General features: G+C 40.4%; 1 protein-coding gene across 1 annotated transcript; it reads left to right on the top strand.

Moving 5' to 3' along the window:
- Nucleotides 1-62,153: 62,153 nt before the first annotated feature.
- Nucleotides 62,154-119,509, top strand: LOC148034087 (Biotin/lipoate A/B protein ligase family). Its single transcript, XM_087682079.1, has 4 exons — nucleotides 62,154-62,582; nucleotides 62,693-62,931; nucleotides 117,814-117,962; nucleotides 118,683-119,509. Exons 1-4 carry the CDS (start codon nucleotides 62,410-62,412, stop codon nucleotides 118,899-118,901), a joined length of 780 nt encoding a protein of 259 aa, XP_087538205.1. The 5' UTR covers nucleotides 62,154-62,409; the 3' UTR covers nucleotides 118,902-119,509.
- Nucleotides 119,510-144,179: the final 24,670 nt, after the last annotated feature.

The raw sequence follows: 144,179 nt of genomic DNA, 5'->3' as shown, positions 1-144,179 counted from the left end.
GTTGATGGCAAGTTTTCCCAGCTGCACCAAAAACATGGAGCCCCAAGAGAGACACCAAGGAAAACGGGATTCTACTGCAATAAAATCTATCTTATAACATCAACAAGCTTTTATTTCATTCTTTTGATAACCAAAACAAAGAGAACAACAAATCTTCACGCAGCATCATAGTAGATATCTCCCACGGATTTTATAGAGTCAATCATAATCTTCAACTTCTTCATAGAATCATTCAATAGAACAAGGAACATAAAGGAATACACCATTTTTGAATGGAAATCAACCACATAGTATTCATCTTCAATGTCTTCATAGTTTTCTCTCTCAATCTCTCATATACAGATACACTGTTTTGATAGAATTGGCTCTCTCTCTCTCTCTCTCTCTCTCTCTCTCTCTCTCTCTCTCTCTCTCTCTCTCTCTCTTTCTCTCTCTCAATAATACATCTCCTCACTACAATACTCAATAATGACTCTCAATAATCCTTCTTAGGTCGTGGATGTACCTGCCAAGAGGTATGTTTGATATGAAGAGGCACCAGAGCCACTACAGTGTCTCTTCATAGCTCACTATTGTCACTGTCACTCCAGTCTTCTCTTCAATCTTCAGCAGCTGCTTCTTCCATTTGTTTTAGCTCTTTTGAACTTAGATTCATCCTTTCCAAAAGTTAGAAAACTTTTCCAAAGTCACACATACATTCCACAAAACACTTACAGAAGATCTACAGAACAGAACAGAACAGGAACATAGCAAAGACAGAATAGATACAGAGCAGATACAAAGGCTCTGCAGAAGGTTTAGAGAGGGTTACAGAAGGTCATCAGAGAACATCAAATCCTCATAACTCATACTAAAACCATTCCAAACTATCAAAAACTATTCAATAAACATTCAAAAGATTTCACCCTCCATCAATCATCAATCCATGCTTCATACTGAAGAAAATCAGAACAAAACAGAAGCTATACAGAAGGTATCAAAACAAATCAGAACCTATCAGAACATCGCAGAGCTTCATATTTCTACTAAGAATCATCATATCATCCAAAACACTCTCAAACACTTCCATTAACAACTCTAAATCCATCAAAAATCAATCATTCAGACCTCAAAAACAACAAAAATCAATCAAAAATTCAGTCTTTTTCCACTCTCAATAGTTACAATGAAATTAGCTGTGTATATCGGGGTAGGATTCACTAACAACATGGCGGAATATAAAGCCTTTATTATGAGACTAAATATTGCCAAGAAAGGTGGTATTCAGTAGTTGTTAGTAAAAGGAGATTCCCAGGCTGATCTTAAATCAACTCAATGAGACATATATAGTCTGAAATCCTATCCTTCATATGTATCATCGAACTGCTATAACCTTACTTGATAAATTTGAGAGTGAATCTCTTCAGCTGATTCCACGTTCTTGGAATTAGTTGTGAATTCACTAGCCAATTTTTCTTTATGAAGAGGACCTCTTCTTCAACTATGGTCCTAGTCTAGATGTTGCTCTTGATAATGAGACAGGACCTGGTCATTTGTGGGGAATGTTATTAGACCACACCTTATATGGCAAGCGATGGTTGATATGGGTAATGCGAAGAGTAGCTGAGACCCATCTACCACTATTATCCTGGACCCATAGATTGGTCAGACGACTTGTTATGTGTACGCCTCTTGCTATATATGTAGGAGATATGGGTCACAACTTGATGCATTTAGTTTAGGACTGAGAGCCCTCTTTTTCCCCTTGGAATACAGCATATTTTTGTATATATGCCTTCTTCCAAGGAGGGATCTATATGAGCTGGTTTGTTTGATTTCTTTAGGCCAAGAGGGCCAATTGGCTTAAGGTTTTAATGTTTGATTTCTTTAGGCCAAGAGGGGCAGTTAGTTTGCCATACAAATGTACTATTTCTTTGGGCCAAGAGGGCCCTATGTCTATTTGGTGCAAGTACAGTTAATGGTTTTTTGTTTTAATGATTGCATCATATAGGTTGATGAAGTCACTGGAGGGAGTCTTGGTTGCAGAGGAGCTTCTTGTGGCCATTCCAGGTGGTTTCATCCCCTTTTTGAGGTTTTTCCCTTAAGCAAATAACGATACATGTATAAGGGGATACTTACTTTTTGTTTGTTGGGGACCGGCAATCGAGGCATGAAGTCTCGGGTTGAGGTTATGTATGTCTGTGGGAGGTCTGAGTAGTCATTGCCTCCTGTAAAAGCATTGTCAGGCATTGGAAGACCTATTTTTGAAGGAAGTTCTAGTGACCCTGTTCTGCTGACCTACTAGAGGCAGCCATTCTAGGAGGTCTTGTTAGTGTGAGGTAGTTAGAGAAGCCTATTAAAATGATGATATAAAGAAGCAAAACCCTAAATATCTCAAAGAAAATCTATGAATTACGGAGGTGTATAAAAAGGGGTTCTGACCCCTATAAAAATTTGAAAAGGGAAGCAAGAAAAATCCTTGAGCAGTTGTTTATCGCCTTGCAAAGGCCTAGCAGGTTCCTGGGGACGAGTTAGACCCGGGGCCAATGCCTTGTCTTCCTAGGGGTGGCATCTCACTGGAAAAATAAGAATAAAAGAAGGTTGGAGAGAAAATAAAAGTGAGCGTTAGAAAAGGATTAAGTGTCGCCTCGCGAGGGCTTGGTAGGTTCTTGGATACCAAGACAGGACCTGAGGCCGATACCCTGTTCTCCTTGGGTCACTACGCTCAGCTCCCTCGTTTTTACACGCCGAGTATGGAAAATATGAGGCCAAAGGACCAATGTGCTAAAAGATAATATTTGTTGATCCGGCTATAGGAGTCCTCGCCTAGTCGGAGCTCCTAGTTGAGTTGTCCTTAGTTAGGTAGGTAGTTCAGACCACCACTTAAGATTATCTCTTTGATAGTTCTTTTTAGCTTGGCTGTGTTGGGACAGAAGGTTAGTGACTAGCTTTAGACTCTTATCAGATTATGTTAGGCCTACTCTTCATGGATTTCATGCCTTGGCTTTGTCAAGGGGTAGGGTGAGAGTTGTGATGTGTTTTGTTGCTTATATTTTGTATTAGCTCGATGCTTCCTTTGGTTGAGTATGTGCAGATATGTTCATGGGATTAGACGGGCTGAGTCGCCCTATCCTCTGGTCCCTACTGATAGATGATTTTTGACGTCGAGAAGTGCTTAAAAATAGCCAAAATTTTTGAATTTCAAGGGAAAATAGACTTCGTCGAAGGCAGCAGCTGCAATCAGTACGATTTTAAGCGACAATGCTCCAAAAGTGCTTTAAAGACCCATCGGATGGTGGTTGGGGAATTTTCATAATTTTGTGGCACGTCGGACGGGATTCTAGAGATGTCCGGCAATGGGGGACTTCGAGACGGACGCCTAGGAATTTTCGAAGGTCGATTTGGAGGCCGGACGCACGAGATAGGCCGGACAGGAGGCCAAGGGCCAAAAGGGCCAAGTGTAAAAGGGACTTAAGCCCAAAAGGTGTAGCCTTTGGGGGCTCCCTTTCGGGGGGGGGGGGACATTTTCTTCGGCGGATGTTGCAGGAAATGGTGCCTTCTTCACAACGATTTTGATGAGGGGGGTTGGAGAGCTTAAAAGCAACCCCCCAACTGATTAGAGACACGATCTTCTTGCTGCCTATGCTTCCTATCGCCTATCTCCGCTCCTCCAATGGCTACCTAAAGATGGAGATCCAAAATCAGTATTTCTCTCTCCTCCCTCTCTCTCTCTCTTCCAAGAGGCAATTCATATGGGAAGAACCAAGAAGAGAACCGATTGAAGGATGCTTGTCAGACATGGTACTAGATCACTCCCGGATCGATGGAGGGCTAGATTTGGTTGTTCAGAGGTGGGCTGAGCCTTGAATGAGGGCTGATCTGCAATCCCGTATCAGTTTTTAAAACCCGCAAAGAAGGAAAAATCGGTATTTCTACTTTACAAAGGAAATTTGCTTGTTTTTAACATTTGATTGAGCCAATGTTGTTCTTATAGAGTGAAAATTGGTAGACATGCTGTTTATTGTCTGTTCTATGCTTGCATGATGAAAAAATCAGAAAACATAGAGTCAAAATGCTGGAAATAATTTTAGAAACCCGAAAAACACGATTTTTATGAGAAAATAAACCAATACACATGGGATAAAATGCTAATAAAATCTATATTTCTATTGTTCTAAGAATCAAGAGCCAAAGCTTTGAAAATGTATAAATTTTTTATTGGAAAAATAGAGAAAAATGAAAAAAAAAGATAAAAAATAGAAATATGCCTTAGAAAAATACAAAAAAATATAATAAGTGGTTGTGGACATATGATAGTGGCAAAGCATGAGGTTTGGCCTTAGTACGCCCTTTTTTTTTGTCATGGTATGTGATTTATTGCTCTTTATATATTAAACCATGACAAAACAACCTCTATACACCTATACAACGAAGCAAAACTTAAACGGTGAGGGGAAGGAGGATTTTGTGCAACACTTTGAGGGTTGATATAATTCAAATTTTGATTGGTTTTTCTATGCATAGCATTTAGGAAACGGCCTATTTGGAAATAAGGGATCTACTAGCACAAGGTTCGCCTTAGTGCTAGATTCTTGCAACGAAGTATATACTGGTTGCATACTAGCATATAGGCTGATTTCAAAACATAACTATTTGTGCACGATGAGACATCCACTATTGCATTGATCATACATGTGGTATCAACTCCTAGAAATGCATAACAATTGTTTGAATTATAGTTGACCCACGATTGAGAGGGTGAGATTCCCCTTGCCATAGGTTAGCCATTCATTTCTTGGGAAAAATTAGTGGTAAGGAAACATGGTGACTCCTGGATCTCGCTGAAGAAAGAGAGGAGTCTTGTGTGAATATATTTATATGTAAAAGCATCGCATCTAGGGGCCAATCCCCAAGATGTAGGAGAGCTATAGTGGGGCCACGCAATCAGCCGATGGGGTGCCTCCTAAGTCTATGATACGTGGCACTTATTACCAACATGTGTGGGATACCCCCTTTGAGGGGTTTTGGGGAAGGTGCCATTGGACTCTTATCCAGCTACAAATGCAATATTAGATATATCTAGTGTGCATCTAGTTATTACATATGCTCCTGGCCCGTAAGGCCGTGTGGTGGTGGAGGTTTCTGTTATGTGCATGAGGTCCGGTTAGTGCCATAGCCAGTGCTGGTCCATTTTTGGTCCCATCAACAGTGAATGTACTATCACTCATGTCCTCTAAAAGGTTCATGCAAAATTCTGGTAGGAGGGTGGCTCTCATAAGGAGGTGCACCATCGCACAACTATCAATCCTAGCATTGAGGTCCCAAAAGACGGGTGGTAGCCACTCTTCTTCTGCATTAGGTTTTTGTTTTAATAGTACTCATAGTAGGCGGAGGTAATTACATCTGGTGATGAAAGCAAGGTCATGGCATGAGGAGAAATCATTCAGGAAACTTACTATGGATAGGCGCAAGTCCCTTTCGGTAAAAATCAATCTCTCTTCAAGGATTGAGGCATTCACATTTTAGATCAAAGAGAAGTTGTATCTACCATGCACCTCCAGGTTGAAATCAACTCCAATTCTTCTTGGGTAGGGCATGTAGATAGGATCATCCTGCTCATAAGAAGGTAGGGTGTTGCAAAAAGTGATTGAGGCCTCCTGCTAGAGTTCTAGATATTCCTATGCCACCTTCATTGTGCCTCATATCCCTCTACCCTTCGGGGTACCTCTACCACCTTATCTTCCCAATAGTTTTTGCACGTTCCTGCCACCACCTTCTGGGGTGCCTCCTTCATTCCTTTGGCCATCTCCTTCCCAAAGTAGCGTTGAAAGTTTGATAGCATCCTCCACCACCCCAGGAGATAGCACTCTATATAATGAGTGAGTGAAAATGAAAGAGAACTCGAAGGGGATGTGGTTCTCCCATTGCTTCCATACCGTAAGTTCATGGCCCTAGTTGATGAAATCACACTTCTCGCCTTGAGGGATGGCCATGAGGGACTTGCGGTGTCCTAGCTTGAAACTTTTTGCATGCAAATTTCACTTGCTCCCTGCACTTGTGCCTTGCCTCCACCATTTGTTCAAGTGGCCTTGCTTCCTCCTCTTGCTCTTCTATTTGCACTTGTAGTTGCATAGGGGGGCTTGACTCCTACATTTGTTCCTCCTCTTGATGGTCTAGTTCGAAATTAGGTCCTTCTTCCGACTCTAGTGGCTCCTATTGTGGTGGTTGCATTTGTTGTTATGGCTCCCCAAGCCCTACAAAGTGAGTTCTTGTGTGATTAAGCCAACTCAAGTTAGGAGAGCATATTGCTCCTCTAGTTCCAAAAAAACTGGTACTAGTCTTTGGTTCCTTGTCATGGAGTCCACGCTGTAGAGCCCTTCTTGTCAATTCTAGCTTTCTCTTAAGCTGCTAGTTGAAGGGGGGGGTTAGAATCACCTTGACTTTAGAAAAGTCTGTGGCTATCACATTCTTTAACATGACTTGCCCTAAGATGCAACCATGCTTTTACTGGCACTTTAAGGGGTTCAATGAGAGACTGTATTGTCTATACTATTCAAAGACTATTTGCACATTTTTCAAGTGCTCTTTCCAATTGGTGTGGATGCATAGGTCATTGAAAAAGACTTCCAACCATTTCCTGAGCATGTCCTTGAAAATAGCGCACATAGGCACTAGAAGGTGGCAAGAGCATTAGTCAATCCAAATGGCATGACTATGTAGAAAAACACCCCCCATTTGATAGCGAATGTCGTCTTGTGCCTGTTATCCAGATGGACTTGCACTTGGTTATAGCCTGAGAAGCCATCCAAAAAGTTGTAGGCTTCCTTTCCTTCCACTCTCTCTAGCATGTGTTTCGTGTATGGTAGTGGATAATTGTCTCGCTTGGTGGTTGCATTGACCCTCTTATAGTTCACGCACACTCAAATCTTTCAATTCTTTTTCTTGACTATGACTATGGGTGATACCTAATCCGTATGCTCTATTTTGTAAATGAATCCTGCCTTCAATAGTTTATCAATCTCCTCCTTTATGGTGTGTGCATGCTTAGGATCCATTGCATATGGTCATTGCTTGAGTGATGCTGCATCGGGGGTCATGGGAATGTTATGAGTCACGATACTTGTATCCATTCCCTTCAGTTCATCTAAAGGCCATGCAAACACATCAATGAACTCTGTTAGGAGATTTATGAGATCATGCTCTTCCTCCTCATTTAGGTCGTCTGCTATGTATGCAAGTTGAGGCTTGTCCTCCCCTCTCGCTAGGTTGATTTCCTTAACCTTGGTTGGTCCTTCGATGGGTTCACTTGCTTTCCCTTTCCATTTGGCTCCTACCAACACCACTATTCTATCACCCTTTTAATACTCATGAAGTGCTTGGGTAGGTCTTGGGGTTTCTTCTGTCTCTTAGCTTCTATCAACTATGACTGTTTCCTTTTTTCCTCCTTTAACTTTCTATACCTTAGATGGACTGGAAGGTTCCCCTTGGTGCGCCGGTGGTCGAGGTATCTCAAGGTCACTATTGGAGCTTGCCTCTGACTCAGAATTGTATTTTCCCTCCTCACTAGAAGGATTTGTCTCCCCTAGTGCTCACAACTCTGAAGTTGCCTCAACTCCAAATAGTGGTGGGGGGCAAGGACAATATAGTTCTGCTTGCTTTAATTTACCACCTCAAGACATTCTAGCCAAGCTTGATCGTAGTCTACCTTGGCAACTCCTTTGCTCAATCGAAACATGTTTATCTCTTGGGGTTTATAGTTTGCTTTGATCTGCTCAATTATCCTTCCTTCCAAATCATATTCTATGTTCTGTACTTTCTCCTTGGTTTCCTCAGTGGTGGAGCAATAGTCATCATACTTGTCATCAAAATTTCTGGAGGTTGCTTGCAGTAGGGTTCCTACTTATGGATACGGTCTATGGCTATGATCTCACTTGTCATGATAGCCTAGTTATATGACAAATCTAGGTTGTACACCTTGGTCCATTGTCACTCCCTGCTTCCCATAAGATCCTTGAGTGGCTTCAAATTGGCACGGCGGACTGGGTTACCTGCAAGCCTCCTTGAAAAGTACTCGAGGATTTCATGAAGTTCAAAGTTGTTTGTTGGGACATGAAAGGTAATTGATGCAGGTTGGCTCATGGGGCTTCCAGCCATCATGCACACAAGTACTATGTGTATCTTAGAAGTGATGTCACTCTTAAGGTTGCTAGCAGAGTCCACAGCTTACCTATATTCATCCTCTTCCTCCAAGGATGGGAGATCAATGGTCACCATCACGTGCATCTGATCCTACTCATCCTTAGGGCAAGGAATGCACTTTGTTAGAGATATAAGGATTCAAATAGAATCTTCCTCCACGGATTCCTCCATAAAGTGCATTAGAACTTCACTCGATGGATGGGTAACAATAGGTGTAGGAGGACTAGGGATCCCTTTAAGGTTGATATCTATCCTCGGCGTGGTTGTCTAACCCTTGGATAGTATGGCTGCATGTGAGGCTACTGGTAGGGCAACCATCTTGGCAACCAACAGTGCATGGCAACCATCTTGGCAACCGTCTTGGCAACCAACAGTGCATGGGGTTGTCAAGCGTTTTTCTGAAAAATGAAAACCCCTAGTCAAATTGTAGATAGGTTTGGTTTTTGTTAGCTTAGTTGTTTGCGTGACTATTTGTTTTGTTGTTTCGTAATTGGATTTATTGTGTTTGTCTAGCTTAGGATTTGTTTCTGTCATTTTGTTTGATTTTTTGAGTGTGGAAACTTGATAGCATTGGTCGAGTTTGGTATATTTTGGACAGGTTCAAGCTCGAGTTTGTTAGTAGCTATCGGACATTGTGAAACAAGGTTTGTTTTCTTGCTGAGACTCTTGCACATCACAGGGATTACGGGTTCATGAGCACTTCACATTGCACTTGTTTGATGCACTACACTCGGGGGTCCTCTCCTAATTTTATCGAATATTTCCGTGCCATGGGTTGTGATTATGTATGTTTTGCACCATCGTTGAGCACTAGCATGGCATGAGGCCTGTTGCAGCTATATGTAGTAAATCGTAGATTAGAGAGCACATGTCATTAAGCACACACATTTCCTGCACGCAGGATATTTGGGATGTTCATCACAAAGTTAGGAACCTATGGATGAGTGTGTAAGGTGGTTGGGTGAGTTAGAGGGTCGTGAAGGATGCCGCCAATTGTGAGATGGGTTGTTCTTATTTGGTCAACATCTTGAGGACCATCATTTCCAGAGAGATTGTGACTTTTTGGATGTGTGGAGAGGAGATGACATATTTTCTTTGCTGAGATTTGAGAGGTGAGGTTAAGGATTTAAATAATCAAGGAACTTTATTTACATTATGCATGATGCACGATCACATGCAGATAGGCTAGGCACACTTTCTTCAATGCATACATTATTTTTGTATGTAGCATTGATTGTTTGGTTGCATACCACGATCCAACATTGCGTATTTTTTCAAATCATGAATGACTGGGCATAGAGTTCTCTTTCATAGCATATTTTTGTTAGGGCACACTGCATAAAAAAACAAGTTCATATCCAAAGAATTTTTATTTTGAAGACTCAAGGATCAAAGGAAAAGGTCATAAGTTTTACATCATTAGCTAGTATTTCTAGAAGAAAAAGAGGACATGTGTACTGAAAATGTCTGCAATTACAAGAACAATAGGCCAAGGAAGGGAATAAGTCGTCCAAGATAAAAGATGGAGAAAAATGATATGATTTACAAAAATAGATATTTTACCCATTTTTGATGGATTTTCACAATTTTTCTGGAGCCCCGAGAGGAACACCAAGGAAAAGGGAATTCTCTTGCAAGAAAATCTATCTTGTAACATCAACAAGCTTGTTTATCATGTTTCATATTGTCACAATGAAGAAAAGAACACCAGGCACAACAAATCTTCATGCAGCATCATGTAAATCTCCCACGGATTTTAATAGAATCAACCATATTCTTCAACATCTTCACAAAATCCATCAATAGAACAAAGAAAACAAAGGAATACACCATCTTTGAATGGAAATACATCACATAGTATTCATCTTCAATATCTTCATAGTCTTCTCTCTCAATCTCTCATATACAATCACTCTGTTTTAGTAGAATTGGCTATCTCTGACTCTCTCTCACACACTCCATCAATAATACATCATATCCTCTCTACAATCTCTCAAAAATTACTCTCAATAATCACTCTTAGGTCGTGGATACCCCTCCCAAGAGGTATGTCTGATATGAAAGGTCACCAGAGCCACTACAGTGTCTCTTCACAGCTCACTACTGTCACTTCACTCTAGTCTTCTCTTGAGTCTTCAGCAGCTACTTCTTCCACTTCTTTCAGCTCTTTTGCACTTGTATTCACCTCTTTCCAAGGCTAGAAAACTTTCCCAAAAGTCACACATACATTCCACAGAACACTTACAGAACAGTCTACAGAACAGAACCAGAACAGCTACAGTACAGAACAGAACAGAACAGAAACAGAACAGAAGCAGAAGCTCTACAGAAGACCTACAGAAGGTTACAGAAGGTCATCAAAACCTCATAACTCACTCTCAAACCATTCCAAACTCTCACAAACCATTCAATAAACTTTCACAATATCTCATTCTTCATCAATCAATACTCCTTCCCTCCTTACAGAAGACAATCAGAACAAAACAGACCAAAACAGAACAAAACAGAAGGTATACAGAACCATTCAGAACCTATCAGAACATCACAGAACCATCAACAAACATCATGATCTTCCAAAACACTCTCATTATCATCCAAAACACTCTCAAACCACTTCCTAATCAATCAATCATCCCACAAAATCAACCATTCAGCTCTCAAAAACAACAAAAATCAGCCAAAAAATAAGTCATTTCAACACTCAACAAATCTTCATGCAGCATCATGTAAATCTCCCACGGATTTTAATAGAATCAACCATATTCTTCAACATCTTCACAAAATCCATCAATAGAACAAAGAAAACAAAGGAATACACCATCTTTGAATGGAAATACATCACATAGTATTCATCTTCAATATCTTCATAGTCTTCTCTCTCAATCTCTCATATACAATCACTCTGTTTTAGTAGAATTGGCTATCTCTGACTCTCTCTCACACACTCCATCAATAATACATCATATCCTCTCTACAATCTCTCAAAAATTACTCTCAATAATCACTCTTAGGTCGTGGATACCCCTCCCAAGAGGTATGTCTGATATGAAAGGTCACCAGAGCCACTACAGTGTCTCTTCACAGCTCACTACTGTCACTTCACTCTAGTCTTCTCTTGAGTCTTCAGCAGCTACTTCTTCCACTTCTTTCAGCTCTTTTGCACTTGTATTCACCTCTTTCCAAGGCTAGAAAACTTTCCCAAAAGTCACACATACATTCCACAGAACACTTACAGAACAGTCTACAGAACAGAACCAGAACAGCTACAGTACAGAACAGAACAGAACAGAAACAGAACAGAAGCAGAAGCTCTACAGAAGACCTACAGAAGGTTACAGAAGGTCATCAAAACCTCATAACTCACTCTCAAACCATTCCAAACTCTCACAAACCATTCAATAAACTTTCACAATATCTCATTCTTCATCAATCAATACTCCTTCCCTCCTTACAGAAGACAATCAGAACAAAACAGACCAAAACAGAACAAAACAGAAGGTATACAGAACCATTCAGAACCTATCAGAACATCACAGAACCATCAACAAACATCATGATCTTCCAAAACACTCTCATTATCATCCAAAACACTCTCAAACCACTTCCTAATCAATCAATCATCCCACAAAATCAACCATTCAGCTCTCAAAAACAACAAAAATCAGCCAAAAAATAAGTCATTTCAACACTCAACATATCCCCACACTTAATAAGGAAGCGTCCTCGTGACCCAGGAAAAAGGTAATACAAGTTCATTGAAAAGCTTCACTTTGATCTTCAATATCTTTTCACAAAGAATCCATCCAACACGACCCCAACTTATAACCTGTTTCTGATATAAAAATACAAAGAAAGGAAAACTCTTTTGAAATTAACACCTCTTATCAAACTAAAAATCACCACAAATTTGTAAAGGATATAAGAGTTTGCTTCTTCCTCATCAGCATCAGCTTCAACTCTCCAACCACGACCCCATCTCGACAAATCTCCAAAATATAGCTCGTACACAAAATCCAATAGGAAACCACCACGTTCGTTTGACATAAAGGAACTCACAACACAAATACACAACACAACCATCTGAATGACTTCTTCAAAAAGAAGAGTTTGGTATTAAAAAGCTTGCACCATACATTGGAAAGGTATCAATGAAGATGATCCCTCTTAAAAGATTGATGTTGTCGGAATCGATTCATAGATAAGGATTCATCTACAAAGTTTTTAGGAGGATTTTGGAAAAATTGGAGACAACACATCCTTTCCAATAGGACCAAGTATCTGCTAGGCAAACAGAGGGCATGAAAATACAATATCTCCAACTGTTGAGAATCAATGCTAACATTGACATTCATGCACAACTTTGGAATAGGCTTTGAATCAGTATGAGAGTGCCTATGCATATACGCCAGGTACCAGGCAAAGTGAGCAGTTAATCTCACTGAGGAATCTGCAGACTGTGAATATTGTTGGGCAAAATGAACATAGTTTTGATAAGCTTGACTGGAAGCTGTCCATTCCCCTGGAATAACTGGCCAATTAATATGCGGTCCTGTAAGGCAATCATCCGAACGCCATCCCCTTCTTCTAGAAATCTGAGTATCAAAACCGTCACAGTCACTAACCAACTGAGGTGGTTGAGATATGGAAGTGTTAGGAGAGGGTAATGGAATAAGGGAAAGTGGATGTAGGGAAGGATAGGAAAAATCATAAAAGGAAGAGGTTAAAGAAGGAGTGGCAGAAATTTGTAAGGAATCACTAAGGAAAGGTGTTAACTGATAAATAGGAAATGTGGAGGGTACATTAATGAGGGGTGAAGGACAGGGTGGAGAAGGGGAAAATACCCTATCCTCAATAAAGGAACAGTAAGTGAAAATAGGAATTTGAGGGAAATTTGAAGGTTGGAAAAGAAGTGGTAAAATGACTGTGGAATTAGTTTGACAAAGGGAAAAATATATATCATAGCAGTGAGCCAATTGTTGGTAATAAAGGAGGGTAGGAACAGAAGGTCCTAAAAGAGATCGTCTATGATAGGCATCAAAGAAAGTAGCATCAAATGGATTATGTTTGGAAAGATAGGTTAAGAGATCCATCCTCAGTTGGTTAGTACTCTGTACAAAGGTAGGAGCTGTGTTTTGTCTTTGATTGAGGACCACCGAATCAATCATGGGATGCCACGAATTATCCTGACAATCAGCTACTTTGGAGGAATAACTCTGGAACATATCAGCTATGCGCAACTCCAAATGATTGACATAGAGAACAGCCTGTAAGACCACATCCCCCACATACCATGCCATATCCACCTCATCTGGAATTAACAAATCTCCTCGGAGATACATGTATGACATCAGCATGGTGTCTGGCGTGACAGAATCTTCAAAGACCATTCTGACTACCTCTGTCAACAACTCAGCAGACCAAGCCCCACTCCAGCCATCCTCTGGAAAAGGTAAATCCATCGTGGAAAGCTTCATATAGAAGACCAACTTCTGTAAGTGGTAGTGGACAAAGAAAGAATGGTCAGGTAAGACATATTCCTGAAATTGTTCAAAGGTAGACCATAACAAGTCCATTCTGGACTGCAATCTTTCCACTTTGTCTTGGAATAGAGGGCACAAAGTAGCCTGTCTCTGTAAGGCAGCCAAGTCCTGCTGTGAAAGAGAGGGAATTAATGGAACAGGAGGGCTTGGAGGAACAGAGCGGGACTTTGCAAGCTGATCTTGCAACTGCTGGATTTGGGAGGCTTGGTTGGCCACTGTGTCATTAGCCATCTGTAAAGCTGAAAGCTTGTCATCGAAAAGAACTTGGAATTCTTTCGCTTCACTGGACATCCTCTCCTTCTCTGCTGAAAGGCTAGTAACCTGTGACTGAGCCTCGAATAACTGGGTCTTTAATGAAGAAATCTCATCACTTTGAATGGCAACCAGTTGGGTTTGCTGTTCCATTTGCTTAAATAGATCTGCTAGGGTATCCTTAGCAGAAGCTAACTCAGATGTTGCCTTATGCAACTGGTCTTTGGACTGCATGAGCTCCTCATAGAAAGATGCGTACAGCTGTTGAACACAGGCTGTCACTGACAACTCAATGGAACTTTGAATATCCTTGCAGAGGAAAGGAATGGCATCTCCTGAAACGAGACTGTTCAGGGAGGGAACTGAGATCTCCAATGATCCTTCTCTATGTGCTCGGAACAGATTATTGCAAGTGAGATACCCAGGGAGTTCACTGCCAGAAGTAGCAGGGATAGGCACTGAGGGAAGTACAGCAGGGGCTTTATCCGCTACCCGCTTCAAGCGTTTGCGCTGTATGACTAGGGGAGGCGGAGAATCATCATCCTCAATGTCAATAGGTGCTGACTCTTCTGAAGGTGGAGGAGGAGGTACTGGATCTGATGGAGGAGGTGGAGGCACAGTCTTCTGTAAACCTGAATAGGTCAAGAAGGCAGACAAATATGATCCGTAGGTAACATTGGTAACATTACCCCTCGTGACTTTAACAAAATGCTGATCCATCTTAGTAAGGAGGTATGTGCTCCAATCAATGGCAACGCCTTTTAGCACCATCCTGGAAGCTGTGAAAAGCTCTTTGGACAAATAGTGGGATGGCGTTTTGGCAGGCATGAACCTGTCTTGAAGGAACTGGCACGTCGTCTTCCATACGGGATCAGTGATCATAGAAAACGAAACTCCTGAAGAGTTTATCACTTTCTTAACATCAAGGACTTCCCTTGTCTGCTTCTGCAACAGCTTGAGAATCTCTTCATTAGAGAATAGCTGACGAGTGGTCACAAAAGGTTCTCCTTTGAAGGGTAAAGACAGAGCCTTCCCTAAGCCTCGAGACGTCAATGTCATAGACATGCCTTGGACTACTCCTGTCTTCTTGCTGTAAGAGGCCAGGAACTCATCACATACGGACGGATCCTCTGGAAGTAATGGAAAAGGAGTGGCCACAAAAGCAGCAAGTCCTGCCTTCGTGAGGGGCTCAAAAGTAAGTAGGGACGAGTAATCCCTACTAACTAGTGGGACGTACTGGATAGGGGGAGGAGCATGAGAAGGCGCCATTCAGATGGTTACACACACACCACAAACACAGACAATCAAGGAGAATGCCTGCAAAGCAACAGACAAAAAACCAAGGATAAGAGAATTACCAATCAAACGTGACTCGACCTACTAACCCCAAGCAAACCACATCCTAGAAAAAATTTGACATGACCTCGAGACAAATGCGACCGAAAGCTTCATGCGATGCATCAGACAAACACCCTGAACCCCGTATCAGGCAATAAAAGAAAAAAACTGCATACCGTACCCGTAACCGTAACTAAGACATGAAACCAAAACCATACCATATCCGACATATATCAAGACGACATCTGTGATAGAACCAAGACTGGACCATGGAAAATAACACTAAGGACTGCGTATACCCATCCCACGAAACGGTTCATTAAAAAGGGGATTAAGTGCAATGAGGGGGGATTTAATTTAATGAAGGGTTGATTTTAATCAATTATTAAAAATGTGTGAATTTTTATTAGGTGATAAACCTTAATAAGAAAACGGCGGTTCCTTATTATAAATTTATTTACCAATTTTTAGGTTAAGCGGTGCAGTTATTCGATTCCCGGACTTCGATTCCCGACTGGGTCTCTAAATGCAATTCATTGATTATAAATTAAGGTGATGTGGAGCGCTTTTTTGCCAGCGCGTGCTCAAGTGACGGCTGGTTCATTTTAATTAAAATTTAAAAGTGCCTCTTTAGCGCACGTAGCGCGTGCTAAGTGAACGGCTGGTTGATTTTAATTAAAAAAATGTGTGTTTAGCGCGAATGCGCGTGGAAACGGTGGGTGGATTAAAGAATTTATTTTAACAATTAATTCGTGATTAAGGGAGAAAATAAATAAATAAATAACATAAAATAAATACCTGGAAGGGTGTGTATGGAATGCAGGAAAGCGCACGGAAGAGTCCCAGTAAAGGAAAAGCAAAAAGCACTGATGAAACAACAATGAACACCTTAACAGATGTGTTAATTTGGTTTATGTTGGTTTTTTAATTTTTATTGATTTTATTTTATTTGTAGTTGTGATTTTTTATGTTGAAATAAATGGAAAATGAGCAAGGGAGGTGAGGAAAATTTTTTAGAATGTTTTTAGAAATTTTTAGAACTTTTTACAATTTTTAAAATGATTTTTCCATATTTTTTGGCAATTTAAGGGTAATTTAGGAAAGATGGATTTTCTGTAATTATAGGAAAGGCAATTCTGAGTAGACAAAGGTCCAAAAATTGGCAACTGGCAAAAGGAATTTTTAGAAACTTTTCTAAAATTTTTTATGGAAAAATTAATAAAGTGATTAATTAAGTCACATTAAGCACATTAGTCACATTAGACATAAGTCACATTAGTCAGGTTAGTAGGGGTAAGTCAGGTTAGTCTTCCTAAGTCTAGTCAGGTTGGTTAACCTAAGTCTAGTCTGGTTAGTCAGGTAAGTCTACCTAGGTCAGTCTGGGAAGTCTACCTAGGTTAGTTAAGTTAGGTCTACCTAGGTTAGTTAAGTAAGTCTAACTAAGGTCTAACTAGCTTGAGTTAGTTAGGGTAAGTTAGGTCTGTTAAGTTAAGTGGGATTAGGTTAGTGTTAATGAGTTAACTAAGGTTAGTAGCTTAGGAGGTGGGGGTGGTGGAGGAAAAGGGAGGTGGAGGAGGAGAGGAGGAGGAAGCGTGTCGGCGGCGGCGGTTCCACAGGTGGGCGGCAAAGGGAGGCAGGGCAGCGGCGTGCGCTGTCGACGGCAGTGGCGATCCTGCCAGGGGCGCGGGCGACCAGGCGGGGCGGCGGCTCACGTCGACGGCGGTTCCACAGGTGGGCGGCACAGGGAGGCAGGGCAGCGGCGGCCGCTGGTGAAGGCGACGGGCGAGGGAGCTGGGGGCGACGTGGGGCGACGGGGGTACGGGCGATCCGACGGCGACGGCGGCGCGGCGGCCAACGGCGGAGGCGAGGGTGACGAGCAGCGAGGCGGGCGCTGTCAGCGGCATGGGAGGAGGGTGAAGATGGCGGACTAGGAGGAGGAGGAAGAGTGAGGGGAGGAGAAGGAGTAGGCGGCGGGAGAAGGAGTGGGTGGAGAGGGAGAAGGAATGGAGGAGGAGGTCGTGGAGGGGGGAGAAGGAGGAGGAGAGGGAAAGGAGGTGGAGGGGAGGTGGAGATGGAGGGAGAAGATGAAAGAAGAGGGAGGTGGTCGCAGAGGGGAGGGAGAAGTGGAGGGAGGAGATGGAGTGGGGGAAGGAAGGAAAGAGAAGGAGAGGGAGGAGGGAGAGGAAGGAGATGAGAGAAGAAGGGAAGCGTGAGAGGAGGAGACGACGGGGAGAGGAGCACGCACAGAGAGAGAGAGAGAGAGAGAGAGAGAGAGAGAGAGAGAGAGAGAAGAGAGAGAGAGAGAAGGGACGGTTGGCGGGAGGGGATAGGCAGTTGGGGGGAAAGGGTGGGGGGGGGGGCCCATGGGGGGGGCCATGGGGTGGGCAAGTGGGGGGGGGTGGAAAAAGGGGGAAAGGGGATGGGCAGGGTGGATGGGCAGGGGCAATGGGTGGGTGGTTGCCCATGGGGGGTGGGTAGTGGAAATAGGGGTGGGCAAGGGCAATGGGCGGGGTCTAACAGGGGCGTATCCCCGTCCCGCGCACGTGCGCGGGGCGGGGTAAAAAAATTTGCCGTGACGGGATTGGAATGGCGCGAGGAAGACGGTACGGGTTACGCGGACACGACTGGGGCGCGTGGAGACTCGGAAAAGCGAAAAAGGGCGCGTTCACGCGCAAAACGAGCGCGAGAAAAAACGGAAAAATAAAGAAAAATTAATAACTCCCAATCCGGACGTCAAAACGAAATATCGTAAAAACGAAAAGTGGGCAGGACGACAGGGGGGAAACAAGAAAAATACGGGACGGGGGTTCCGGGAGGGATAAAGGGCGGTCACGTGCAAAAACACAAAAAACGAACCAAAACCGCAATTTAAAAATTAATATCGAAAGATCCGTGCATCGGAATGAGGTGCAGCAAAAAGGAAAACTGTGCAAAAAGATGTGCCCGACAATCCTATCACGTCAAAACATAATTCCGACTGAGAGAAGACGCGTTCACATGGGAAAAACCCAAAAAATAAACCCGAAAATGGGATCGAAAATTAATATCGAACAAACCATTCATCGGAATGACATGCAATAAGAAGGAAAAATGTCCACAGAAAGGAATGGCACAGGGTTATCATGTTAAACCGCAGTTCCGGCGGAAGTAGGAGGGTTTCACATGTGAAAAACTCCAAAAATACTCCCAAAAACTCATTTAAAAATTAATAAGTAAAAATCCAGACGTCGAAAAAGGGTGGAGGAAAAAGGAAAAAGGTAGGGGAAGGCATGGGGGACACGGCTGTCAAAGCAAATTGGAATTCTGATGCAAATAGGGCAGGTTCACATGGAAAAATGTCAAAAATACACATGAAAAAGGCGCGAAAAACCCAGAAAATTAATAACGGACAAACCGTGTATCGGAATGATGCGGAATAAAAAGGAAAAATGTCAGGGGAAAAGTGGTTGTCAGGGCTATGATGTCAGATCACGGCGTCGAAGCAAGAAAAGCACGTTCACATGGAAAACCAGCGAAATTGCGCAAAATGTTTCAAAAATTAATAACGCGAAAACCGTGCACCGGAACAGGGGTAGGTAAAAAGGAAAAATGAGCAGTTCGAAGGGAGGAACAGGGCTATGAGGTTGGATTGGGACTTTGGTGAACGTAGGACGCATTCACATAGAAGGACCTCAAAATCAGGGAATGAAGGAAAACTGCAAGGGAACAGCCCCAAGGGTGGGTGGAACATAACCGGGTGGGTGAGGGACCCCAGGAGGGTAAAAGCAAGTCATGGTATATATGCATGAGCAAGATAAGGCATAGGCAAAGGATATGCACGGTAGACGCGCAGGGACGCGTCCCCACACTTAAGACCTGAACGGATAGGGTTAACCGAGCAACAAGGACCTAGGACCACGCCACAGACCATCCACTAACTTCCCCACACTTAAAACATGACCATCACTAAGAAACAGAAGTTGTAGGGTTAGAAAAACTTGGCCCGTTTCGTCAAGAATCAAGGTTGAGGGTCGATGGCACGTCCAGTGTTGTTGTCGGCGCTGGAGGGACCAAGGCATCTCTACAGCACACGTTCATCATGGCAGAGACCACGCGGCCGTACCCAGGGAGGTAGCTGATGGAAGGGATCGCAGAAAATTCGTTGTCGATGAGGGATATTACACTCAACTCACAGTCACTCAATTGGAATGAAAGAACAGTCACTCGCCCCATGACTAATATCACTCGCGGAAGAATGATTGAAACCCATATCTCATACCCGGTTTAGAAATCGACAAGGGGGAATGGTGCAAAAGGAGTATGCCAGGGTGCACATTTGATGGTGCATTAGTGCGTCCAACCCGTCTGGCATAAGTGCAAGGAGGAAGGCAAGGGAGCCTTACAGTGCAGTGTACAGAACAGGGTGATGTGTCTTGTGATGACGGTAAAAATCCATCCCGTGGGTGCATAGGGAAACGGGAACATACCTGACTCCAAGTGTCGTAACGTCCCTCAATCTCACCTCTCGGTAATTGATTGAAGAAACTCCAGTCACACTCAACCCACCCTCTATCTCACTCTCTGTTGATAGATATAAGAGGGCAGCCTTTTCCTGAAACCCATTGATGTAATCCTCATACTCACTTGTGTAAAGGTTGTATGCCTTGTGCGCATTTGATGGTGCAATTGTGCATCCCGCCCTGTGTCGGCATACGGTGCGAGAAGGAAGGCAAGGGAGCCTTATGGTGCAGTGCACAGAAACAAATTGTGCTTTGTGCATTGAGAGGCCCATCCCGTGGGTGCAACACTTCATTCACACTTCTCACCTCTCATTTGATTGGAAGGGAAAAGACTGGTCACTCACCCCACCCTCTGTCTCACTCTCTGTTGATAGATATAAGAGGGCAACCATACTCACTTCCCCATCCGGTTAGGATGAAAGCTCACATCACTCAAGGGGTTGTCGATGAAGATCGCGTCATCAGTTGTTGAAGAGGCGTACCCAGGGAGGTAGCCATCAAATCGAACATTGTGTTGGATAGGAACATGTCGTCTGCTAGAGGACAGTTAGTCACTTTGCAAAGAGACCCATGACACAGCGTACCAAGGGAGGCAGCGTCGGAATTGGATCCTAGGGATATCAATTAATGAATCCACTTTCTGGACTGCTGGGTGTTACCACCTTTCCCACAGCCAGCTTCTCGCCCAAGGGTGTTTACCACCTTTTCGTGGAACGAGGCCTGCTATGACAGGGAATTGCTTCCTTTTCTCTCATAACAGATTTTTTTTTTTCCTTCTTTTCTTTTCTTTTTTTTTCTATTCCCGAGGGTGTTTCCACCTTTTCTCGAAGAATAGGTCGGCATGACAGGGACCTAAGTCCTTTTCTCCCATGACCGATATGTTTTTTTTTCTTTTTTTTCTTTTTCCTTCTTTCTTTCTTTTCTTTTCTTTTCTCTTCTTTTTCTCTTTTTTTTCGAATTGAGCAAGAGAATGGTAGAACTACCATTTGTCAGAACCCACCTCGCCACTGTCGCTGGTGGAAAATAGAGAATAAGAGATCAAGGCTGAAAGGGGGTTTTGAGGGGACAGAGGGTTGCGTCCAACTCGTCAGAAGTGATTGAAGAACGGCTATCAAAAGTAGCATCATAAGAAGTACAGTGCCGCGCCAACGAGGGAAAAGATCAAGTGACCGTAATTGTCAAGATCCCCAAGGAGGGAAGTACTTCTTCAGGCGATATCCATTAATCAGAAAGGGATCATCAGAGGCATCAACGGTCTGTACTTGAACAGAACCATTAGGGTTGACTGCAAGTACCTTATAGGGGCCCATCCACCGCTGTTGGAGCTTGCCAGGAAACTTGCCAAAGCGTGAATCATAGGCTAGGACCAAATCACCTTCTTTGAACTCCTTGTGCTTGATGAAACTGTCATGGTAAGCCTTACGTCGAGCTTGCGTGGCTTCCATGCACTGTAGAGCCATCCTGCGAATTTCGTCCAAACATTCCAAGTGCAGGAGACGGCGTTGAAGTGAATCGTCATCCCCCAAACGCTCTTTGATCGCCACTCTCAAAGAGGGTAGTTCCAATTCAACAGGAAAAACAGCTTCTGTACCATACACCAGCTGGAAAGGTGTCTGTCCCGTTACTGCTTTATGGGAGGTTCTGTACGCCCAAAGGGCCTCTGTAAGTCGATCATCCCAATCACGACGATGTGCAGCAATTGTTCTTGTCAGAATCGAGCAGAGGATGCGATTCGTGACTTCGACTTGGCCGTTGGCTCTGGGGTAATAAGGAGTGGACTTGCGATGGCGGATCTTATACAACCCTGCCAACTCTTCCATGACTTTGTTAAGGAAATGAGTGCCTCTATCACTTACCAGCTCTAAGGGACTGCCAAAACGGGTGATGATATTCTCGTACATGAACAAGGCCACGCTGTTACCATCGTCCCGCTTGAGGGCTTTAGCTTCACACCACTTTGTGACATAATCCGTACATACGAGGATGTATCTGTTCTGTTTCCTTCTGGTAGGAGGATCGATCGGACCTACGAAGTCAATGCCCCACTTCTCAAACGGCTTCAAGGGAAGGATAGGTTGCAGTGGCATGGCACTTGTCTTGGTTGGTTTCCCCATTCTTTGACAAGCATCACATCTTTTACAGTAATCATAGGAATCTTTGTGGATGGTAGGCCACCAATATCCCGCTAGCAGAGCCTTCCTGGCTATAGCTTCTCCTACAAAGTGACCTCCACATGGCTCGTCGTGGCAAGCCTTCAAAACAATCCCAATCTCATCTCCTGCAACACATCTTCTGAGCACTTCATCTTTGCCCTTCTTGTACAGTGCACCGCCGAGCAGGGTGTAGGGGGCTGATTCTAGCATGAGCTTCTTCCTTTCCCGACTAGAAATACCAGGAGGGTACTGTTGGGTTGCCAGCAGATTGGTAATGTCCGCATACCGGGGAGTGACAGTTTCTACCAAGAATAGGGAAGCATCAGGGAGGTCTGGATCATCCTGCTCCTCGTCTGCAGTTTGTGGGATATGCGACAGATGATCAGCCAGAACATGGGAACGACCAGGCTTAGTAATCACCTCAAAGTCGAACTCCTGGAATAAAAGGAGCCATCTCATCATTCGTCCTTTCACATCTGCTTTGTTCATTAAGAAGGATAGGGCCTCATGATCCACATAAAATTTAAAGTGGGTGGATAGGAGGTAGTGGCGAAACTTCTCCAGGGCAAACACCATTGCCAAGCACTCCAGCTCTGTCACTGTATAGTTCCGTTCCCTATCAGTGACTTTTCGGCTTGCATAATAGATCGGTTGATCCAGCTTCGAGGAGCCCTTTTGGCAGAGGACTGCGCCTAAGCCTTCAATTGATGCATCAGTGTGTACATGGAACTCTTTCGTCCAATCAGGAGGTTGCAGGATGGGTGCCTCTATCAGACACTGCTTCAGAGTGTGGAAGGCTTTGTCACATTCTTCTGTCCAAGTAAACTCTGCATCTTTCCTCAAAAGCTTGTGCAAGGAAGTTGCCTTTGTCGCAAAATGGGCTATAAACCTTCTGTAGTAACCCACATGGCCTAGGAATCCCCTCAACTGTTTGAGGTTGGTGGGTGCTGCCAGAGCTGCGATCTTTTCGATCTTTGCAGGGTCTGTTGATATCCCTTGTGCAGAGACAATGTGGCCCAACAGAACTCCAGAAGAGACCCCAAAGATGCATTTGTCGAGGTTGAGGGAAATCCCATACTCCCGGCATCGGTCAAAGCATTGTTCCAAATGTCCCCAGTGTTCACTGATCAAACTATAGACACAGAAGTCATCCAAATATACCTCAATGAAGTCGTGCAGATGATTTTGAAATGCAGCCATCATGACTCGTTGGAAAGTAGCAGGGGCATTGCAGAGCCCAAATGGCATCACTCGGTAAGCATAGGTCCCCCATTCTGTGGTGAAGGTTGTTTTGGATTGGTCTTCTTCCGCAATTTGGACTTGGTTGTATCCGTTGAATCCATCCAGAAGAGAATAAAGCTCATGTCCTGCCACTGTGTCCAACAGTTGGTCTGTGAAAGGGATAGGAAAATGATCCTTCTTCGTCTTGGAATTAAGCTTTCGAAAATCCACACATATTCGCAATTTGCCATTCTTCTTGGGTACAACCACGATGGGTGAAACCCATTCACTATTTGCCACTGGATAGATGAACTCGGCTTCCAGAAGCTTCAGCAGCTCCGCTTTCACCAATGTGGAATAATTCGGGTTCATTCGCCTCTGTCGTTGCCGTACTGGCTTGGCATCAGGCTCCAAATCAATATGATGTTGACATATTGTGGGATCAATCCCCTTTAGGTCTTTGTAAGACCATGCAAACACGTCCAAATTTTCTTTCAACAAGTTGTACAAGGTTAACAACTCCCCTTCTGGGAGACTACTACCCACCTTCAAGTGGCGTTCAGTGCCTTCTGAATCCACAAAGGTTAACTGCCTTTCACCTTCTACTTCACGAATGAAGGTCCCACGGACTACTTCTGGATACAGATCCGACTCCTTCAAGGGAGTGATGTCCTCTTCTGATGTCCCACTAGAACCAACTTCTTCTTTTGGTGGAGACTTAGGTTGCTCTTTAAGACATTGGAATGGAATAAGCGCCGTTTCGGGTTTGGTTTCAAGAGTAATTACCTCTTGGCTTGAAGACTCATCTTCTGAAGATGACACATCCAGAAACATCACATAGCAGGGACCCTCTAATTTCTGTTGGGTTTGTGGGACTGGTGCTTGTTGGCACGGTGCATCATCATCATCTTTCTTTGGCAAGGATAGGTTAGGACGGCATGAGCCACTGCTAAAAGACGGCTTGCTCTTCTTAATCCATTTCTTATAAAAGTTTTGCGTATGAGAAGATCCATTTACCAGACCAAATGGTACCATCGTCATTCTGTCCCATAGCATGAGCTCATCGGCTTCTGATACTTCTGGAACTTCGTCCCCAATTGTATCCTCTTCAGGTGGGATAGACCCCTCTGGCTCACTTTCATCACCTTCTTTGTCCATATCATATTCATCCTCTTCTGTCTCTGTCTCTGCCTCTGCGTCTGTTTCTGCTTCTGTCTCTGTTTCTGTTCCTGTTGCTGCTTCTGCTTCTGCTTCTGTCTCTGTAGGAGCTCTGTAACAGAAGAACAGATTCTCTGGTTCCTCTCCTGCCTCTGTCTCTGCTTCTGCTTCTGCTTCTGCTGTGGCCATATAACAGGGAGAGCAGTACATCCATGCTTCTATCTCACTGTCAGAAGTGATTTCCGAAGTCATTTCTGGTTCAGGCAGGAAGTATTCACCCATTGATAATGGCTTTGCATCTTTTGGAAGTCGGCTTACAGTATCCACTGTTAAGGAATGTGCCACTGTTTTCTTGGGAAGGATCTGTTTGACAGCATCTTCATCTGCTGATGTTCCATCTGTAGCCTCGTTAGGGGAGTCAGAAGATAATTCCAAGGAGGTGGATCCATGTCCTTTTTGAGAACCATACAGTTTCAGCACCACTTTGTTGGGTCCTCTACCCAAGGTCAAAGTTCCTTTAAACCAATCCGTCCTTGCTCTGGCTTCAAAAAGCCATGGTCTACCTAGTAACAGAGGATAGGATGTACCATAAGAGTTTGGCTTCACCACCAAATAGGTCAGCCAATAATCTTTCCCAGCCACAGTAGTCTTCACATATGGGAGAATGCCCAAAGGCTTGATTCTGCTCTGATCCGCCAATCTGATGAGCCATTGGGTGGGTTGCACACCTTGTAGGCCTAGATCCTTCATTGTCACATCCGTCATAATGTTCACTGATGAACCACCATCAATCAGTGCATTTGCAATGAAGCAGCCTTCTATCCACACGCCAGTCTCTGGGGTACCCGGATCTAGGAAAGCATTAGCCACATCCACTTCTTTTACAGGCTCTGGAGCCTTGTTGGACTTTGTCACTGTTGAGGGAGCAATCCTTAAACCACGTCTTTTTGTCAGTATACTTTTGAACCTTTTCCGGCAATTGGGGGACAACATCAATAATTGTCGGAATGTGAGGTTTGGTTTAAAGGTATCTAGATCTCTAACTAGATCGTATTCCTTAATAGGATCCACTGGCTTCTCTAATCGGTTAGGGAATGGGGCAACACCCATTTTCATTTTCCCTCTTTCTTCCATCAGAGGAATTACAGGAACTTCTTCTGCCACTTGTGGCACTTCCTCCTCTTTTGTATCCTGGACCTCTGGTCCTGTCTCTGTAACTGTCTCTGTAACTCTCTGTGGCACTGTAGTGCTCTGTACCGCACTGTTAGGCTCTGTTCTGTTCTGTTCTTCTCGTGGAAGATTGAACTTCACTGTTCTGGCAGGAGGGTTATTTTCTTTCTGGATAGGTGGTTCCTTCTACTTTGCACGCGTGATGGCAGCAACTTCCAATTCCACTAAATTGGAGGTAGGCTCTTGGGCCTTGGACGGACTATCAGTAGCACTGTTTTTCACTGGGGCTGGGCTTGGACAGTCTTTTGCAGTGTGGCCTTCTCCTTTGCATCGACTGCATAAGGGCTTGTAATCCACTGACCTTCGAGGATTTGGACAATTTGGTGAAATGTGTCCCTTTTCTCCGCATCTGTAACATTCCACTTCTGATCTCTGACCACCTCCAGACTGTCTTCCTCTGTAACTTTGAGAAGGAAATCTTCTGGGTCCGAAATTAGGACCAAACTCTCTAGGCTTGGGTCCAATATCTTGTGTTGTCATTTTGGATTCCAGCAGGTTGAATCTTGCGTCTTCTTCCTTTCTTCTCCTATCATGCATCTCTTTCAGAGAGCAAATGTCCTCTGTATGGTTCTTCCGCAAACAGTAGGAACAGAAGGCTCCAGGGATGGTTGGTTTCCGTGTACATTCAGTGGCTAAATGACCTGCTTGATGACACTTACCACACCAAGTATTTGACCGCATCACATCTCTTCCTTCTCCTGCAACGTTGGATATGCTAGCGGTATTCACTTTCAACGTCTGTAGTTGTTCTGTAATCACATCCATCAACTCCTTTTTGATGTTTGCAACTGAGTTAGATAAATAATCCTTCAAGCTTTCTCCTCCTGAGGCACTGGCAGGAGGGTTTTGAGGAGTCTCTGTAATCACTGCATAAACTGGTTGGGCTGGTACAGAGGGGTCTCTGTTTTGGTTCTAATTCAGTGCTCATGTTTGAACTGTTGGCTGTTGACTCCAGTTGGTAGGGTTCCACTGTTGCTGCTGATTTTGCATTGAGGAGATTGGTTGGGACCATTGTTGTTGTGGTTGAACCATCATTTGAGGCATGGATTGTGGCCACTGAGGATTTGGTGCACTGTACTGTGATACCGGGGGCATCTGTTGGTAGGGATAGGGAACAGTCCCTGGGACTGCATTTGGTGGATACATCATTCCTGGCATCAGAGGAGGTAGAACTCCTCTTCCTGTATTCATCGCCAATCTAGCTTCCACTTCATCGTACAGTCTTACACCTTTTGTTGCAGCTTGCAGTGTGGCTGGTCTTTGTAGCTCCACAAACTTACGGACTTCTGGTTGTAATCCTCTGAGAAACACTCCCTTCTGAATGCCATCATCTAGATTATGGTTAGTCCATCTCTTCAGGATGGATTCCATTCTTGAGACATAAGCTTCTACTCTTTCTCCAGAGGACTGACTTAGGTTCATAAATTCCTCTCTCATCCGCTCTTCAAAACCTTCACGCCTGAATTTAGTGAGGAAGGCCAACTTCAGGTCGTCCCATGTGCCAAAAGTTCCTGCTGCTTGTCTCTCATACCACTGAAACGCCGCGCCCTTGAAAGTGGCGGGGAATATCGCTAACCAATGCTCAGGAGTTCTGGCATTGTTAGCCACACATGCTACCATAAACTCTGCTACATGAAGATCGGGGTCTTCATTGTATTCTCCCTTAAAAACTAGCAATGGGACTACGTTCGCTGGTCTGTCATCAATATTTCCAGGACGGATCTGGCTTGGAAGTGGACCTCCAGCAGGAGGAGGAAGGGCTTGATGTGCCATTGGGACTTCTGTAAAGAGTTCCGCAAGGGCGTCAAAGACGGCTTCTCCTGCGAGCTCGTTCTCAGCTCTGATTCTTGCTTTCTCTCTTCTCACGTACCTCTGGACTCGTTCTAACGCTTGCCTTTTTATTGCGTCATTCATCAGGGGGTTGGCTCCACTATGTTGTTAGTGCTCCACAGAGGGTTAACAGAAGGCTTCAGTCTCTGGAGGACTCTCTTGCCAACATTTCTTCTACTTCTTTCCTCTCAACGTCCCTAAATTCTGCTTTCATGCCACTGCACAGAGGAAGGTATTCGGTTCTGAAGGTGTCAAAATGCATACGTCTGAGCATTGTGGTGGTGCCATCATCATAGTAATGCCAGCTTCTGATGGTTTCAACAGTGTATGTTGTGAAAAACACTCTGTCTACCAACTTCCAGTGGGTTGCTAATTGAACAAACAGAAGATTATCAGTACACCAAGCATCCCATGTATCTTGCTGTTGAGCGTCCACGAACAAATTCCAACTCTTTTCCTTCTTGTCCCTGTGAACCTCTACAGACCAAGACTCCTGAAGCTTCTTCACAATCTCCCACTTGATGTTGTCTGGAAACTTCTCAATGAATGCCAAATCTTCCAAGGATGTTCATTCTCTCTGTTTCTGTTCTTCAGTTTGTTCCCAAACAGTTTGCCACCAAGATGCAAGTTTCTGCTGCTTCAATAGAAAGAGGAAACTGTCCACCACATAGAGCATACATCATGATGGTGATATGTTTCCGCCATTGTGGGATGAACTTCTTGTGAAAAGTGGCTTTGATTATGAGAAATTCCAACTCTTCAGTGGAAGAAGGAACTTTACAAACATCCATTGAATTCTTCTCTTCTTGGCAATGCCATTTCCTTCATTTTCAACCTCTTTTGGTGCTTGTTGATGGCAAGTTTCCCCGGCTGCGCACCAAAAACATGGAGCCCCGAGAGGAACACCAAGGAAAAGGGAATTCTCTTGCAAGAAAATCTATCTTGTAACATCAACAAGCTTGTTTATCATGTTTCATATTGTCACAATGAAGAAAAGAACACCAGGCACAACAAATCTTCATGCAGCATCATGTAAATCTCCCACAGATTTTAATAGAATCAACCATATTCTTCAACATCTTCACAAAATCCATCAATAGAACAAAGAAAACAAAGGAATACACCATCTTTGAATGGAAATACATCACATAGTATTCATCTTCAATATCTTCATAGTCTTCTCTCTCAATCTCTCATATACAATCACTCTGTTTTAGTAGAATTGGCTATCTCTGACTCTCTCTCACACACTCCATCAATAATACATCATATCCTCTCTACAATCTCTCAAAAATTACTCTCAATAATCACTCTTAGGTCGTGGATACCCCTCCCAAGAGGTATGTCTGATATGAAAGGTCACCAGAGCCACTACAGTGTCTCTTCACAGCTCACTACTGTCACTTCACTCTAGTCTTCTCTTGAGTCTTCAGCAGCTACTTCTTCCACTTCTTTCAGCTCTTTTGCACTTGTATTCACCTCTTTCCAAGGCTAGAAAACTTTCCCAAAAGTCACACATACATTCCACAGAACACTTACAGAACAGTCTACAGAACAGAACCAGAACAGCTACAGTACAGAACAGAACAGAACAGAAACAGAACAGAAGCAGAAGCTCTACAGAAGACCTACAGAAGGTTACAGAAGGTCATCAAAACCTCATAACTCACTCTCAAACCATTCCAAACTCTCACAAACCATTCAATAAACTTTCACAATATCTCATTCTTCATCAATCAATACTCCTTCCCTCCTTACAGAAGACAATCAGAACAAAACAGACCAAAACAGAACAAAACAGAAGGTATACAGAACCATTCAGAACCTATCAGAACATCACAGAACCATCAACAAACATCATGATCTTCCAAAACACTCTCATTATCATCCAAAACACTCTCAAACCACTTCCTAATCAATCAATCATCCCACAAAATCAACCATTCAGCTCTCAAAAACAACAAAAATCAGCCAAAAAACAAGTCATTTCAACACTCAACATTTTCCTATTTTGGCTTGTCGACCAGATGCGTTCCAATTGTTTTGAGTACTTGGACAACTATATTTGGAGTTCATATGACAAAGTTATGATCCAAACAAGTTGCAAATAGGCATAGGGCAGAAAAAATGAAAATAGTGAAAAACAATAGAAAAGCAAAAGCCAAAAGCTGAAAGCAAAAAGCCTAATGTATGTGAGAGAACTTGTGAAAACTATATAAGGATGAGGAAGAGAAGAGCAAGGGGCCTTGCCCCTCAAATACAATTGTATCATATAAGAGGAGAGTGGAGGGTCGCATGCTAGAGTGTGAACTCTTGTTGTGCTAGTTGTGAAGTCGAAGAATTTGGATGTCGAAGCACCGAGTGACGGCCCAAGGTTATCAAGGTATGAAATTTCATGATGTTGGATTTGTCTTCAAAGTTTGTTTTGAACTTTATGCAAAGTATTGGTGTTTTTTGAACTTCATGGGAGTTTGAGTGATGCTCTACCTGCATTTGGGTTTTAAGTTGTTTTGAGCTACGAGAGGCATTGTGTGTTGTCTTGTTTTCGTGTATGGCTTGTGGTGTACTATCGAATATTTGAATTTTTCAAGTTGTGTTGTGCATCCGACAAAGTTAATTTTCCCAACCGGCACTCCTTAACATCTTGTTACCGAGTTGTGAGTGAGACTTGTTCTTGATCACCACTCGCATAACATCTCTTTTTTGGTGCCCCCACTGAGGAGTGCCAAAATTAACTTTGTCTTGGTTGTTTTACTTGTATGTGACCTAGTTTTGATTTGTTGTGATTGTTGCAAATGGCGGATTATTTTCATGAGTTCCATAGTAATCGTATAGAACATCCTGAAAGATTTTTAGAAAAAATAGAGTTGTGTTGTTTAATAGGGAGAGTGACCAATCTTGAGGCTAAACTCCAGATTCTTAGATATCAATTGCAAGGAGAGGCACAAAATTGGTTGCTTGACTTTGAGAGAAGCTTGAAATTTAGGAGACAAATTTTGGACTATGAGACCACTAAAAATGCATTTCTATCTAGGTTTAAGAATGAGAAAGTCAAAGTGAGATTTGGGCGAAAATAAAAACTTGTGTTTAAAAAGATAATTAGCATGTTGAGGATTTTGCTAGGGATTTTGAAAGATTGTGGAATCGATGGAGTTTGACATTATCAGAAGGTGAAATAGCCCCAATTATGTTGAAGATAATGTATTTTGTAAATGGGTTGAAATTAGAAGATTGGAGAGTGAAATTAGAGGTTAAGAACCCTAAGACTTTTGAGGAAGTGGTGAAGATAGCTAAATATCAAGAGAAAAAGAACAAAAGAAAAAAAGAGTTAGGGTTTGATGAACTAAGGGAAAGGTTGAGTTCAAGGTGAGTTGAAAGAAGAGTTTTCTTGGAGAAGAGAGTTAGTTATGCCTATCCTGAGAGAGGTATACTATATTTTCATTGATACTCATTCTTTATTTTTTGCTCATCAATTTTGTAGGAAACAATTGGCTATAGTAATATAACTTTCTGTAGCTTTAGGAGAAAATGAGATCGGTCTATCATAGAGAGCCCACATCTAGAGAGCAATATACTTCCACCATTGAGGAATGAACTTATTGTAGAAAGTGGCTTTGGTAATAAAGATCTCCATTTCTTCAATAATTACAGGAAATCTACATTGTTCCATTGCTTTTCTTTCTCTTCAAAAGTGCCACCACTTCCATTTTCAACCTCTGTTGGTGCCTGTCAATGGTAGTATTCCCCTGTTGTTGTAGCAAAAATATGGAGCCCCAAGAGGAACACCAAGAAAATAGAGATATTAATGTAAGAAAATCTATCTAGAAACACCAACAAGCTTGTTATTCATACTTCAATAAACCCTAAAAAGAAAAAAAACACCAAGATCAATAAATCTTCACACAGCATCATATAATGAATGTCCCATTGATTTATCAGAACAAATCTTCAATATATTCTTCATAAAAACCACCAAAGAACCAAAGTAAAATAAAGAAATGCTCACATAGTATTCATATTTCATCATCCTCATAGTCTTCATGGTCTTTCTCTCAATCTCTCTCATGTAGAAGCTCAATAGAAACTCAACAAAGAGCATAAAAACTATATAGCTCAAACCACCAAACCATCCAACCCACTTTCATTCATTCTTCAAACCACTTATCTACTATCTCAACCTCTCAAACAAAAAAAAAAAGAGACTCCTATGCTCATTAAGCCACCCTCACAACCTCACAGCCAAGAGTGTTTGGAGGCTATACACTGCTCTAAATAAATCGCGCATTTGTATCAATTGCAATCCAATGGTTTTCCCTTTTCGTCTCCAACAGAGGGAGTATCCAAGCATATAAGTGATCAACACCTCGGTTCACATACACAAAGAGCTCCCCCCCAATATAGTGATGTGGCTTCTATGGCTCTCCTACACCATGGGGATTGGCCCCATGATGCATCTCTTACACATAGAATATGAATATAATAGAGTCCTCTCATAATATAAACGTAATGATCCAAGAGGTTGTATTTATTCCTCACTTAATCAGTTTTCCAAGATATCGTATTACCCTATAGCAGAGGGGATCTTGCACTCTCAACATGGTTGTCACCTAGACATAAAATTACAATGCATCCAGGAATTTGTCATCCGATACCATATTTAAATTGCATATACAAAGCGTATGGCACTCTATGCTCAACCAACTTAACTAAAAACCAGTCAATGTGACATGTACAAACAATCTTTTCATGATTTTTTTCTACTAGTGTCATGCTGCATATATGCTAATATATGCAAAGATATCAGTAACTTAATCAAACATCTTTCAATTTCAGGCCTCACACCCCTACCGTATATATTTAGATTACTTACACAAATATGGGAAGATTTCGTAATAATTTTCCATAGAAATAAGATCTAAACACAAAATTTAACATATAAATAAAGGCAAATATAGGCAAACCCCTTTGCTTTACGTTCATTACACATTCACAAGAATTCTCTTGATTTTCAATAATTTCTAACTTACAAAAACTTTTTTTTCTTAATTTTTTTTCCTTCATTTGATTATTTTCCATGAATTTTTCCATTTATCTCAACATGAATTATTAAATTTTTTGAGTTTTATGATTTATATGACTTATATGAAGTGTGATCCATCAACATATTCAATTTCATGCCATGTGAACATCATTTGATCTCCAAAACCTAAGAACAATCCCATTTTTCATTAAATCTCATATTTCGAGTTGTGTGGTTTTATTGTTTTTAATATATAGGAAGGAAAATGAATTATTTTTTGGAATTTCAGATATCAACAAACATATTTCAATCATTTCCAACCATCTTTCCATCATGTCCACAAATGATTCATCAAAAAAATTAAATAAGAGTCGCTTACTCGAAAAACCACATACGTACGTCTCATATTTTGAGAAAATAGAGACATTGACACATCCAAATTACCCGATCCGTGTGCCACTACGATTTTGAACCATCATCCATCCCTATTTTCTCGAATCAGCCCTCTCTCTCTCTTCTATACGCAGTCATGTGAACAAGGAACAAAGAGGAGAGAAAAATAGGAGAGAGAAAGACTAAAAATAGATCTTTTGATTTACTGGATCATTTCCTGCAAGAATTGAAGCAATGGAGAGTGAAAAGATGGTGGAACTCATGCCCAAGAGGAGGAAGAAGATCATGACAACCATCAAAAATCATTTTTTAATGGAAGGAAGGGGTGCCGAAAAAAACACACCCCCCCATCTCATGACCTTTTTTCGTATTTTGACTACTTAATTATGATTAAGGCATCACCTACAAAGTAACTAGTTCAACTTTCGCATTCTCACACTTGGCTACATGTCATTTTGACCCAGATGAAGGGGCAAACAGCCTTAGAATTGCAATCCAATTGGACAGTGTCTTTTTGGCATCAAAATCTATCACCCTGGCCTCCATCACATGTTTTCCAACTTCTAGATCTAGCAGTTGCTTCATAATGCCAAACCTTGCGGCCATTAAATGGGAGGTCAAACGAACTCCAATTGACGAATGGACACTTGCATTGGATTTCTGGCATTGAAATGCACGCAAGGAAAACTCGACTCCTTGATCAATGACCATTTCATTTTTCCCCAAAAACACCTTCTTTATGGCTCTCATTGGTGATCATGAGATAGGGCGACTCGATCAGTTGAATCCACGAACCGATCTACACAAATAGAAACCATAAAGACCATCGAGCTACTACAAGCAAGGATATACAATAAAGCACAAGTATAGGTCTCATACTATTCCTTAACGAGTTCAAAGCATGAACTCCATGAGGGATAGGCCAAGCATAATCTGATAGAGTTTTGGAGCTAGTCACTAACTAACTACTCTAACATCGACGACCAGCTAAAAAGAACTATTAAAAAAATTCATCCTAAGTGGTAGTCTAACCCACCTACCTAACCTAGGACAATTGGACCAATAACTCCTACTAGAGGCAAGGACGCATATAGCCTGGTCTATAAAAAGTCACATATTTTTCATTTTACCACATTCTTCTTCAATATTTTATACTCGAGCTTGTAAAAAAAAGGGAGCTAAGCGTATTGTAGCCCAAGGAGAATAGAGCATCGTCCTTAAGTCATGTCTTGATACCCAAGAACCTACCAAGCTCTCACAAGGCAACACTAAATCAATTTCTTCTCACTCACTTTTATTTTTGCTCTAACTATCCTTTTTTTAAAAAGCTAAATGCCACCCATAGGAAGACAATACATCAGTCTTCCTGGGTCCGCTTGTCCTAGGAACCTACCAGGTCTTCGCAAGGCAATGATCATCTCCTCTTAGAGTTTTCTTTTTTTTTTTTTCTTATTTTAGGGGTTAGAACCCCTTTTTACACACCTCTGCATTTATAGATTTCATATATTTTTATTATTTTCCTCTTTTATTTATTTGGCAAGCTTCCCTAATTGCCTACAACTAATAGGGATTCCTAGAAACAGCTGCCTAGCAAGCTAGCAAAATAGATTATTAGGACTACTTGCAAAAATAGCTCTTAAAGTGTCCGACAATGTCTTCACAAGAGGCAGACAACTACTCAAATCTCCCTAGATACACTTAACCTAATCTTGGGACTTCATGCCTTGAATGCCGGTCCCCAACCAAAGAAAAATGTCCCCACATACATATACACATAGCATAAATGGAAAGACCTCATAAAGGAAGGGCATCACGTGGACTAAGCCATAAGAAGCTTTTCGCATCAAGAGGCTCACTCCAGGTGCTCCATCAAATCTATTTACTGCACCATTAAAAAAAAAACCATTAATCACACCCGCACCAAATAAACAAATGACCCTCTTAGCCTAACTGAAATATAACGATAAAGCACACCAATTCAAAATCGTATTACTAAAAGAAAATCCTTAGACCCCATAGAAACCATACTAAAGCACAAAACTAGACTAAGGGGATGGCCATTCAGACCCTACACTAAATGCATCAAATTATTAGCTAATCCTCCTACATAAATAGTAAGGAGTGTCCTACGAATATGATATTGAATGATCCAATGCATCCATGACAGAATAGGAAGATGGTCAATCACTACCTTGCTCATAACCCATACTAGCTATCAGCAGCCAAAACAGGACATGTCAGTAAGCAATTCCCACAATAGCCCTGGACTAACATCAGGAGGTAATTGTAAAAGCCCCTCAAGACCATAGTTAAGAAAGACATCTTCAACAAATGCATAATTGGCCAAGGAGTCTGCAAAGTGATTCCACTGTCGGAAAATTAGCTATCACGTCACTACCTCAAAGATCTCAAGGGTGTCTAAGGTTGCACAATGGTACATCCTTAGGATGGGATCTTTCATACTATAGGTCCCATTTAAATTATTGATCACTAATTGTGAGTTTCCTTTCACCAATAACCGGTAAATATTAGCACGTATGGCTAGATTTAACCCCATAAGCAAAGCCTTGTACACTATCATGTTATTCATATAGACTCCCATTTTTAACACCACTTGATGATAGGGATCTTTTGTGACAACCCCTATACTCACATGCTTAGAAGGTTCTCAAGAAGATCCTTCAAAATATAATGTATAAACCATGGCTTCATTGATGTATCCTACCATGACAATCAACCTACTTGTACTTATGATAGTCAAAGTCTAATCGAGAAAGTCCCAGCTTCCAAGCCATGATATCACATTGCAGCTTTTCCTTTCAAAGTCATATTGAAAAACATCATGAGATGTCCTTCATCCTAGATTCGGCAATTAAAAATTAATTTCTAGAACTCACTTATGTGAAGCTCCGTATCTTTGAAGTGGGAGCTCATGCTTGACTGCTAAGACCTACAGACTGCTTATTGTTCAAGCATTTCAAGTGAGCAACTAATGGTTATCTCTCACATAGCCATATGCGCTCTCGATCCTAGGAGTGTAGTAAGCTTACCTTGATGCCCGATTGAGTGGCCTCCTCCACTCCACGATTTAAGATGTGAGCTCAAGCAAGCTCAATCCTCTACCTTCAAGCTCCATCCTCCATAAGCGTGCATGTGAGACAAGAGAAGAGAAGAGAAGAGGAGAAGATGGAGAGCTTCTCCACCACGGTCCCTCACCCTCACCCCTCACACTCTCACACTCCCTCTCTTAAACACAAGCATAAGCACAAGCAAGGAGAAGAGAAGAAGAGAGCCACTTTAGCCACACACTAAGAATAAGCTCTTCTATTCACTTTTTGGTTTTTATAAATGTCCTTAACTTACACTCTCAACATTGGTCGTCGCCTAAACATACAATTACAATGCATCTAGGAATGTATCTTCTAATATCATATTTAAATGCATATGCAAAGTGTATGGCACTTTGTGCTCAACCAAGTTAACTAAAAACCAACCAACATGACTTGCACAAATAATATTTTCATGATTTCTTTCTACTAACATCATGTTGCATTGCTACGAAACAACATCAAGCTAACCCATACTACTGAACCTCTCAAAACTTATATAAATCACAACCTATATGCTCATATATGCAAAGATATTAGCAACTTAATCAAACATCTTTCCATTTTAGGCCCCATGCTCCCTATTGTGTATGTTTAGATTGCTTGCACAAATATAGGGAGATTTTGTGACAATTTTCCATAGAAACAAGATCTAAATATACACTTTAACATATAAATAAATGCAAACGTAGGCAAACCCTTATGCTTTACCTTCATTGCACATTCACAAGCATTCTCTTAATTTTTGGTAAGTTTTAACACATAAAAACTATTTTTCCTTTAATTTTTTTCTTTCATTTGATTATTTTCCATGAATTTTTCCATTTATCTCATCATAAATTATTAATTTTTCTATTTTAAAAATTTTATGACTTATGTGAAGTGCCCAATGGATCTAATATTGGATTAAATAAACACTAAGAAGATGATAATGGTATAAACACAATTAATGCTCAGCATAGTCATCCCAAGAATGCAAAGTTTCATGTGTCTCAAGGCTCTAATGGATACCAACAATTGTCAAAAGAGTTGAAAAACATGAAAGAGGAGATTCTTGGGGGCATATTCTTGCTTAACAAGTCAATGGACAGTAAATTTGATGAACTAATTGTTGTTATCATGAATTTGGGAAGCAAAATGCAAGAAACACAATCTATAGCTGGTAGTATTCCACCCCCAAAAGACCCATATTCCACTCCACTTCTTTACGTATCATCCCAATAATAAATATAGACTTCAATACAACCAAAACAATGACTCAAGGCATGAAGAGGATGCATGAGTGGATGAAGATGAGCATGGATGCCATCCCTTTTATAAGTCATTCTATATCATCCCACTACTATGCTAAGAAGAGTGGAGGTTAGTCTTAATGATAGACATGATGGTGGGCAAAGATCTATGCATGATCAACTTCCAAGAGAGCATCAATCACTTAAAAGACCTTCTAATCATGGCAATGGTCAGTCACCTCATCAATGGTTTGGTAGTAATCAAAATGGATAATCCTATCATAAGCAACATTCATGGAACAAAGACTCTTGGAGACAACAACCCTTTGGATAGCCCAATTTCAATCAAATCACCTTATAATGACCTTGAATATAAGGAGAAAATTAGCATTACTAACTTTAAGGGGGATCATTTTTCACCTACAAAATAGGAAGAATGGATTAATAAGCTTGAAATATACTTTGCACTCTACCCTAAAGCTAAGATTTATTATGTAGCCCTTCACCTTGAAGGTTATGCCCACACTTGGTGGAGGTATATGCAAAAGATTGGGGAAGAGTTTGGTACTTGGGATGAATTCAAGAGAGTTATGTTTGATGCATTTGATACATGATATCTATGCTTATGGGATGTATTGGTTACTAACTCCCTTGAGTTTATGGCAAACTTTAATACCAATCGTATGCCTATTCACTGCTAGTTGCTTTTCCATATCTTAGTTGTTACCTAGGTATCGCTGGAAGTGGGAGCTTGGTATTTTTTGATTATTTATCCACAGTGATCTTGTAGATGCTACTGCATTTGATACATCAATGCTATAATTACAATTTTTAGCATTGTTTTAGAGAGCAATCATTATACTTTGATAATATATTGCTTATGTTGGTGGACAACTCTATACTTTGGTACTACCCCTATTTTACCCTTGTTTTGGCTGAGTCTTGGGGATGATTTGCAATCATTTATAGCATCCCATTCTCTTGGATTTTGCACTAGTATACTATCATTATGGCTAGTTCTTCGAATGATAGTGATATTTTAAATATGGAAAAGTTTGATGGCACAAATTTCACCTATTGAAAGACATAGGTATAACATGTATGGTTCAAAAGAAGCAAGTTAGGCCATTGAAAAACAAGAGTATAAAGCCCAAAGGTATGAATCAACATGATTGGGATGAGTTGGATGAGCTACGTGAATTCACCCATATATTGTCAATGTCTAAACATGTTTATTTCAATGTTATTGCATGAGATATGCAATCTTTATGACAAGCAAAGTCATGTATCACAGATGTATTGGTTGAAACAACTTATGGACCTTTGCATGAAGAAAGGAACTAGTGTGTCCATGCATTACAAGGTTATATTGGTTGCTAAGGGTTTTAAACAAGAGCATGGTATTGACTTTGACAAATCTTTTCTCCTATAGCCAAAATGACTATCCTACACTTGGTTTTGGCCTTCGTTGTGCAATTAGATCTAGACCTTTATTATGTGGATGTACAAACAACTTTTCTATATGGGAACTTCCACAAGGATATCTATATTTAGCAGCCTAAGAGCTTCATGGAAAAGGGTAGGGAATACCTAGTATGCAAGTTGAGAAAGAGCCTTTTGGCCTTAAGTAGGCACCTAGGAAATGGTACCATAAGTTTGATGCTTTCATGCATTCATGGGAATACACTCATAGTGATATAAATTCGTGTTTATACATGAAGAAGGCCCATGATGGTAGCCTTATCATCTTGGTACTTTATGTTGATGATATGTTGATTGCTGGGAGAGCTCGTGATGAGCTAGATGCTTTGAAGACTTAGCTCAAGAAGTGGTGCGCAGATCGGTCGCAATATGCTCACGTAGTGAATCCCGGAAGGTTCCCAAGAACAATGAACTCTACCTTTTTGCACAAAAAACAATGTAAAAGCATGAACGACAAGAAGCAAGAGACCAATTGGGTTCAATCTCCCCCCATGCCTTGTGTGAGCGCTTCACAAAGCATGTATTTTATGTATATTTCCATCTTCATGCTCAATAATAGCCCAATTTACAAAAATATGACAAGCTTTTAGCTTTTGAGTTTGCTTTCTACAAAAATAGAAAATAAAGCTAATGGACAGTGCCCATAGAGTCTGGCACACCCAATCTCAATGTCCAAATAGAAATAACATATCCGTGCGCATAGGCGCATACAAAATAATAATCAATAATCAATGCCTCAATAGACATAACAAAATATAGGCGTGGCGCCTATCAAAATATAATCCAAAGGTCGAATACTCGCTAGACTCCAATGCTTTCCTCCGTCACTGCTGCTATCTCTACACATCAACTGAAGCATTCACAATCGTTAATAAAATAATACAATTAAACCGACAAAAGTGAATACCTAGTAGTCTTCAGCTACATAAATAAATCAACTGGTTAGAAATAAATCCTAACCTTAATTTATTACGAGTGCGCACTCTAAACTCATAAACGTTTATTAATTTAATATGTATTTTGTGGAATCACCCGCTATGGAATCACCCATGTACACACTAAATTAATGAAACGCCCGAAAAAGACAGGCGTCCCCATCAACTTCTCGCACAAAGAATCCACTTTGTGTATGAGCCCCGGTCATCTAAGTTTACGGAATCCACCGTAAAACCTCACGGAATCCACCGTGGCACGGAATCCACCGTGGAATATGCCTCCTGGCATCATACCCCCGGGGTGGGATAGCAATTGACCTCAATTGCTATTAGCTCAATGTGGAGCTAACAGAGTGGGGAAAGCATTTAAATCTCTAGCGTGCATCCATTGTGCTTCCTCTACAGGATGGTTCTTAAATTTAACTAGATATCTAGAATACCTTCGGCCAGTTCTAGTGGTCATATAGTCAGTGTCTATGATGGCTTCTGGTTCAAGTATTTCAGTCTCTTCCTCTAGTAAAGGTGGGTTTTCATAAATAGGGTGGATAGGTAATTGGCCTCTAAATGGTCTCAATAAACTAATATGAAATGTATTGTGAATTTTCCAATGAGATGGTAATTCTAACTTGAATGCATTATCATTAATTTTATGAATGATTCTAAATGGTCCATAGAATCTAGGAGCTAATTTGACAACTGGATGTCTATCTACACTTTGCAGTCTACGTTTTTCTATTCTCAGCCAAACATAATCATCAATTTTGAAATTCATGGCTTGTCTTTTCTTGTTGGCTTGTTTGGTATATGACTATTATGCATACTAGCAATATCATCAGCACTCTGAATTCTATTAGACAAAGATGCAACAGGTGTGGACAATCTATATCCATAAATGACTTCAAAAGGTGCTTTCTTTGTAGATGTGTGCGGTGTATTGTTATATGCAAACTGTAATAAATGTAAATGAGTGTCCCATGTCTGAGGTTTAGAGATAGTATATGCACGTAAAAGATCTAGAATGGTGCTGTTTGTAGCTTCTGTTTGTCCATTTGTTTCTGGATGAAATGTAGATGAGAAATCAATCTTTGTGCCTAGATTAGCAAACAGTGTAATCCAAAAATTGTTACAAAATCTAGAATCACGATCTGAAATAATCACTTTTGGCAATCCATGGTTAGTAAAAACAGTTTTCAAAAATAACTGTGCTGCTTGTGATGCTGTTAAAGTTTTCTTACATGGAATGAAATATGCTTGCTTACTAAATCTATCTACAACAGTCCAAATCATATCATGGTTAGATTTAGTATTTGGTAAACCAGTAATGAAATCCATAGAAATTTGTTCCCAAGGTTTAGATGGAGTAGACAAAGGCATTAGTAATCCATACTGTTTACCATGATGTCTTTTTATTCTTTGACAAATCAAACATTCAGAAACGAAATTAGATACATTTGCATCCATATGCGGCCAATAAAAATCTTCAGTTAATATACGTAATGTAGATATGATACCTCTATGACCTTGATATGGGGGACAATGAATTTCATTCAAAACAAAAGATCGGAATGGAATAGTAACACACAGTCTCTTTTCATAAAACATAAATCCATCATTATATAACAATGAATCAACAGGAATGAAATTATTTTGAACTAATTTATGCCAATCAGAATGAAAAGTAATATCCTGGTGATATGTATCTTTCATAGCAATCAAAGAATCAAAAGATATGACAGAAATATTATGAATTGCAGGTCTTCTACTCAATGCATCAGCAACTACATTTTCTTTTCCAGGTTGGTATTGAATGATAGGATGAAAACTTTGAATAAAGAAAGCCCATCTGATATGACCGTCAGAAATTTGGGGTTGGCTAAGTAAATGTCTAATGCGTTGTTGGTCGGTCTTTATCATGAATTCTGAACCCATTAAGTAGTGTTTCCACTGTCTTAATGCTTGTACAACTGCTAATAGTTCTTTGTCATAAGTGGAATATTTCAGCTCAGAAGGTTTCAGCTTACAACTAGAATATGCTATTGGATGATTGTCTTGCATTAGTACGGCTCCTATTCTTGATCCGCTAGCATCAATCACAACTAGAAAGAATGGTCTATTAAAGTCAGACAACTGTAGAACAGGGACATTGGTTAATGCACGTTTCAGTAAGTCAAAGGATTTCTGCTGAATTTCAGTCCATTGATAAGCAATTCCTTTCTTGAGAAGTTTTGTTAATGGTAAAGCAAGTAATGAAAAATTACGTACAAACTTCCTATAGAAACTAGCAAGACCAAGGAATGAGCGTAATTCATGCACGTTTTTAGGAATAGGCCAATGCAATATTGCATCAATTTTCTTAGGATCAACTTTAATTCCTTCAGATGATACAATACGACCTAAATACTCAATTTCTGTCTTAAAGAATTCACTCTTGTCAGGATTTGCAAACAATTGATTTTCTTTCAATAATTGAAAAACTAATGACAAATGCTCATAATGTTCTTTCTCATTTTGACTAAACACCAAAATATCATCAAAGAAAACAATCACACAGTACTGATATTTCAAAAAGATACGGTTCATCATTCTACTAAAGGTAGCAGGTGCATTAGTCAATCCGAATGGCATGACTAAGAATTCGTAATGGCCAAACTGTGTTCTGAATGCAGTCTTAAATATGTCAGATTTATCTAGCCTCACCTGATGATATCCAGACTTAAGGTCAATTTTACTAAATATAGAATATCCTTGCAGTTTGTCCATAAGGTCATCAACTCTAGGTATAGGATACCTATTCTTTACAGTGATCTTATTTAAAGCTCGGTAGTCAATACACATACGATAGGTATTATTCTTTTTCTTGACTAAGAGTACAGGTGCACCGAATGGAGAACTGCTAGGTCGAATTAAACCTCTATTTAGTAATTCTTCAACTTGACTCTGGATTTCTTTTTGCTCTATCTGGTTGTGCCTATATGGTGCTTTGCAAGGTGGTTGTGTGCCAGGTATCAAATCAATCTTATGGTCTTCTGGACGTGAAGGTGATAAACCTGGTGGTAGGTCTTCTGCAAAACAGTCCTTAAAATATGCAAGAAATTCCTTATGCCTAGGGTGCATATGATTTTCCTTTGCATGCAATTCATTCACCCAAATGAGATATGATTTACTACTCTTGCGTAATGCACGTTTTGCTTGAGTATGCGAAAGCAGTGGAAAAACATTAGATGCATGCATACCATATAATGTAATAGATTTTCGTTGAAAATTAATATGCATTGTGTGTGTGGAATAATCTATATTTGGGTTATGCTGGTGTCGCCAAGGCATTCCTAAAATAATGTCACTTGACTGTAATGGAACAACTAAGAAATTTCTTCTTTCAGTGTATGAACCGATTTGAATCTCTAAATCTTGTACTTCTTGTGTACCATTATATCTAGTACCTAAAAATGCAGCTTTTATGCGATAATGCGTAGGTACAGTTTGTAATTTCAATTCCTTTACCAATTTTGCTGAAATAAAGTCATGAGTACTACCATCATCATGCAAGATAGTCTTTTCCTTTCCATGCACCAAACATTTCATAGTAAATAATGAATGTGGAGTAAGCATACCTGGTAAAGTGTCGGAAGTAGTAGTAGTGTCATCATCATCTTCAGTGAAGTCAGGCATATCCTCATGTTCGTCTTCGTCCATGGCTCCAAGATAGTTGATATGTGCTGGTGGCTTCTTTGAATGACAATTTGCTGCGAGATGCCCAGGCTAGTGACATTTATAGCATACTATTGGCTTGTCTTTGGTTACATTATTTGTAATGGCTGGAAGTCTGGGTACATTTGGATTTGCTTGTGGAATAGGCTTAGGATTTGGATTGACATTGGATGGTAATGCAGGTGGTTTAGCCCAATTCTTGCGGAAAGATGGTGAAGAGAAACGACCTGGATTAAACCTTCTAAAATTGGAATTGAATTGTTTAGATCCATAATTACCATTGGCTTGGAATTGCTGTGGTCGTCTGTCTCTACCGCGTAACTTATCTTCAGTGTCGTGAGCTAGTGAGATGGCGTCTTCAAGGGTAGCAGGCTTGAACATGTTCACTTCAGTGTAGTAATGTCCAAGAAGTCCAGACATATACTTCCGCTTATGTATCGTCTCTGGTACGTCTTCAAGCATGCGTAGCTGTAGGAGTGCATTCCAAAAATGCTCTGTATACTGTGGTATAGGCTCACAATCCCATTGTTGAAGTAGATCCCATTGCTTGATAGCCTTCTCATGAAATTGCGGTGGAAGGAAATTCTGCATGAACTTCTTCTTAAAATCTTCCCAAGTAGCAGGACATTCTATGCTCTTGCGTACTACAGTCCACCAAAGTGATGCTCTGTCTACCAAATGATTAGTAACACACTTGATTTTATCTTTTTCTGGACAGGTTTCCTCATGGAAATAGTCATCAAACTGGCTAATGAATGATAAAACAGTCTTTCCTTCTCGTATGCCATTGAAAGTGCGAAATTTGAAACTTCGTTTACTTATCTTTGATTCCTTGCGAATGGTTTGTGCTTCAAGAGTGGCGTCGATGGTACGTCGAATCAAATCTTCATCTTGAGGTTCTTCTTTGTCGGTAGACGTTCTTTGTAATTTTGTCAATTGCGCTTGCAATGCTTGCCTAGCCCTTCGTTCTTCTTCCAATTGCAGCATGATTAGATCCAACTTTTGTTCCATGGTAGGCTCAGGTAGGTCGTCTTCAGCCATAGGATCATCCATATGTGGTGTCGTCATCCTATAAAACTCAAAAGACCTTTCTCACTCAAAATCAGGTTAGCGGGATGAGCGTAGCTCAAATTCGGGGTTACAAGGCTATGTATTTCTATGTATTTTTGGGTATTTCTTTCTCAATTTTCAGAAAATCTGTAATATTTCCTTCTTCATTTGCTGAAAATACTTTAGCGGACCTGTGGATAGGTAGAATACTTTGCCACGAACAACTTTGCAGTTCAGAGTTTCTGCTCAGGAACAACCCTTCTAGGAGTTTTGAGCACTAGTCAGTTCTGACTCCAGTTGACTAGTCTGACTTGCAGAGTTGCAGACTTAGCTGACTTGCAGAACTTAGTGAACTTGCAGAACTTGATTCCAGTCGACTTGCAGGACTTGACTTCAGAAGTGCAGGACCTGAAGTTGCTGACTTGCAGAGTGGAGATTTGTCTTGTCTGACTTAAGTAATGTAACTTAGCTTTAATGGATTAAGCTATAAGCTTAATCGTTGAATTTTCGTGGGGGGGGGCCGTCTTCTGCACGGCGTGAAAAATGCGGACACCTCTTGAGATACCACGATGACGATTTGATGGAGATAAGCCTTGTTAGGCTTCTAATCAAATTGGTTAAGTATTAACTTGAAGCTTTGAAGCTTAATGAAGGAAAAAGTTACTCTTTTAGTAGAAACAGGGGTTCTTGATCGCCAGAAGTCTGCTTGTATCAACGGTTCACGACGAGATTGACTGTAGAGCCCGATCGTTCCAGGACCTCCGCCTTCGCACGAGATGGGCAGCGATTGGAAGCTCTTGATCTCAGCTCCGCTCTGATACCACTGGTGCGCAGATCGGTCGCAGTATGCTCACGTAGTGAATCCCGGAAGGTCCCCAAGAACAATGAACTCTACCTTTTTGCACAAAAAACAATGTAAAAGCATGAACGACAAGAAGCAAGAGACCAATTGGGTTCAATCTCCCCCCATGCCTTGTGTGAGCACTTCACAAAGCATGTATTTTATGTATATTTCCATCTTCATGCTCAATAATAGCCCAATTTACAAAAATATGACAAGCTTTTAGCTTTTGAGTTTGCTTTCTATAAAAATAGGAAATAAAGCTAATGGACGGTGCCCATAGAGTCTGGCACGCCCAATCTCAATGTCCAAATAGAAATAACATATCCGTGCGCATAGACGCATACAAAATAATAATCAATAATCAATGCCTCAATAGACATAACAAAATATAGGCATGGCGCCTATCAAAATATAATCCAAAGGTCGAATACTCGCTAGACTCCAATGCTTTCCTCCGCCACTGCTGTTATCTCTACACATCAACTGAAGCATTCACAATCGTTAATAAAATAATACAATTAAACCGACAAAAGTGAATACCTAGCAGTCTTCAGCTACATAAATAAATCAACTGGTTAGAAATAAATCCTAACCTTAATTTATTACAAGTGCGCACTCTAAACTCATAAACGTTTATTAATTTAATATGTATTTTGCGGAATCACCCGCTATGGAATCACCCATGTACACACTAAATTAATGAAATGCCCGAAAAAGACAGGCGTCCCCATCAACTTCTCGCACAAAGAATCACCCAAGAACAAAGTACTCTACTTTTTAGCACAAAAACCAATGTAAAAGCAAGCACGACATGAGACAAGAGACAAATTGGGTTCAATCTCCCCCATGCCTTGTGTGAGCGCTTCACAAAGCATGTATTTAATGTATATTTCCAATCTTTATGCTCAAAAATAGCCCAATTACAAAAATATGACAAGCTTTTAGCTTTTGAGTTTGCTTTCTACCAAAAATAAGAAAATAAAGCTAATGGACGGTGCCCATAGTGTCTGGCACGCCCGATCTCAATGTCCAAATAAAAATAACATATCCAGGCGCATAAGCGCATACAAAATAATAATAAATAATCGATGTCTCTATAGACATAATCAAAATATAGGCGTGGCGCCTATCAAAATATAGTCCAAAGATCGAAAACCCGCTAGACTCCAATGCTTTCCTCCGCCACTGCTGCTATCTCTACACATCAACTGAAGCATTCACAATCGTTAGTAAAATAACACAATTAAACCGACAAAAGTGAATACCTAGCAGTCTTCAGCTACATAAATAAATCAACTGGTTAGAAATAAATCCTAACCTTAATTTATTACGAGTGTGCACTCTAAACTCATAAACGTTTATTAATTTAATATGCATTTTGCGGAATCACCCACTATGGAATCACCCAAGTACACACTAAATTAATGAAACGCCCGAAAAGGACATGCGTCCCCATCAACTTCTCGCACAAAGAATCCTCTTTGCGTATGAGCCCCGGTCATCTAAGTTTACGGAATCCACCGTAAAACCTCATGGAATCCACCGTGGCACGGAATCCACCGTGGAATATGCCTCCTGGCATCAAGAAGAGCTTTGATGAAGGACATGGGATAAACCACACATATTCTTGGTATGCACGTCATGTGCAATCACTCTAAGGGGCTTCTTTACATGTCATAAGGAGGCATACATAAAAAAGGTACTTGACCTCTATATGTAGGATATTGAGCCTATTGGCTATCATTTACCTTCTGATGTAAAGGTCAATCACATCAATTGTCCCCAACCAAATGAGTAGAAGGCTGAGATAGCCAAGATCCCTTATGCATCTATAGTGGGTAGTTTGATGTATTCCCCATGATAGCCACTCACCCTAACATAGCATTTGCAACAAGAGTTATAGTATGCTATATGGCTACACTTAGCTGGAGATATTGGGACATGGTGAAGTGTATCATGAAAGGCACAGTAAATATGTGCATTTACTATGGTGGCTAGAATACTACAGTCATGGGTTACAATGACTTCGACTATATAGGACATGCAGATAGTAGAAAGCCCACCCTCTAGGTATATCTTCACTTTTTTTGGAGGTATCATTTCTTAGATATATAGGATATAGAAAAGCATTGCCTTGTCTATTGTTGAGACAGAGTGTATTGCACCTAGTGAGGCTTGCAAGAAGGCCCTATGGCTTGGTTGTATGGTGGAAAACCTTGGTATTACTATTACTCCTGCATTCCATTCATATTCTATGAGTGCTTTTCAATTGTGAGCTTCCATGAAAAGATAAAGCACATTGAGGTACGCTATCACTTCATCAGGGAGGTGGTAGAGGACAAGTCTATTGATTTTGTAAAGATTTTGATCGAGAAGAATCCTACAGCTTATTAAAAGTCTCTCGGTAGAACATTTTTCCTTCCATAGGAAGATGATGGGTATAGGATGGGATGATGTCTATTCCTCGTCCTATTGTACTTTATGTACATAAGTATTTTGTCACTTTTTTCATGTTCTCTCCTCACTTGAGGTACATTCACATTTAAGTGGAAGGTTGTTAGGGGTAAAGGCACATGTGCTTACACCAACATGTATTTACTATATGCACCATGATTGCACACCTGTACACTACATGGGGACCAATCACTATTACTTCTATTCTTTATTATTTCAATGACTATTGAATAATGAAAGGCTAGTCACACATTGTGACTATTGGAATCTCCACATCTTTTGTCTACCTCTCTTGCTCTCTTGCTCCACCTACCATAGCTCACATCTCTCTTACTTTCGCTTACTCGTGCTTGCACTAAAGCTTCGCTCTTTAGATTGTGGACTAATTCATTTTTTATTGTAAATTTTATACTTCCTCTTATCATATGGGTTTGTCAGCTTTGGATACATGCTTGGTTTTGTACTTGAGCTTCACTATTCATATGCAGTGCTTTGGTTGTAGATTGGTGGATCTCTATTGTTTTTTGAAGATCTCTTCTACAAATTTTGCTTATGTATATACTATTATTTTGCTTAGGATTGCATCTATGCACCTAACATCTTTGGATCTTTGACAACATTTGGTACCTTCGTGGTTTATGCTCTTTCTTGACACTACTAGCTCCATTCTATATCTTGGTTGCTACCTAAATATCTTTGTAGTGAGGTCTATAGTTCCACACTCTTTTATTGCAATTTTATGTACAACCATATTGAAATTAAGTTTTGAGCAATTTCTTTGAGAGTAGGCACTTGGTGCAAGTATTGCAATGCATTTATTTGTGGGTAGCTATACATTGGATTGCACCCACCTCTTGCATTTAGGTTTGGGATAATTTTAGGGCTATTTTACTATTATTACAACAACCCACTCACTCTTTGCTTTATAGTTATCATGGCATCTGATACTATGGATAGTTCCACTTTCAGCATAAACAAGTTGGATTGGCAACAACTTCAATTATTGGAAGATCTAGATATGCCATGTTTTGGTTCAAAGGAAGCAAGTTCAACCCTTAAAATGCAAAGGTATAAATCCTAAGGAGTTCAATATAGAGGCTTGGGCTGATCTTGATGAGTTATGTAAATCTACCATTATCTTGTCTTTGTCAAATCAACTTTATTTTAATGCCATTGAGACAAAGGGTGGTGCTTGGGGGAAATGGGAGAATATATGTGGTCTCTATGATAAGCAAATCCCTACTTCATGGTTATATTAGCTTAAGAAACTCATGGACCTTCATATGAAGGCATTACTATGTCCACTCACTTGAATGAGTTTCATTCCATTTCTAGCCACCTTACTTTGCAAGGAACTATCTTTAAGGAAAATGTCAGGGCTATGTTCTTAGTTGTTACTCTCCCTAAGTCTTGGGACACTTTTCACACTACCATAAGTATTGATGCTCATGCATATGGTTTTACACTCAAAGATATAGAGGATGCCTTGCTTTTAATAATGAGAAAGTAAATAAGAAGAATATTGATGCAGCCCTATGTCTCTCATACACTCACTATTAGAGGCCATAATGATGGCAGATATGTAATGACTGTTGTGGCAAAGATGCAAAATAGGGTAGGTCAAAGTGTAGATCTTGTGGGCAGGGCCACAGTAAATACCATGGCCCCAAATTATCTCTTAGATGTCATTATTGCATGCAACAAGGTAGTCATATTTGACCACAATGCCATAAAATGCAAAAAAGATAGGCAAGATAAAGGCAAGGAAAAAGTGCACGATAATGCTAAAACTTTGGATGATCATAGTATCACAAAGTGTACTATCAAGATTAAGGAGATAAATGCATTGGAGTATAGTTTTAATGAGTACATTTTGGCAAGTTCTTCTTGTGATATCCAATTGACTGATACTCAATTTTCTTTCTCTCAGTATTGGTTGCTTGATTTGGGGGCGTCCTTTCATATGACCCCACATCATACTTGGTTCTATACCTGTCATTATATGATATGTTTGTTTATAATTTGCCACTCCTACTTCATTTTATTTCATGATGTACACAATGTGCCAACTTTGACCAAAAACCTTATCTCTACAAGATAGTTAGTTGGATATCATGCTTCCTTTGTTGATTTTGCATGGAAAATCACTAGTGGCAACCGCATTTTGGCTAGAGGTGCCAAGACTGAGAGTCTTTATCCCTTACTTGTATCTAACACTATTGACCATGTTTTGGCAATGATAATGCTAAGACTTTGGATGATCATAATATCATAAAGTCTATTGTTAAGATTGAGGAGATAAATGCTTGGAATATAGTTTTGATGAGTACATTTGGTAGATTCTTCTCACGATATCCAATTGACTGATACTTAGTGTTTTTTCTCTTAGTGTTGGTTACTTCATCTAGGGGATTCCTTTCATGTGACCCCACATCATGCTTGGTTCTATACATGTCATTATATGATAGGTTCCATGAGATTGTGGGATGATCATGTCTGTGACATTGTTGGCAATAGAGATATTTGTTTACAATTTGCCACTACTACTTCATTTGTGTTGCATGATATATGCAATGTACAAGCTTTAACTCAAAACCTTATCTTTGCAGGACAATTAAATGATGTTGGATATCATGTTTCCTTTAGTGATTTTGCATGAAAAAACACTAGTGGCAATCTTGTTTTGGCTAGAGATGCCATGACCAGTAGTCTTTATCCCTTACTTATATCTGGCGCTACCTGACCATGTTTTGGTAGTGATTGATTTTCCACATGTATCTCTTTGGCATTGTTGTATTGGACATATGTTCCTAAAAGGAATGAATTCTTGACTTATTTGTAGTATCTCCCACCCCTAGACTTTTCATATTTTGATTCATGTGATTATTATTTATATTCTAGGCAAACTCATAATGTGTATAAAAAGTTTGGCACTATGCACAGAAGTGAGCCTTTAGCTCAGGGTCATTCAAATGTTTGTGATCTCATGCCATGTAAATCCTTGGGTGGTGGAAAGTATTTTGCTGCATTCATAGATGATGGTTTACATAAAGTTTGGGACTATCTCATGAAGCAAAAGTTAAAAGTTTTGCCTGCATTTCAGCACTTTCTTGCTATGGTTGAAAACTAATCTATGCATAGACTAAAATGCCTACGACCTAATAATGGGGATCAATATGTCTCTCTAAGGCATTTAACTAGTTTTGTGATGATAGAGGTATTAAGCATCAGTTGGCTACCCCCCTATACTGTACCCCAAAATAGTGTTGTAGAGTGTATAAATAGGACTATTCCCAAAAGAGTATGTAGTATGCTTATAGGCTTACCACATACATTTTAGGTTGAGGTAATAACTACTCCTATTCCCTTGATTATAGATCCCCATGCACTACCCATGGTGATAAAGTTGCAGAGTAGGTTTGGTTTGGAAAGCTCCCTCATATGCCCATTTGTGAATCTTTAGATGTGAGACACTTTGGCATATTCCCAATGACAAATGCAACAAGCTAGATTGAAGTCAATCAAATTCATCTTTCTTGGATATGGTGATACAAATGAGATGGGCTATCACCTTTGGGATCCTAAACTTAGAAGGTTATTTGTAACCATAATGTTATCTTTCATGAGGGCAAGATGCATAAGCAACCACAACAACTGATTGAGGTGCACAGGATGATCTTTCAGGAGGGGCCTCCTATCACAATATAGCAAGCTCTAGTTAAACAAAACATGTAACTATTGATGATGATATAATAGTCTAAGATTCGTCTATTGTGCAAGATCATGATGTTGGACAATGATAGTAAGATATATAGCCCCCCAGCTAGCCTTGAGATGCTCTACTAGAGCCTCATGTCCTCCTAATCATTATGAGCCCTCTATGTATTATATCATGGTGTGATAGATTTTGGTGAGCTCCTTACTTATGAGGAGACTATGCATAGAGGTGATAGTCACTCTTGGGAGAGGGCTATGTAATCTGAGTTTAATTCACTACTGTGTAAGAATTATACATGGGATTTGGTTCCATTTCCCAGTGGAAAACATGCATTACCATGCAAGTAGGTGTATTTTTTGAAGAGCACTCCAAGTCGCCTTAAGCTAGCATACAAGGCATGTTTGGTTGCTAAGAGTTTTAAATAGAAAAGAGAGTTGACTTTGATAAGATATTGTCTCTTATGGTCAAGATAACAACCCTTTGTTTGGTTTTGGCCTTGATTACATAAATAGATTTGGATTTGCACTAGATGGATGTTAATATGGCTTTCTTATATAAGGACCTGCATAAGGATATCTATATGCAACAATCTAAGGGCTTTGTGGAAAAGATAGGGAACACTTAGTGTGCAAGTTAATGAATAATTTTTATGGACTTGAACAATAACCTAGGGAGTGGTATCACAAATTCAATGCCTTTATGCATTCACATGGTTATTACCACAATGATATGGATGGTCTTTACATGAGAAGGGCCTATGATGGTGGCCTTACATTTTGATACTATATGTTGATGACATGATGATTGCTATGAGTATTGTGCCTAGCCACCTATATTTATATTGTACTCATTGCCTATACACTTATACACTACAAGTGGAGGCTACCCATCATTGTCACTTTATTTTTTATTTTTTCTATGATAACAAAATAAGGGAAGGCAAATCCACATTGTGACTATCAAACAAACAGTCTTTGTCTATCTTGCTTTCTCTTGCTCCAACCTCCATAGCACTTGCTTCCACTTGAGCTTAACACTATGCACTTTGTTATTCTCCCACATATTTTGAAGAAAGCTTGTATATTTATAAACTTTTGCAAAAATTTATAATGAAGGAGACCAAGAATAGAGAATAGAGAGAGGAGAAGATCACAAAGAGGAGAGAGAAAGAGGGAGAGGGGGAAAATAAGAGAGAGACTAACAGAGGAGAGAGAAAGAAAGGTAGGAAGACATGGAAATTGGAAGGAAAGTGAAGAGTCAATACTTGATAATACTTGGATGCCCCAAACTTGGTCTCTTCCACCTTTTACACCCTAGTCAATGTGATTGGATATGTAACCCCTAGTTCTTCTGCATCTCTCTCGTTACACTCCATCCTGACCCAAAAAGTTTTTACCCTAAAAAACAAAAGATAGCTAGAGAAACTTGCCATAGTGGCTAGTGAGTAGGTTGCAGAGTACTACTCTGATTAATATTACAAAGAGAAAATTTGATGGATGAGGGGCTCATAGCCAAGAAGAATTGGGACATAAGGCTATGTACAACTCACATACATGCCTTGGGCATACGCACAAGAGAGCATAGCCACCATTTCATTTTAAATAAGGACATGAATACTATGGACAACATGTTTTCCATCACAGGTATGCTAAGGAAAATCGACCATAACTTTTAATAGGCTACTTTTAATGGGACATGCCACATGTCAGAACATAGCTTATATAATGAAATGAGCACTTTCAGCCTATATATATATAGCTATTGGCTATAATTTAGGCATGTATAATTTAGGCATATATATAGCTATTGACTATAATTTAGGCATATATAGATATTCCTTGATGGATTGAAATCTCAAGTGTTTATCTTATTGTCTAATGATTGCCTAAAGGATGTATTGAATGATGCCTTCTTCATCTATGGGAGGCAACTCTTTCACATAGTCCACTGAGGTGCCTAATGAAGGGCTTTAGCTGGCTGACATGGAACATGTTGCAAATCTTGGAGATGGAGGGGAGCTAAGCCAAGTCACCAATTCTCTTCAGGATTCGATGATGGCCATAGAAATGATAAGCCAGCTTGTTACTACTACCATCCTTGAGAGTAGAGTAACAGGACTCATACACTTTCAATAGTATCAATTCTCCCTCTTAGAATTCCATATGCCTTCTTCTCTCATCAACATAAAGCTTCATATGATCTTTGCATTGCTGAAGTAGGGCATTCATGCAGTTTAACTTCTCTTTGCCAAGGATTGATCTTGTCATTCAATAGGGCTATAGGGAGAGGAACCTTTTATCTCAAAAGGAGAAATCCCAATGCTAGAGTGGTTGGATTTGTTGTATGCAAACTCAACTAAGTGGAGCCACATATCCCAACTGTGCTATATATCATGGCAAAAGTGCCTTGGGTAGGTCTCAAGCCATTTATTGACCCTCTTGGTCTAATATCTATAGGTGGTAGGCATTGGATGAAGCAAGCTTGGTACCCATAAATGTGAAAATCGCTTGCCAAAAGTTGCTCATAAACTTAGCATCCCTGTCATACAACTAACCTATGGTAACCCATGCAATTTAAACACATGCTCCATGAATTGAGTGGCCACCTAAGATGCCGTGTACTGAGTTTTAGTGGGAATAAAGTGGGTAGCTTTAGTGAGTCTATCAACTACCACATATATATTGTTCCATCCTTTCTCGGTGACAGACAATCCAATAATAAAATCCATGGCAATGTGTCCATTTCCCTTCAGGAATGGACAAGGGTTGCAAGAGACTAGCTAGTCTAAGCATGCTATCCTTGTTCTATTGGCATGGAATACAATTGGCCACATAATCCTTGACATCACTCCAAATGCCCTTCCAGTGAAAGCTCTTGGCAATCCTATCATATGCTTTGAAAATACCCAAATGACTAGTAGAGGGGCAAGAATACATCTCTTCCATGTGAAGGGAGATGTATAGAGGATGAAAATCTTACCATGGACCATATAAGTCCATTCTTGAGCTAATATTGGGAGTTTTCTTCCATTACTCCATGCTGAAATTTTTGAAATATATGGTTGAATTTCTCGTTCAACAAGTAGGCCTCCTGACCCTCCTCAATCCTATGCAACTCTGAGATGGATGATACTCTGCAAGACTACATCCATGACAATGAATCAATCACTATATTGTCCTTACTCCTAGTATGAGAGCTGGAAAAATCATAGTTTCACAAGGTTGCCATCCATCTCCTTTACTTAGGAGTCAACGTAGACTCAATCAGGAAGTACTTGGAGGACTTGATGGTTGCTCTTTGCTCTAAACCAACAACCATATAGGTAACAGTGCCATCTCTGAATAGCATAAAGGATGGCCAATATCTCATGGTCATAAACATTCATCTTCATCTCCCTTTCAAGCTTATGGCTCTCAAAAGCAATTAGACCATGTTGTTACAACAAGATAGCACTGATACCTCTACCACTAGAATCACAATAAATAGTGAACTCTTTTGAGAAGTCATGGCATACAAGGATAGGGGTTGAAGTAATGAGGGAGAGAATAAGTACCTATGGCCTCTACACAAATGCAACGAATCTCCACACATTAAGTGATATATAAGGGGCACCACCTAGCCAAATTAGAAGTGGACTAGGACACTTTTTACACACAATGTAAAGAGATGATGATGTAAAAGAGAAAGAGAGGAGGAGGTGTGGTGCAATATGAAGTAAATAATTAAAGACGCTAATATTTGGAGTTATAACTAATGCATACCAACCCACGATGGTAGGGGGGACATGCACACATAAGTGGAGGGATAATGGTGGCGATGATGTAGGAAGGGAAAGAGGATGATAGTGCAAAGGGGGTTGGGGAGGGAAAGTTGTGCATGTGCATTACTAATATAATGTGAGGTTTTATAGCATGGAATGGGTAGTTTTAAAAGGGTTTAAGTAAAGAGAATTTGAAAATGTATATACACTTATTACAATATGTTTCATCCTCTAAAAGGAGTGGAAGCTTGCTTTGGAGAGAGATCCATGGAGGAAAAGGCTTGTAGATATGGATTTTGTTACAAATCCCTTCGTGCACCAATATATTATTATCTTTTCTTCTTTTCGTGGCTAAAGTTTTTTCCATGCATGTACCATTTATGAAGCTTCAAATATTAAAAGGGATAATATCATAGTTAATAGGCTAGGAAAAGTGAGATGCATGAAATGAGAAAAATATAAGAGAGAGAAAAAAGAGAATCGTGTGTATGCACCACATGGAAGAGTTATTAGAGTATTTTTTAAAATACTCAAAGATATGTGTGTCCAAGCTTGCCCCCACCTCGTCTTTTTGTTTTCAAATATCTTGGCTCTAAATAACATAACTTTGAATTTTTTACAGAAGGTGTCCTCATATCCCCTTTCTCCCACGTTGAATTTCTTGTATGCTTGGCACAATTTCCTTAAATGTGAGGAGACTCTTATGCACAACTCCAAGGTTTGTTAATGTTATTTGGCTCACCTTCGAATCCATCTAAGCCCAATAATAGAATTATTATAAATAAATAGACTTAAAGAGGATTACTTCTAGAAATGAATTTTTCAAGGAAAAAGTAGATCACTCTTATTTAGTAAAAATGTGCAAGCTTTTATAAACATTGGTTCTATATAATGCTTAAACTACACATCCAAAAGCTATGTACACCTCGTGTGATTCTAAGAGGAGATTCACATGGGAAAATAAAAGGTCGTGAAATGAACCCATCAATAAGAATTTTCTTCAATTAGTTAAAGTTGTAATTAACAAGAGCATCCCAAAGATATAACTCTTTCTTTAATTGATTTGTCAAGGATACTGCAATTGTGGCATAATGCATGATGAAACACCCATAAAAGGAAGAGAGACCAAGGAAACCACATAAGGAAGTGGTACTAGATGGTGTGGGCTAATCCTTTACACATTGAACCTTTTTAGGGTTAATTTGTATGCCATTTTCACTAACAATGTGCCCCAAGTATTCCACTAATGTCTATATAAATATGCACTTACTTTCCTCTACAAATAGCATATGCTCTCTCAAGACATTAAACACCCTTCTGACATGTGTCAAGTGCTACTCTCATGATCTACTATAAATAAGAATTTCATCAAAGAACACGAGCAAAAACTTAAAAAGAAAGTGGTGTAAGGTCTTATTCATGGGACTCTGGAATGTGGCGAGGGTATTAGTCAATCCAAAAGGCATAACTAGGAAATGGTAGAGCCCATGATTAGTCTTGAAAGCCATTTGACCTCATCATTCGTATACATATATGATGATAGCTAGAGTGCAGATCAATCTTAGTGAAATATTGTGTCCCTTTTAACTCATCCAACAAGTCATCAATCCTAGGGATAGATTATCGGTTCCTGAATGATATCTTATTCAAGTCTTCATAGTTAATGCATATGCGAAAAGAGCCTTCTTTTTTCTTGACTAGCAAGACTAGAGATACATAAGGTGAGGAACTTGGCTCAATAAACCTTATCTCAAGTAAATCTTTGACTTGCTTGTAACTTCTTTGTGTTCACACTTGGAGATTCTATAAGGTGGCTTGTTCACTAGCTTAGAATGGGGTTTTAGATCAATTGACTGATCCACTAGCCTCTTAGGGGGAAGGGCTATAGGGATTTGAAATAAAGTTTTATACTTCTCTAATATGGCTTTAAATGCTACATTTGTTTGAGTTACTTTGCTGTAATTAGCTAAAAATCAACATTATCATGAACTCCCTCTAAATAGATGAGTTGTCCATGCATAAAAAAACTCCATATAGAGTTGAGAAAATTCCATAGCAATTTTTCCCAAATGTTTTATCCAGTCACAACCTAAGACAACATCAATGGGGCCCATTTTTTATGCAATTAGATCAACCGAGGCCACAAAGTTTTCAACTAAGCATACGGGAATCTTTAAGTATACACATGTACTGGTTTCTTCTTCACCATTGGCTACTTGAACTTTTAAGGGGTGTTCTATTACCCCATTCTTGATTGTGCATACCCTGACATGATACACATTGATAAAGACATTCATGTATGGCACTTAACACGTATGTAGTCAATGAAAGATGTATGGCACTGAGGCCTCCATACATAGCATTGGTAGAGTAAATTGATGCTTAAATGTATTTGGAATCATAATCAATGCACTATGTAGGCTGGTTACTATGATGCTTAGACTCCTCAGCCCTTGAGCTACTCAAATAGTGTGAAGTTGGGCCAAGATAGACAACGTTTTAGTTGTAGGAATTCTAGAACAGTCACAGAAAGCTTGCTATAGTAAATTCTGTATTGAATTTGGGAGAGAACCCTATAGCTCATCTCAAAGAGTGCATCATCTTCAATTTGAATCAAAAATATTCCCGATGGGAGTTATGGTCTAAGATATATAGCCATTTTTATACACTAAGGTCACTACTGTGGATAGGGTGCAGACTGCTCTAGGACAATCATAGATATTCAACTACAAAATTCTCTAATCATTTTTTGTCACTATTAATCTCGAAGAGGGCTTTGTTCCCTTCAAATTGAATAAAAAATCTCCCCAATTAGAGTTTCCTACTAGAAGTTACACTTGTTTTTACTAACAATGGGTCCTATGAAGAATTGCACTAAGATGGTGGAACAAAAAGACAAAGGTAAGGCTAACCCTCTAGTGAGACCCTGGCCCACCATTGGTAAAAGCTCTCCCACTCTCCCTAGAAGCCCCAATGGCATTTATGTATCTCAACCCAATAATGGATAGCATGGCAATAATGGTCAACATGGCATCCATGGGCAGCATCAGATAAAATACACAACATGGCATGTATGGACAGCATGATATGTATGGGTACATGTAAGAGCCAAGATTATTTGTTGATATAATGTCTCAAAATCCTTCTACCTTATTTGATACAATTGAATTAGTTGAGTGACATGCAAGAAAGTACTATAAAAAGGAGGGTTTTTAGCAAGGTTTTGGACAGCCACAAAATTTAATGAGGCACGACCAATATGGAATGTTTATGGAGAAAATCCCATGTGTATTAGCGGCCCCAAAATCCCCACCTACCTCCCTTTCATGTTGAAAGAATTCAGGGTACTTTTGGGATAGCAATTAGTTCAAATGGTGAGGGTAGTATGTATGTTGCAAACAAGCCCCAAAATGCATCAACTTTGAGTGGACAAGGTGGCAAAAAATTCATTTTTCTGGATGTTGTGAAGGATAGGAAAGAAAATAGCTTATATTTTAAGTGTGGAGATAAGTACACGGCACACCATGTTTCCAAATGCCCCTACAAAATAGCAAAGGTCAAAGTTCACAGCATGTATGTTATGGAGGATTGCTAAAATGAAGAGGATGATGAATCACATGCTTTGAATGCTGCAAACAACTTTGTACATGCTAAAAATAAGGATTATGCTAAGGACTTGGACCAAGAACAATTCTATGATCTGAAGGATGGGTTTCCCTTTAACACATGTGATTGTCCATGTCTTGATATTGATGTAATCACTTCTACTACACCCCCTCAGGCTACTAGTTCCCTTTGCTCTATCTCTATAGATGCATGGACAAGCTCTAGGAGCCCTAGCACATTGTGCATTCAAGGAAATATTAATAGAAAGTATGAATTTATCCTAGTGGATAGTGGTAGTACACACACTTTTGTTAATAAATCAGCCACCATTGATCAAGTGAAATGCATTCCTACAGGCTAGGTGTTATACCCCTTCAAGGTCTTAAGTGGTAATAAGGGAGGGTCACCTCTCTTTTAGCTTACCACCTTGCATGGCACTAGGCTTTTTCCTTGGCCAAAGTATACATGGAAAACTTTTTTTTTACTTAACCAACATGAGATGCATGTGAAAAATAAACATTAGGCCTTTTCATGAAATGTAAGAAATGGACAATAGCTTAGGTGGAAGGGGCTTATCTTGGCAGTCCATTGACTCATTGGGCCAACTTACCCTTTCATAATGGCTTATTATTCTTTTAGGATCAAAGCAATACACACATTACAAGGGAAGTGTTAGGGTAACTATCAGCCAGATGAGTAAAGTTGCCATGATTAATTCTATTCCTTATGTAGTGGGGAAGGCAAGTAAGCTACTTATTTAATTGGACAGCATGCATTTGGTGAAGGATTCGAAGTACAAGATAACATGGAACCTTAAATCTCTCCAACAAAACAAATTAGCTCAATAAAAGAATTAATTAAAAGATTAAGATCTAATCAGCATACCTTATCAACGATTAGAGTAGATGAATGAGACTTGACCAATCAATGAAGCTCAAATCCTCCATTAGTTCAGTTCGAGGAAGCAAAACATCTTCAATGGGTTGTAATCTTCAAGTAATTGATACTTGCTCTGATGGTGGAGGTTCCTGTGCTCGTTCTTCAAGAGTTGAAAGCTTTATGTAGAGCTTTCATGGCTGCCCATGAGAAACCTTTGCATGTGGAGCTCCATGTCTTCAACCCCGATCAACTTGGCCAAGAATGATTGGAGAAGATCCTAGGGGCTAAGATTGAGGAGGTTTTGAAGGATTTGAAAGCTTGGGTTGAGCTTCATGGCTATCCAAAATAGCACATTGCTGTGCACTAGGGTTTTTCAAGGTATGTGAGCTCAAGTGTTGGAAAGGAGGGTTGAGTTATTGATCAAGAGGGGGAGGAATGATTGCACGAGCTTTGGGGAAGCATTAGAAGGAGGGATCAGTGTTGGATAGAGAGCTAGGAGGCTAAGGGTGGTAGCCCAAAATGCGTTGCAATTTTTGAGTGCTGCATTGGAGCTATTGATATGCAACCTTGCCCATCCCACTACTCAATTTGTTGCTCATTGTGTCTAAGATCTCATGCTTGGTATCTCTGATGTCTTGGAGAAGGGGAAAGCAAGATCTTGAAGGGTTCTTGGGCATGGCAGCCATGGTAGTTCTAAAAAAGAAGTTGGGAAGAGAAGAAGGAGACTCGCTTTGAAAAAGTAACCACATACAAAACCTTCACTAAGTCTTGGGAGTCTTTCTTGGCAATTTATGTCTTAAAATTTGATTGTGAGTTAAAAATGAGTTGCCATTGCCTCTAAATTTGTTAAAGTCTCCTGCCATAACTTGTGTGATTTCTAAGAAAGCTACCATCCCTACGTGTTGTATTGTGTGTACGTGAATTAACTAGGGATTTCATTGCTCTAAAAGGGGGAAAATAGTTTTGAAAGGAGGAGAGAGAAAGGATCAAAGAACACAACTTTGATACCAACTATAATGGAGGCCTAGGAGAGAGATACGAGAGAGCAAAAGACTGCTACAGAGAGGAGAAAGAAAGAGGGAGATAGAGGGGAAAGAAGAGAGAGAAAGACTAATAGAGGAGAGAGAAACAAAGAGATAGAAAGAAAGGGAGGAAGCCGTAGAAGCTTAAAAAAAGGTGAGGAGTTAGTTATTGATAATACTTGGATACCCTAAATTGGATCTTTTACACCTTTTATACCTTGGTCAATGTGACTAGGTATGCAACTCTTGGTTCTCATGCATCTCACTCGTTACAAAAAGCAAATGTTTCAAATGTATAGGGCTTGTTTCATTCTAAATTGCATCCTTTCTCTTTCTTTAAACCATAAATTGTCTCTCATATGAAAAAGAGGTGATCACTTTGGGCATTGTGTTAGTGCGTTTTGCTCCATTTTAGTGTATGTTTTGAGAACTCACTGTAGGAAAGTACTCTAACAAGGGAGTCATCAAATGTGACAATTCTAGTCTTGTTTCCAGTTAAATTTTAGTAGGAACAGCCTATGTACTCAATGTACTCCATGCTTTTTAGGTGTTGAATCATGTTCAATACACTTAAGGCCTTGTGGAAACAAGTTCTATGTGCTCCCCAACTAGTGTTTATGAAAAACCAAGGTTTAATGTAAATGAATTGTAAAGTTCTCAAAACAACTTCTAAAATCTATACTATTAGTTAAGGAGAGGTGGGGGGCGGGTGCCACGTGGCAGCCCCCCCACCTCCCCCACAAAAAAGAAAGAGAATGCGGGGGCGGGTGCCACGTGTCCAGCACCCCCCCAAAAAAAAATTGCGCCCGCCCCGTCGGGGCGAGTCTAGGCATGGAGCGCCTAGTTTATACTAAAAAGTTTTAGAATGAACTTCCAAAATCCTTCTAGAATTTTACTCTAAAATCCTTCCAAAATACATATAAATTGACTCTAAAGTCCTTCCAAAGTTTTGAGTAAAGGGTTTTTGTATATGTTAGGGCACAATGGCCAACATAATCGTGCCCCTAAAAGTGATAGGTACACTCACCTCCCATAGATGGATAATTTTTCCTAGCTTTCTCAGCAATGGATTGAAGGAAAATTTGAGTGTGAGCTTGTGATTGGTGCAAGGAACACCAAGGCCTCGGATTTTTAGACCTGTCTTGATGAGAAATGTCTGTAGGGTCGTTCAGCTAATGCGTCGAGCATACATGAAGAGCAAAAGCATTTGTACTGTGTAGGAGGTAACAAGCGACTGGCCCCGCCTGTGTAGTGGATGTCATTGGCAATGTCAAAGTCAAGGCTGCCACTGGGACAGTACGGTTTGTAGGCAAATCAGGATTCAGACCCATGACATGTAGGCGACAACAACCGTCCGGCTTCACCACTAACCGACTTACATACATCTGTGATAATCGACAGAAATATTTTAAACACAAAAAAAAAATCGTGTGTGAAACCCCGCTTTTCCAGGAGCCGACTAGCCATCTGCACTAGTCTGAATTGGCCGGGCATAGTCAGGACTCAGAACAGTGATCTCACTCTACTCTTGATATAAAACGGAAAACCAAGGAGGGGAAAAAAAAAAAAAAAAAAAAAAAGTCTGCGCCACGCTTCACAGATCCAGGCAAGAACAAGTTCGCAGCTTCCCGTCGTCCCTCTCTCTGAGATGCTCGAGCAGGGGCATTTTTCGATCGATAGGGAAGAAGTTTGGTGGCATTCTTTCGGACCCTCTACCCTACCAAAACTGTTTTCGTGAACACTCTCCTCAACAGCCTTGTTGGCTGGATTTCTGGAGGCTGAATTTGGTGTGGTGCATTCATGGCGTGCAGGAGCAGAGCCCTGCTACCCGCCATAAATCTGATACGGCTTCGCTCCTTCCCCATTTTGCAGCAGCTGCACTTGGAAGAACGCCTGCTGCGCACCTCGTGCGATAACTGGTGCATCCTCAATGATGGCGCGCGAACTCCCTCCATTGTCATGGGTATCTCAGGGTAAGCTTCCTGTTTGTCTCTGACTTTGATAATGCAAAGCAAAGAAACATGTATGCATTGTCTTTCTTCTGTCTGCACTTGGCTTCGTCAAGTTTGGGATCCACGTGCAGGAAACCACATACGTTGCTTCAATTGAGTAACGTTGTGCAGGACCAACTACCAGTCATCCAGCGTTTTAGTGGCGGAGGCACAGTCATTGTTGATGAAGATACCGTTTTTGTGACCTTAATTTGTGCACGAGATGCAATTCAAGGCATGCCGCTCTTCCCGCGCCCTATCATGCATTGGACTGAGAAGTTCTACAGTCCAGTATTTCAAGCTAATCAAGGATTTCAGCTACTTGAACACGGTATTTAGTTTCTCTAATAGTTTTCCTACAGAAAGATTCCCATGAGTAACAGTACATCTGTATCACAAGTTTTGAGAACATCATGTTGCAATCAATTTTAAACAGTAGAGCTGAATATATAAATCCTTGATTGCTTATAACGTCGGAATTGTCCACCTGAAAGACATCACCAAATGTTACAGTGGGCAGACATGCCAAATCCATATTGTAGGTGTCCTGTTGATGAGTTTCATTAATGAAGTTTTAGATCTAGTGTTTCCCAAGTTTTCAACACACACAGTCAAGTTTTAATAAAGGACAAACTAATTTTCAGAGGCCTAGGCATGCTGTAACAGAGCTGGGTGAGTGCACACAGAAATTATGCAACTCTTAGGTTTTGCTGCTTGGGCCTTGTTTGCACATGTGCTGACTTATTTGTGAAGGTTTTCAAGCGATTGTATGGGACAATTCACCTTTGTGCTCCCTGGTTGTACCTCTAAGCAGTATGTAAGCAGGTATATTTCACACGGTCATCTTCAGTCCATGAGCCCTTATTAATGAGTTAATGGGAAGCACTACTGATTAGTAGCTTAGTCCACTTTAGGGTTCAGGAGATCTGTGGGTTGACCACTTTTGGGACCTCCCTATGTTCTTGTGTCTTGTTTTACACAAAATTATGATGTTCAGAGATGCACATGTTGACTATTTCATGAAGGTTTTGAAGTGCTTTTGGTCTTGCATGGATTGACTTTTCTGCTCTCTGGTTGTGCCTCTGAGCAGTATGCAATGCGGAAATGGCTTTGGGTTAATGTATTGCTGCTCTCCTTAACCTTGTTAGCATCCTGCCTGCAAGCCCTATCAGTGAATTGGGGGGAACCCTGATGATTAGGAGCTTTTTCCACGTTTAGGGTTATGTAAATTTTCAGGTTGACCACTTCAAGACCTTCCTATGTTCTTGTGTCTTGTCCATTTTATGTCTGTATGCAGTAGCCGTAGCCCCGTTGTTTTTGGTGAGTTTACCCATTGTCCCCCTTTGGTGGGTTCCCTCCCTCATTAGGGCCCTTATGCTTGCTGCTGTTGTATTTTCATGGTCCATACCTATTTAGGTTCATTCCCTTCACCTAGAACTTTCCTTTTATAGATGCTTTTGCATGCACAAGTTTTGACATGTGAAGGTTTCTTCCAACCAAGGAGTGATGTTGTAGTGTGACAAAGTGGAGGACTTGCATTTTCATCCTACTTCTGTATGATGGATTTGTGTCTTCTGCCATTACCTCCATCACCTCCTCTCTTACCGATCTGTGCTGCAAGGTGATTACATAGGCAGCTTCTTGTTGCTACTAGATTTGTATAAACTTGGTAGTGGAAACCTCTGCTGTAGGTAGGGGTTTTGGTCAGCATCATGCTACTTAGGAGACTTGCATCTTGCTGTTGAGGCTCCTCCTTTTTGTCAAATTGCAAGTGGAAGAAGGAACTCGTGAACAAAAGATTGAACTCAAAAGAGCAAGATGCAAATGATGAAGAAACCAATATTAGTGATGAAGAAGGTTCACACAAAGCAGCCCTTGGATATGCCACAAATTGCAATGTATGGCTGCAGCGATGATTGAAACCAGCCTTCTTCCTCGAATAGAGTGGTAAATAACCTCATTAAGCACTAATTACAGCAAATAACAAATTCACAAAAGTGAAATGCACACTTTACCATACAATCTTGGACATTGGATAGCATGTTGGCGTCAAGTGAAGTAGTGGGGAGGCAAATGACCAAGACAGAGAGAGAGAGAGAGAGAGAGAGAGAGAGAGAGAGAGAGAGAGAGAGAGAGAGAGAGAGAGAGAATCGTAGAAAATCTATAGTAAAGAATCCTGTATAGGAGTGCAGATATATACACGTGTGCAGAGAGAATGTCTGCGTATGTCTCCACCTCGAAGATGTCTCTCTCCGTGAACCTGGAGGGGAGTCTCCATGGTCTGCATCCTAAAAATTGAGAGCACAACTCAGCAAAAGTGTGAAAATTGGGGCCAATAAATAGGCCACTAATAATGCATCTAATAATGCAAGTTGGCTCCATTATATGCAGGCGACTGGACAAAACTGTCCAACCAGCTGTAGTCCAACCTGCCACAGCTGTTTGACCTGCCCTGCCATGTGTCCTGCTGACGTCAGCTCTTGCGCTCCTACCACGTAGATTGCTTGATGCATTTGCTAGAAATTGCACCTGTGTGTCTAGGGAATGCCAAACTCTAACACCCCCTCTTAGATCTTGGACATGGCAGAAGGCTATGGGATCTGGAGTGCTATCAAAGTAAAGCCCGAGGAAGTGCCCTCGTAAACAAGTCTGCAAGATTGTTCTCTGTCTTGTAGTAGACGAGGGCAATAGTCTCATCCAAAATCTTCTCCCGAATGAAATGGTATTGGATCTCTATATACTTTGTTTGAGCATGAAACATAGGGCTCTTGGCCAAGGCAATGCAATTCTCATTGTCACACACTGAAGAACAATAGGACCTCTCTGCGGGCAGCCAAGCTTCTTCAAGAGCTTGTGAAGCCATATTGTCCTCACATGTAGTAGAAGACACCGCTCAATACTCCACCTCAGTCGAAGATAGGGCAACCGTGGGTTACTTCTTGCTGCTCCATGAAATAGCGCCAACACTTGAGGTAAAGCAATAACTTGTCCTGGACCTTCGATGATCCACATCGCCAACCCAATCTGGATCACTCCATCCTGTAAGTACCAAGTCTATAGTACCGGTACCTGCTAGATAATAGATCCCAAGATCAGGGGTTCCCTGTAGAAACCACAAAATCCTTAGAGCAGCTTGCCAATGCACCATCTTGGGTTCACTCATGAAACCGGCTAGTACACCTATAGTATAACATAAGTCAACATGAGTATTAAGAAGCTAGATCAAGGAGCCAACTAATTGCCTATAATGGGTAGTATCTGCCAAAGGAGAATCGGAATGAGTTGTAGCCTTCCAAATCGGGTCCATAGGAGTTGTAAGAGACTTATATCCCTCCCTCTCACACGTAGTCAAGAGCTCTTGTACGTATTGCTGTTGGAAAATAAAGATCCCCCTCGGAGTTTGATGGATCTCATGACTGAGAAAGAAATGAAGAAGTTCCATATCCGTCATCTCAAACTTCTCATAAAGTGTTGCCTTCGTCTGCTCAACCATTTGAGTACGGTCACCTGTCACAATCAAGCCATCCATATAAAGGACAAACAATATACAACATGCACCTGAGGTGTGAATATAAAGCTGGGGGTCGACTTTGGAATGTTGATGCCCTAGTTTCTCTTGGAGGAACAAGTCAATCTTCTCATTTCAAGCATGGGGAGAGCTCCCTCAACCTATATACCTTACCATCTGAAGACTCAAAGCCTAGAGGCTACTCAACATAGATCTTCTTCAAATCCCCATTTAAGAAGGTATACTTCACATCTAGCTGATAGACCGGCCATCTCCTATGGCTAGCCAAGGCAAGAACGGCGTGAATGGTAGCCATTTGAGATGTAGGGGAAAAATCATGGAAATCAATGCTTGGGTGCTGCACAAAACCTTTAGCAACAAGGCAGGCCTTGTGCTTGTCCAGCATGCCATCACTGCGGTACTTGGTCTTGAAGACCCATTTGTCTTCAATGATCTTCTTACAAGGAGGCTTTGGCACAAGGTACCAAGTGCCATTTCTCTCAATTGGCTCCAGCTCCTGTTCCATCACTCTCCGCTAATGATCATGCTGTAAAGCTTGCTTCATGGAGATAGGCTCCCGATCCTGCATAACATGAGCCATCAAACAGTAATTAGTGTAAACAAGCTCTGTGTGGTGTCCCCGATTCCTCCGAGAATGCTGCAAGCCATCGAAGAGTGCCGCAAGCCCAACAAGGAGGTTGGATCTCCCCTCGTCGCTCTCCATCTGTTGAAGTTCTTGGAAGGTCCACTGACGGTGCAATCGGTGAGTTCGGTGGCTGAGAACTAAGCTCCTCATCTGAAAAAGAGTCTTCAAGAGGCACAAGCTCTAGAGGAACAGCCGCGGGTGCCCAACTATCACCAAGATCTCCAAGAAAGAGGTGTTTCTCACCCCCCTTTGAGGTTGCTTCCATGAACCGAAGATCATGGCTCGTGTAGACATCCTGCATCACGGGATCATACAATTGGTAACCTTGAGACTGTAAGCTATAGCCCACAAACACCTGTCTTTTGGAAGTTGCTTCAAATTTGTTACATTGTGTTTTCGGGATGTGAACATAGGCATCACAACTGAAAACCCGGAAATAAGAAATATCTGGCTTAGACTCAAAGTACGTCTCATAAGGGGTCATACCAACAACAACGACCCATAGACACTGAGGTGTCTGACAATGCTCCATCATGGTAGGGGCCATCTCAATCACACTGCGATTCTTCTGCTCTAATATGCCATTGTCATGAGGGGTGTTGGTATTGGCAAACTCTTGGTGGGTACCATGATTTGCACAAAAACAATCAAGCTCATTAGAAACAAACTCTCCATCCTTATCCGATCATAAGGTCTTCCCTTTCCAGCCCGATCGGTTCTCCTTAAAGAGCAACCAATCCGTAAAGTGGAAGAAAGCCTTGGACTTCAGCTTCAAGAAATAAGCCAATGTCATCCTGCTGTAATCATCCACAATTAGCATGGAATAAAAGTTTTCTTGAAGGGACTCCATCCTCATCGGTCCACAAAGATCGGTAGAAACAAGCTCCAGGGGTGTTGAAGACCACCTCGAAGCCTTGCTGGGAATAGCATCACAAGTTTGCTTCCGATGGATGCAGGATGCACAAGGCTGTTGGCTCACCACAATATGCGGCAAACCTCGAACAAGCTATCCCTTAGATGCCTTCCAAAAGGTAATCATAGTTGAGGTAGCCAAAACCAAGCATGCCAAAGCTCGTAGATTGAGTTTCAGAGGTAAGAAGAAGAGAAGTCAAGGCAGAAGAAGACCGCAACTTATAGACCCCATTTTCCTTATAACTTGAAGAAATAACCTGTCTTGATCCACGATTAAGAAGAATCCACGTTAAACTTGACCAAGATGCCAAGGGCACATGTAACCAGCCTTCCTTCCGTGGATGGGTGGTAAATTCTTGATTACAACTTAATTACAGCAAACAATTAGTGCAAATCTGAAAATACAAATTTACCTACTGATCTTGGACAATGCATACCCGATTGGCCCCAAAATTGGCACTTTTTTCAGTATTTCTTTAGCTTTATTGATGAGAAGTTGATTTACAATGGGATTCTCCCAATCCCTTTCGGTATTTCAAGTCTCCTTGGTGTTCAAAATCACAAGCAAGTCTTTAATCTGATTTGCCCCTTGATTCGGACAATCAATTGGCCTTCATGCGCTTTGATGGAGATGGAAAATGCCCCAAATTTAATTATTTGCTGGTCCCTCCACTTGAATAGACTAAAAAACAGCTTCAACCCTGTTGAATCCAAGTCTTGGAGCTTCTAATTTTTGGCACGCTTCTTGAGGCTGCTGCAAAACCCTAATTTCTACTGCAGATTAGGGTTTACAGCAGAGAAATCTGGAATTTCTCACCCTCCAAGGGTCCAAATGTTGAGATCTTTGGAGCAAGACTGTGAAATGGTTGGGAGATGAGAGGGAAAGGTGTTGAGAGAGAAATTTCAGAGTTTTGTTACGAAGAATGACTGAAAATTAGTTAAATGCAGTTGTTGCCCTTGTTGTTGATTGGTCTTCTCCTGCCCTTGGCAGCCTCAGAAGGTCCTCCAATAGTTGCAAATCAAACTAGCAACCTCCCGTTCCTCTCTCTTGTAGGCTGAATTTATAAAAATGCCTCTCCAGCCTCTAAAGACGTTTTTAAGTCTTGCATGGGCATTTTCGACAAGTGACAATCTTCCCAAATGGTTTTTCTAGCATTTTTCATAATTAAATATCAGTTTTCAGTCTTTAAATACTGAAAATTAATCTAATAATTATTTTGATGCTCTGAAAAATAATAAGACTGGCCAATAATTAAATTGGTTAGGCAACTTCCATTTTGGAGTGTCTTTGCGGCATCTTTGACCATCAGATTGGCGTTAGGTACCGGTAAAGACCACTTTTTTAGTGTTACCAATTGACACTTATAGCCAAATGGATGACCTAGGCCAACAAATGGCACTAGATACCACTAAGTACCTATGCGGCATAACGTATAGCAACTTTTGCCTTTGATATCCCATGATTTCTTTGGGTCCCGGGCTCGTAAATTTACTTTAATCCTAGTTGCATCTCACATGTGCAATATTTACTTAATCATATGATTAAAAATTAATCCACATGTTAAGTGAGGTTTTAAAAATACATGTTCTCATGACAATACAAATCTTGTGCATCAAAAGGAGAAGGTATCCCAAGGTTGGGACATAAAGTACCTCAGATGTATGGGCACCACCTCGCCCATTTGAAATAAGATCATAGTACTCCGAAACGGTGTTTCGGGGATGCTTGCATGGTGCAAGTGTCCATGCAAGACTTCAAAGGTAGGCAATTGTGGAGACAACTAGGGAACTCACATGCTTATTTATTCGGTGTGCTATCCCTTTCAATGTGGCTGCTACACATCAATGAAATAAGACAATCAGGGCAGTGAGCTGCATAGGGTGCGAGTGGGAAGGCCCATCCATAGATGCATTATGCATACAGAAGCTTCGAAAAGAGAATATCCATAGAGGCTAAATTGGAGTCCTTGAGGGAGACATGAGAGAAATATTGATACATAATATTATGCGATGGATGGTTAGACATGCGCCGAAGGAATGTTTACAATGTTCTGGTGCCTTCATGTAAAGACACTATATTCATTAAGGCCATTGATGCCTTTGCCTCAGATCTTACCATCACATGAGCTTTCATTTGGAAGCACATATGATAGGTCATCATGGATGTAGGAGTCCAAAATGTGGTGCAGGTGGTGACAGATAACGGAAGCAATTGTATGTCTATGTGATGTATACTTGAGGAGGAGTTTTCTAGCATAGTATGGACTCCATGTGCATCCCATTGCCTTAACTTGCTTATTGAAGATGTTGGGTAAATATCTTGGGTGGATGACATTTTCAAGATGACAACAAGCATTGTAAGATTTGTGAAGAAGGGGAGCAACCGTCACAAGTATGTTTCGAGCCAATAGTATGCTTGAGCTATTGAAGCCCTTTGCCACTAGTTTTGCTTATATATTTACTGTATTAGAGAGGTCGATACGGGTCCATTCAAATTTAATACAGACCATTGCATGCCAAGAATGGCTCACATGGAGTGAAAGAGAGTCTTCAAAGGCCCTTGCTTTTAGGTGTAATATTTTAAATGAGAGTTGGTGGGTTGAGGTGCATTGGTGAAAAGTCTTATCTCTATTTACACTATATTGCGCATCACTGATATGGAGGGGAGTACTTTGGGTCTTCTATATGAGTATATGGATAAAATTGGCGAGGCCTTGCTTCGCAATAGTTTTTTGTCCCAAGACAAGTAAGTTTTTGTTTAACTTTTACACATGTAATTATTTGGTGTTAACGACTCCTTGATGATTGATAATTATTCTAACTTTTAATTTTTTAACTTATTTTATCTACGATCCATCATCCTTCGCTCTAAAGGGTTGATGAGATTCGTGCAGTGTGGAATGCATGATGGGATTGGTTTCATAAACCAATACATGCTGTTGCACATATCTTGCATCGCCTTTGGCGCAACGAGGAGCAGTGCACCAGCGAGGAGTTAGAGAAGAGCTTCATGGAGTTTATGAGGCGTCTCACAGGGGATGATATAGATATGATGAGGAGAGTAGAGGATGATTTGTTGGCATTCTGTAATCATTCTCTTGATTTTGGCCAGGGCTTTGAGAGACCCAGCTTCAGCCTATCTCTTAGTGGGAGAAATACAACAATTGTGTTTCTACTTGGGTATGTGATTGGTGACTTTTATATTTTGAATCTTGATTATCTAACGTAATTATGCAAACTAGGTAACATGTTCTATAATCTATTGTCCACTTAAATGTTGATTTTGCGGCTTGCATATTAGCAATTGCTAATTACTTAACCTCAATCTCTTAAATTTGAAAGAGACGCATTGCCATTCAGGTCCTCTCACAAGATTGTATTTTAGGGCTTGCTGAGAGAAGTTGGAGCACATGGGTCCTTTTCCACACCAAAAAGAGAAACCAGCTCACAACTGCCCAGCTGGAGCGTTTAGTGTTTTGCCATTGCAATCTCCAGCTTCTTGAGAGGACCGCTCTGTCTCCTGAGCCTTCACAGGTAAATTAGTAATGATTAGTATTATGTATAATTGACTTTTTAACCTTGATACTTAACATTACTTGGAAGTTGGATTGTAAATTGTGATATGTATAAACATTGAACATGTTGAATCTTCTCTCATATGATATATCTTTGTCTCGTTCACCTTTACAAGTGAATGTTGTCAAGATTGATATAGAGAAGGTACGTGACATTCCGCAAATACCATAGGAGTGGGATATCTATTCCATGCTCTATGAGGAGCTATCGACACTGATGCATGAAACTCGTATATAGAGGAGGGTTAGAGTAAGGGCCACATGTAGTTGTGTATCATAGGTAGAGTCAAAGCCAGAGTTTGAGACTGAGGCTGAGACTGAGGTTACTTCATCAACTTCTCGATCAGGATCCTCGGAGTCGGATGAGGAGATGATGCACAAATCCTTAGAGTTCGGATGAGTCATGACTCGTGATATACAAGAGTCAGTTTAGCATTACAGAGAGCCTACAATTATTAGTTGTTCATTGATGTTGATACTACTTATTAGTTAGTAGCTACTAGAGTCTAGAGACTAGTACACAGTGCTCAGTGCTCACTAGACTTTGGAGTTTTGACTGATTATTCACATGATATAGTAACATGTATCATTGTATCTTGATTTTACTTATTATGCATCTTGATTATTGTTCCATTGTTCTTGATGTCAGTCTCCACTATTCTTGATGTCAGTCTTCAATGCTTTTTAGATTATAGATGATTCATGAGTCATAAATTATAATTCATTTTCTTGTCTTAAGTTTTGAAATTTGAGTCGAAATTGTGCTAAGCTGTCTTAAGTTTCAACCATTGAGTCTTGACTCCTCAATCTTCACTTGTGAGTTGTGACATGTATAATGAATCATGATTTTAATCATATGACATGAAGACTCAAAGTTTTGTATGAAATTTGGATACATGTTGTTGTAGGCATTGATACATTTACATATCCACATAATACTATATTTATTTTAGTGTGCAATCCGAAACACTGTTTTCTCGTTTTCAAAATTTGACTGAAACTTTGGTTTTTCCCATTTCCATTTCCCCTGTTTCTAAAACTGCCCCATACTATGAATAAGATGCATGTTACCCCGTCCTTGAATAGGAATAGAAGAACTATCACCAATGAGAATCTAGCCATGGGAAGGCCGTAAATGAGCAACACATGCTGAGGAAGGAGTCATGTGCCGTGAGGCACCACTGTTAACAATCCACTCCTGAGTGTCTGGGGCTGTCAACATAGGATTAGAGGCCTTCAGGGTCGATTTTGCAACTATCTTGAAGTGGAGGAAAGCAGCTGATGAGGGAGCAGCCACCGCTCAGGAATCCTTTGAAGGTTTCTCCTTCTTCTCTTTGTCGGGGCAATCCTTCTTCTAGTGACTTGGCTTGCCACAGATGTGACAAGTGGACTTTTTTTCCTTGTCCTTCTTTGATTTATCCTCCTCCTTCCTCGTCTTTTGAGAAGACTGACCAACCAAGGCCTCAGATTTAGAAGCATTGGTCCCTTTCAATTGCTTCTCTTGGTCCAGGACCATAGGAACCAACTCCTCCCACCAAAGAGTCTTAGATTGCCTTGAAGCAATCAAGGTGGAATAAAAGCCATTGAAACGGGGCGGTAACTGTGAAAGAAGAGTTATCGCTATGTCTTTGGAATTGATCACGTTCCTGGCATTTTGTATTTGCATTTGAAGCTGCCTCAGCTTGTTAATATGTTCTTGCATAGAAGATGACTTATTGACACTCATGGTCCTCGTTTGCACTTTCAAAGAAACTCATTTCATGACGGCTGTATGATGCACATTTGATCAAGCTCCAGCCACCTCTCTCGGGCCACTGTCAAATGCTCAATATGAGAGACAATAGCTGTAGTGTACGAGAGAAATAAAAATGAGCAAATGCAAGAATTGACTCTGTTCCAATGCGCCTGAGCCTTTGTCAACTCCAACTTATCATTGGAAGAGTCTGGACTTGTCTCGTGAAGAAGGATGTTAAAAAGCCTCCTTAACAAGCTCTGCTAAATCATAGAACTCTAAAATGACAAGCATCATAACCCGCCAAATGTGGTAGTTCTTGTCATCAAGCTTTTGATTTGATGGAAGAGTCGGTAACACGGGCACCTTCCGGTTCATGATTGCTCGAAACTTTGTCTCCACCTTAGAAGACATCTTCACCTACAATGCTTGCACAAAACACAAAAAGCAGTCCTCTCTGACTGAAAGCAGCCTGCTAGGGCTCTTTGCTAGTTGTCTTGCTCCTTCTTCACCCATTGGAGGCAATGAAAAGGTAAAATCTGCACTTGAAGGCCCAAAACACAGCCTTCTTCCTTCTCTAATAACAAAAATTGGCAGCAACTTCAACAAATTTGCTTCTTTCTCACACGCCCACGCTTGCCTCAGCCTTGTTCTGACGTGTAGCCCTCCTGCTCGCCCTTGAACTTTGAAAATGCAGCCTTGTGTCATGCTGAAATCTCGTCTTCAGGTAGATCCACCCTTGGTCAGTTCTTCAATGCTTTGATACCATGTTAGAGTTAAGCAATGCAGAAGCGAATGACCAAGACACACAGAGAGAGAGAGAGAGAGAGAGAGAGAGAGAGAGAGAGAGAGAGAGAGAGAATGAAACATAGAAAATCTGTAGTGAAGATAGTTGTATAAGGATGTAGATATATACACGGGTGTAGAGAGAATGTTTGCGTATATCTCTACCTTGAAGATCTCACTCTCTGTGAAACCCAAGGGTAGTCTCCACAGTTTGCAGCTTGAAAATTTAGAGTACAAGTTAGCAAGAGTGTGGAAACTAGGGTCAATAAATAGGCCACTAATAATGCATCAAATAATGCAGGTTGGTTGCATTAAATGCAATCGACTAGACAAAATTGTCCGACTAGCTACAGTCCAATTTGTTGCAATTGTCTGACTTGCCTTGCCACGTGTCCTACTGATGTCAGCTCCTGCATTCCTACCACGTGGATTGCTTGATACATTTGCTGGAATCTGCACCTGCCTGTCCAGGAAATGCCAATTTCTAACAATTGGCCCTAGAATTGGCACCCCTTGTGGTATTTCTTTAACTTTTATTGCACATGGATGGAGTACAACTGAGATCCTCTAACCTCCTCAAGTAATCCGAGTGCCTCTTGTTGTCAAAACTGACCAAAAGACTCCAAACCAATTCGCCCCTTGATTTGCCTAGGGATTGGCCTTCACCTTGCTCCTTGAAAGATAAATTCAGCCCTAAATTTAATATTGGATGGTTGGCCTTATGAATCTTCTTGAAATTCCTCAATTTCAGCTATTGCAATTCAAGTCCTAGGTCCTCAATTTTAAGCATGCATTTCGACTGTCAAAATCCTAATTTTTGTTGTAAATTAGGGTTTATAGTAGAGAATGATCGAAATCTCTTCCTTTGATGGCTCAAATCTATTGTGGCAAATGCTAAGATAACTTGAGAGATGGTTGGGGAATGAGAGATAATGATTTAGAGAGAGAAATTTTAGAGTTTTATCGTGAAAAATGCTGATAAGCTACTGTTGCCTTGCTCAAACAGCTATGGAAGTTATCACCTACAGCTTACGATCACCAAAAAGACTACTATCCCCCTCTTGTATGCTGTCATTTGCACCAAAAGGACCTCGGGTTGCTGTCACCTACTCTTGGAGGGCTCCAAATTGCTGTTACATGTAGGAATGATCCCTGGTGGCTGCAAATCACATTAGTAGCCTCTTCTTGCTCTCTAATAACCTCATTCTCTCTCACAACGGTTGCAATAGACTTCCACCAATCCTTAAAAAACGTTTTTTCCTTTGTTCTTGTGTTCAGTAGTTTTCAATGCTTCCATCATTGCATCCACTTTTGACATGATATTAGATTTCAGGATCATAGGTCATGCTGCTGTTTTACACTATTTCAGGTTTGAGTTTTGACTTTTCGTCTGGTGATTGGACATGTTATGACTGTTGCAATAGATTTTCAGCCTGAGTGACCATCTTTTAACAATTTTCGGCTTGTTTTCTCAGCATTTTGTAGACTGCCATTTTTGTTCTCAGCTTTTTGGGCCGGTTTTAGGGTTGGGGACTCGTTATTGACGCTTCCAAATCTGCATTTTGGTGTCTGTTGCTTGCGTTTTACTGATCAACGCCTGCGTTTTAGCTGTTTGCTCCTATGCAAGGTTGGGTGATAGACTAGTTTTGGTTATTTTTGGTCCATCTTCTCGCTTTATGGTACATTGTTCAGCTTTAGAGAGGGTTCATGTGCATCTGATTGTTGCGTTCTCATTACTATACTCTGGTTACTGTTGATATTTTTTATATGTGCTTTCTTTACTGCTTGGAACTTGTGCAATCCTTGTGAGTCTGTATTTTTGGCATACTTTTCTTCCTAAAGATCCATTGTCTTTCTTCATCTTCTTTGTATCTCCCTCATGATGGCTCCTTCGGCATCTACTCTTGATGGTTAGGGTTGCTTTTCTTATTTACTTATATAAATATTTTATTTTTCTTTTCTTTAGTTGCTGTTGGTTTTTACTCCAAGAGTTCTCTTGGATTAAGCCGGGATCTTTGCATGGCTAGAAGAGGCAGCCATTGGGACAAATTGGACTAATGGTTTGTCTGAGCCTTAGGACCAGTTTCATATTGAATGGGCACTGAAGAATAGAATGCCAGTGGTTTGGGACTGTGTGCTTAGCCACTGGAGATGGTGCATGACAATGAGCTTGACCAAGACAGAAGATGCACATGTGAGAATGCTCACAGAATAAAAGTCACCGTAACTGAGCCACTTTACACTTTTTGATTTGGCTGCAATGATAAAAGTTGCTTAGAACAACTTGAGGAATGCAGGGGTCACCATCCCTAAAAGTTAGGGAGTTACTATTTTTGGATCCTAAAATCTGTTCGCGTCATTATCTTCGTTTTTGCACGAGGATTAATTCTTTGGTTTGTGGTTAAATTTTACACCGAACATGGACAATTTTAGACCGAAAGGTTTAAACGGGAAAATTGTTACATGTATGCCACGTGGCACAAATTCCCGAGAGAGAGAGAGAGAGAGAGAGAGAGAGAGAGAGAGAGAGAGCATTAAAAAAAACGTAATAGGCATAAGGGGTAGATCTGAGAGTGAAGTTTTGAGGAGCTGAGGGCAAATTGCTGCAAGTATATCAGCTATGGAGAGTACTTCTTCGTCTCTGACTCATGTACGGAGGTAGAGCTTGCTTCCTCTGGTCAACTCTCTCTCTCTCTCTCTCTCTCTCTATTCTGAGAGGAAATGATCTGCATGATGGACTGATTCTATTGAAGGGTTTTTCAGCTCTGATTCAGTGCTGTTTGTGGGATTGTTTTACTGCCGGAATGAGGCCAGGGTAAAAGGGATATTGTTCTGGATATGCTGGACAGTAAGAACAGTGAATACAGAGTTCTACAGACTGCAATTTTGCACATGAATCATTGAGTTATGCATAGAAAATGCTTTCCTAAAAGGGATGTTGTTTTGGTCATGTTCTACTGTCCTTATGCAGCTAGGATTTACTCAGAAAAGATGAAAACCAACTGTTCATAGGTTATGTATTTTGGAATATTTCATTTTTGTAACTTTCCATCTTTTAATTGGTGAAGAAATACCGAGAGGCGTGCCGGTCTTCGGGGCCAATCTGGTGTTGAGCGAGGGAGTGAGGTCTCTGTTTGTGTGTGTGAGTGAAAAGACCAGGTGTTAATTAAAGGGACTACCGCTTTATGTGAGTCATAGACCGGTTTCATGGTTTCATTGCCGGGATTTGAATTCTTTTCTGTAAGAATTTAAGCTCAGACAGTTTTGGGTGAAAAGGCCATTCACAGGTTTTATAGAGATTATAGGACTAGAGAGATGGCAGACATGGACAAAGGCAAAGGAAAACTCCCTTATGAAGAAGAGAGTTCTTCTGCTCAGACACCGAAGAGAGAGTATTGGTGCACAGGTGTCAGTACCTTCTAGAACCAACATTGAACCACAGGATGAGGAGCAAGAACAGGAGGACTTGTTTATGGCACAACTCCTCAGTATGGTTGGCTCTTTCGAACAGCTTGTAAAAAATACTCGGATGCAAAAAATTTTGAAGTCACATAATGAGGATTCTCAGGTTGAGTCATCACATTATACCATGGAGTGCTAAAAAAGACAAACCTCTAATGTGTGAGCATGTGGAAAAGACACCAAACATGGAGACAAGTCTAGTGCAACAAGAATCATAGGCACAGGATCAGGGAGTGAATGGTCAAGCAGTTATGCACAAGTGGCACAGCAGACTATTCCTCCTCAGTTTGCTGCTTATCTTGGTTACTTTGGTGGTGGGTTAGTTTTTCAAGCAATGGTTGGATTACCCACTGGTTAACAAGGATACTTGCCTAGAGGGCCACTAGGAATGATGCCTATTGAGGCAGTGAACCCACTTTATGCTAATATTGGCTTACAGCCCGGTTATCAGACTTTGTAGAGTCCTTATTTGATGCGTGGAGTACAAAATGCAGCGGCTGGTTTTTTTCAGCCTAGTGGGCATATGGCAGCTAAGACAGGTGAAATGAATGCTGATAATGTGCCTAAAGGACTTCCCTTTTTACAGCTACCTGTCTATGACAACTTGACACCAAAAAGTACAAAGCCTAAAGACTATAAAGAGGGTGGCCAGGCATTAAAGTTTGAAACCTTCAGTGGTATGCAAGATAAGCTGAAAGCTTTGACATTTATACAGCAGTTTGATGCAGCTTACATTGGAGGGAATTTTACTCAGACTTATAAGGTTCGGAAGGCTGCAACTTTTTTGAAAGGTAATGCTTTGCATGCAAGGATATGCACCTGCTACTTGGGTCCATTTCAAACAGTTGTTTGCAGCCTCATGGTTAACTAATACACTTGAAGTAGATGTCATGATTGCATGGCATAAATTGGACGTGGCAAATTGTATGGATTTAGAAGAGTACAATAAGAAATTTTGGGAAGCACTTTTGTCTGTGAGTTCTTATAGGACAATTTCCCTGTTAGAACAAATTGAAAAGTACTGTTGCAGTTTGCCAGCAGGGATTATTGTACCAAGACTAGGGTTACAAATATGGTGCAGTTAATTGAAAATGCTTGTGGGGCAAATGCATTGTTGAAAGGAAAAGCTGACAGCTTTAAAGGCATTGAAAAGAAGGATTCTCAGTTTAAGCAGGATCCTGGCAAGAAGAAGAAGCAATTTCCAGAAAAAACCAGCTTTACAAATAAGTCTTTTTGGAAGAAAAGATTTATAGTAGCAACCTCAGACTTCTTTTAAACAGGGCAAAGGTTAGAAGAGGCCACTTTTTGGCAAATCATTTGAAGAAAGAAAGGCTTTAATGATGGCTAGGAAATGCTTTGTATGTGAACAAAAATGCCATATTGCTTCTAAGTGCCCACAACAATCTTCTAAAGATGCTGAGGATAAAGATGCGCCAAGTAAAAAGAAGCCCAGCATTGGCTTAGTGCCTGACATGGTGGGAGATCAATCAGCTGATGATGCTATAGAATTGTGCAGAGCTTGGGGAAAGATTAGAGATTCCATAGTGCTTATTTTCTTTGATCCTGGAGCTCGTGCAAACTTTATCTCACCGGCATTGGCAACTAAGCTAGGTATATGTTTCGAGTAAATGGGACGAGTTGGACAGGTTTATTTGGCATGCCGAGGATATACTAAACCTGTCACCCCCATTCTTGGCAAACTCCGTATGCACATTCAGAGTTATGTGGACACAGAGGAGTTCCATATTATGCCTTTAGAGGGCTATGTCTTTTGCTGGGTATTCCATGGTGCCACAAGAAGCATGCTATCTTGGATACTTACAATAAAACGATTACTCTTGTATATATGAACAAGACTCATGTGTTAGATGTGAAGCTTAAAGGAGAGTTTGTCCCAGTTGTTTCTGCTTTTGCAATTACTTCTGTAGTGAAAAATCATATTTTTGCGTACTTGGTTTTTACAAAGCAAGTTAATGAAGTTGACAGTAATGTGTCTGTACTAGATGAAAGTAAAAGGGATTTCTTGGATAAATTCAGTGATTGTTTCTCAGATTCGTTACGAGGAGAGTTACCCCCTGAGAGGCCTAAAAATCATACCATAGATCTTATTCTAGGGACTAGTCTGCCCAATAGGCCACCGTACAGGGTCAATGCAGCGCAACAAAAAGAGATTATGACACAGGTTAATGAGCTTTTAGAGAAGGGACTAATTCAGCCCAGTAGTTCTCCGTTTTGTTCACCTGTGTTGCTAGTTTAATAAAAGGACGGCTCTTGGCGAATGTGTATTGACTATAGAGCCTTGAATAAGAACACGATCAAGAATAGGTTTCCGATTCCGAGGACAGATTACATTCTTGATTGATTACAGGGAGCAGGAATGTTTAGCATGATAGATTTGAAAAGTGGGTATCATCAGATCTGGCCAGAGGATATCCATAAGACTGCTTTTAGAATGACATTTGGTCTCTATGAATTTTTAGTCGTGCCGTTTGGATTGACCAATGCTCTTGCTACGTTTAACAGGATGATGGATAGAATTTTCCGCCCTTATCGAAGTTTCGTTGGCACATTCTTTGATGATCTTTTCAAAGAATGAAGAGGAGCATAGAAAACACTTAGTTACAGTTTTTAATGAGCTTAAGCATAACAAATTACTCATTAATGGCAAGAAGAGTGAATTCTTTTTGGAAGAGATTCACTTCCTTGGGCACATAGTTTCTAAAGATGGTGTGAAGATGGATCCTGCAAAGGTAGAAGCAATTGTCTCTTTGCCAGACTTGAAAACCGTTCATGATGTCCGCAGTTTCCTTGGCCTACGCTATTACTACAGAAGATTTGTAAGACACTTTGCAGAGATTGCTTCTCCTTTACATGTGCTTGAAAAGAAGGATGTCAAATGGCAATGGACTGACAAAGAGAAATCAACATTTAGATGTTTGAAGGGGAAAACGACTATAGATCCAATGCTTATTTTGCCAGATCTGTCTAAGACATTCCTAGTGCAGTGTGATGCATGTGGAAACAACATTGGTGCTGTATTAATGCAGAATGGCTGAGTTGTGGCATACGAGAGTAGACTACTTTCTGTCATTGAAAGGACTTACCAAATTTATGAGAAAGAGTTATTGATTGTGATCCATGCACTTTTTAGTTGGGAAGTACTATTAGCTTGGTGCTGATTTTGTAGTGCAAATGGATCATCAAACACTTAGATACTTTCTCACACAGGCTAAATTGTCAGAGAAACACGTGTTGGGCAAATTTCCTATCTATGTTTCATTTTTAGATAGTGCATGTGGAAGGCAAGAAGAATGTAGTCGCAGATGCTTTATCTCGCAAACCACAGGTATCGGCTGTTTCAATTTCTTACCACCATGATTTGGATGATATGAAAGAGCAGTATGCTGATGACGAAGATTTCTCTGAAATCTATGAACAGTTGATCAATAGCCAATACCATGATCATTATGTGTTCAAAGAAGGCTTTATCATAATGCATGGAAGACTATGCGTTACAAAATAGGTAAGGCCAAAAGTTTTATTAGAAAGTCATGCTCCACCATATGCAGGACATCGTGGTATTGATGCTATAGTCAAAGCGATAGAGATTTTCTTCTATTGGCCAGCCTTGAGATCTAATGTTGATGCATATGCTAGATCTTGCCTTGTATGCCAAAAGGTCAAATTTGATAGATAGAAGGCACCAGGGTTATTGCAACCACTATCTATTCTAGAAAGGCCATGGGAAAGTATTGCCATGGATTTCATTTTTGATCTTTCAAGAATTTCTTCAGGGAATGATGGAATCTGAACTATCATTTGCAGATTCAACAAACATGCACATTTCATTCCTGTAAGGAAAAAGGTTAAGTCAGAACACATGGTAAATATATTTATGCATAATATCTTCAAGTACCATGGAATGCCACGGTCAATTGTCAGTGATAGGGACCCAAGAATGAATAGCTTGTTTTGGAAAGCATTGTTTGAAAACATGGGCACTACGCTGAAATTTTCATATTCTTTTCATCCACAAACTGATGGACAATGTGAAGAAACAAATATGAGTGTTTTAGATCTACTGAAGCGTTATGTTTCAGATCATAAGACTTCTTGGGAACACTACTTGCTATTGGTTGAGTATGCATACAATAATACAGTGCACTCATCTACTGGCAAAGCACCTTTTGAGATTGTGGAAGGTGGAAAGAAACTGTCTCCCATTTTGCAGAAAAAAGATAACATTTTTAAAGCAGATCGTTATGTAAAAGATTGGGAAGAAGCATATAAAAAGGTCAAGTATGCCTTAGAAAAGTCACAAGCTAAACAGAAAAGAGCTGCTGATAGTCATTGTCGGGAACTCTTGTTCAAAAAGGATGATTGGGTCTTATTGTGTTTTGAAAAGGCACGTTTGAGAAAATAGAAAGGCAAGGAACATTTGTTTCCAAAGCTGAGTATGTGTTAGTATGGCCCTTTTCAAGTCTTAGAGAAGATCAATGACGTGGCGTATAGGCTGAAATTGCCAGCGAATTGGAAAATTCATAATGCATTCCATGTGAGCCTATTGAGGCCTTTTATTGGTAAAGTGCGAGAATATATGGTTCAAGAGCAACAACCTGAAGTAGAGGAATTAGATGAGATTCTAGTTCTTGAGCAGATCCTGGCACATAAGGATATGAAAGTGAAAGGTAGAGTTATAAGAAGATTTTTGGTGAAATTCAAGAACTATTTACCAATGGATACCAAATGGATGGAAGAGGGTGAATTGGTAGATTCGCCTCAATTATTACAACTTTACTGAAAAGCTTTCTTACTGGAATCTACAGTGACTTAGAATGCTTTTTGAAGCAATGTACATTCTCTATTGTACAGTTGAATACTGTATCTCATTGAATAATGCACAATGTATGGTTTACACTTAGCATTAACGTGTGTATAATTGAATGAAATGTCAGTGCTTTGAAGTTGTATTTGTTACACTTTAGTTGAATGATTATACATGTTGTGACACTAATAGTTTAGGGATACGTGCTATCGTTCTGTGTTGCATCCGGAAACATGTATATTAGAAAGGCTCCTAGTAATCATAGTTGGATATAGGATGTGATCCTCCACCTATGTGAGACTTAAACTTGCAATGGCACAAATGGTAGTGGGGAAACTCCTACCATTGCCTTGTGTCGTCTGTTAGCAAGTGATACATGCAATGATACTAATTAACATGGAGAATTTTGTTATCGTCTTGTGTTATCCGTTAGCATGTGTGGCATGCAATCGAGGTCACTTGCTTCTTTCAAGAGGGGGGTATGCCACCAGGTGGTGATACTTTTTACAGTTGCTTTTCTTATTTACTTATATAAATATTTTATTTTTCTTTTCTTTAGTTGCTGTTGCTTTTTACCCCTAGAGTTCTCTTGGATTAAGCCGGGATGTTTGCATGGCTAGAAGAGGAAGCCATTGGGACAAATTGGACTAATGGTTTGTCTAAGCCTTAGGACCGGTTTCATATTGAATGGGCACTGAAGAATAGAATGCCAGTGGTTTGGCACTATGTGCTTAGCCACTGGAGACGGTGCAGGATAATGAGCCTGGCCAAGACAGAAGATGCACATGTGAGAATGCTCACGGAATAAAAGTCATCGTAATTGAGCCACATTACACTTTTTGATGTGGTTGCAATGATAAAAGTTGCTCAGAACAACTTGAGGAATGCAAGGGTCACCATCCCTAAAATTTAGGGAGTTACTATTTTGGGCTCCAAAATCTATTCGCGTCATTATCTTCGTTTTTGCACGAGGATTAATTCTCTGGTCTATGGTTAAATTTTGCACCGAACATGGAGAATTTTAGACCAGAAGGCTTAAACGGGAAAATTGTTACATGTATGCACTATGGCACAAATTCCCAAAAGAGAGCGAGAGCATTAAAAAAAACATAATAGGCATAAGGGGTAGATCTGAGAGTGAAGTTTTGAGGAGCTGAGGGCAGATTGCTGCAAGTATATCAGCTATGGAGAGTACTTCTTCGTCTCTGACTCATGTACGGAGGTAGAGCTTGCTTCCTCTGGTCAACTCTCTCTCTCTCTCTCTCTATTCTCAGAGGAAATGATCTGCATGATGGGCTGATTCTATTGAAGGGTTTTTCAGCTCTGATTTAGTGCTGTTTGTGGGATTGTTCTATTGCTGGAATGATGCCAGGGTAAAAGGAATATTGTTCTGGATATGCTGGACAGTAATAACAGTGAATACAGAGTTCTACAGATTGCAATTTTACACATGAATCATTGAGTTATGGTCATAGAAAATGCTTTCCTAAAAGGGATGTTGTTTTGGTCATGCTGTACTATCCTTATGCAGCTGGGATTTTGTCACGAGGATGTGAAAATTTGTTGCTTTGCTTATGTTTAATTGACATTTTGATTAAAGGATTAATCAAATGTGCAATTAAAAGATGCACATGTGTTGCACATGTGAGATGCAAGCTACTTTCTCACAGTTAAAGACCGAAGGACCCTGTGAAAAAGATGGGTGTCAAAGGCAAAAGTTGTAACAAGTTACACTTGTTAGATTCTAGGTGAATCTTGGTGTCAGTTTTGCCCCTAGGACCATTAATTGGCCATTAAGTGTCAGTGGTGACACTAGGGACTAGGCATTAATTAATGGATTAATGCTTGTCCAAGGGTCAATTAATGCATGGGACCACTTTGGGTTGCAAATGGCCTAGCCAATTAATTTTTGGATGGGCAAGGTCAATTTTCTGGGCATGGATTAAGGGCTGAATTAAATTTCAGAATTAATTAATTCTGAAAATTAATTAAATGGCTGGAAATTGCTGAAAATGGATTAAAAAAGCTGCCACTTGGCAAAACTTTCCCATGCAAGTGGGGGAAAGGCTAAATAGGGCTGAAGGGAGAGGGAAATCTCCTTTTTTCATTTTGGAACTGTTGGAAAGAGGTGTTGGACTGTTGCTGCCAGCTTTTGGGGCCAATTCCCAGCCATTGGAGACCATTTTGGTGATGGAGATTGCATATTCTTGACCTTGGGAAGCTGACAATTGCTGCTGATGCACTTTCTCCTGAAGATCATAGTCTCTGATGCTCCTATTGTTGTTGGTGCAATCCATTTTGGGCTGGTACAACAGGGCAGCAGTTGATTTTGATCAGTTCTTCGCGACAAATCTCAAAATTTTCTCTCTCTACAGCATTCTCTCATCTCCTTCAGCCTATGCTCAGCCATTCTCAGCAATTCTCAGCCATTCGGAGGAGATCTCAGCCATTTTTGGTGGGCTGATCTGTAATTTCTGCAGTAAACCCTAATTCACAGCAGAAATTAGGGTTTAGCAGCCACCTTGGGATCCGTGCCAGAGATTGAAGGCTCAAGGGACTGAAATCAGCAGCTGATAATTGAAGATTATCAAGGGATTTTAGGAGCCAGCCCATCCCGAATTGATTTGGGGCAGCATTTGGCCAGCCAAGGGTCAAATTGGAGAAGAAGTCCTAGGTGAAACAAGGGGCAAATGACCTAAAAGGCGTGCTGGACATTTATGACAGCAAGAGCAATTGGTTAGCAAGAGGAGATTGAAGAATCTCAAGTTGTACTCCTTCCAATTGAATGAAAGCTAAAGAAATACCACAAGGGGCGCCAATTTTGGGGCCAACAGGGTGTCTACTGTCTAAGAATGTTATGGTAAAGTGTGTATTTCATTTTTTGTGCATTTATTTATTGCTGTAATTAACTCTTAAATCAGGTTATCACCACCCATTCCAAGAAGGAAGGTTGGTTATAGATTTACTCAGAAAAGATGAAAACTAACTGTTCACAGGTTATGTATTTTGGAATTTTATCTTTTAATTGATAAAGAAATACTGAGAGGGGCGCCGGTCTTCGGGGCCAATGTGGTGTTGAGTGAGGAAGTGAGGTCTTTGTTTGTGTGTGAGTGAAAAGACCAGGTGTTAATTGAAGGGACTACTGCTTTATGTGAGTCATAGATTAGTTTCAGTTCAGCTTCAGGTTTCTATGAGGATGCTATCTCTTGGTACTTCAGAGGTTCCGGTTTCAGAGAGGGGTGCCATACGGCCGAAGAAGAAGGAAGTCTCGGTGCTATTATTGTGGCACAAAGGGACACCTCCAGAAGGACTGTAGGATATTAGCAGCTTTACGACAGGAGCAAGTGCAGACGGTGACGATGGGTGATGACTCTTTGGGCAAGTCTTCCTCTTCTCTAAGTCCAGGTTTAGGCTCCATCTATGTGGCCCTAGCGTTGGCTGCTAGTACAGGTGATGGGGTCATTCCTCACAACTCTCCAGTGGGCCAAAGAGAGTGTGAGAGGGTGGTGAGATGGGATAGGTGAACCTCATCTATACAGGTATGCAGGTGTATAGGTTCTAGAGCGGGGTTTCCCTGATGCACTAATTGAAGTCTAGCAGATTCAAATCCTGGAGTTGGGACTGATCTCTAGGTCCATAGTGAGCTGTTTATTTGATAGAGAGAAGGATTGGCTACTAGTTTGAGCTCACGAGGGGACACTTTGGCGGTCTAGCCAAAGGCAGGGAATCCATGGTCACATATGTTGAGAGGCATTTTTAACAGGCTGGTTTTGTATGCTACTGTGAGACATTGTTAATAGATATTGAGTGCTGCTATGATTCTTCTCTATTTTTAGGTGTTGGTATAATTGACATCGACATCAGGTTTTCTCTAAGGCACCTTGGTAGTGGCTTGTGCACCCACTATTGGGGTATCCATGGTTCTACTCTGGTGGTCCTTGTTGTATGCACTATGATGGGACATTATCATTGTATATTGTATTGTATCAGATCACCCATGATGTGAGAGAGGGTGTTAGCAGACATGTCAATTCATCGTTGAGTTTGTGCATGTCAGTGGGCTAGGGCGCAAGGATATGATCCTAATTATTTAGGTATTTTTTGGCATTTTATGATGGTCATTTAAGCATTTATTGCTGGCTGACGAGAATTAAATGTTGTCCGACATGACCTTATTTATGGCATTATTTTTGCCTATTTATTGAGGCTTCTCCTCCACATTCATCATTGTGATAATTCATCACCTGATTGGTTCTGGTGGAGGGAGAGGAGTAGGTGCCAGTACCTTCATAGCTAGTGATTCACATTGGTTTTGTACTGTCTCATATCTTGGTATATGGATTCGATTTCTCGAGTATCTCTTTGGTTTTGAGTTCCTTGTGCAATGTTCTTTTTCTTTTGCAGCTTTTCTCTCTCTTTCCCTTGTTCTTGCGTTTAGCAGTTTGTTACAACAGTTTTCCATGCTTTCATCATTGTATCCACTTCTGACAAGACCACCCTCTTAAAAGCTTTGCAATCATCCTTGACTGCACTGCATTGTGCCAAAGGAAAAGTGTATTGAATTGGAATTTCCATAAGGCATCACAATCACAACATTGGCCACTATTGTCCAACCATGCCATATGCCCCAAACCTGCTGAAAATTTCCAGCCAGCATACACACAACATAAAATTGAAAATCAATCTAGAACTATTACTAGAAACCCATTTGATACATCTATAACTCATGTTTCTCAACTGTTCTGACTTCAGAGTCACAGTAAAGCATATTCTCAGTATAAACCATGGCTGAAATTGTCAATGGCATTTGCTAACATATTGCTATCCATGGAACTAGCTGTAAACCATTGAAAACTAAGCATAATCTGAGCATAAATTGATCATTTGCTGATCTGAGAATTGATCACAAACTACTACAAATGTGACCTCAAACTTATCACAAATTCATTGCAAAAACTAATCAGCAATTGATGAAAAAATTGATGCAAAACTGATCCCAAAGTGACCATGAAGAGTTCTCAAACTGATTAAAAAATGATTTGAAACTGATCAGAATTTGATTTCAAAACTAAGGCAAAAGCTCATGCCCAATTGATCATGAATTGATCCCAAATTGATGCAAAAGTATAGTCTTAGAGCCGCGGTAACAACCATACTCATTTGCATACATCTCATAGTGACTAGTACATTGAGTAGTGACCTCATGGCAGACATATAGCACAGTACCTTGGAAGCATGCTAAATACATCCGAGATCCACTATATATGAGAAATGCTCACAATTGGCAGAGTGGAAGTGCTATCTTTCCCTTGAGCATTAGATAACGCTCTAGACCCGTGCTCTACTGAACCTGATTGAGCTCGACGAACCAAAGTTGAGTCGGCTCTAACTGAAAGGCATCACGGTAAAGTTGCAACAACTGAGGATGGTCTACCAAGTCATTCTCTTCCATCCACTTTGCATCTATTGGTGAAACAATGTTGAAGCTTCACTAAGAAGCATATGGAAACTTAACCTCTAACTTTACTTGCCTCAAACCTCCACCAGGTTGTAGGCCTTTCTTCCCCTTCAACATTGCAATGTTTTATAAATTCACACTGTTGCAATTCCAACTTAACTAATATGCAACATTGCATCTAGTTGACTAGCCCTAGGAGCATCAAATGCATAAGAAAATATTTTTGTTTGCATACTCTGGACCATTGCAATGTGATTATGCATGGGAATTTGCATATTACCAGCCATACCAAGATACATTTTTCCGTATGTTGCATACATTACTAGTTGCATTTTTCCTCATGATCAATACTATACAGAGCATTTGCATGACAAACATTAATACCATGAGTCCCAAACACAGTGGTTGCATATATGCATTGCCAAACTTGTCACTTTGTGCCTCAGCATCATGCCAAAATTGTTATACATGGGGTTATGTATATTACCAGTCATATCGGGATACATTAGGCCTTGCACACCATGCATTGGTTGTTGCATATGATAAAGAGTTGTGTCATATATCTTTGTATGCGGTCCTTGATCCACCATAACATGGAAACTAGTGCCACCACCAAAGTAATGTGGCTACCCCATAATTGCATATCTGCCCTGTTGTCCAAAAAGCATTGGATTGGCACTTCCAAGTTGACCTCACATACACATCAATTGTCCCATTAGCATCATTTGCTTATGCTCACTACCTACGTTTAAAACATTATGTTGTTGTATTTCCTCTTGCTTCGATATATCTTGCTGTCTCGAAGGTCTTGAAGATGATTTCCTCTTCTTGCCTTTGTTGCCCTCCTTTAAGGGTTTAAAAAGTGCATGAACTGAGAATCATTTGCCAATTGCATAAACATTTCAGCTGTTGTTCTTAGTTGATCTTTAAGCTAGTCATCAAGTTTCTCTTTCTTTTGCTGATCATCACCTTATAAAGGCCTAGAAGGCCCCACATTTTGGTCTAAACCAACATTATCAGCTTTGACCTTCAATCAAGTGCTTAGGGTCCACCAATTCAAGGGAATCGATAGTATCCCAGCGATGGAACCATGAAATGAGTCTTCCTCCTCGGATAGGGTATAAATAACCTCATGAAGCACTAATTACAACAATTAACAAATTTAAAAAATTGAAATGCACACTTAATCATACAATCTTGGACATTGGACAATCTGTTGGCCCCAAAATTGGCGCCCCTTGCAATATTTCTTTAACTCTTATTGCAAATGGGTGGAGTACAATTGAGATTCTTTGACCTCCTCTACTAATCCAAGTGCCTCTTGTTGTCAAAACTGACCAGTAAGCCTCTAAATCATTTTGCCCCTCAGTATGCTTGGGGATTAGTCCTCACCCTAGTCCTTGAAAGACAAATTCAGCCCCAAATGTGATATTGATTGATTGGCCTCTTGAATCTCCCTGAAATTTCTCAATTTCAATTGTTGGAATTCAAGTCCCAGGCCCTCAATTCTAAGCATGCATCCCGAGGTGGTTGTCAAAACCCTAATTTTTGTTGTAAATTAGGGTTTACAATAGAGATTGACTGAAATCTTTTCGTCTAATGGCTCAAGTTTCTGAAAAATACTGAGATAACTTGAGAGATAAGTGGGGAATGAGAGAGAATGTTGTAGAGAGAGAAATTTTAGAGTTTCATCCCGAGAAACATTGAAAAGCTATTTTTGCTATGCTCAAATAGCCATGGAAGTTGTTACCTACAGCTTAGGACTGTTAGCAGTCATGTTTGTCATGCCTCGTTATCTCTTGCTTGTAGCCTCAATTTGAGTCAAACAAGTACTTTTGGAGCTTTGATAGGTTTGTCATGTGTTTTGATGAGGGAGACTAATCTTTTTAGAGTGGCTATCTAGGTGTATTTTTTTTGTTTGTTGGGTTTTAGAGTGTTTTCTATGAGCAATTTTTACATTTCCTAGGTTTTCCACATCTATCGAACATTGTCCTTGCCAGTCAGATTTTTTGGCGGCTATTTGGCATTTTCTCAGTATTTATTATGCCATGACTAGCATTAAATGTTGTTTGCCTAACATTTATGGCACTTATAAATTTCACTAGGCAGTTTAGGGGATTTGTGGCTATTTATAGCCATTCCCTACTTGGTAGTCATTCATATCATTATCTTCCTTCCTTCCTTGGCATGTGCACACTCTAACTCTGTCATCTTCCTTGGTCTCTGATGCTATTGTCATCATTAGCTTGATCTGGTGTTCTCACTGACGCTATGGGCTGCGTGCAAGGAGATGGACTAATGAGATGGACCGATGCTATTGTCATCATCAGCTTGATTTGGTGCCCTCACTGACGCTGTGGGTTGCGTGCAGGGGCTGATCAGTCCATCATTATTGTATTAGCATTCTTTTTCAGTTAGTATAGTATTCTTCCCTCATCTTTTGCTCTCTCTCTCTCTCTCTCTCTCTCTCTCTCTCTTTCTGCTTCTCTCTGTGTTCATATTTTTCTTCCATTGCGTACTCTCACATGGTGTCATCACCTAAGTAAGGACACAGTTTGGAGATTTCTTGTAGAAGGGTAGGTTTTCATTGTGGAGCAGTCTTGATTTCCAAAACGTAGATTTTCAGCCTGCGTTTATAGCCCAAACAAGTGTTATTGCGTTAATAGCTCGAACAGGTAGTTTATTGCCCATTTTCACCCCGAGGCAGCCAAGCGACAGATTCTAGGGACTAGGCGGCAGCTTTTATGCATTAGGCGGCATTAACTTTTACGTTTTTGCATGTGCTTGTTTTCTAGTGCAGGCATCAACATATTTCAGTAAGCGACAACTTTTTGTTGTGGGTGACAATTTTTTGTGCAAGTGATAGCCTCTTGGTGGCAGGTGACAGTTGTTTTTGTCCAATTCAGCTTTTTGGGAGATTGCAAGTTCAAAGATGTCTTATCACCAATTCTTTGTTGACTTAGAGGATGAAGTCTCTATTCCTTCGTGTGAGAGAGAGAGAGATTTTTGTGCTAGTTCACGCAACGAAGGGAGGTTTGTGCAGTGCAGCAACAGACACTCTCTAATTCTGAAAATCTATTTGCAGATATGAAATTTCTTACTTGTGTGACATTTGGGCTTGCATTTGGTGACTTTTGAGTTAATTTAATACTACAAATTATGGCTGGAAACAGTGACAATAGCAATCTTTTGTACATCAAGAAGTTGGAGGGTGCACATAATTTTGCAATATGGCAAAAACAGTGCTACGATGTCTTGGTGTAGAAGAAACAAGTGAAGCCCATCAAAACAAAGGGAATAAAACTAGCAAATATGAAACAAGACGAGTGGGATAATTTGGATGAGCTTCCATGCTCTACCATTGAGCTCTCAGTGTCAAACAACTTGCTCTTTAACATTGAGAAGCTGAATTCAACATATGCAATGTGGCAAAGGCTTGAAGAATTGTATGCTAAAAAAAGTGCAACCAATAAGTTTTATTGGCTGAAAAAGTTAATGGACTTTCGCATGAAAGAAGGTACAGCCATGTTTGTACATTCGAACTAGTTCAACCCACTTTTTAGTTAGTTGATCACTTTGGATTTCCATATTGATGATGAGTTCAAGGCTACTTTCTTGCTATCCACTTTGCTTGAAAGTTGGGATACTTTTAGGACAACTTTGAGTAACTCAAAAGTTCAGTTGTTATATTTTGATGTGGAGAGTTCTTTGGTGATGGAAGAACTCAACAGGTAAAATAATTCAGCAAAAAAGTCTTCTAATGCATTGCACACTAGAGGTAGATTTTAGCAAGAGGGCAATTCTGAAAATAGAGCACGCAGCAAGTCTCGTGGCAAAAATATGGAGTGCCGTCATTGGGCAAGAAAGGGCACTACAAACGGAACTGTTTTCAATTGAAGAAAGAGAGGCAAAAATAAAAACACTGAAGGCAACAAAGCTGAGAAAAAGGACATCGAGCTTGCAAAGAAGGGCAGTGTGAAAATAGAAGAGGTAAATGTTGTTACTCATGAGAATGACGACGATGATGTACTTCTTGCTTCTTCTTTGAGTACACATGCATTGATTGCAGATTCTGAGGATGACATGCACACTCGGATACTTGATTTAGGTGCGTCCTTTCATGTCACACCACATCATGAGTGGTTTTCAGACTCCAATGGTGGTGCACATGGTGTTGTTCACTTGGGGGATAACTATGCATATAAAATTGCAGGCATTGGCAGTGTGAAACTGAAATTTCAGCATGGCTCTCTGTTTGTTTTGCATAATGTGAGGCATGTACCTCAGCTCAAAAAGAGCCTGATAAGCACAAGGAAGCTAGATGATAAAGGCTATCACACCACCTTTGGGGATAGCGATTGGAAAATTTGTGAGGGCTCTTGCATTGTTGTCAAGGGCTCCAAAAGTGATACTTTGTATCTTTTGCATGTATCTAGCATGGCTGAACATGTAGTCGCCATAACTGAGCATCCAAGTGTTTCTTTGTGGCATAGACGGTTGGGACACATGAGTCAAATTGGAATGAAAGTGCTTTCTCACTTGAGTTATTTGTTGTCTTTGAGATATGCTGATTTTGAACAGTGTGATCATTGTATTTATGGTAAGCATGCCCAAATGCTATATAAGAAATCTCTTTCTGTGAAGTCTTGACTCTTATAGTTGGTACATTCAGATGTATGTCAAATGATAGGGTTATCTATAGGGGGAAATAAGTATTTCATTATCTTTGTTGATGATGCCACACGCAAAGTATGGGTTTAGCCACCTTCGTATGCTCACTTGAAAGTGTTTGGCTGCGAGATATTTGTGCACATTTGCAAGAAAGAATGCATCAAACTTGAGCCAAACTCTTGTAAATGTATTTTCCTAGGATATGAAGAATGTAGCAAACTTGAGCCAAAGTCCTCTAAATGTATTTTCCGTAGGATATGGTGATGAAGGTGAGATGGGATATTGATTATGGGATCCCGAGAAAAGAAAAGTAGTATGCAGCAATGATGTTATCTTCCGGGAAGATCTCATGAACAAACAGCCCAAAAAGACAGAGGAGATCAGAAGGGTTGTATTTTGGGAGAATGTACCGATAGGACAGCAAAGGATGCCCATTAGACAGCAGCAAATACCTACTATAAATGTTCATGAAAATACAGGGAATAATGTTGAAAATGATCAGCAAGATCTTGCCCATAATGTACCATAAATTCAGCAAGAACAGATGCCTTTGGAACAACTGGAACCAGCTATACATCATGCTGAACCTGAAGAACAACAAGCTGTTAATGCAGATTTGCAGAGTCAACAGCTAGCAAATCTTGACCATTGGGTTTATAGGTCGATCAAAGTGCAAAGACAACCAAATAGGTTCGTTCCTGATATTAATTATGTGGCTGATTATGTCATGTTGATAGATTGTGGTGAGCCGTCATGCTTCCAATAAGCAATGGATAGAAAAAACAACAAGAAATGGCATAAGGCAATGTTTTGAGAGATGGAATCTCTCATGAAAAATGACACATAGGATTTGGTGCATTTGCCTAAAGGGTGGAAAGTGTTACCATGCAAATGGGTTTACAAAATGAAAGTCACTTCTGGTTCTTTGCCAAAGTACAAGGCACGCCTGGTTGCTAAAGGGTACAAGTAAGAACATGGAATTGATTTTGATGAAATGATTACTTTGCGAACCATCTTGGGCTTGGTTGCATTTGAAGATTTGGAACTCATATAGATGGATGTAAAAACCGCTTTCTTGCATGGTGATCTATATGAGGAGATCTATATGCACCAGCTTGAGACTTTTGCTGCAAAGGGAAAAGAGCACATGGTGTGTAAACTCAACAAGGGTTTGTATGGGCTGAAATAGGCACCACAAGAATGGTATCATAAATTTGATACATTTTTGCAATCTTAGGGATTTTATCACTCTCAAGTTGATGACTGTTTATACACCAAGAAGGCAACAGATGGTAGCCTTATTCTCTTCGTTTTGTATGTGGATGACATTTTGATTGCAGGTAGGGATGTTCATGCCTTGGACTCCTTGAAGCAGAGTTTATACAATAGCTTTGATATGAAGGATCTTGGTGAGGCCAATCACATTCTTGGCATGCGTATACTCAAGGACAGATCGAAGGGTCTTCTTTATCTGTCATAGAGTAGGAGTATGTCACTAAGGTTTTGCAGTGTTTCAATATGGAGGGGGAGAAAGCCATTGGTGTACCATTGCCTCCATATGTGAAATTTAGTGCAGATGACAACCCTACATTTGATGATAGAAAGGTTGAAATGGCCAAGATACCTTATGCTTCAGCTGTTGGTAGCTTGATGCATGCTATGGTTACTACATATTTTGACATTGCATTTGTGGTGGGAGTGGTTAGTAGATATATGGCATATCCTAGCAAAAAGCATGGGGAAGCAATTAAGGGTATCATGAGATACCTTAAGGGCATAAAGGATTTGTGTATGTGCTTTGGTAAGCAGAAGTCATGTGTTGTTGGCTTTACGGATGCAGACTATGTTGGTCATCCTGACTGCAAGAAGTCTACTTCGGGATATGTGTTTACGTTCACAAATGGAGCATTCTGTTGGATATTCAGGCTACCAAAGTGTATTGCATTGTCTACTACAGAGGCAAAGTATGTGGCTGCCACTATGTGGCTGCCACTGAGGCATGCAAAGAGGCTTTACGGCTTTCAGGTTTGGTGAGAGAGCTTAGCATTACAGAGGTTCCTATCCTTCATTGTGACAATCAGAGTGCTATCATGCTAGCACGGAATTTTGTCTTTCATGCAAAGACAAAGCACATACAGGTGAAGTATCATTTTATCAGGGATGTACTTGACAACAAGAGCATTGAGCTTGTCAAGGTACATGCAGATGATAACCCTGTAGACTTTCTCATGAAGGGTCTTCTAGTAGAGCAGTTTTGCTCATTGCGGCTAGATGATGGGGATTGGATAGTATATGTGTATTTCAGCTATATACATACATAGACTTAAGTGATTTTTTTCTCTACCTTCAAGCACGTCGCCTTTAAGTGAGAGGTTGTTGGGAATAAAGGGTCACCCCAAGAGCATTGAGCTTGTCAAGGTATATGTAGATGATAACCCTGTAGACCTTCTCATGAAGGGTCTTCTAGCAAAGCATTTTTCTCATTGCCGCTAGATGATGGGGGTTGGATAGTATGTGTATTTCAGCTTTGTACATACATAGACTTATCTGATTCTTTTCTTTACCTTCAAGCACGTTGCCTTTAAGTGGGAGGTTGTTGGGAATAAAGGGTCACCGTGCCTTTTACTGTGTTTGTGTGTGAGCACACCCCTACACTCTGTTAAGAAGACGGCTAGGGTTTGCATTGAGGACACATAGAGTGTACAACCACGACAAAAACACAAAGACACAAACACAGACACAGAGGGAAAAATTCAAACCCTAAACGCAAAACTCAAAACTCAAACACAAAAACTCAAACACAAACAGAAGAAGGGAGAGAGAGAACACAACTCTGAAGTGAATGAATGCTGTAAATGAATGTAAGAGTGTACAGTGTACTCAAGGGCAGAGCAATGTCGGAGCGTGACGTCCACCGAAGACGGATCCCAAGTCTGTGACCACCAGTCGGAGTGTAGGAGTGCTGAATAGTGAATGGCAGCAGGCTGGTCACCAAAACGCAGCAGTCTGGAGGCTGGAAACTGGTAAGCACAGCAGTGTACCACCGATCGGGGGCTGGAAACTGTGCATAGTCTATTGTAAACAGCAGGCGTGTCTGAGAGTGTTAGGGCCTGCAATGCTGAAAATGCAGGCTGCTGACCCTGAAGATGATAGACAGCATGCTGAATAGCAGTCTGGGACAGTCTGGAGCAGTCGCCAACAGCTGAGAGCTGTCGCCTACAGCAATGGACAGGCTGAAGATGATGTGACTGTAGTCGATGATGGCTGGACAGCAGATGGAGGCGGGCTGCAGGCTGAAAGCTGGGCGCCAACAGCAGTGGAGGGTGTGTGGGATGGTGTAACCTGCAAACAAGGATGATGGTTGAATGGGGGCAGCTTGTCTATTTATAGATGTGGAAGGGTGCCCCAAAAATTAGGGTTTCCACTCAACTTTCTTGAACCGCTTTCCGTTTCAGGGTTTCCACTGAACTCTCTCGAACCGCTCCCTGTTTTAGGGTTTTACTCTAAAAGAGCATTTTCAGTGTGTTTTGGGGTTGTTTAAGAGGCTAGTCAGCAAGTAATGCATATTTTAGCTCAATATCCCCTCTTAGTCCCAAAACTGAGCCGAAAGGTTAGGCTAGCCATTGTGATGTTGATGTACCCCAAGGCGTCCCACCCCAAAGCAGCCAAGGCATCGAACAAAGGGTGCACGTTGGCTGTCCAGTGGCCTACCAAGACTACAGAGGTGATGGTTATCTTACCAAGGGAATCCAAGTAATCACCCTAGAGAGGACAGGGCATCGGACAAAGGGTGCACGCCGGCTGCCTAGTGGTCTACTAAGCCCTACAAAGGAGGATGGAACTATATGGAACTTTTGTGTTTTTTTTTTTTTTTTTTTGAATAAGTGTGGTAAGTTTTATGGGATGCGGCCGATCCAGAAGACAGGAGTAGGGAGGGTACACCCAACACATCACAAAATAGTACAAGCTAACCCATCCACTCAGGATGTCGATGACGAGGAAAAGTAGATGATGAGGTATCCATGTGATGAAGAAGGATGGTGGTGTGGTAACAACAGCCGCCGGTGGAAACAGCTTAGGATCTGCGCAAGTGGTGCTCTGCACAATAAGATGCAAAGTATGCTACATGTTGAAGAATGCTCATGCAGTAGGTGTTACTTGGACAGTGTTCCTCGTGGGAAAATTGTTCACTTGCCCAAGCGCTCTAGTTCAAGGATGATGTAATCATGCAATGCAAAGGGTAAGGTACAACAGGGGGAAGAAGCCGATGTCGAAGACAAAGTGCTGAAGCCTGTAGAATACCGAGAAGGGTAGGAATCCCCTCTCAACTTGGATGTAGATACCGAAGAAGGAAGAGGAGCCTGATGTCGGTCTTCATATGGTGCCGAGAACCATAAGGAATGAAAGAGGAGGAGAAAGCATCCCAGCTGCAAGAGCTAGGTTGAAGTCACTGCCATGATAGCATCAAGAGAGATGCTGCACGATCCGCCTCGGGAGGGGAAGCCTCCATGTTGGTAGAAGAGCAAAACTCCAAGGATGATGAAACCATGAAGGAATGACGCGCATCCCAAGTCTCCAGCCCAAGTAGGACTGGGCAAGGCTGCATGTTAGCCCTACACTGAAAACAAAACCTACAAAGGTGATCAAAGTCTGCAATCACAGAGATCAGTAGTGAGATGCTCCTAAAACAAAACAAAACAAAAATGAAAACCTAAGTGAAGGAACAAGTGCAAAGATGCAAATGTGTATGTGTGTGTGAGTAAATGCAGCGGAAGACTTAAAATGTAGAGACAAAAATCCTATGGGCCCGACTCTAAGAGTGCGAGAAATGAATGCTAGACTGACCTAGGGTATCCGAAAGGACCTAGAGACATGCTAGTCTAAGAAGGTGGCCACCATTGTGTACGTTCAGTAGCAGGGCTCTGCCAAGGGAACGCCTGACAAGGTGGAGAGGAAGGTGAGATAGATGCACGAGGTGCAACGGGATCTGTACCTGCAGACCAATCAGCCAATCCTTCAAGAGTAGAGAAGGATGGCCGCTGAGGCTGTTCGGGTGCCACATGTCCAGCAGTCGCTGTGGGGGTTGGAGAAGCAGATGGGGCAGCAGCGGAAGGCATAGCCCCACTGAACTGTGAAGTTGCAGTGGTCTGCTGAGGCTTTTTAGGTGGAAGACCTTGGGCCTTGGAGCGACACTCCTCGTCCACATGGCCTGCTCTCTGGCAGTGTGTGTAAAACCGGTTTTTCTTAGGGAGTTGTTGCCAGATAGGTCTTGATTCTTTGGTTCCATTGGAGAAAGAGAAGTCACCCTTTGATTGGCTTGCCTTCGCATCTAGCTCGTTCAACCAATCCCCTTTTCTCTGAATAAGGCTGTGATGAGGATTTCTTGTGGACTTGATCATGCAGCCTTGCGTAACGCAAGAACTGGCACTCAAACTCGTAGAAGGTTGGCAATCGAGGTTGGGAGACGATGTGTTGAATGAAATTGAAGTATTTTGCGGGCAACTTATTCAAGAAGAATGTAACCTGATTGTCATCTGACTTTGGAGAGCCAGTAGTGGCGAACTCGGCAAGTAACCGCCTATAGTCAGTTAGCTTGACTTTTAGATCATCCCCTTCCTTAAGAGAGAACTCTTGAAGGTCAAAGTCGAGATTGATGCGCCAAGTACGATCACGAGCCACATAGTGGTCGAGAATGTGACTCCAACGCTCTGAAGTGAGCGGGAAGTGCTGCAATTGAGAGTGAAACTCAGGAAACAATCCCTGCATCAGCTCAACATTGGCTGTAGCATTGCGGACTCTCCATTGACGGATGTAGTTAGGATGAGCTAGTCAAGGGTCCAGCATAGGCTCTAGATTAATGACGAGGTCCCAAAGACCTTGATACTCAAGCACTTGTTGCATGAAATTCGAGCAAGTAGTGAAATTTGACCCGTTAAAAGATGTCTTATCTGTGAAGGCATTCTTGGCCGTTGCAACAGGAGTGGTAGTGCTCGGAGATGGATAGTGTGAAAAAGTGTAGTGGGGGTAGGATGGGGGAGCGGAGTACACTTGGTAATGGGCCCCAAAGTGCCCACCAGGCATGCGGGTAGTGTGCAAGGTGGATCTATAGGTAGGGATGGGCTGACTAGGTATGGGTATGGTAGCCACATGAGGAACCCAAGGAGATGGGATGGGTATACGAGGAGCAGAAGATGGGAATCCCTACGTAGGTGAAACCCAAGGAGAGTGTGAAGACACACCATAAGCTGAGGATGGAAACCCCTGCGTATAAGTGGTCATGGGAGATGTGAAGCTGGGGATAGTGAGGGGGATGCCCATCACAGTCGACCCAGGAGTTATGGATGTGCTCATTTGCTGAAAGGTGAGAGGCACTATGCTAAAGGGTGGCATTCCCCCTAACGAAGTACAATGGTGCAAAGAGGTAGAGAATGGGGTGGAGAAGGAAAAAGTGCTAGGAGCGGAGATGGAAGATCCAACCCCTAGGGTGTGTGATGCAGATATGGAGTATAGTCCAAGATTTTGGAAAGATGATGAGAGATGATCAAGGTGTGATATAGAAGAGGGTGGGATGGGAGGGAAGTGAGAAGTGTGTGTGGTATGCTCAAATGAAACAGAAGCTATAGATGTACTTGAATTTCGTCTGCTTCGTGAGCCCCCTCTATTGAAGTTCATATACGTAAAGCCATCCAGATCTTATACCTCAAAAAAAGATACAGGCGACGGTTTTGATTCATGCAACACAAAAGAATTGTACAAACCTGACATTGGACCTGGCAGAGATGATGAAGATGGATCGCCAGACGTTCCGAATGCCGTATGTCCTCCATGATCGGAGAGGTGACCAGCCTCACCAACCGGTCCGAATGTGGTAGCAAAACTGGTAGGAGGGGTGTAAACATCACCATACTTGTTGCGATAGTACTTCTCAAAGTCCTTTGTCATGTTAGTGAAATCTGGTGAAGGTGGAGTGTCGTCCTCCTCACCGAGTCCATAATGCCGTCTCAGGGCCTCCAATGATGGAGAAGCTTGATAAGACATCATAGAAACTGGAAAAGAAGGTGTCTGGGACATTGTGATTCGGTTACGAGTCGTATTGTGTGCCTCATACAAAGACTAGCTCTCAACAATATCCGCAAGATACTCTTTACAAGAGCACCGGCTCTGATACCATGTTAAGAAGACTGCTAGGGTTTGCACTAAGGACACACAGAGTGTATGACCACGACAAAAACACAAAGACATAGACACAGACACAGAGGGCAAAACTCAAACCCTAAACGGAAAACTCAAAACTCAAACACAAACAGAAGAGGGAGAGAGAGAACCCAACTCTGAAGTGAATGAATGCTATAAATGAATGTAAGAGTGTACAGTGTGCTCAAGGATAGAGCAATGTTGGAGTGTGATGTCCACCGAAGACGGATCCCAAGTCTGTGACCACCAGTCGGAGTGTAGGAGTGCTGAATAGTGAATGGCAGCAGGTTGGTCACCCAAATGCAGCAGTCTAGAGGCTGGAAACTGGTAAACGCAGTAGTGTACCATCGATCGGGGGTTGGAAATTGTGCACAGTCTGCTGTAAACAACAGGCTGAAATAGTGTCTGAGAGTGTCAGGGTTTGCAATGCTGAAAGCGCTGGCTGGCTGACCTTGGAGATGATGGATAGCAGGCTGAACAGCAGTCTGGGACAGTCTGGAGCAGTTGCCAGCAACTGAGAGCTGTCGCCTACAGCAATGGACAGGCTGAAGATGATGTGATTGCAGTCGATGATGGCTGGACAGCAGATGGAGGCGGGCTGCAGGCTGGAAACTGGGCGCCAACAGTAGCAGAGGGTGTGTGGGCTGGTGTAACCTGCAAACAAGGATGATGGCTGAATGGGGGCAGCTTGTCTATTTATAGATGTGGAAGGGTGCCCCAAAAATTAAAGTTTCCACTAAACTTTCTTGAACCGCTCCCCGTTTTAGGGTTTCCACTGAACTCTCTTGAACCACTCCCTGTTTTAGGGTTTTACTCTAAAAGAGCATTTTTAGTGTGTTTTGGGGTTGTTTAAGAGGCTAAACAGCAAGTAATGCATATTTTAGCTCAACACACTCTTGTACTTTATATATTATCTAAACCTTAAGTGGTACACCTATCATTGTACCAAAATACTGATTGTGTTGTGCACTCACTCCAACTCACTCTTCTCTTTGAACTCAATGTGCCTTGTACTTTGTCTCGATCCTAGCAAGTGCCTTTAATGAAAAAGGCAGATATACAAGCGGGCTGTCGAAGTACCTCCTCAAGCCAATCTCTCTCAACACTTGAAAACAACAAGTGAATGTGTGGACAGACTAGGGCTAACTTAAATAGCCAAAAAGAATGCCAATAAATGACTAGGTTGGTCATCTAAAATTGGCTGACCAGCTGCTGAATATGGTTGATTGGCTGAATAAAATAATCATCCAAATGCGATCTGCTTAGATATGCTATATGGCACTATTGCTTGCCCATAAACTATCGGGCTTGTTCGGAATAAGGTGCATGCTTTTGGTGACTGCTGAAAATGCCCAATAGGAAATGCATAATTGTGCTCGAGAGAACTAATCGTACATGTGTAGTTTGACAATGCCAGTCAAGGTGATTACTAAATCTCTAATAGTATGTGGTAAAAGTGTAGGGTTTGTTTTGATGCAAGACGATCGTGTAGTGGTCTATGAGAGCTGTGCTCTCCATGGTGCAAAGAAGAATTGGGAGGTCTATAAGAAGGAATTGCTTGTTGTAATTTATACATTCACATGGAAACACCATATTTTAGGGGCTGATTTTATAGTGTAGGTTGATCATCAGACATTGCACTATTTTTTTTGCTCAAACAAAGTTATTTGAGGAGCATATGAGATAGACAAACTTCCTCTCTATGTTTCATTTTCAGATTGTGCATATAGATGGTAATACAAATGTAGTGGCTGATGCACTATCCAAAAAGCCGTAGATTTCGGTTGTGATTATGGACTATCACATTGAGTTGCATGTCATAAAAGATTAGCATGTGTTGATTTAGACTTTGCTAATATTTATGATCAACTTTGTAATGGCCAAAGTCATGAGCACTATGTGCTTAGAGATGGCTTTCTCAATGATGCATGGACAGTTATGTCTCACAAAGCAGTTGAGGCCAAAGGTTACGATCGATAGTCGTGCTCTTTTGTCTGTAGAGTATAGAGGCATTGATTTTAAGGTTAATCTAGTGGAGCATTTCTTTTATTGGCCAGCTTTGAGATATGGTGTTGACTAGTTTCTTTGCACATGTATTGTATGATAGAAGTTCAAGTATGATAGATAGAAGGTTCTATGTTTGTTGCATCCTTTGTCTATATCTGATAGGTGTGGCAGAGCAATGTTATGGATTCTATTTTTGATTTTCAGAGGACTCCTATAGGGAATGAAGGAATTTGGACTATTATATGCAGGTTCAGTAAGCATGCATGTTTCATTCTTGTATAGAAGAAGATAAAGGCTAATCATATGGCACAGATATTTTTGAAGCATATCTTTAAGTACCATGACATGCTTGAGTCAATTGTGAGTGATTGAGACCTCAGATGACTAGTTTGTTTTGGAAGGGGCTGTTTGAAAACATGGATACCACTGTAAAATTCTCTTCCTCCTTGCATTCGCAGATAGATGGTTAGTTCAAAGAGGCTAATTCCACAGTTTTGGATCTTTTGAGGTGCTATGTTTCAGGTCACAAGGCTCAATAGGAACAATATTTGCCCTTAGTTGAGTGTGCTTACCACAACATGGTGCACAGTTCTGCTGGTAAGGCTCCTATTGAGATAGTTAACGGAGGAAAGAAAGTTCCATCAATCTTGCGAGAGAGAGAGAGAGAGAGAGAGAGAGAGAGAGAGGCTCACGGAGTCTTCTTGGTGCAATCAGGTCTGTGGTTGCTCTTCAAATAGGCACACAAGGAGCCGTGTAGACCAACCAATGAGCATATCTCCAAGCAGAAGTCTGCTGTTCTGTGTGCAGCAGTGCCCTGTTTTGCTGGGGCTGCGGCAGTCACAAATCAGGAGTGACTGAGAGACAGGAGGGTTGCGAGCAGTCTTCCTTCCTCCTTTCATTCCTACAGAGGGTCACTCCTGCCCTGCTTGCTAAACGCGACCTGCCCCTGAATATACTGGACAACTTGCAGATTGTCCTCCTTCCTTCCCGTGGCATCTAACTGAATGATAGAGAGAGTGAGAAGGCGAGAGATCGAGCAGGCCTGTGGTTTGCCAATCTGCAACAGGTGACAGTCTGCTTGCAGAACATACTGTTCACAGAGAGTTTTCACGCAGGGAGTCACCTCACATCTGGTTGGACTTACCTAGTCAGGGTTCAAGAAGACGCTTGTGATCAGCATCTAGTTCTACTATGGCGAATCTGCAGGAATCAAATGGTATCGACATGGCCTTTCTCGATCAGCATATAGGTCAAGGGAATGACCAAGAACTGGAGGGTTTGGATGGTGATTCGTTGACTAAAGACCCTGGGCTGTTGATGGACGGGGATGAGATGGGCAAACGTCGTAGGATGTCGGTTGAAGAACTAGTATTAAGCGGCGCAAACCCCCTGCCCACCCACCAAAAAAAAGAAAAAGAAAAAAAAAACCTCAGCTAGAGGTCCATGTTTCTTGCTCACAGACTTATGGGTCTCTTTAGTTCATGCTGGCAACTGCCAATTATCTTATGTCGGATTATGTCCATGCTAATGAGGGTAAAGCTAACTCTTTACCGGATGGGGATCATGTAGTTGCAGTCATGGGAATGGACTTGGTCTTTGTTGGGATGTAAAGGTTTTTTATTCACCTTCGTGTATCGTATACGTGTATTATTATGTTGTACATGTGAATGCACCCTTATGTGCCCTAAGTATAAATACATTTTATTCTTTGTGTACCAACACATTGTTGGTACACCTAAATCAGATTGTACTTGCTCTCTGTCACTCTCACTCACCTACACACTTCTGTTGCAAATCTTCACGCTTTCTCTATCCGCGTGCTCACAACTGGTATCAGAGCCACAATGGTTAACGCAGGCCATAGGCATTAGTCGCTAACTGCAAGCTTAATAGGCGAGAAGCTGTTGACTAGGCTACAGTAGCAAGAAGCAGTTGTAGTAGAGCAGATACAATGGACTTGACAAGTCAGCCGTGACCTAACGGGACCAGTGACAGGGCTGACGACTGATGGGACTAGTGGGCGGGCGACAGGGTCCAGCAGGGACCTGTGAGAGGGCAACAAGAGGCGCGCGTGACGAGCGGCGCTAGCGGGCAGGCGACATGTCGCGACGGGTGCAAATCGGCTTAGGGAAATTTGAAATTTGGGGCTTTTCCCAAATTTGATGTTGTATATGCTTGACATTGACGTGTTAGAAATTGCAGACATTGTGCATGTTGACCTCAGTTAAATTGGGGATTTTACCAGATTTGTTGGAATTTTGCTCATTCGAGTAAAATATCTTGACATTGGACTTGGAAAAATTGGGCTTTTTCATGTATTAATGAAATTTTGCTCTTCTTGGTCAGATTGGCTGACGTTACGCACTGTTGGACCTGGAAACTTAGGATTTTGTGCAGATTTTGGTAAATTTCTGTAGTATTTGCCTGTGTGGTGGCTGTTTTATGTAAAAACAGTAGAGATTTATTGCTGGTTGGCAAGAATAGCAGTGTATTTGTTGGTTTAGCTTGTGCTCTTGCAGTTTAGTGCATTTACACTTGTGTTTGTGATAAAAAATGGCTGCAACTTCTCTAGTTCTAACATTAAGAGTTTGATGGAAATCAAACGGTTTGATGGTCAGGGTTTTGACCTTTGGAAAAACTGTATGTAGGGCATACTGTTCTTAAAGGATTGTGAGGATGCTTTGTAGGAAGATAAACCCGCACAAATGTTTGATGCAGATTGGGCTAGAGTCAACAAAAAGGCTGTGGCTTAAATAAAGATGGTGTCATTGATGACATTTTGATAGACATTAAGGGCTTAGATACTGGTCATGGAATATGGGAGAAGTTGAAAACTACCTATGAGATCACTACACTTGTTAATCAGGTGCATTTAATGTGCAAGTTGATGAATATGCGGCTGGATGAGTCCAAGCTTGTAGGTGAGCACTTGAGTGCATTTACTGGTATTTTAAATCAGCTCAAGGATGCTAATTTGGATTCTGATGATAAGTTGAGGGCGATCTTTCTGATCATGACACTGCCTGATTCCTGGGAGACCTTGGTAGTTTCTCTTAGCAATAACTCCAATATCTCATATGATGGTGTGAGGGGTTCAATTTTGAATGAAGAAATTAGATGTAAGTCTAGTGGAGAACACAACAACTCAGCTTACAATGTTAGAGACAGGGTTGAAAAGAAAAATGCAAATGCTGGACAAAGAAGCAGAAGCAAGAGCAAAGGAAGGAAAAAGAGTGATGTTACTTGCTATCACTGTGGTTGGAAGGGCTAGAAGAAGCCTGATTGCAGGCACTATAAGAAGGAACAAGAGAGAAAGAAGAATGTAGGAGACAAAAAGAAGGAAGAGGATAAGACAGATGCATTTGAGGCAGCCAAAGGCAAGGAAAAGGCCAATGTGGCCTCCAATGTAGTCATAGAGGAGCTCTCGAATGTTGAGGCTGATGTACTATGTGTAGTAGATTATGATGCTCTTGTATATCATATGCAGGATATATAGATTACCAAGGCTGATGTGATTGATGCACTTTTGTCAGTTGATGATGGTGTCACTTAGACTTGGATTGTAGATTCTGGTGCATTTTTCCATGTAACTCCTTGTTTGGAGTGTTTTGCTATGTTCAATGCAAGCACTTATGGAAAAGTATATCTTGGAAATAACCATGCTTGTAGCATTGATGGGATAGGCATTGTACACTTGTCTTTGGATAATGGGCAAGAGCTTGTGTTGAAAGATGCTAGATATGTGCCTAGCATCAAGAAGAGTTTACTATCTGTTGGACAGCTTGACTTGCATGGTTACACTACACCGTTTGGTGGTGGTTTGTGGAAATTGAAAAAGGGTTCCATGCTGATTGCAAAAGGAACCAAGAAGGGCACTTTGTATTGTTTGCACTGTAAAGCTTTGAATGGTAAGTTTCTTGCAGTTGCTGAAATTGGCTGTCATTTGAAGTTGTGGCACAAGAGATTAGCCCATATGAGTCAGAAAGGACTTGATGCCCTTCTCTTTGAAGAGGGTTGATGGAAAAGGCTCTAAACTTGGTTTTTGTAATGACTGTTAGTTTGGAAAGCAAATGAAAAATTCCCTTTACTCTGGTGTTTTCCGTAAGTCCAATGTCTTGGACTTAGTGCATTCTGATGTATGTAGTATGCCCGTGAAATCGTTGGGTGGTGTTGCATATTTTGTCTCTTTTATTGATGATTGTTCCAGGAAGATTTGGGTTTATTGTTGAAAAAGAAAAGTGAAGTGTTTGCTGTTTTTAAAACTCTTTATGCATTTGTGACCACTCAGACAAGTAGAAAGCTGAAATGCTTGAGAACTGATAATGGGGTTGAGTTCACATCTACAAAGTTTTAAGTCTTTTTGTGACTTGTATGGAATCAAGAGGGAGCTTACTGCTCCTTACAATCCTTCTTTAAATGGGGTGGCTGAAAGATACAATAGGACTTTATGTGAAACAGTGCGGTGCATGCTGTCCACTGCTAATCTCCCTCATGAATTTTGGGGAGAGGCACTTAAAACCACGGTTCACATTTGCAACTGCTCTCCAAATAGGTCCTTAAATAATGGCATCCCTGAGGAGGTTTTGTCTGGCAAATCGGCCTCATATGACCATTTACGGATATTTGGTTGTGATGCTTTTGTGCATGTTAAAGATGAGCTGTTTTAGGGCTCTCTTTGAATTATGAATTACAAATTAAACAAGTACCTATACTTCAGTTGGAAACTATTGGACTTGCTTGATGAGTACGGTGTACTTTTCATGGCCAATCGTGCGGTGCTTATTACCGCTGACTGCAATGGTACTAAGGCAGAGTGCAAGAGAGAATTGTGCAAGTGGATCAGGGTGACAGGTCTAACATGATTCCTCATTTAAACTTTCAAGATGCGGTTTAGATGCATGCGATTCTTTCAATTCTCTTAGGGCGGTTTTATGCAGGACAAAGTAAACTTGCTGAAATCCACCAAAGGCATTTTCATGGGCTATGGTGATGAGGGTGAATCTGGCTATAGAGTGTGGTTACCATAGTCCAAGAAAATTGTTCATAATCGTAATGTTGTGTTTAACGAGGCAAAGTTGTTGAAAAGTACTTTAGCCTTTGATGAAGACATGAAAAAGGTCAAATTTTAGAATTTGCAGCCACCTATTACTTCAAATGATGAGCCTCATGATGCTGTACCACAGGCAGAAATTGATGATCAGCCGGTTATTTTTGAGCCAGATGATGATGGGCAGCAAATAGAAGCATAAGAAGGGTACCATGTAGGTTGGTGCGGCCAATGTGGTACAAGTGGTCACCGACAATGCCTCCAATTGTTGGAGGATGGGGCACTTAGTTGAAGTAGAGTTGCCATCCATTGTTTGGATGCCATGTGCCACCCACTGCATTGATCTCCTCATGCAAGACATTAGGTCACTTGATTGGGTGAAAAAGATTGTTGCGGATGTTTGCTGGATTGTAGATTTTATCTCAAAGAAAGCAAAGCTCTTAGCTATCTTTTATGCCTATAGTGATGTGGAGCTTAAGAAGCCCTTTAAGACCCATTTTGTTGCCATGTGGTTGCTTTTAGAGCAACTATATGATGTGCACTAAACTTTAAAGTCTAAAGGTCCAAGTTACAAGAGCTCCAATTTCCAAGTTAATACTCTAAAGTTCTAAAAGGCTAGCCGCTAAGTGCTTTGATTCATGGAAGATGGCTCCACTGTGCCTGAATGCTCATCTTGCTGAACAACATCCTCACTATCACTATCACTATCACCATCACCATCACCATCACTATCACCATCACCATCACCATCATCGTTATCTTTTTCCCAATGTATAAAAGAATCAGCCTTTGTAACTGATATACGAGCTAGCAAGCGAAGATTGGAGCTCACATAAACTAGGTCATTCGTCTTCATTGCACCAAGACGATTTCTTTTCTTTGTGTGAATGTGATTGAATGAGCTCCATAGTTGCTCTAAATAAGAAGAGCTAATTGTTTGGCTAAGAATACGAATAGCCAAACTCTGCAACTCTGGAGCTTTTGCCCCGTAGTTCTCCCACCATAAAGCAGTCCCAATATTTGTCCTGTCCTCTAGTGCATCCTCTATTTAAAACATCCCTAATGTTTGCCGATAGATAGAGAGCTGATTTTTAATTTTGCGTTGCATTTTACTGCTAGGATAAAGCCTTGCAAGCAATGTGTTCCAAGCCTTGACCACCTCAAGGTCTCTTTCTTGCATCTTTCCTTGAAACTCAGGATCGAGCACATATGCTGCAGCATGCATAGGAGAGTCATACTCATTTCATCTGCTGATGCATAACTCCTTGATCTGCTCATACCTGTTTGCATTTGGTTTCAAACTCTCCAACCTCTCAAACATGCGATTCATACCTTCATAGATCTTCCCAATGCATGGATCCATGCCATCTACAAGTCTCAACATGTGCATAATAGGATCAACCATTTGGTTGGTGCGATTCACTTCATCCCAAAAATCTGTATCAGACATGCATTGCATAACACAGCAGTAGTAGTGGCAGCCCTAGTCCAATTTTCATATTCATCACTAGCAAATAGCTCCCTAATTGCACCTTTGTAATAGTGCAATCGACCAAGCATAAGAAAGTTATATGCAAATTGTGTATTCGAGTATTTGAGAAGTTCTTTGTCACTTCTCTTGCGAAACTTAGCATGCAAGTACTGATGATTACATATAAATGTGATAATCTTGTTGCCTTTCGCAACAAGAGATGCAATCCATGGCAAGTCCACAATGTCCTTCAACAAGTTATTCAAGCAATGCGCCATGCATGAACTAAAGGTGATATGTGGAAACATTGCCATTAAAATGTTTCCTGTTGTCCATTGATTGCGAATATTTGTTGCAATCTCTATGGCTGGTTTCTCCTTCTGAAGCAATGTAGTCTTGATAGTTTCTAATGAAGGGGGCTTATATGTGGGTCCATACTCAGCAATCTTTGTAACCATATTTAAAAAATAAGGCGACCTGGCTGACTTGAATGCAATATGGTCATGGTTAAAAAAGCGTGCCACTGTTGCATTTGTTTCCTCTTTTTTCTTTGGTTCCCATGAAGTGTGCAATGAACTTTGTCTAACACCACGACCTGCTGCCACTAATGGCCCACGAGAAGGCTGCGTAGCCACTAATCCTGGTGGTCTTCTGCATGAAGCATCATGCCCTGTTGGCCTTGGAGTCCATGTTGTTGGATCCACTACTATATTTGGCGTCCTCCTGGCATGTGAATTCCCCATAGAAGTGGCTATGTAGTCAAGTGACTCCTGCCTTTTCTCAATTGATACATTAGTGTAAAAACGCACCTCTTTCCCCTCCTCATGTAGAAGATAGGCTCTCACTTTATTAGCCCCACTAGTGCGAGCATAAGTGCAAAGTTTGCATTTCCAAGGGCGAGCCCCTTCACCTCTCAATGGCACCCTTGCATCTACCTCATCCCACCATGACCAAGTAGTGCTTCGACTTCGTCTAGTTGTTGACGGAGTACCTACTGAGGATGATGAAGATCCCATAGATGTCAATGGTGCCATCTATATAAAAGTGATAAATAATTAGTAAAGTTCAATGAAATTGAAGAAATTTGCACCAACATTTCAACATGCCTGTGTTAAATGTTTGCTAAAAATGCCTGAACTTAGGTGCTACTTCAGCCTGCATTCCTTTTACTGAAAATGCCACAAATTTGGGGCATTCCGGCCTGCATTCCCTTGCTGAAAATGCCCCAAAATTTGGCGTATTTTCAGCTCCCAAATTTGGGGCAATGACTGATTCCAAATGCCACAAATTTGGGGCATTCTAGCTTTCATTCCCTTGCTGAAAATGCCCCAAAATTTGGGGCATTTTCAGCTTCCAAATTTGGGGCAATGATTGATTCAAAATGCCCCAAATTTGGGGGACTCTTTTAGATCATGGGATGATGTATCCCAATGCCCCAAAATTGGGGACATTGCAGCCAAATTTGGGTCCCAATCCTTAAGAAAGCCCCAAATTTTGGGGCAACTGCCGACAACTGATCCAAAATGCCCCAAATTTGGGGGAGATAGTGGTCCTATTGAACAAAAATTAGTACTGAGTAGAGAAACACTTTGCTCGATGCTTGATGTGAGATTCCTCACCCCTGATCGGGGGCGGGAGTCGGGGGCTAGGCAGGCGGGAGAGGCAAGCGGGAGCAAGCAAGCGAGGCAGGCGGGAGCAGCAGGCGAGGTAGGCGAGGTAGGTGGGACAGGCGGGAGCTGGCGGGACAGGTGGGAGCTGGCGGGACAGGTGGGAGCTGGCAGGATAGGCAGGAGCAGTAGGTGAGCCAGACGAGATATGTAGGGCAAGCAGGAGCAGCAGGCGCGACAGGCGCAACAGGCGGGAGAGGAGAAGCGGAAGTTGTCGGGCAGCAAATCGTGACCCTAAACGGGCGCAAGCAAACAAATGGCATTTTTAAAAAAAAATTTCCATTGCTAGAATGGCCGTTCCAAACAGGGAACAACCGTTCCAAACAGGGAACGGCTCGGAACGGGACATGGAACAGGCTAGAACGTTCCGCCAGTGTTTCCTGGGCTTGGACCTCTCAAAATGTGTTAATCCGTTCCTATGCACCAGAATGGCTGTTCCTTGTTTCTATGGTGCAGATACTAATCTCTCTCTCTCTCTCTCTCTCTCATTGAATATTCAAAGTGTCAAGACGACCCACAAGCCAATCAATAGTCGATGCAAAGGTCAAATTTGATGCATTATGAACTCTTGCAAATCACAATCAAATTTTAGCCTATTCTCAATTCCAAGGTAATCATCCATTTATATTGTCTTATTTCAAGGAAAATTGGGATAATTAGGGCAATTCAAAGCAGTTTGGAGCTATGGGGGTAATCGAGTCAATTTTGGGACATTTGGATCAATTTGGAGCATTGAGGGGTATTAGGGCAATTAGAGGGACATTCTTTGGGGCAACTTGGGTCATGCAGGGCATATTTGGAACACTTAAGACGTGTGTTGTTTCCCCTGTTCGTGTTTTCCCCATTCCAGGGGGTCTCGTTTCCGTTCCCTGTTCCAGGTAACTATGGTATGACCCCTCTTTGCACTATGTGATGCTTACAGATGAGGGTGAGCTCCTTACATATAAAGAGGCCAAGTCATGAAAATTCAGCAGTAAGTGGGAGCTAGCTATGCATGAAGAGATTAAATCTCTGCATGCTAATGATACTTGGGATCTTGTGTCGTTGCCCAAGGGAAGAAAGTCTCTTCTAAACAAATGGGTTTACAAAGTAAAGACGATTGATGGGAAACCCCAGTACAAGGCAAGACTGGTTGCCAAAGGGTATGCACAGAAGGAAGGGATTGACTTCCAAGAGGTCTTCTCACCTGTTGTGAATATGACCACTCTACGTGTGCTTTTTGCTCTCATTGCTGTATTGGATTTAGAGTTGTACCAAATGGATGTGAAAAGAGTTGTTCTGCATGGTGACATTGATGAGGAGATCTACATGAAACAGCTCGAGGGCTTTGTAGTTCCTGGAAAAGAGCAGTTGGTGTGTAAACTAAAACACAGCTTGTATGGGCTGGAGCAAGCACCACGACAGTGGTACAAAAAGTTTGACACTTTTATGCTCTCTCATGGGTTTACACGCAGCCATGCAGATCATTGTTTATACATGAAAAGGGATACAGATGGCAACCCCATCATACTTGTTTTGTATGTGGATGATATGTTGCTAGTTGGGAAAAGAAAGACTAGCTTGGATGCTCTCAAAGATCAGCTGAAATCAGATTTCTCCATGAGATTTAGGGCATGCAGAGCATATATTGGGCATGAGGATTCGCAGGGATAGAATGCAGGAATTTCTGTTCTTATCTCAGGAGAAGTACATTGAAAAGGTACTGGACAGATTTAACATGGCTGAAGCTAGCCTCTTGGGGTGCCCTTACCTCCATATTTTAAGCTTAGTAAAGCCAATAACCCACAAGATGACATGGAAGCCAATGCTATGAAGGGAGTCTCTTATGCATTAGCTTGTGGCTCTCTTATGTATGCTATGGTTACTACTCGTCCAGATATTGCTCATGCAGTGGGAGTTGTCAGCAGGTTTATGTCAAATCTTGGCAAACCACATTGGGAGGCTATCAAGTGTATTCTTCGATATCTAAAGGGTACACAAAGAAAGTGTATTTGCTATGGGCAGGGTGCACTCAGTCTGCAGGGTTATTGTGATGCAGACATGGCAGGTGACTTGGACACTTGCAGGTCTACTACTGGCTATGTCTTTACAGTTGTTGGTGGGGCCGTTTCTTGGTGCTCTAGGTTGCAAAACATCGTAGCACTGAGTACTATTGAAGCTGAATACATATTAGCTATTGAAGCTTCTAAGGAAGCTATATGGTTGAGCAGACTTGCAGAGGATCTCGGCATGTCTATGAGTACTCCAGTGTTAGGATGTGATAGCCAAAGTGCTGTGTATCTGGCTAAGACTGCTATGTATCATTCACGCACAAAGCATATAGATGTGCGATATCACTTTATTAGACAGATTCTGGGAGATGGTCTAATCACATTGACCAAGATTAAAACATAGGACAACCCTGCAGATGTTCTCACTAAAAGTCTAAGCAAGGTTCAGCATGAGCATTGCATGATTAGTGGGAGTTGGTTAAAGGTTCACTTCGGACCTTTAAGTGGGAGGTTGTTGGGATGTAAAGGTTCTTTATTCACCTTCGTGTATTGTACACATGTATTATTATGTTGTATATGTGAATGCACCCTTACGTGCCCCAAGTATAAATACATTTTATTCTTTGTGTATCAACACATTGTTGGTACACCCAAATCAAATCGTACTTGCTCTTTGTCACTCTCACTCACCTGTACACTTCTGTTGTAAATCTTCACGCTTTCTCTATCTACGTGCTCACAGTCTTACAGCAGAATGTTGCTTTCCATGAGAGGGCAGCCATCTTTTATTTTACTGGAAGGATTCCCTTGATCACCAGAATTCGTACTTGGCTCTGCAATCCATGCTAGTCAGTGTTGAACGGTGCCATGATGATGTTTCAGGGCATATGTAGGCCCCTCTTATTGAAGAGATTTACGATGGACTGAGGGGGTTCTTTGAGGTTCTCTTTCGTTCCTCGAAAGTGCGGGCTCTCATTATACAACACATTTCTTTGTGTATGGATGGGCAGCTAGTTCATATGGTCCCTTGGAGGCCTTTGACCGAGTTTCAGGAGGTGCTGAGGCAAGCATGCTCAATTTGGATGAAGGTGGTTGATTTTCCTTCACATCTTTGGAGACTCCTCCCTTTGGTTTTGAGAACCCTTGGCAAGGTTTTGGTGGAACTTTGATTGGCTTTCCGCATTAGGGATAGGGCATGTATGCTTTGGGATACAAGGAAACCTCGCCGACCAAAATTCGCTTTGAGATTCTAGGGTTGCAAACGTTGGTGTATGAGTTGAAATGGGGTACTTTTGCTGGACACTGCTTCAGATGTGGCCAATTGGGCCATTTCATTTCTAAATGCAACAAAAGTCTTTAGGTATTGCAACGCTCTATGGATCTTGACATGGTTATGCAAGATCACCATCCTTACCAGATGCTTTAGCAACCAGAAGCTGATCTTGAGCAGCTTCCCCAACATGGTCGTGATGATCGAAAAAAGGATGTTCCCCAAGTTGGTGTGGAGCGTGCGTCGCTTGTGGTCGGGCGGAATTTGTCCCCTCAGGAGGATTCTTGGGTCACTGTGGTTAGACGTAAGGCCAGACAGGATTCTTGTTCGACTCTTGCCCATCCACCTCCGCATCGAATCACTCGGACCTTTCAACGTAGAGGCAGGGAGTTTTATATGAAACCTTAGTCTTTGTGGACATCAACAGTGGATGATAAAAGGTCTTTTGATCTTGCTTTGCGCTTTGATGCACGTGGGAGGCTTGTGCCTCCTCGAGATGTTCTCTGTTCTCAGCAACAACAGTTCCTTCCCGTGCTTCGATTGCTGGTTTATAGAGGGTAGATCTTGTAGATGTAATTTGAAGTGAAATGGAGAGATTCCAGGCAGCTAAAGCCATTGATGTAAAAGGGAAAGGGAAAGCGGTGGTTTAGGAGTTTTTCTCATTTGTGATTTATCATGCAAATTGCCTTGTGGAATGTGAAAGGTATTTCTTCGGGCAGTAAGTAGTATCAGTTGTGGAAAGTTGTGTTAGCTGGAATTTGGGATGTCTTTTGTGTTGTGGAGCATAAACAACATGCTTTGATTGGCTCTTCTTATGTTTACAAGGATTATGCGGTCTTTTTTAGTGGTCGAGCTTCACATAAATCTGGAGTTATGTTGGCTGTCAAATCTTCCTTGCAACCATCGTTGGTTTCTTAGGACCCTCGCGGCTGATTTTTGATTCTAGAAATACTTTACGAGGGAGAGGTTTTGTGGCTGGTACGTATATGCACCTTTTACTATAAGGGAATGTCGTCAGCTTTGGGATGACTTGCACTGCCTTGCTATGGCTCTTGTCATGGGTGATTTTAATGCACGTGTTTTTGGAGATCAGGCGACTTCTCCGCATTCAGTCATGGATGCCTGTGAGAGACAGACTTGGGATGCTCTTGCAACTGTGTCTTTGAAATAGGACATATGGTCTTGGATGTATCCATCACAATCATGATATACTTATCGTTCTTTTCAGCATTCAAATATGTGGGTCAGATTGGATGGGATCTACATTTTCCAGTCTGATTCTTTTCTTCTTGTAGTCATTGATATGTGGGTGGAAAGACAGCATGCCTTGTCAGATCATTACCCTTTGGTCTTGGAAATGAGTCACAGACCTGTTAATGCATTTAAGGCTCTCCTTGCTCGTTTGCCTCTTCGTTTTAACCAATCTTTTCTGCAACAAAATCAGTTTTCGGATGGTGTTCAGCAATTAATCGCTTCTTTTAGCTTGAGGGTTCTATATGGAGGGATGGATGCATGGACGATTTTTAGGGACAATGCCCGAGTGTTTTCCAGACAATATGGTATTCAACATGCTTCCTCTTTACGAGCTGAATTGCAGCATACTCAATCTTTATTGGCTCATTCATTGTCACTATGTCAGGTAGGAGATTACAATGATGACTTGCTCACACGCATTGAATGGTTGAAAGGTAGGGTTCAATCTCTTCAGGAAGAGGAATATGCAAAATACAAATTGTTGGCTAGGGCTGAAGCTTTACGTGACAATAACTGTCAATTCCATCAAATTTTTACTCGTTTGTACCAAAAATATGCCCGGGAAAATATAGCGCGTTTAATGGATGGACAAGGTGTTATGGTGACCGATCCTGCTTCCATCATTTGGATGAGTGTTGAATTTTATAGATTCTTATTGGGTCTAGGGTCCACAAGAGATTCTTTTTGATGCTGTTCATTTTGCTCGCCGATATATTTGCAGGTTGGTTAGTAATCAGGTCAAACCCGAATGGGCGGATTTAATGGAGGCTGATATTTCAGATAATGAAGTGGAAAAAGTGCTGTCCCACTTGCCTCGAAGGAAAAGTCTTGGCTAGGATGGGCTGCCTATTGAGCTGTTTTCAGCCCATGTGGAGCAGCTTAAGGACCCATCAACTCGCGTGTGTCAGCAAGTGTGGAATTCTGGTATGATGCCTTCAGACTAGAAGATTGCTATCATTGGGTTGTTGCCCAAGGTTTCCTCTCCAACCTCTTTGAAACAATGGAGACCTATTTCTGCTATGGGTTCTTTGTATAAAATCTTTTCCAAAATCATTGCTAATAGATTGCAGAATGTATTTTTGCACCTGGTTCATCCACGTCAATACGGCTTCATTAAAGGCCGGAATATAATGCACAACATTTTGAATATGCAACTGGGAATTGGCTATGCCAAAGCTTCAGGCCAGCAGGTGGTTATGCTTTAGCTTGATATTGAGAAGGCATTTGATCATGTTAGCTGGTCTTTTTTGCGGCAATTAATGTCTACAATGGGATTCGGTCCTCGCATGATTTCTTTGGTAGATACCATTAGTCAAGGTGCTGTGGCTGGTATTGCACTTAATGGAGGGATCATAGAGGAAATTGTCTTATCCCGGTTTCTTTGACAAGGCTGCCCTCTCAGCCCTTTGCTGTTTGCTTTAGTCACTCACTCAATGCTCTCATTGTTGGATAAGTTGGTTGATCAAGGTGGGATAGTTGGCTTGTCTCTTCCTTGTGGTACCCAACTTATGAGTCAATATTTAGTAGACAATTCTTTTATGTTTCTCAAGTCGGATCACACTAATGTTAATCGGGCTTCATATTAATACTCAGAAATCTACTCTACTCTCTTGTACGGAAAATGATCTGCAGGCATTGGACTGGCATGGTATTGTGATCTCAAAGGGAAATATAACGAGACACTTGGGATATCCTATTGGTGTGGAGGTAGCCCCTCGTGCCTTGCTGGATTGGATGGGCTTCCGGATTCATGATAGGTTTATGTACTAGAAATCTCAAGACTGGCCTCTATATGTCAGACTTAAAGTTGCTTAGTGTATTATGATCAGTATGATTTCGTTTTTTCTGCCATTGCTTCCTTAGACTAAGAAGTCCCTTTTGGAATTGGTTCAGCCTATCAGATTCATGTTGTGGACAAGGAAAGGCAATCGTTTGGGACAGGTGTGGATTTTGTGGCAGCATGTGTCTACTTCGAAAAGGATGGGGGTTGCAGCTTTGTTGGATGTTAACTTGCATATGGCTGCTTTGAGGCTAACCCCTTTGCAGGACCTATGTGTATAGAGTTATCCTTGGTCAGATATTGCTAAATTTTTCATAGAAAAGACTGGCATATCTCATGGTAGCATGGTTATTCATGCCTCCTGGTGGCATGTGCTCAATTCCTTGAGGCCTGTTAAGGTCTCTTAGTTTTTTCTCCTTTCTCATTTGATTGCATCTTGGTAGGAGATGTTACGTTTTGCAGTTTGGCGCCCTCCTGATATTTGTAAGGAGGAGAATTCGCTGCTAGTAGAAGTACTGGCCTCCTCCAGGTTGTTGGACTAACCGGATAAATATTTGCAGAGAGACAAGTTTAATCGGATGGCTCGTTTGGGGTTGCAGATTGTCCTTGATGGTGTTATTCCTAGGCAGCCCCGTCTTTATTCTTTCAGGCGTATTCGTCAGTACTTCCGGGTGCCTCGCGGATATAGTTACATTTGGTCATCCATACAGGAAAGACTTTAGAGGTTCTCTCCCTTGTCTACATTATAGCCATTGCAACCATGGTGTGATTGGATGTTTGTGCTTCTTGATGATTTCGACAAGAGGTCAACTAATCAGATATATCATCAGATGGTGGAGGCCAATAAATGGGTCATTGGGAAGGTTAATAAATTGTGGCATATTCGGGATAGTTAATTGAAATGGCAGGAAAGATTTATCCAACTTTGGAAATCTAAGGTTCCATGTTAGGGTAAAGTGTTCATGTGGAGGTTGCTCATTGGGGGTCTTCCAACTGGGGATGTGTTGTGTGCCCAAAAGATTTCTGCTGGTCGTTGTGTATTCTGCACTACATGTGATGAGACATTGCTTCATCTCTTTGTCTCTTGCCCTGTTGCTCGATAGATTTGGAGTTTTATTTCCCACGTGTGGTCTTCGGCGACTCAACATCGGATGCTTTCTCGTTCGTGGATTATGGGAAACATGCCCTCTATGTCTTCTTTGCATTCAGATTATTTGCCTTTTCCATTTCCTTAGATGGACAGCCCCGTGGCATATTTGGCGTACTCATAATGCCTTTATTTTTGATTCGGTATCGGGCATCCATGGTCATGTGGCTTGTGTTCGTGGTTTAGTGCTATGGCAGATCTCTTCTATGATATCAGCTGACCTGGTTCTTCCTGACATTGCTGCTCCTTGGCTGGCTATTGTTCGCTCTACTCCTGCTGTCCTTTCTGTGTGATCTCTTTGTGGTATTCATGTAGAAGGTTGTTCTGATAGCCTGATGGCTTCATTATAGTTGTTTCCGTCCTGTTTGGTTGGCCTGAAGGCCTGATGTAAATATTTCCATATATTAATATACTCTTATTCACGAAAAAAGAAGAAGAGAGAGATCCAATGCATTCTTGAAGTTGACGTATCCTTGATCTCATCGGGCTGTTGACTGTCATACAAGTGGATGAATTACATGCATGGTGCGTGTCAGTGATAGGATGCTGGCTTGTTACTGGTTATCCTCTGAATGCTTTACAAATGTTTACTTGTTTTCCCTTTAATAATGAAATCAATTTGTTTATATACATACACAGCATATCTAAGGTCACAAGTTAAAATTTATGCCATATAGTGCATGCTTGGTAACCATCGTGCATGTTTATCCAACTTAAGCAATTCAAATATGCTCAAAACAAATGTTTTCATCATTGAACGTTTAAGTTTATTTCTTGTTTTGAATGTTTTAATGGTGGACTGCTTTATAGACTATGTATTTGGAGAGCGCAAGTTTGGCGGAAATGCACAGTCAATCATTAAGGATCGATGGCTTCATCACACATCATTTTTATGGGATTATAAAGATACGATGATGTCATACTTGAAGATTCCAAAAAGAGCTCCAAATTACCGTGCAGTATGCTACTTGCTCAATGTGTTAAAGTTCAAATGCCTATATGGAAAGCTAGTATTTGTTTGCTAACCCATTAGAAGTTTTGTATTGTAGTGTGTACTGAAGTCATAGGGAAGGTAATAGGGCTGTACATGGGTAGGTGAGGAGGAAAATTGTGACCAACACAAAGTAACATGTGGTTCAAGATCAAAAGGGTGTTAAATAAGTATAAACATGCTCTGTTTCTTTTCTTTCCCCTTTTTTAGGGGGGGGTGGCATGGGTGTGTGGGGAGCGGTCTCAAATGAGCAGCTCAAACAATCCTATTATCATTAATATTACTGCTACTACAACTTTTGGCGCCCGGGGGGGGGGGGGGGTGGGTGTTGTCAGTTGATGGGTGTGTAGTATTTACTCATTTAGTAAAGAATCCAGTGCTGGATATGTAGTCTTTTAAGAAATATAAGTGCTGGGTAGTCTTTAAACAATGGTATTGTTGGAAAGTGCTGGGTAGGTAGTGTTTTTTAAGAGAATAAAAAGTGCTGCATAGGTAGTCCTTTATTTTTTTTGTTTTTTTGTGGGGGGGGGTGTGGTGCGGGTTTTGTATGGCTGGTTATCAGTTGAGATTGATGTAGTGATTTAATAAGAGAATGCAGAGTGCTGGGTAGGTAGTCTGTTAACAAGGAGTAAGACACTAGTGCTGTGTAATCTTTGAACAAAATTGAAATTGTCTGATGGTGTTTCAGGGACGTTCACACGAGGATTTCATCTGCAAGCTAAAATATTACTTTGCTTCAAGGGCAAGTTTTCTTTGTAGGATTGAGGATGCAGTACATGAATTTTTTTCTGTCAAAGAAATCTCATTAGAGGATGCTGCTTATACAGAACAGACTGATTACATTCGTAGGACTAGGTTATTCACCAAGAATGAGTTGGAACAATGCCTACAGTTGACTACAGATTAGTACCTGAGGGGCACCGGATGGCCTTTCAATCTTGCCACCTGGTTATCAATCTTTCAGTAATTGTTGTCACAAATTTATTTGAAATAAGCAGACATTTTAGCATTGTTGATTATTAATTCTGAAGGCTTCCGGTTGGGTCTAGCTTTTCTGTCAAAGAAATAAAGCAATCGCCTCATTAATCTTGACCAAGGTAGGCTGATTCAATGGCATGGCCAGTGTACTACAATGGGATACTATAAATAGAAAGTATGGAACTCTATTCAGGTTTTGTCATAGTGCCAAAACTCAGGTCTTAAAGGCATTTTTGGATCAGACGAGAGGCCAAATGAGGTCGGGAGGAGAGAAAATGGTTGGATCAAGAAGTGAATGGTAACAATTCCTAGTTAGGTCTTCGAGTGGAAGACCAGGTTCTGTTTCAATCCCATGGCAGCTCGGTGATGTAGTCTATTGTAGACTGGTCTTGCAAGCAATGCATTTCATATAGTTGTTGTAACGAGAGAACCACAAAAAGTAGCATCATAAAGTGTGTAGCACTCATCTTTCTGGACGATCTTGCAACAATGGTGGTTTTGATCTCGAGTAAGAAATCGAGCTACAGGCAAGAAAGAAACCACCAAGATATCTCATGTCGATGTCTTTTATCCAATCTAAATTAGTAAATTTTAAAGGACAGCTCCTCTTATGGTAATGAATCCTTGACTAATAAATAAATATTTGAAACCCTCTACCTATCAAAAGTGTGTTGAGGCTTTGAAGAGAACTAACTAAGCACTCATTTTATATGCCAAGTCAGGATTGTTGGCCCAATTGAGTAAAGAGCCAACGTACCATCCATCAACTTTAAGCCATCACTTGCACACATTTTGATATTGAGATTCGTAGGATAGTTAATGCACTACAATAAGCTATACCAAAGCTAGATAGTGATTTGTTGTAAAAGAAAAACGGATTGATCATGCCAAACAATCTCCATGCGAAGAACGTGATGTAGCAACCCCAAATTAGTCTTCTCATAAGCAACTCTCAAATGGTCCATGACACTAAAGACCAGTCGCAACAGTCCCAAATTTGTCTTTTAAACACAACTCAATCGATGTATGATAATAGAGACCTTGGTTGTGTGAATATTAATGATAATAAAGATATCAACATTGATGATAATGAAGTAACCATTCAATAGCCCTAGATTAATCTCCCAAACACAACTCAATCAATGCTTTGCATTAGAAGCTTGGTTGTGTAAATATTGATGATAATAATGATACCAATAAATGAGATAGTGTAATAAGGGAGTGTATTAGTTTTGGTAATATCCAATGAGTTAAATAAATTTAATTATATGGTATCATATATGGAAAGGTGGTTGTAGACTATACTAGGCCTTTTGCAAGTGGTAGACATGAGTTGTAAAACTTGCAGCAACATGATTGTGAGGTGCTTTCTCCAACAGACCTGGAGTTTTCTTAGTAGTCGATCGAAATTCATATTCATGCACATCACCACTCAATCTCCTTATGGGAAATCTAGGACTTAGTTGAACATATTCATTTAAGAAAGATCACTTTGTAATCATTCAAAGGTAAGAGTGAGGTTGACACCGCACTTGGTTCAAAGAGAGATCGGGGGGGAGTGCAACTCGATTCCTCTACCTATAAGATAAAATCTCAGCTCCAGTCTCTTAAAATGGTATTAAACTTGGTAACTAATCCTACCGATATTAGGAGGGCTACAATTTAATTAGCTCTATCTAGTGTTGATCGACTTATCGGGTCTACTCAGCCATATGTGTTCGATCGTCATGATTGAAACCTCTCCTTTCATTGATTGGGTTTGCTTTTAATTAGCAAAGCATACTATCACGTTGTTTGGACATATTAAAAAATAGCTTATTTTTATTACTCAGTTAAATTGGGTTTGTTAAATTCAATCAAATACATTATTTCATAATAATAAGTAGAACTATCACTGTGCAGAGTTATATAAAATTGTATTTTTGTAAAAAGACTTTGTCCAACCTAGAATAGGACCTTCAAATATCATAGGATTGGACTGTATGTGATCGCACTTTGACCGTGGTCAAAAGGGAATTTACTGGCTTAGAGTTTTTCTAAGCTTTCTTGAGCCTTATGAGCCATCTTACATAGTAGGACACTTATCACTCGGCCCTTTGCTCTCTCAGGTGCTCGAGTGATTAAAAACCAAAAACACCTACCTCGGGAACATAGGACGCCCACTCACAGGTGAATTTTTTCACACTTCGTAGAGTGTTAGGGAGCATTGGGTTGGGGATCCCAACGTCTCGAACTACCACAATCCATAACTTGTCCGGTTGTTTTTAGCACGGAATCATAAGAGATAATTCATCATTCACAAATCCAAAAGTAGTCATAATAATTATAAAACAGTTTTTAACACACTTGTTAATGTATGCGATATATATAATTTATTCTCCTCATCAATTCTCGTGTTATTTCTTGAAAAGCAGTTGATAATACTAATATATTTTTGTAAGTTTAAGTACTTTTAACTAATCGTAATATATGTAACAGACTTATCTTATGGGCTTTTCCAACATTACTAACTTGTCTCTCATTTTATCGTAAGATGCAAAAAAGAAAAGTTAAAAAGTTGTAAAGATTAATAACTTAAAAGTAATCATTTTTTAATGTACTAAACCTAATTATCTCCATTCGATCATCCATCGTGATTATGGGTTATGACCGCAATCTCGATTTGTTGTGGAATAACTGGTCCTTTGGGTTGAATGGTTTCGGGGTAATTTTCGCTTGCGCTTTAGCAGCAACCATTTCCTCGCATTGGGGAGTTCTCCGAGTATGACTTGGCTCAACATCTCGACGTCTCTTGGGAGTTATGGAAGAAGCTCGATGGATTTGAGCAACGCTTCCACGTAGGCGTGGAGAGAGAGAGACTCGACTGATTGTAGTAGAGCTTTGTTGTGTCAACAACAGAGACTTCTGTATGGGCTGTTTTGACGTGGCGCTATCCCTGTTTATATAATAGTTGGGGGTGGGGGCAGTAAAGAGAGAATGCTTACTTTTAGCGTTTTCGATGACATTATCGATGATGTCAGAGAGGGGCTTCGTTTTTGGAACGTAGCATGGAGATAAAGATACGGCGAGCATTGCGCGTCGCGTTGTTGGCCGTGCGTCACTCCAAGGCAACAACCAAGGCATAGACCTTGGCATCTTGGCATTGGCATACTTGGCAATGCCTATGAAGGCTTTGTTGGCGCCATTGGGAGAAGCTTCCATTAGCTTGTAGTAAAAGCTTCTCGGGAGGTCACCCATCTTGGCACTGTCATCATCCAAGTACATTTAATTGCCAATCGACTATCCACTAGGCTAGTTTTTTTGTTGTTCTATACTATAAACATAGTTTTAATAAGCTTGTCTTGGCAGGATTTCCTAAGTCTTCCTTCAATTATCTTCATAGTTAGAGCTAGTTTTAAAAATGTGTAATATTTATCATTTTGTTTTCAACATAAATCAATTTTTGAAATGTATACACATATTGTTTATTAAAATAAACTAAGTAATGGGGATATTAAATCGAGATGTCCTCATCTCGAGAGAAACTGGGGGTATTCTTTCATAAGGGTTGCCTTATCGATCTAAGTGGCATCCTCTTCAGGATAATCCTTCCATTATACTAGGTGTTTTCTTAGGATTTGGCTTCTTAGATGTTTCTCCCTTATATCTAGAATCTTCTTAGGTTGCATTTTCAGAACTCCTTGGACATGCATGACTATTTGTTCGCCATTAAGCACATGATCGGGGTTTGGTACATAAGGTTTCAATAGGCTTACATGAAATACATTGCGAATCTTGAGATGGGGTGGCAATTCAAGCTTGTAGGCTTGCCTTTCCATTACTTTGATTACTTCATATGGTCCATAGTACCTTGGACTAAGCTTTTGTATTTCCCCAAGGATAATGAGCTCTTTTCAGACCTTAGCCTTAGAAACACCATGTCACCTTCCTTGAATGTACTTATGGATCTTTCAAGATTTGCATAGGACTTTTGCTGATCTTGAGCAGCTTGAATGTCATGTTGGATCAATTGTATTTGTTGGTCCATCTCTTCAAGCATAGCCTTAGAAGCCTCTACCTTGAGAGTGGGATCTGAGAAGTTTAGAGGTGTATGACATTCTTGCTGCCCATACAAGACTTGAAATGGCGACATCTTGATTGTTTTTTGAAAGGCAGTGTTATAAGCAAACTCCACCAAAGGTAGATATTCAATCCATCGTCTCGGTTCTTTGTCACAATACGACCTTAGAATATCTTCAATGGTCTGGTTCACCCTCTTAGTTTGGCCATCAGTTTGAGGATGATAAGTAGTATTGAAGCATAACTGTATTCCAATTGCTTGGAATAGACAAGTCCAAAGCTTAGAGGTGAACCTAGAGTCTCGGTCTCACTGATTATGATCTTTGGCAATCCATGTAACCTAAATACTTCTTTGATAAAGACTTGAGCAATTCCAAACGACTTATAGGTTGTTTTGAGTGGGATCAAGTGAGCAACTTTTGTCAATCTATCAACCAGTACCATGATGGAATCATATCCACCAGCAGTAGTAGGTAATCCAACAACAAATTCCATACTTATTGACTTCCATTTCATTTGTGGAATGTCCAAAGGTTGTAACTCTCCAAGTATCTTGATTCTTTCTGCCTTGACTCTTTGACAAGTCAAGCACTGAGTTACATACTTTAATACATCCCTTTTCAATCCTGGCCAGTGATAGCTCTTACGAACTGCATTAAGTGTCTTGGCATACCCCGGATGCCTTGCAATGGTGCTATCATGTGCTTTCCATAAGATCTCGGCCTTCACTTCTGGTCCTTTTGGGACACAAAGGCGATCATGATAATATAGACAACCATTGCTAGCACAATAATTCTTAATCTTAGACCTTTCTTTGTCAGAGTTTCCTCCTTGAAGCACCTTAACCATGAGCCCTTCATATTCCTTATCTTGAGAAATAGCTTGGTGTACAAGCTCAAGTACAGGGTTATCAAGTATGGATATGGTTCTTAAGCTTTGAACTTCGACAATGTTGTTAAGAAAGACTTTTCGGCTTAAGGCATATGCAACATCGTTGTCCTTCCCTATGTAAGATATTTGATTTCAAAATCAAACTCTTGCAGTATCTCTATCCTTCTTTGCCTCATGTTTAGGTTAGCTTGAATGAAGATCCACTTAAGACTTTTATGATCTATTACTAAAGTGAATTTTCTTTCCAATAAATAGTGTCTCCATAGTTTCAAGGCATGGATTACTGCGAGTAACTTCAGGTCATGAGTGGCATAGTTGGACTCATAAGGGTTCAATTTTCCAGAAGTATAGGCAACTGGTCTTCCTTCTTGTACTAGCACCCCACCGATTGCAAGTCCACTTGCATCAGTGATCACGTCAAATGGTGGATTGAAATTAAGGAGTTTTAGTACATGTGCAGTGGTTACAACTTCTTTAAGCTTATCAAAGATTTCTTGATGCTCAACGATCCAAATGATCGCCGTATTTTTCTTCAAAAGATTTTTCAAGAGTGCAGCAATGAGGGAATAATCTTTGATGAAGATTCGGTACCATCCTGCTAGTCCCAAAAATCCTCGGATTTCTTTTACTGTCTTAGGTAGCGAAAATAATTTATCCAAGATATTTAATCCTGTCAGTGAGAAATATGCATTTACTCATCTTGGCATAGAGCTGATTTTCACGGAGTGTTACTAGGGTGATCTTTAAGTGATCTTCATGTTCCTCTATTGATTTGGAGTACACTAGTATATCGTCAAAGAATACTAGCACAAAATCATCTAGATATGGTTGAAAGATGTATTGCATTAGATGGTTGAATGTGATTGGGGCATTAGTCAATCCGAATGGCATGACCAAAAATTCATAACGACCATACCTAGTGCTGAAGGCACTCTTTGGGATATCTTGTTCCTTGATTCGGATTTGATAGTATCTAGACCTTAGATCAATCTTGGAAAAAACCTTGGCTTCACGTAGGCGATCTAAAAGTTCATCTGTCTTGGGTATGGGGTACTTGTTTTTAACCGTAACCTGGTTTAGTCCTCTAAAGTCAATGCAGAGTCTAAGTGTTCCATCTTTTTTTTTCTAGAAGGGGACAGGCGCTCCCTAAGGTGAATTACTTGGGTGGATAAATCCTTGCTCTATCAGTTGCTCCTTAAGTTCAATAGCTTCAAGAATAGACTTTTTGTATGGTTGTTTTGATATTGGTTCGGTTCCAAGAATCAATTCTATTCCATGATCAATCTCACGATTTGGAGGTAGTTGAGTCAGTTCTTTTGAAAAGACACCCTCGAAGTCATTGATCCAGGAAGGTAGAGTGCCTTCATTAGTCTTTTCGACCTTATTCAACAAGATCATGTAGATTGATTGACCTTTCTTTAATCCTTTTTTGAGTCGGCTTGCCTTGGTTGGTTGGATTCTAGTTCTTTCAGCTTTCCCATATGCCTTTACGGTTTCTTCTTCCAAGTCTTGAAAGATTATTTCCTCTTCAGCATATAGAATCCGGGCTTTGTTCTTCTTGACCCAATCCATTTCTAGGCTGCAATCGTAGCATCCTAGTGGTAGGATTTAGAATTCTGCTTTAGTTATATGGCTGTCTAACTCAAATTGAAGTTTCCCTACAGTTTCAGTTGAGGCGATTTCCTTCCCGCTAGCCAATTCTACTATCATTTTCCTTGTCCCCTTGGATTCTAGATGCAATCTCTTTTAACTGTTTTGGGTGCAAAAAAGGAATGAGTGATACCACAATCAATCAAGATTATAAATGATGTACCCTTGTAAGTAGTTGGAGATTGAATTATTGAACATTGGTGGTCCACTCCTTTCCTTTCCATGACAACATGAATGGATCCTCTTCCAATTTCTTCACCTAATGTGCATTCCTCAGGTTGTCCAATCATGGTACTTACAGCACCAACTGCTCTTCCACATCCATAGCATATGTTGTTGTTGCCGTTCTCTCGGCCTCTTCCACCAACCTGGTTTGGGTTAGGATTTTGAGGATGGTTAGGACAATTTGCCCTTAGGTGTCCAGTCCTTCCGCACTGGTAGCATTGCCTGTTGCCAATCCCATTTAGGGCTTGGGTGATTGCATTAGCTCTACCATTCCCTCTGGCATTGGCCATGTTGACACCATGGTTTGGGTAGCCCCTTCCATAGTTGTTTATTAGGCGGTTCCTTTGGCCATTTCGAGCGATTTTCTTAGCCATAGGCTTTGCTTGCATAAGAGCATCTTCGAGAGTCATTGGTCTCGTTGATTCAAGGCGAGTGTCCAAGGGTGGATTTAGTCTTTGGAAGAACCTTGCAATCTGTTGAGACGTTGTCATTGGGGGTGCATATTTGCGTAGACTCACAAACTTAGAATAGTATCCTTCCAAGGTTAGGTTTAATTATCGTAAGTTGTAGAATTCATTCATCTTGATTGATTCAAAAGATGGGGAAAGATAACATCCTTTTATAGCTTCTTTGATATGCTCCCAAGTTTGGAAGCTTTTGTTACCCCTTTATCTCGGCAAAATTATTTTCACTAAAGCTTAGCTTCACCAGTAAGACGAAGACGAGCAGTTATGGACTGATTTGCAACAGTAATTTTAGTGGCTAGGAAATAGTCATCCATAGCCTCAATCCAAGCTTTTGCATCTTGCTCCACCTTGGGTCCTTCACCGCTAAACCTAGGTGGTGGTGTTTGCTTGAGAAGAAACTTCTTCTCTTGGAATTCCTTGTATGTTTAGCACTAGTTGTGATTCTGATTACCACACAAGTTGAATGTTAGATTTGATTTTCCAAGAGTTAAAGTACCTACTCTCTCTTAGTCAACTTTAGAAAATAAGGTAATTTTTATTTATCAAAAGAAGAAATACAATGGAGATCAGTCATGGAATTCGTGTAATGGTATATTTACAAAGTAAGGGGGTTTCTTATCTATCTCTAAGGCTCTATACACTGAGGGTAAAGGAGGGTATCCTCTGATAGAGTAGCCATTTCGTATATGTCTCCCGTGGACTACTATTATATGGTCAGGAGGTATAATTTGGATGACTTGTTCATACACCCAATGATGTAGGGTAATTGTCTCCCCATTAATTGTGGGACCTATTCATTGGCCACAATATATCCCCATATGTGACCTATTCCTTGGCCAGAAATCTCTCATGTACCATGAGTTAGGATAAGGTTGCAATACAATTGGAGGAATAAAGATAATTTCAATTATCTCAAATATAGCCTTGCGGTATGAGAAATTATTCAACCCTAAGGCTACTTGATACATGATGGTAAAAATTATCCCGCAAACGTGTAGCTTTCTCATCACGCTAAGTTCCTGTGGGCACAATGTGCTAGTGCAAGATAATTAACAACAATTTTCTTCAAACAAGTGTGGTTATTTTGTCAATCCCTTTTATACGTTGACTACTTAACCTTACTTTAAAAGCTCTTTTGAAACATAGGCTTTGATACCACGTGTTAGATGCCTCCTCCAACAGACCCAGAGGAGTCCTCTTAGTAGTCAACCAAAATTCATATCCATGCACATCACCATCCAGTCTCCCTATGGGAAACCTAGGACTTAGTTGAACATGGAAATCTCAGTTTTACTTCACAGGGAAGCATGGATAAGTCATCCCTAACAACAATCTAATGCCCACCTAATAAAGACCACTTTGTAATTAATCAAAGGCAAGAGTGAGGTTAACATCGCACTTGGTTCAAAGAGAGTGAGAGACGGGGGAGAGTGTAATTCAATCCCTCTACCCATAAGATAAAATCTTAGCTCCGGCCCCCTAAAATGGTGTTAAACCTAGTAACTAATCCTACCGATATTGGGAGGGTCATGATTTAATAAGCTCTATCTAGTGTTGGAAATTTACTTGACTTATGGGGTCCACCTAGCGGTATGCGTTCGATTGTTAGAATTGAAGCCTCCCACTTTCCTCGACTGAGTTTGCTTTAGTTTTCTAAATAGCAAAGCATACTACCACGCTGTTTTGACATTAAAAAAAAGCTTCCTTTTATTACTCAGTTAAACTGGTTTCGTTAAACTCAATCTTTAGCACATAACAAACAATTACAAAATTAAATAATTTATTTCATAATACAAACAAAACCATCACTTCACAGAGTGATACGAAACCGTCTTTCTGCAACAAAAAGACATTGTCCAGAGCCTAGGACAGGACCTTCCAATCTCATAGGATTGGACTGTATGTGATCGCAGTTCATCCGCAATCAATAGGAAATTTATTGGCTTAGAGCCCCTCTAAGATTTCCTGAGCCTTAGGAGCCGTTCTACATAGCAGGACACTTATCACTCGGCCCTTTTCCCTCTCAGGTGCTCGATTGATCAAAAACCAAAAACACCTACCTCCCTCAAGAGCATAGGATCCCCACCCGTAGGTGAGTTTTTCCACACTCCGTAGAGTGTTAGGGAGCATTGGGTTGGGGACCCTAACATTCCGAATTACCACAATCCATAACTTGTCCGGTTGGTTTTATCACGTAATCATAAGAGACATAATTCATCATTCACAAATCCAAAAGCAGTCATAACCATAAAACATTTTTAACACACTTGTCAATGTACGCGATGTATAGAATCTATTCCCCTCATCAATTCCCGTGTTCTTTCCTAAAAATAAATTGATAATATTAACATGTTTTTGTAAGTTCAAGTACGTTCTAACGAATCGTAATCTATGTAACAGAATTATCCTATGGGCTTTTCTAACATTACTAACTTGTCTCTCATTTTATCATAAGATGCAAAAAAGCAAAATATAAAATAGAAAAATTAGGAAGTTGTAGAGATTAATAGCTTAAAAGTAATCCTTTTCTTATGTACTAAACCTGATTATCTTTGTTCGGTCATCCATCGTGATTACGGGTGATGACTGCAACCTCGATTTTTTGTGGAATAACTGGTCCTTCGGGTTGAATAGATTCAGGGGTAACTTCCGCTTGTGCTTCAGTAGTGACTACTTCCTCGCATTGGGGAGGTGTGGAGAGAGAGTGATTGTAGCAAAGCTTCTTTGCTTCAACAACATAGAGACTTCTACATGGGTTGTTCTGACGTGATGCTCTATCCCTGTTTATATAGTAATCGTCGGGGGGGGGGGGGGTGTAAAGAGAGAACACTTGCTTTTAGCATTTTCGATGACATCATTAATGATGTTAGAGAGGGGCTCCATTTTTGGAACGTAGCGTGGAGATACAGATATGGCGAGCACCACGCCTCGAGTCGTCGGACGGCGGGCATCACTCCAAGGCTCATGACCAAGGTGGCGACCAAGGCATAGACCTCGGCATCTTGGCCTTGGCATACTTGGGAAATGGCTACGAAGGCTTCGTTGGTGCCATTCGCTGTACGTGAGAAGCTCCCACTAGCTTGTTGGAAAAGCTTCTCGGTAGGTCACCTATCCTGATAGTGTTGTCACCCAAGCGCACTTAACTGCCAGGTGACTATCCACTAGGCTAGTTCTTTTTTTTGTTCTATACTACAAACATAGTTTTAATAAGCTTGTCTTGGGAGGTTTTCCCAAGCCTTCCTTCAATTATCTTCATAGCTAGAGCTAGTTTTAAAAATGTGCAATCTTTACCATTTTGTTTTCAACATAAATCAATTTGTGGAATGTATATCCACATTGTTTATTAAACTAAACTAAGTAATGGGGACATTACAATGATGCTTTTCAATATCCATTTGGTGCATTGAGTGATAGGGTGTAAGAGATAATACTAAAGTGCGTCTAATGAACTCTTCTATAGTGGGAACAAAGGGCTCAATTAAATTTTGATACCATTTGAGCACATTGACTTTAGAGCCGTGGAATTAGTATTGTAACCCACAAAATATGTGACATGCCTACTTAACAAATCCTTGATAGCATAAATTTTGCTAGTCCATCAAGGGATACACCTAGTTGACTCCATGTGAAGATCTTATACAGTACTAGAACTTCATGACCTAAGATCATTTGAGTTTACCCTTGCAAGGGAAGCCCTACCTCATTTGTATGAGGATTGACCTACAAAAAGGGCTCTTAATTAACTCCAAGGTCTCCTAACAAAGTTTTCTAGTGTTGGTTATGGGTATCTTCCTAGGTGAGACAATAGATGTGTCGATCTCTCTATCTATAGGGTAAAGTTTCACTCCTGTCCCCTAAAATGACACTAAGTTGGGATCTAAGATGATGCTCTAAGACGATCAGCGTTTAACTCCTCCTAGAAGCTCCTAGTCTAATGCTTTTTGTGGGAAATTTCTTGGCTAACCAAGACCACCCTTCTATAAGATAAACCCCTTAGGGATTCACCCTCTCGCTTTCCATTCTAGATGGGGTTTGCTTAGTTTTCTAATTACCTATCACATTAGTCTAATACATATAAACAAATTTCTTAATTAACCCATTACAATGAGGTTTTGTTCATGTAACATTAGCATAAACGCAAACATAATAGAAAATAGTCATTGCTGAAAAACATGACCTTGATTCCAAAAGTTGTACAATTCTTTTCTTATTACATCGATTTATAGTTCTCCATAAATAGGACTCTACCCGAAGGTAAAACCACCCATTTTTTCTCATTTAGCATCGAACTATTCTAAGAGATCTATCTGACACTTGTAAGGGGTTGGTTTGCTCAAGGACTTATGGTTAGAGCCCCTTGCATGTGTAGCACTTCACATCTAACTCCTAGTCCTACAGAGAGACCTCTTGTATCTGGTGTGGGTTCTAGCATTTGGTGTGGATGAACGGCTCCTTAGTGAAGAGCTTAGTAGCTAACCTTTGAGAAGGTCTAATACACATCTCCAAAAGCTTGATATATCTATAACTTAGAACACATAATAGTGTTTCTAATGCATCAAGGGATTGTTATAACATAATTTATGTAGTGTTTCTAATGCATCAAGGGATTGTTATAACATAAGTTATGTATAGGAATCCATTCTAAGTGTCATTCACTCTAGTATGAGCTATTGCTGGGATATTCTAAGTGATCATAAACTTCTCATAGGATTTAGCCTATCTTATTGAAGGAAAAATAAGACTTGGGATAATTATAGCACCTTTAGTCGAGCCTAGTTCTCTTCTTTTGAAACTTAGGTTTAAATTAATAACTTATTGAGGTCTTATGATTCTTCTGACCATAACCTCTTTCTTAGGTTATAGGGGTTAGTTGCAATGACTTATTCAAAATTCATGGGAAAATCTTCTTTGCAAGGGATCTTAGAAGAAATTCTCTAAGTATATAAGCTTTTAAGCTCCTCTTACACTAACTTGTCTTAAAATCTCATTGTTTAAAAGCTTCATAGTAAGGATAATGCCTTACTAGTTTAGTCAAATGATGATTTGAGCTAGGGATGCATTACTCTATTAACCAATCCTTTCAAAGGATAGGTCTCACTGAGTATGAATTATCACAATGATGTCAAGGCTATTTCAACCTTTGTAAATCTACTTTTCATGTCCTGTCTCGATTGATTACATGTAACATACTATCTGCCCTATTAACATTCTTTTAATAAAAAGAGAGTAAGTATCTACCTAAAGTTCTATCGAGTATACCTTTTAATTACGGTCTCTTATAACTACTAATCTATTGTTCCATTGTGGCAAGGACTTAGTTCCATCATGGGAGGGAATGCTTTATATCTCTTTTTAATTGTTGCTATTTTAGATCCTTTATTTCTTCTTCCTTTGTCATTTGGATGATAGGATTACTTGGCATTCATACTATACTAGCTAATGATTCAACTCACGAATGTTTCTCCAAGATAAGAGTACTAAGAAATGCCTTATGGCTTAGTGCATCTGCAATGACATTTTCCTTACCTGGCCTATATCTAATCTTAAAGTCAGACTACCTAATCTACCTTCATTGTCTCATGTTTGGATCTAGTTGGATAAAGATCCATTTGATACTCTTATGATCAATGACTAAGATAAAACTTCTTTCCAAGCAAGTAATGCCTTCATAACTTGAGAGCATGAATCTGAACTAACACCTCTAAGTTATGTGTAGCATGATTTCTCTCATGTGTCTTTAGCTTCCTTGAAGAGTCTATTGGGATGACCCTCCTATATGAGTATAGAGCCATAGTGCAAGAGAGTTTGCATGCATTATAGCTTCAAAATCTTGATTAAGATCAAGAACCTTTAGGATGGGAGCTACCACTAATTTCCTCTCGAGTTTCTAAAAGTTGGGTTACTTGGCATCGAAATAATATAAGTTTGTTTCTTGAGCAAGTCAATGAGAGCTGTTGCAATCTAGGCATAATCCTTGATGAAGATTCAATACCATCCCATCAAACCTAGAAAGCTTCACACTTGACCAAATTTTGTGGCAAGTCTTGTATGTTCTTGACCTTGGCTAGATCTATTCCAATTCCTTTATGATATAATATGAATCCAAGGTACACTATCTACTTCTTGAAGAATGTGCACTTGCTCTTATTAGCATAGAGCTTATGTATCCTTAGTGTTTCCAGGAATAATTTGAAATTATTCTTCATGTTTTTCTTATTTATAGTAGGTTAGGGTATCTTCAAAGAAGACAAGACCAAACTCGTCAAGGTTAGGACTAGTTGGGACATTAGTCAATCCAAAGGATATTACAATAAATTTATATTGCTCATACCTTGTATTGCAGGTGGCCTTTGGAATATTTTCTTCCTCAATCCTAATTTGATAGTATTTTTACCTTATATCAAACTTGAAAAAATGTTTTCAATCCTTGAAGCTTATCAAGAAGTGCATCGATCCTCAGGATTGGATACTTGTTCTTTATTGTCATTTGGTTCAACCCATGGTAAGATGCAAAGATGAAGGGTTTAGTCCTTGTTCTTTTGGAATAAGATCAGGACTTCCCATGGTGAGTTACTTGGCTAAATGTAGCCTTGATCCAATAATTTTTTGAGTTAATGAATACCCTTTAGAATAGACATCCGATGAGGCCTTTTTACAATTGGACCCGCTCCTGGCACAAGCTCAGCTTCTCTATTGGGAGAAAGTTCAATTAGCTTTGCAAAAAAGGCATATGAAAACTCCTTCATCCAAGAAGGTTATTCTTCAGACTGTTTGTCTTAATGGGTTTTATTGAGCTTAATTAGATAGGCAAGCAATCCTTTGCTTAAACCTTGTGCAATGTGTGATGCTTTGGACAATTGAATTTTGGTTTACAAGCTTCACCTTGTGTAGTTACTTGATTTCCTTTCAAGTTTTAGAATGAGACTTGGCCTTTCTCGCAATGGATGTGAGTATCATTGGGGATTAACCAATCTATTCCTAATATGTACTCATTGGCACCCAAGTTCTTGACACGGAACCTCATGCTAGTGGGCTCATTACTTAGATCGAATTCCACTTTCTTAGTCTATTGTGAATATATAACTTCTAATCAATTAGCTAGTTTCACAAAAAAATTGGATGCGGGTGCAATCTCTACTCCTAAATTCTCTTTATATTTGAAGAAATAAAAGGCCGAGTGCTTTCACAATTTATCAGAATCTTGAAGGGTCTTCCATTATGTTCTTTATCTTATTTTGGCAACCTTTCCCTTCCCTTTAGCTATGTTTTCCTGCTTCGTTGCTTGTAATGGTAGCATCTTTTGGTGTCATTGCTTTGGTCGGTTGGGATAAAAATTTTGATCGCATTGGTCTTAGTCTTTTTTGTGTGCATCACATTGTTGTTGGACTTGGGTCCCTTTGACAAAAGCACATGGATCTTTGTTTGGAGAATTTTTTTCCCAACATATTCTCATTCTAAACTTGGATTGGATGCCTTAGTAAGTGCGTTTTCTCATAGGAAAGTATCTTGAAGGTTTGAGGGCCGATTGGGTGTCCACTAGGGGATTCAACCCTTGGGCAAAACCTGGCTACATACTAGGTGGTATCCATGGATGGGTCATACATCTAGAGTATAATGAGCTAGGAGTAGAGAGCTTCCAAGATCAACCCCATTTGACATAGGGAAAAGAACTTATTCATCTTCATGTTGTAGTAAGATGATGGGAGATATCTTCTACACACCAACTTCCTTTAGTTGTTCCCAAGTAGAGGCCAATTCTAAGGTTCCATTGGCTCAACACCACTATTTCCCCCATAGCCATGCTTCTTTTTTTAATTTGATCTTGGGTATCATGGGTTGGTCTAAAGCACTAGTTCTAGCTATGAGGAAGTATTCCTTCATTGTCTCAATCCACAACTTGGCATTACTTTTGACGTCTTTACCCTTGCTATCAAACTTGGGTGGCTTAACTTGCTGAAGATAAAAATTTTCTCAAGTTTTGGTAGGGCTAATAGTAAGTGTGACACCTGATTGCAATGCACAAAACTATTTTAATATAAATTGCTAAGATCTCATATAAACCTTTGCACATTCTCAACATACGACTTAAATAAATATTAATCATTGCACAAGAGGAAGAAAATGGGATATCTTTTATTCATATTTCCAGTTGCCAAAAAGGTGTTACATCATATTAGGAATTATTTTACAAGGCTTATCCATGAAAGTTTAGATACATTGATGAATTTATAGGCTAGAGACTTGAAAAAAATGTCTAGGATTTTGTACTTAGAAGAAAGGTTTGGGTAACCTTCTTTACAATAATTGTGGCAATGAGAGTTGAAAGGGTAAGTAGGGGTGAGAGAGAAGAGTACAAGTGAAAGAAAGAGCAAGTGCTATAGAGGTTTGAACAAGATAGAGCACGACCAGTGTGTGGGAGCTTCCACTAGTCACAATGTGTAACTTACCGTTCCTTTATTATTATATCATAGTAAAGAATAATGAATAAAGATGATAGTGATGGGTGGCCACCGCATGTAGTGTACATGTGTGAGCACTAAGTATAAGGTAGATAGAGGTGGCATTTAACCCCCAACAATCTCCCACTTTAAAAGAAAGTGCTTGGAGTGGGGGAGACTTTTAGTGAGAAGAGCACCAAGATACTCATTTATAGAGATCTTAACAAGTTCTATGTGCTTGCCCTCAATCACCTCTTTGATGAAGTGATAACACATCTCAATGTGCTTGGTCTTCACATGAAAGATTGGATTATGGTGCACACTCAAAGAATCCAAATGCAAGCTAGGAGTCATAGAAGTCATACCAAGGTTTGCAACTAGATGACCTAATCATAGGACCTTACAAGTGTTGATGTTGGCTACAATGTACTAAGCCTTGGTAGTAGATAAGGCCATGCATTTTTGTACCCTACACATTCAAGAAGCAGCACCTTCAACAAAGATGAAGACATAGCTAGAGGTGGACTTCCTACTATCTACATGTCCTGCATAATTTGAGTTAGTGTAACCCACAACTTTATTATCTTGGCTACCATAGCAAAGGCACTAGTCTATAGTGCCCTTAAGGCATCCCATGGTGTCCTTCATGGCATCTTAATGTTGCTGGCTATATGTTGCTATGTAATGAGCCACAACTCCCATTGCAAATGCTATCTTAGGTCTAGTGACTATCATGGCATATATCAAGCTGCCTATTGTAGATGCATACAGAATCTTGGCCATCTTAGCCGTCTCATCATCTAGTTGGGAAAAATTTTCTTGACTAATCTTTACATGAAAAGGTAAAGGGGTGCTAATGGGTTTACTACCCTATATATGGAACCACTCAAGTATCATGTGGGTGAACTCCCTTTGTGAGATAAGTAGAGGAGTCCCTTAGAGCGATTACATGTAATATGCATATCGAATATATGAGAAGCATCCCATGTCCTTCATCTTAAAGTTTCTCTTGAGCTGAGTCTTTAAAGAATCCACCTCATCGTGAGTACTCCCAGCAATCACCATATCATCAACATAGATTTCTAGAATAATTAGGCTACTATCACATTAATTTAGATGTCTCAAAAAGCTTTGTAAGAGATCTTAGAGAGAGAAAGTAATCGATGATTTAAAAATAGTTTCATAGTTGTTTAAAAAGTTTACTTTTTGATAATTAATTATATATAAAATGGTAAAATATCAATATCATAAATTTATTGTGGCTTACATCAAATTTAGAAATCTAGGCCTCCATAAAGGCAACAATGATTGGACCAATAATGATCTACAACCTTTTTCATTCATAAAAGTGACAATGAATACTCAATTAGAAATTTTTTACCTTTTCCTTGTCTCCCTCCATCCTCATTTCCTTCTTCCTTCCTTCTCCTTCTTGTTAGTTTCTTCCTTAATCTTCTTCTTTTCTGAATTCACATAGTTTTGTAATATTGGTCTTCAAATCACATCCTTATCTATAGATCAATCATTCAATAATCTTTGCATTGTTGGCAAAAAAATCTATTATTATCTTCATATTAAGCTAGAATATGAGTATGAATTGATCATAGAAAGAACACAACTCAACACTATTTCAGAGTCCATGAAGCATGTGTGGAGATTTGAAGGAAATATTATCTTTGGTTGAATGGAAGGTCATATTTTGAAGCTCCCATAAACAATAGCACATCTCCTTTCTACAATAGCTCTTCATTGATGTGTTTTATTGGTGATGGCTATAATTGTTTTTAAGGATGTAACTCAATCTTGTTGTAGAGAAATATATTTTGAGATTGGAGTATCACTTATTGACAAAACATATAGGTTAATTGTCACACGGTGAAAGCAAGTTAACCTAGTAAATATTTTGTGTTTATTAGCAGTAACATATGAAGAAAATAGGTGTGTGCAAAAATTTTACAAATCAAATAATAACTTGTCGCAAATTACATATCAAGATTTCTTGTTTGAAGAGCTTTCCAATGATATACAATAGTTTTGCATTCTAGATGATATTTATTTTTAGTTAACACATGCCAAATTTGTGCTAGTTAGTATGTCCATATACTATTTGATAAATGTTAACCTACTTTCAATGAGATTCCACCTTGTGAAAAGAGTTATCTTGGGAGCATTTGTTGCTTGAATAAGTGTAATACACATAATTATCAATTGTAAGACTCTTTGTATACCTAGCATAATCTTTGCTACTATAAACTAAAAGATTGTCAATAAGATACTCCAGAAGCTCTTGAAGGCTGAAAGGAACATTCAAACTTACCTTAATATTGTTGAACTTAGATGAATTTTCTACTTTGTCAACAAAAGATCCATTCATTGGATTTCCAAAATGTTTTGAGATTGAACTCACGAAGTTTTACCTGGTAGCAAGGGTTATCTTGGGAGCAGTGGTTTCTTGAATTAATATAATGTACACAACTATCAATTATAAGACTCTCTACATATATAATATAATCTTTCATGTAACTTGAAGCTTGTTAGTAAGATCCTCCACAAGCTCTTGAAGGGTGAAAGAAATATTCAACATTGCATTGATATACTTGAACTTATATGGATCTCTTGCTTTGTGAAGCAAATAAAAAAGCATAGCATTACTTTTCTCAACAATCAATTCTTGCTTTATACCTTTAGAGAATAGTCTATTTTTTTTCGTCAATTCTTATCACAAACACTTTACATGTGATTTCTCTTAGCCCAAAGCAAGAACCCATACAAAAAAGACTATGATAAGAAACACAAATTTCTTGGAGATAGACTACAGGGTCATGAACTAAAATTGTATTTCATAAGATAAGGGAGACAAAGTTAGATTATTGTAAGAAACACTAATTTCTTGGAGAAAAACTATAGAGTCATGAACTAAAATTACATTTCATAAGACAAGGAAAAAAACTAGATTTCAAGTATTAAATGGATCAAATCTTATTATAAGACATGCACAATATCAATCCACACCATTAGTTGGGAAAATTATACTTTGTATTTCATGAAATAACTAAGATGTTATTTGAACCTAAATATTTCAAGAAATATATATACGAGAAGTTTCTCAACATTAGTTTCAAAAATGCATTACAACAAAACACATTTCCTTGCAGATCAATATGCAAATATTTATCCTAATCTATCTAGAAAATAAATAAATTTCATTTCACAGTATCTCAAAGAAGCAAATAGTCACATTTGAGAGGAAATCTTGCTTATAGATAGAAGAAATTGAGTGTGTACATGTGGTTATGTTATTTTACCCCTAAAGCATGTTGCATAGATTGACTAATTTCCATGGTTAGTAAGTCTCATTTTAACAATGTATTATTCTAAATTTAGGTTTTAAACTAATAGGATTTGAGGTTTAGTATACAACATAGATGGTCATTGAATATCTCTACTTTGCTAAGATGGCTTGGATTCATGCATTTTTCTCTTTTCTTTTGGCCTTCTCTCCTTGGTTGAGATAGGAGCATAAGTCAAAGGCCATTACTAGGTGGATTAAATGATCATATTTGAAGAATTTCTAGTATAATGGTCATTGGTAGAAGGTTTATTAGTTTCTAGAATGGGCTATTATCTTGGATTCTTGGTTGGATTGGATGAAGTTGAAGCTAATCGATCACTTATAGAAGAACTAGTAGTTGTTGGGTTTCCTACAATTATATAATATTAACCCTTTAGATTGAAAGATATTGAACAAGAAATTTTTATTATTTGCATTCTTAACCTTGTGGTACTTTGCATGCAGATATTTTCCCTTTGTAATAGTAGGGGTTGAAGGACTTGCCAAGTAGTGTCTCCTTCTTAACATTTACAATGACTTAGCTCATTGCATTTCAAACCTACTTTTCATGAGAAGAAGCCAATTTTTGGCAAGTGCATACCTCTTGAAAGATATCAACCATTGGGACAAGCAAAATCTTTAGGTCTAATCTCCACCTCCCAATCTTTTGTGGAACTTTTTTATGTTGAATATTGCTAACTAAATTGTTACCTAAGGTTTCAATCCCTGCAAACCTTACTTCCTTAAAAAATAGGTATCTTGCTTTTAATTAATAAAAATAAGCTATTGTTTACTTTCATGGTGGAATAAACCTATTGAAGGTGAGTTTGATGGTTAAAAATCTATAGATTAGTGATTGATAATTATTCAACTAGTTGTTTTGAGAAAAACAATATTTGGGGATTTGTGTATGCTATGCTAAAAAATCATTTTTCTAAAGATAAGGACTGAAGCATCTAATTTTGTGTCCTTCACCATTGCCTTATGAAGTGCAAGTATGATGGGTTGTAGCACTTTTCCTTCTTTGGTGCTTCACTTTCTATAAGACATACTATAGGATTGAAGCATTTAATTTTGTGTCTTTCTTCACTATTGTCTTATGAAACACATGTGTGATGACTTGTACTATTTTTCCTTCTTAGTATTTTACTTTTCATAAGACACATTGTAGGAGTAAAGTATCTAAATTATTGTTTTTCACCATTGCCTTATGAAATGTGACTATGATAGCTTGTATTACTTTTCCTTCTTTAGTATTTCACTTTTCATAAGACACACTGTAGGACTGTAACCTTGAAACTTTATCAAGAGCTCAAATAAGTCATGTTTAAAGTATTTTAAAAGGTTTTTAGGCCTTTTGAGCTCAAATTTGTATCAAAATCACCAAGTTTTTAAGTCTTAAGTATTTTTTGGATGGACCCAAATTTGTAAACTAGTAATGGGATACTATAGATTCAAGTCATTTTTGCTATCATTAGCATTGGATTTTTTGCAAGAAATCAATGAAAATGGATCAAGGTCTTGCAAAAAAGTAAACTTCTTTTATAAATCATTGTTAGCATGGCAAGGATAAAATCAAATACTAGGAGATAAAGTACGATCCTAGAAAACTACCATAGAATATTCATTAGGCTTTAAAATTAGTCAAACTTTCTAGGCTAAGCAATGTTATTTCATTAATTCTTTGAAAGAATCCCATGGAAATGCCAAGATGTAAGTGCAATGGTTCAAAGCTTTTCTCATCATTTGAACTTTTGCTACTTATAGAATATGATAGATTTTTTTACTTTCACTATTGAAGTATATGGTTATCAATTGTATCCAACCACAACAAGAGAAAGATAATCTAGTCAAGACCAAGGTTTAATAAGATATTAAAAAGGATGTTAACCAAAGAGACAAGGAGGCCATGGAGAGTGTGAAAGTGAAGAATAAGGAAGACATGCCTAGAATCACAACAAATTGAAGGTATGTTCTCAATGCTTGTGGAACTAAAGTATCAAAGAAAGCCTAAAGGACTCCTAGAAAGGACGTCTCTTCTAGGAAAACTCCCCACAAAAAGCAATAGCTTTTTTGTATTGCTTTGTAAATATTCTTGTATGTAATTAAGATGAAAGCAAATAGATTTGCTTCAATATTGATACTTAAAATTGTATTAGAAGTAAAGATATATTTACTTCAATACCTTTGCATTGTATACTCTTCTTCTCCTCTTTGATATCTGCAAAACTTTTCAACACAAATTTTTGTCTACTATTCTTCTCCTCTTTGATATCTACCATAGCCGTGTGCACGAGACAAGAGAAGAGAAGGGAAGAGAAGAAGAGAGGAGAAGATGGAGAGCTTCTCCACCACGGTCCCTCACCCTCACACACTCACTCTCTCAAGCACAAGCACAAGCAATAGAAGAAGAACAGAGCTACTTTTGCCACACACCAAGAATGGTCTTCTTATGCACTTTTTGAGTTTATATACAAGCCCTAAATCCATTGGGCACCCATTCCCTTTATTACATGACCGGGTGTCTTGCCAAGGTTCTCCTTTCCTATTCCCTTCCCTTTACCTTATCTCTTCTCCTATTCTCGTCTAGATTTTACAATTTTCATAGGAGGGAGCCTAGAGCTCTTTTACAAAATTTTAGGGGCATCTTTCATTTAAACTTACACCTTCCATCTTTTGCATCTTTTTGAGATTACTTTTGCGCATTTTTCCTTTTCTCCTTCTTGTTGACTTCATTGGGTCTACATTTCAAAAATTTATTGGATTTATTTTTGCTTTCCTTTTTTCTTGTCTTGCACTAGGGTTAACATTACCCCCTCCTAGTCGAGTGACAGTCCCATGGCACTAGCGGTTCTTTGAAGCTTATCAAATGATTGAGGTGGTGGAGGCCGCTGGCCAAGTGGATGACGAGCCTTCGAGGTCAGTGGTGGTTGGTCACCTTCATCTGTACCGAAAAGGAAAAGAGAAGTGCAGTGCCTAGGGGTGTCTATCTTACCGTGCAATGTAATATACTCGTGCTAGTGGAACTGGGAGCTAGGTCGACATGAGCCTAGGTGTTGTCTCACTCTTGAGGACCTAGTTTGTGCATAAGGGTGGTTCAATGGGTAAAGCTTAGGGAGACATGTCTAACCGTAGGCAAGTGTGAGCTCCCTAGGTATGTCGCACCCTTGATGTTCCCTAAGCATGAAGTGGGGGATCAAAAAGGGACTAGGGGGTTAGGGACAGAGTCAGTCGACTGAGGCCACTGGGTGCACCTAACTTGAGGACCCTTGGGTGTAGTGAATGTGATGCTCTTGTAGTGAGTTTCTTGCTTTCTCTTGTGGTTTTTCTCATTTTTAAACTCTTTTTTTTTATTAACAAAGAACTAATCTTTGCCATCATGGTCATGAGAAGGAGTTGGGAGCCTAAGAGGCATGTTAAGGAAGGATTTTTCCTATATATATCCCTTTAGGTTCATTTTAACTTGGAGAGGATTTGTGGGCAAAAATGGGTGGCTGCATCGAGTGAAGTAGTTGTCGTTTATGTCCTCTAAGAGGGCCATGCAAAAAGATGGTAAGAGAGTACCTCACATCATCAATCTAGCCATCACACATCTATCTAGGGGTGAGAGAGGTGGTACTCCTCATGTGGTGTAGGATCCTATCTAAGTAGTACCCTAAGTAATCCAAGATAATCACAAGTAGTGATAAAGGCGAGATTTGGGAAAAAAGTGAACTCATTAAGAAAATGGGAAATTGAGTCCCATAGGTCACTGTCGGAGAAGGTCACGGTGTCCTCTGGCTTGGTGGCATTTACATTGTATATCTTGGGGAAATAATACCTATCGTGGATATTAGGGTTGAACTCCACCCCTACCCTTCTTGGATATGTCATATATGTGGGGTCATTTCTCTCAAAGGGTAGTGTGTTGCAAAACAACATCTAGATATCCATGTTTCCATTTGAGATCCTCCTTCTCCACTTTGGTTGGGACTCGTAACCTTTCACTATCCTAGGCAGCTCCATGACTTTGTTCTCCCAGTTATCGGGTGGTTCCATTCTCCATTGTATTGGATTATTCTCCCTCTCATGGTTCCACCTATTCCCGAGGCTCCCTCCCACGCTTATCAACTCCTCCACCACTTTGGTCAATAGCACTCTACATAGGGTGGAGGGGAATTCGAAAGTGAAGTCCAAGGGTTGGCGGCTGTTTTCTTTTTGCTCAAACACTATGAATTCTTCATTCCAATCCACTGGGAAGAAATCTACTTGTGAAGGAATGGGTGGTTCTAGGGCTATTGTTGGTAGGACTTTTAACCTTCTTCTTGTCAAGAATTGCATGATGGGGGAATTTGCTTGAGCTGCTGCGCTGAACACACACTGTATATGCAAGAGGAAGCTCACTCAAGAACACAAGAAGAGAGATGGAGGCCAAAACGTTTTCTTCCTGGTTTCTTCTTCTTCTTCCACACACTGTACAATGTACACAAAGTATAGATAAGATACAACATAAAGGAAAGTGGCCTACTAAGTCAAACAATGCATAACCGACTACACTAATTGACTGACGCTATGTCTTTGCCAGCTGTAGGTTGGTGTAACAAGCTAAATATAATAAGTGATAAGTTAGTGGCCATGTGAGTATCATAATGACCACCAACGTACTAAGTGTAGATGTGCGGACCCATCTAGCTAGGCGGTCCATCATCAATGTCTGCATGTGTTGAGCTTGTCATGTCAACACTCCCCCTCAAGCTCAACTCTATCTTTGCAACTCCAAGTAAGCTTCAGAATTTTCGAAGCTTCTCTGCACCCAATGCCTTTGTGAAAATGTCAGCTATCTGATCCTGTGTGCTGACATATACCAAGTCAATCTCTCCTGCAAGTACCTTCTCTCTCACAAAGTGGTAGTGCACCTCAATGTGTTTTGTCCTAGCACGAAACACTGGATTCCTAGCTAGCTATATGCTGCTCATGTTGTCACAATGAATGACAACTGGACCATCTCCCTGCATGTCCAAATCACCTAATAACTTTTGCAACCATACCACCTCACATGCTGCCATAGCAACATCTTTATACTCAGCCTTTGTACTCGATAAAGCAACTGTAAGTTGCTTATTGCTGCTCCATGTAACTGCTGCACTACCAAGGAAAAACATGAATCCACTTGTAGATCTTTTGTCTGACATGCTACCAGACCAATCTGCATCTTTGTATCCAAAGACTTGTACACCCTTACCTGCCTCATAAAAAAGTCCATAATGTAAAGTGGACTTCACATACCTCAATATACGTCTAACTGCATCCAAATGAGGCTTTCTAGACATCTGCATAAACTGACTGACAAGGCCAACATCATAGCTCAAGTCTAGCCTTGTGATAGTCATGTAAATCAAACTCCCTACTATCCTTAGTAGGGTCTTCTATCTCATCCCCAACATCAGCACTCAACTTCACATTTTGCTCCAATGGTACTGAAAGAGGTTTACATGCTATCATACCATACTTGGATAACATATCCAAGCCATACTGCCTTTAGGATAGCCATATACCATCATCACATTTGATCACCTCAATACCAAGAAAGTATCTCAGCTCACCCAAATCTTTCATCTCAAAATTCTTCTTCAAGAAGTCCTTAACTTCAGCAATCCCATTGTCACTGTCACATGTAATAATCAAGTCATCCACATAGATGACTATGATGACCAAAACTGCATCTCCCTTTCTCACATAAAGTGAGTGATCAACATCAGAAATACAAAATCCAATATTGACAAGATACTCTCCAATCTTGTCAGACCGTGCTCTAGGTGCTTGCTTTAGCCCATAGAGCGCCTTCTTTAACCTGCACACATATGTGGGATGCTCTAAATCCTCATAACCTGCTGGTTGCTCCATATACACTTCTTCTTGCAATTCACCATGCAAGAAGACATTCTTAACATCCATTTGCTGCAAATTCCAACCTTTGGCTACTGCCAAGGCAATCACACACATAATAGTTGCCATCCTAGCCACTGGAGTGAATGTCTCTTCATAATCTATGCCATATGTTTGAGCATAGCCTTTTGCAACCAACCTAGCCTTATAGCTTTCTTACCCTTAGGTAAGGGTACCAAATCCCAAGTCTTATTGGCTTCTAATGCAACCATCTTCTCATC

Source organism: Lygodium microphyllum, chromosome 7, assembly GCF_053477565.2.
Source record: "Lygodium microphyllum isolate KBCC chromosome 7, Lygodium_microphyllum_v1.1.10, whole genome shotgun sequence".
Taxonomy (NCBI): Eukaryota; Viridiplantae; Streptophyta; class Polypodiopsida; order Schizaeales; family Lygodiaceae; genus Lygodium; species Lygodium microphyllum.
This window is presented reverse-complemented; position numbering and strand designations above follow the sequence as displayed.

Excerpts from the sequence above, each read along its gene's own strand:
- LOC148034087 (XM_087682079.1), top strand. The coding sequence starts at position 62,410 with ATGGCGTGCAGGAGCAGAGCCCTGCTACCCGCCATAAATCTGATACGG. Across the intron at positions 62,932-117,813 it reads ATTTCAGCTACTTGAACACG|ACTATGTATTTGGAGAGCGC; the intron begins GTATTTAGTTTC and ends ACTGCTTTATAG. Across the intron at positions 117,963-118,682 it reads GAGCTCCAAATTACCGTGCA|GGACGTTCACACGAGGATTT; the intron begins GTATGCTACTTG and ends ATGGTGTTTCAG.